The sequence below is a fragment of the Symphalangus syndactylus genome, chromosome 20 (assembly GCF_028878055.3).
Source record: "Symphalangus syndactylus isolate Jambi chromosome 20, NHGRI_mSymSyn1-v2.1_pri, whole genome shotgun sequence".
Taxonomy (NCBI): Eukaryota; Metazoa; Chordata; class Mammalia; order Primates; family Hylobatidae; genus Symphalangus; species Symphalangus syndactylus.
Window position 1 is genome coordinate 26,685,415 of NC_072442.2, and position 103,153 is coordinate 26,788,567.

Sequence of the window (103,153 nt, forward strand, 5' to 3'; positions counted from 1 at the left end):
TAGTATAAATTGTTGATTTTATAATGACATTAAATATTAAAGTTATTTATTTTTGTGCCACCCTTAAGAGTGAAGAAAAGTTCACTTTTATTATCGAGGAGTGTGTTAACCCTCGCTCTGTTACCTTGTTGGTTAAAGGACCAAATATGCATACTCTCACACAAGTCAAGGATGCCATAAGAGACGGACTTCGTGCTATCCAAAATGCCATTGAAGATGGTAAGCTCTTGTGATTGATATGAACCTCACATATATGTGTGTGTATGTGTATATATACACATACACACACACCTATGTATGCATATATATATATATATATGTGTGTGTGTGTGTGTGTGTTTAGACAGAGTCTTGCTCTGTTGCCCAGGCTTTAGTGCAGTGGTGCGATCTCAGCCCACTGCAACCTCCACCTCCCAGGTTCAAGCGATTCTTCTGCCTCAGCCTCCCAAGTAGCGGGGATTACAGGCATGCACCACCACACCCGGCTAATTTTTTATATTTTTAGTAGAGATGAGATTTCGCCATGTTGGCCAGGCTGGTCTCGAATTCTTGGGCTCAAGTGATCTGCCCTCCTTGGCCTCCCAAAGTGCTGAAATTACAGGTGTGAGCCACCACGCCTGGCCTTTAAATTTTTTTTAATTTTATTTTTAAATTTTAATCTATTTAATCTATTTATTTATTTTCAGACCAGGTTTTGAAACTGGCTAATTTTTGTACTTTTGGGAGAGATGAGGTTTCTCTGTGTTGCCAAGGTTGGTCCTGAACTCCTGGGCTCAAGGGATCCACTTGCCTTGGCCTCCCAAAGTGCTGGGATTACTGGCATGAGCCACTGCGCCTAGCTGCAAACCTCACATATATATCTTTTTCTCGAGACAGGGTCTTGCTCTGTCACCCAGGCTAGAGTGCAGTGGCGCAGTCATGGCTCACTGCAGCCTCAAACTCCTGTGCTCAAGTGATCCTCCCACCTCAGCTGGACGATAGGTGCATGCCACCACACCTGGCTAATTAAAAAATTTTTTTTTTGTAGAGATGAGGTCTCTCTGTGTTGCCCAGGCTGGTCTTGAACTCCTGGCCTCAAGCAGTTTTCCCCCCTCAGCCTCTCAGAGTGCTGGGATTTATAGGCATGAGCCACCACATTCAGCCCATGTTGAGCATCTTTTAATGTGCTTATTTGCCCTCCATGTATCTTTGGTGAATTTTCTGTTTAAATCTTTGCCCTTTTAAAAAATTGGATTGTTGGCCATGCACAGTGGCTCTCACCTGTAATTCCAGCACTTTGGGAGGCCAAGGTGAGAGGATTGCTTGAGCCCAGGAGTTGGAAACCAGCCTGGGCAACATAGCAAGACCATGACTCTATACACACACACAAATAGCCAGGCATGGCGGTCTGTACCTGTAGTTCCAGCTGCTTAGGAGGCTGAGGCAGGAATATCACTTGAGCCCCAAGAGTTTGAGGTTACGGTGAGCTATGATCACACCACTGCACTCCGGCCTGGGCGACAGAGCGAGACCCTGTTTCCAGAAAGACAAAAAGAAAAGAAAAGAAAAAATTGTGTTAAGTTTTCTATTGTTGAGTTTGAGAGTTCTTTGTATATATGTTGGGTACAAGTGCTTTTTCAGATAATGATTGGCAAATTTTTTCTCCTCGATGGCTTATTTTATTATTAACAGTGCTTTTCAAAGAGAAGTTCTTAATTTTGATGAAGTCTAATTTATTATTTTTATTCTCTCATGGATTATGCTTTTGGTGTGGTATCTAAAAAATCTTTACCTAACCTAGGGTCACAAAGATTTTCCTCTAAAAGTGTTACAGTCTTATGTTTTACATTTAGGTCTGTGATTCATTTTAACTTTTGTATATGGTGCAAGTATGGATACAAGTTCATTTTTTTCATATGAAGGTATCAGATTGTTTTAGTCTTATTTGCCGAAAAGACTTTACTTTCACCACGGAATTGCCTTTTTTCATGTATAAAAAATCCGTTTTTCATATTTGTGTGGTTCTATTTCTGTGCTCTTTTTTCTGTTCTACTGATGCATTTGTCTATTTTAATGTTAATATCATACTGTCCTGACGACTGTAGCTTTATAATAAATCTTGAAATCAGTATTGTTAACTCTCACGTTTTTTTTTTTTTTTTTAAGTTATTTTGGTTATTCTAAGTCTTTGGCGTTTCCACATGACTTCCATATGAATTTTAGAATCGGCTTGTCAATTTCTACCAAAAAGATTGCTGCTGGGATTTTGATCAGAACTTTTTTTTTTTAGAAAGGATCTTACTCTGTCACTCAGGCTGGAGTGCAGTGGCATGATCATGGCTCACTGCAGACTCGACCTGCTGAGCTCAAGTGACTCTCCCACCTTAGCTTCCCAAGTAGCTGGAACCACAAGCATCCACTACCATGCCTGGTTAATTTTTTTTTATTTTCTGTAGAGACAGCGTCTCATTATGTTGTTCCCCAGGCTGGTCTCAAACTCCTGGGCTCAAGCGATCCTCCCACCTTGGCCTCCCAAAGTGCTTCGATTACAGGTGTGAGCCACTACACCCTGCTTGATTGGAATTTTATTAAATCTGTAGATCAATTTGGAGATAGTTGATTATTTTAATAATGAGCCTTCTAACTCATGAATATCATCCTGTCTACTTGAGTCTTCTTGAATTTATCTCAGCAATATTTCATAGTTCTTAGTATATGAGCCTCACACACTTTTTCCCATATTTATCTCTATATATTTCATTCATTTTGTTGCTATTGTATATGTTATTTTTAAAATTTCCATTTCTGATTGTTAGTTGCTAATATATAGAAATATATTTTATTTTTGTACATGGATCTTGAATTCGGCAACCTTGCTAAATCACAATTAGCTTTCTTATAGGCTTCATTGAATTGTCTATATAAGTGATTACATTGTCTGCTAATACAGTTATACTTTTTTCTTTCCAATATGGGTATTTTAAAATTTTCTCCCTTATTTCATGGGCCGGAACCTCCAGTATAATGTTGACTAGAAATAATGAGAATGGACATCCTTTCCTCATCGCTGATCTTCGGGGGAAAGCATTCAACCTTTCTCTATTACGTATGATGTTAGCGTTAGCTATAGGTTTTTACCAGGCTGAGGAAGTTCTCCCTTCTGCGCCTAGTTTGCTGACAAATTTTAATCAAGAATAAATGCCAGGCTGGGCGCGGTGGCTCATGCCTGTAATTCCAGCACTTTGGGAGGCCGACACGGGTGGATCACCTGAGGTCCAGAACACAGAGTGAGACCCTGTCTCTACCAAAAAATAAAATTAAAAATTAAAAAAATTCACAAGGTGTAGTGGCATGTACCTGTAGCCCCAGCTACTGAAGAGGCTGAGGTGGGAGGATTGCTTGAGCCCTGGGGATCAAGGCTGCAGTGAGCTGTGATCACACCACTGCACTACAGCCTGGGCAACAGAGCCAAGACCCTGTAGAAAGAAAGGAAAAGTGACCAGGCACGGTGGCTCACGCCTATAATCCTAGCACTATGGGAGGCTGCAGGCAGGCGGATCACCTGAGGTCAGGAGTTCAAGACCAGCCTGACCAATATGGAGAAACCTCATCTCTACTAAAAATTCAAAATTAGCCAGGTGTGGTGCCGCACATCTGTAATCCCAGCTACTTGGGAGGCTGAGGCAGGAGAATCGCTTGAACTCAGGAGGCGGAGGTTGCAGTGAGCCAAGATGGTGTCATTGCACTCCAGCCTGGGCAACAAGAGCAAGACTCCATCTCAAAAAAAAGTAATAATAATAATAAAGAAAAATAAAGAAGGAAAGGAACGGAAAGGAGGAAAGGAGGAAGGAAGGAAAGAAGGCAGGAAGGCAGGAAGGCAGGGAGGGAGGGAGGGAGATTCTCAACCCAGTCTGAGAGAGTCAAGGCCTCCTGAGGCTACAGCAGCTAAGCTGAGACTCACCGGTGAGTAGGAGCCAGCCAGTAGAAGGGGGCTGTGAGGTGTGGAGGATCTTCCAGGAAGAGGAAAGGCACAAAGGTAGGACACAGTGTGGGGTCTGCAGAGAACCATAAGCAATTTGTTGGGAGGCCGAGAGTGCTACAAAGGAGGTAGGAGAGGGACAGGGCCAGGCCTTGTAGGATTTTACTTATGTATATTATATGCCTTTGTGTCATCCAAATACATAACAAAATTCATTCTACACAGCGGGCCTTCCATAAATACTTTCAAAAATGAATACAATGATTGGCTGGGCACGGTGGCTCACACCTGTGATGCTAACAGTTTGGGAGGCCGAGGCGGGTGAATCACCTGAGGTCAGGAGTTTGAGTCCAGCCTGGCCAACATGGTGAAACACCGTCTCTACTAAAAATACAAAAATTAGGCCGGGCGCGGTGGCTCACGCTTGTAATCCCAGCACTTTGGGAGGCCAAGGCGGGCGGATCACGAGGTCAGGGGATTGAGACCACGGTGAAACCCCGTCTCTACTAAAAATACAAAAAAATTAGCCGGGCGTGGTGGCAGGCACCTGTAGTCCCAGCTACTCGGAGAGGCTGAGGCAGGAGAATGGCGTGAACCCGGGAGGCAGAGCTTGCAGTGAGCCGAGATCGCGCCACTGCACTCCAGCCTGGGCGACAGAGTGAGACTCCGTCTCAAAAAAAAAAAAATAATAATAATGCAGGGGTCTATGTTTCCCAACTCTCCTGACCCAGTAAACAAGGATGTCTCGCCCTAACCGAACTGGCAGGTGGAGGCAAGACAGCCACTGAGCAGGCACGCTCACCAACTTCTCTTGAAGCTAGAAGAGCATGCAGGGCTGTGGAGGCAGCTGTTTAGAGATCTGAGGTATCTCCAGGGACCACCAGGGAAGGGAGACGCCAATGTGGCCAACCCTTGGCAGCCACACCCCAAAAGCAGAGGCTGCCCCCCCCAGGCCGCTGGGTACATGCTCCCTGGTGACGCCATCTTTGATGTGGTAGAGCAGACACTCAGACATCAGAGGGTCTTCGTTCAGGTTCACCAGGTGGGGAGTCTAAGCGGGGAGAGAAAGGTGGTCGGGGGAGCCAGCCAGGGGGCGCTATGGAAAGGAAGAAAGGGAGCGGTGGGAGGAGAAACCCCTCCAGGCCTGGCACTGCCAGCTGCACCCCCTCACTCTGGAGAGCTCTCCTGCCTTCTGTACTTCTCCCATCGTCATCCCTCCACCCTGATGACATTCTTTGGTTCCCACCTCTCACACCAACCGCTTTCGGGACAGCCTGATCCACCCTCTCCTCACATGGGGGGGCCTACAAAAATCACCCCACCCATCCTGCTGCATCCAGGTCAGCAACCCTTCCCAAGGCCTGTCTCTTCAGAAGCACCTCGACCCACCAGGCTCCCTGACCAGAAGCCCCGGACCCCCTGCATTCTCTTCTTCTTCCCTATATTCCTCTGTCTCAAGTCTCATCATTTCTTTCCTCAAAATGTACCTTGCAGCTTCTGGAGAGTTGGGGGAGACTGAGTGAGCAGACTGGTACTCCCCACCTTTCATCAACCTTGAATTTCCTACACACATCAATTACTTTCACAATTTAAAAATAAAAAGTGTCACTTCAACTCAAAAGCAAATGGAACAAACATGTTTCTTGAAGCAGACTCCCTGACTCTTCCACAGTGACCACCCCTCCCTCGGCTGCTTCACCTCAAGCCTGGGTCCCTGCAGCACCCGCCTGGGGCTGTCCCTGCCTAAGGCCCCAGGCCAAGTCCATCCTGAACACCTGAGTGATTGTTACGCTGCTCTGTGCTGAAAACCCGGCCCATTCCCTTCTCCCAAAGCTCTTTCTCCTGACTTGTTTCCATTACAACAGCCCTGCCCTTGCTGGGCAGTACTCTGGGTGGCGTACAGGCCATGCTGCCTCTGTACCCCCATTCATGCCACCGCTGCCACGCCTGGGGAAGTCTCCCTTCCCGCCAGCTGCTGCCCTGCCACACACCTGTCCATCCCTCAGCACCACCCTGCCCCAGGCCCACCTGCCTCCCTGCCACCCCTCAGGTCTCCCAGCTTCCTGCCCACACCTCGCTATGGCCATGTCTTTGCTTCGCTGCTGAGACCTCTCCAGCTGGAACCCCAGCCCCGCTGGACTTGAGCCTACTTTTTCCCCTGGCATCCCTGGGCCTCCTCCATGTCCTGGCTCTAGTCCACCTGTCCAAGCCCCCCTCCCAGGCCTCTCTCCCGGACTCTGTACTTCCACTCAGCGGACCCCTGAGCACTCCCTCCAAAGCAGGCCTCCTGTATCCCTGACTGCCAATGTCCCCAACAACAGCCTCCCAAAGTGCTGGGATTACAGGCGTGAGCCACCGTGCCCGGCCCATTTTGGGTTCTTACTATATTCTCCTTGGGCCAGGCATCGTGGCTCACACCTGTAATCCCGGCACTTTGGGAGGCCAAGGCGGGCGGATCACAAGGTCAGGAGATTGAGACCATTCTGGCTAACACGGTGAAACCCCGTCTCTACTACAAATACAAAATATAGCCGGGGGTGGTGGTGTGTGCCTGTAATCCCAGCTACTTGGGAGGCTGAGGCAGAAGAATCGTATGAACCCGGGAGGCAGAGGTTGCAGCGAGCCGAGATTGCACCGTTGCACTCCAGCCTGGGTGACAGTACGAGACTCCGTCTCAAAAAAAAAAAAAGAACTCATAATGAAGGCTGCCTCTGAGAGGGGAACTTAAGGGTGGGAAGGATGGAGGGTTACTTTTTTTTTTTCTATAACAAAATGCTGTAAACTGAGAGATGTAACTTCTCACTGTACACACCTTTTAGAACTATTAGAATGTCCTCTCTGATGTGTATTACCTTTGTAAGAACAATTAAAGCAAGAACCCCCTCCTTTGGTCTCCAGGCTTTGGCAGGTGGCATCTCTGCAAGCTCTCCAAGGAAGAAACCTCCACCCCACCAGTCTCCCCACTCCTTTCTGCTTTTTCTCCATCCTTGCAACCGTGGTGGAAGCGGCCCAGCTCCAGGTATACAAAGGTGGCTGGAAGCCATGCTGAGGGCATCTTGTAGCCCCTCTTTCCACCTAGGTGTGGCTGGGTCCCAGAAGAGTCTGGCTCCCTCAGAAGGACCCCAAAGCCCCAGACAAGACCCCAGACAAGCAGCCTGGCCTGCTGCCCACAGCTCTCTCACTCCCTCACTGTGACTTGGGCCAGGCAAGACAAAACCCCTCTCCCCTTTTCCGAACAGGGGTTCAGTGATCCCTGCTTGCTTAGTCCCCCAGATGGACCTGACTTTACAAAATAGAAGCCTTGTTCTGGTAACGCATCACCTCTTCCAGGCAGCCCCCAGTGACCCTGTCTGGCTCAGAGCACAGTGTATCTGACTTAGGGCCTGATCCTCTGCTGCTTCACACCATGGTCCAGACAGGCTGGGCTGGTTCCCTGGTGGAACTGGAAGTTCATGCTCTGCTCAAACTGGCCTCTGCACCATCCCTTCATTGGTATGCAGCGGTACAGTGGTGCTGGCTGTCTATAGCCAGTGCCCTTTCTGACTGGTCAGTCCCTGTGCCGGATGGTTATTAATATTTGGAGTATCATTTCTGCCTCCACCTGAGCCTGACCTCTCCTGCCCTGCTCCTTCCTTCCTTTCAGCAAAGATGTATTAGGCACCTAAAACCTGGCGGCAGGCACGTGTCAAGCACTGGCATGTCCCACTCACCCCAACACATACCCCAGGCTGTTCAACCTCATGGTGGCCCTACTCCTCCATACCCCCCAAGTCCTGTCCACCTTTCAGGTTCCACTGTCCAAACCACCTTCTCTAGGAAACCAGTTGCGGCATAGCTCCAAGCTACACGGGTGCCTCCATCTATAACCAACCTCTCGCTGCACTGGTAACCACTGTCTTACAATGTAGTGCTCACGCCTCCTCTATTCCCTTTAGTCTCGTCTTCCCAAGTTATCCTTTTGAAAAATAGATTTCTTTAGCTATCTTTCTGAGTATGCACAGAATACAAAACACAAATGATACAAAAGCATGCACAGTGCCTCAGTCTCTATCCCAACCAACCTCCGATTTCCCAGGTCCTCTCCCTCTCCTGAGGCTGACTGTCAAGTGGCTGGAGGGAGAAGGCAGGGATGACTAGACAACACAGAGAGGAGGTGGCAGCGGAGGGGACAGAAATGATGGACGGACAAGCCGGGGACCTCAAAGGGAGTGATCAGGGACAGCACTCACTACCCTGCACCTGCTGCCTCTCTTCTAAGCATCCAGTGAGCTCTCTAGGCCTCCTCGCCCGATTCCTCACTCACCTTCTTTGGAGAGAAGACGTCCACAGTTCCCCCATCCTCCCGGACGGCCACCCCCATCTCAGCCAGCAATGCTTCTCTGTGGGCAGAGGGGAGGCAAATGTCAGTCTTACCTTCACTGCCTGTGACCTCCTTCCCTGTGGGGCCTGACCTCCCCCACAGCCTCCAACTCCTCCCAGGACCCCAGCTGTCGGCCCTCACACCTCTCCATCCTCAGGGCTTCTGTCTTGCGTAGCTTCTCCTCCCACGTCTCTTTCAGCTCAGCTATAATCTTCTCCGTCTCCTGGGGGCCTAAGGGTGGGTAGGTTTCAGGATGGTCTGGGACAAGCAGACCCAGGGTAGGGACAACCTACCCTGGGGCCACGCTACTCCTAGAATTCCTTCTTTCTCAAGCTTGACTTTGGAGAAGTGAACTCCCAGGAACGCCCAGACCCCCAGCCCTTGCCAGCTCCAGCTTCCCACCTGCAGCCTCTCCATGGCTTCCTCAGGCCCAATCTGGGGCTCCGTGTTGGGGGAGAATGATGGCTCCAGCTCCCCATGATGTGTGGTGGGTGATGAGGGTGAAACTGGAGCCAGGGGAGATGACACAGCTGGCAGGGCGCCTCTGACGCTCCCTTCTTCTGTCTTCAGGCCTGGGAGGGAGATAGAGGAAAAAGAATGAGGCTAAGGAAAGGAGCTGATGAGAGACATCCAGGAGACCAAGAGCTTCACAGAGGACCAGTCTGTAAGGACTACAGAAGACCGCTGGTCAGCCTCCTACCAGGCAAGGAGCGAGCCCTCCTACTGCAGCCACGACAAATGGGCACCCAGTCTCTCTGCTTCAACTCCAGGGGTGGAGAGCTCATTACTGAAGGAGGCGGCCAGTCCTTCCCACTATTAGATGACTTGCACCATCAGAAAATTCTTAGGTGGGGCTAGGTGTGGGGGCTCACACCTGTAATCTCAGCACTTTGGGAGGCCGAGGTGGGTGGATCACCTGAGGTCAGGAGTTCGAGACCAGCCTGGCCAACATGGTGAAACCCCGTCTCTACTAAAATACAAAAATTAGCCTGGTGTGGTGATGGGCGCCTGTAATCCTAGCTACTTGGGAGGCCGAGGCAGGAGAATCGCTTGAACCTAGGAGGCGGAGGATGCAGTGAGCCGAGACCACGCCATTGCACTCCAGCCTGGGCGACAGAGCGGGACTGTCTCAAAAAAAGAAAATTATTAGCTGGGCCGGACACAGTGGCTCACACCTGTAATCCCAGCACCTTGGGAGGCCAAGGTGGGTGCATCACCATAGGTCAGGAGTTCAAGACCAGCCTGGCCCATCTAGAAACCTCTGTGTCGAACTTTTCTGAGATGGAGTCTCCGTCACCCAGGTTGGAGTGCAGTGGCAAGATCTTGGCTCACCGCAACCTCCGCCTTCTGAGTTCAAGCAATTCTCCTGCCTCAGCCTCTCGAGTAGCTGGGATTACGGGCGCGTGCCACCACACTTAGCTAATTTTTGTATTTTTAGTAGAGGTTTCACCACGTTGGTCAGGCTGGTCTCGAACTCCTCAACTCAGGTGACCTGCCTGCCTTGGCCTCCCCAAATGCTGGGATTACAGGCATGAGCCACTGTACCAGGCTAAAACCCCCGTCTCTACTAAACATACAAAAATTAGCCAGGTGTGGTGGTGGGCGCCTGTAATCCCAGCTATTTGGGAGGCTGAGGCAGAAGAATTGCTTGAACCCAGGAGGTGGAGGTTGCAGTGAGCCAAGATGGAGCCACTGCACTCCAGCCTGGTGACAGAGAAAGACTCCATCTCAAAAAAGAATCCTTAGCTGTGTTGAGCTGAAACTGGCCCCACGTCATGTGTGCTGGTATTTCTAGTTCTGCCCTCTGGTATAAAAAGCCTTACTGCTTTCTCTTCTGCAAGAAAATCCCTCAAATGTTGGAAGGCAAACAGCCTAGCTACCTTATCCTTCTCTTTCCAAGAACACTCATATTCCCCACACTGTGCCCCTCAGCACCCTGACTATTCTCAATGGGATGATCTCAAGACTGAATGCAGGGTCCATTCCTGACCCAGTCAACATGGATTACACATCCTCTGATTTGGACACTTCGACTCTGACGTTTTGCAAGAACTTCTGTCAAGAAAGTCACCCAGTAGCCTAGCCTCTTCTTAACAATTTACTGTTTGACCTGTAAGTATATATTGCCATTTTTTCCTGTAATGGTCATTTTATTAGTTCCAGGAGCCTGACAGGTCCCTCTGGATCCTGATTCTCCCCTAGAGAATTAGTCCCTCCTAGCTCTGTAACATCTGAAGACATACGTCCCCTTTGCACATCTGTGTCCACGTCACTGAGCACATGAAGGGTTTCATAGTGCGTCGTCCCTCCCTGGCTCCAGGACTGGGCAAAGGCAAGTGAGGAGGGATGGGGTGGGCCAAGGGGCATCCCTGAGCTGCCCCTCCCTGGAACCTCGACCTTCCAGAGCAGAGGCTGACCGTCCCTGAGCCATCAGCAGTTCCCACAGCCGGGCTACTTCCTCCTGCAGCTCTCTAATCAGCCGGGCATTAGGGTCCTCGTTGATGATGGCATTGCAGCGGATCTGCTTGGTGCAGTCAGCATACCTGGGTGACAGAGGAGCAGGGTCGGTGAGGCCTGGGGGCAGGGGACCCTTGGTCTGCTGTTTCTCCTTCCCCCTCTCTCAGGTCTCAAGATATTGTGGCAGGGCTCCGGGACCTCCCCCGTCTCACGAGCAGGATCCTGAGCAACTCGCCTCTAAACTCCTGGCACTTTTCCTACGCTGCCCCATCCCTGCTAGAGCCAGAAGCCCCACCTGAGGGTGCTGAGAGTCTCCTCGTAATCGATGTCAGCAGGGCTCAGGGCTGCCATCATTGCTGTGAGTTCCCACCTGTGAATGGAGTGCAGGGAAAAGCTTCAGCTGAGGGAGGGGCTAAGAAAAGTCAAACCGGGTCATGGGGCTGGGGCCCACTGCCCAGGCGGGGGTCTTATAGGGTCATGGTCTGAGGTAGGGGAATCTAGGCTGGTGAAACTAACCATGACATCTGGTTATGGGAGGGAATGAGGTCAGGGAGATATATCTGCAGGACAGTCACAGAAGCATGGAAGGGGGATGAAGTCAGCAGTGCAGCAGTGGGTGTGAGATCAGGGATCAGGCAGGGGTCATGAGTAGCCAGGTCAGTGAGGTCATGAGTAGCCAGGTCAGCGAGGCCCTTGGCTTGACGGCAGGGTATGGCCTTGTTCTCAGCATCAGGAAATCTTCAAAAGGATGTTCCCTTGTGAAGGGTCAGGGGGAGAAGGAAGACAACGGGATCTGGGATTCTCGGCATAGCAAGGGGATTTGTCAGACGTATCGAAAGAGTCTGTGGGATGTGTCAGGATCGGCAGAGAGAGAGGAAGAGGCCCTCACCCAAATTTTCCTTGAGCAGCCAGGTGAGCACAGAGTCCCTGTAGGGGATAAAATCCGACTTCCGCTTCTTTGATTGCTGGGGGATAAAAGGGGGAAGGAGGTTAGGGTGGGTCACCCCCCTTTCCCAAGCCCTTCTCTTTCCAACACCCAGGTCTCACCATATCTGCAAGGGCCGAGATCACCTTCCCTAGTGTAGTCAGGGACTTATTGATGTTGGCTCCCTCCTAGAAAAGGATGAGGAATGTGGGGATGAGACCCTCCTCTCCCAATCTGATCCACTTCCCCTTCCTACCTCCCCAGTGAGAGTCTCAGGTTCTGACTGGAGACCTCCACACACACCCCACAACACTGCCCCACAACAAACCACCCTCTGAAGCCCCCTCACCTTCAGGCACATGCCCCGGGCCCGAGGAGTCGGCTCGCTCACTCCCAGCAAGGTCCACCAAACTGATCTGACTGACCTGGGGTCAGAGGAAACAGGCAGGAGATAAGGTGCGGGTGGGGGATGGGGCAGGCAAATCAGGGAAGCACCCAGCAGGAATGTGGGCAGCTGGCAAGAGCTAGAGAGAGCCAGGAGGAGGCGAGGGAGGAGGCCGGGGGAAACAGAATACGTGACAACAGTGAGACGGTGGTTACTCGCTCAATTACAAATAGCTACAGGCCCACCACAGGCATGGACAAGGGACACACAAGGGATCCGAGCCCTGTCCTGGGTCTCGTAAGAACAGCCGGGTGCGGTGGCTCACATGTGTAATCCCAGCACTTTGGGAGGCTGAGGCAGGCGGATCACCTGAGGTCAGGAGTTCAAGACCAGCCTGGCCAACACGGCGAAACCTCTTCTCTACTAAAAATACAAAAACATTAGCCGGGCCTGGTGGCACATGCCTGTAATGGCAGGTACTCGGGAGGCTGAGGCAGGAGAATCACTTGAACCCAGGAGGTGGAGGTTGCAGTGAGCTGAGATCGCACCACTGCACCACTGTACTCCAGCCTGGGTGACAGAGCGAGACTCTGTCTTAAAAAAAAAAGACAAGCAAACAGTAGAGGGGGACAGACTGATCTGATGGAAAAACAGGGTGGGGGTGGGGCGTGGTCATGGAAGTCCTGAGGAGGCACTCAACCCAGCAAGGGCAGGGAGGGCCCAAGACCCTTCTACCATGTCACTGTCCCTGTTGCCAAGGGAGGTTGCGTCCGGCGCGGGAGCAGGGGCGATCCCACCTTCTCCGAGTCTAGCCCCATGGGCTGGTCATGGCAGTGCTGTGTGAAGACGGTGGTAAAGACGGCATGGGAACGGCTGCTGGCCTCATTCATGTTGGTGGCAGCCACAGTCCTTGAGGGCAAAGGAAGCAGTCACTGGATCCTGCCTCTCACCTTCCCGACCCTGGCCCCCTTGCCCTCTGCTCCATCAGCCTGCCTCACCGTGCTTTATTTCCACAGTCCATGAGGTCAGCAATGTCTGCGTAGGAGGTCACAGCCAATCTGGACACGTCCTGCACGTAGGGGCCCAGGATGGGGTGCTCCTGGACCCGCGGAGAACCCCGACTCTTGAGGTTCAAGAGGTCTCGTACCCGCTCACAACAGATCTGCATATAGCTCACCTGAGTGGGAAAAGCAAATGAGAAGTAACAAAACTAGCCACAACAATGACAACGAAACTTAATCTGACTCCACTGGACATGATCCAGGTGATTGCAGCTAATACACAGTGCAAAGCATTCTGCGGATGCTAGCTCAGCGACCTGCCCAACAAGCCAGGAGGTGCATCCGATCATCAGCATCTCCCAGATGAACATACGAAGCTGAAGGACAGAATCACTGCCCCAAAGTCACAGTCAGTTACCAGCAGAGCCAGGATTAGATCCCAGGCTGTCTGATTCCCACAACGGCCCTCAGCAGTCTGGACCCCTCTCAGCCCTGCCACCATCAAGACCCGGGCTTACCTCCACAGAGTAGGATAGCTGAGCACTCTGGTTCTCACTAACGCGAGGGAAGAGGTCCTCACAGAGCTGGAGGGGGACACAGGGAAATACAGAGAAGCTCCTGCTCAGGGCACACCTGAAGTGTCCAGCCACAGGCCAGGGCCAGTCCCAAGTGACCCCATTGAACCCTTACCACAGCCCTGAGGGAGGGGTTATTCCCATTTCACAGATGGGAAAACAACCTCAGAGAGGTTCCCACTTGCCCAAGATCACAGGCTAGCATTCAGCCAGCCAGGGTGCAAACCCCAGGAGTCCTGACTCCCAAGCCTGTGTGCCAGGTTGCTATGCTGGACAGCCAGGGACAATTACGGTTAACTCCGTGATCCCAACCGGCATTTCTACACTTAACACTCTACTGGTGGTACACAAGCCTGCAGGAGAACTATACTCACAAATCATTATGAAACCAAGTAAAATAGTAGTAAGTTGTAAAACTGGCGCTCGAACCCAAGGCTCACTGATGCCAAAGTCTTGCTCTTCTCACTGAGGCTCACTGCCTCTGATAGGGGCAAAGACCCTCCCACCCCAGAAGGTTGTCCAGCTTGCAGTCAACCTCTATCTCCCATCACCAATGGCCTCAGAGCCAGGTCTCTGTTCCATAATCCTCAGACCCCGGTCCTTCCTTCCTCAGACGGCAGCTAAAGACGCTCCTGCCCTGGCTGCCCCACCAGGTCCTAGGCGTACCTGGGGCACGATGCCCTGCTGCCCTGGCTCCTGCCGCCCCATCTTGGTATAGGATTTCCCAGCCCCGGTCTGCCCGTAGGTAAAGTCGCACACGTCGTAGCCTTCAGAGGCGTGGAGCAGCATCTCTTCTCCAATGTCCCGACACACTTGCTGCTCAGATGCAAACTGGGGGTCCTCTGCCTAGGAGAAAGTGGGGGCAGAGAAAAACAGAGGAACCCTGGATGTCTTTATCCTTCGTGTCTCTGTCCCAAGGGTTTTGCTTCCATCACTGATGATTCCCCAAAGGACCTGTGTGCCCTCTCACCCTCATCATTGTCCTTATCACCCCAAGGATCCTATCCAGCCCCTGCTAGTCCTAATTACCCCAAGGGATTCTGCCTTCCTGTCGAGGCCTCAATCATAGCCTAAGGGTCCTACCACCCCCACCCAGGATCATTCTCCCAATTCAGCTTGACTAATCCCCTGGGGGGTCCTATTTCTTAACATGTCCCCTCCCCAGGACCTACATCCACTGTCTCTCACTGCCTTGCTCTTCCCCCAGCCCAACAACCCACCGAAGTGTGTGACCAGTAGGAGTAGTCAAGGGTGAAGCTTTTGGGGGAATCCTTGCTCTGTTCAGGGTTGATGATGGCTGAGGGGCAGGAGAGGGTAAAGGAAGGAAAGTCAAGGTCAGGTACTCCCAGTCCCTGCCCATACCCCCACCAGCCCCTGGAATCCAAGCATCCCACTCCTCACCACTGTCCTGACTCATCTCTCCCCTTTAATATTCCCCACCCCCTCCAGCCACCAAAGCTAATTTTGGCTTCCTAGGACCCGCCCCCACTGAGCTGCCTCCCTGGATTGGGCAATGGAGGGCTCCAGGCCAACATTCCCCCTCCCAGGGACTGGGAACACGGGAAAGGCCAGCCTGCCCCAGCCCCCGCCCTTACGACTAGCACCTGCTCTGTGCCCAGCATAACCCTCCTCTTAGTTTGGCCTAGCGGGACGGGCCTGTGTGGTGGGCCCGGCTGGGCCCGGCCTTCCCTGCCTGTGCCCAGCCAGGCCCCGGGGACTCACTCACAGGTGGTGTTGCCCTGCATGCTGACCACACACTTGGCATCCTGGCTGGTCTCGCGGGCGTTCAAGGGCCGATCTCTCACTGCCACTTTCACCGAGGCACCAGCCATGGCTCCAGACACTCCTGCCCTCCTCAGCCGGAGGACAGAGAAAGCAGTGGTGGGGTCAGAACCACTGCGGGGACCCAAACATTGCCTCCCAGCTTCTTCCCGGAACCAGTCTCTTCACATCTCCCCCAGAGCCACCCAGCCTCTCAAGGACCCAGCTCTCATTCCCTTGGCTTTCCTCCCAAATGTCACTGTCTTGAGAGACTCCCAGAGGTATTTCTGCCTCTCTCCCCAGCCATATACCAGCCTGCAGGAACCTGGGCGGTCTCCCCCAGAGTTACCTGGCGTCCTGGCCCCAGACCAGGTGGGATGTATCAGTTCTGGCTGCCACCGGCCCTCGTAGGGGGAGCCCCATCCTACTCCTGGGGCCTGGCCACACCAGCTGAGGCTCTGGGAGACACCCTGGTTGTGGGGGAAGAGTTGTTAGGAGGCACCTGTGGTTCCAGAGACCTGTCTGGGGTTCCCAGGTTGGAGGGCCAACGTTATCGGGGGAATAGTAGGAAAAGTACGGACAGCTGACCCTCTGGAGTGGCTGAATGCAATGTGAATCCAAGGGCAGGGACGGTGATATTTTTATTCCTTGTCACTCGCAAATGTACTGAACGTTCAGATAGAGGACAGAGAGAGAAAGAGGCTGGACAGAGGGCAATTCAGAGAGGGGCACATGGGCAGAGACGTGAGGGTGGTGGGAAGAGAGAGAGGAGGGGCAGAGGGTCACAGACACCAAGAAAATTAGAGAAATAAAACAAAAGGCAAGCCTGAGGTCATGCTATGAAGGAAAGAATGGGAGAGGAAAGGAGGAAGACACACAGCACAGCAAACACAAGGTGTTAAAGAGGCAGGATGGGGAACTCCGGGGCCAAAGCATAAACTGGGAGCCCAGAAAAGAGACCAGAGAGGAAACTGCAAATGCAAAACCTGTCCTAAAATTCCCCCACAGGGTCGGCAAGGGAGAATCCAGTTCCCACGTGAGGCCCACAACCTACATGCACCAGGCCGGTAGTGCGGATGGGCAAAGTCCAAGGGCTGTACGTAGGGTCCAGGACTGGGATCCCCAGGGCCAGCTGTGTGGGCTCTAAGCCCCTTGCCCAGCCCCCAGCACTTCCTCCACAGGATCCAGGACAAAGGGCAGGGGAGGGTGGGGTCATCCTGTAGCCATCAGACCAACCCTCAGGGCTCCACCCTTGGGGCGCCCAGAAATACCTGTGTTTGAGGGTAGAGGGTCCCTGGGGCCTCCCTGAAAGGCAGAAAGAAAAGGAAGCCGGCTGGCTGGTGCCAGCCCCAGCCTGGGGCTAGTGCTATGGCGTCCACTGCCCTGGGGAAGGTGCCAGGCTGGAGCCCAGGAATGTGGGTGATCGGGTGCCCACACCCTGGGAGGAGAGGCTGAACAGCCCACGCCCACGGACAACAGGGAGGAGGACCACGAAGAGGGATAAAGGATGCTGAGCCCCCTCCTGTGGCCCCAGTGGGCCCCAAACTCCTGTCACACTGGGCCTCCCCTCACCAGTCTTCCTGGGCAGAGCATGGGAGGGTGAGGGGCTGGTCTGTCCCAGGACAGGAAGGGAGTAGCTGGAATCACAGAAGCTGGCTCAGGAAGAACAGCCCTGACCCCCTAGACCCTGACCAGGGGAGGGAAGGACACTGGTGGGGACAAGCGATGGAGACGCCGTTGCTGCAGCTAATGGGACAAGGAATGGGGTGGCACGGCTGGGGGCCAGCGGGGTAAAGGAATAGAGGTAGGGACAGCGGTCGGCCGGTGCGGCTGTGAAGCAGCCGTGGGGTACAAGGAGGATACTGGGCGGCTGGGGTGGGGCCGACCGGCCCGAAAGGGGGTCTTGGGCCACCTGCACCTTGCCCACCCGGCGGTTCTCACACAGGTCCCCGCCCGGCCTCTCAGGGCGGCCATGCGGACCCGTCCTCCTGTCCAGCCAGCCGGCGGCCGCCCGGGCCTGGCACCTCTCTGCGCCTCCGCGGAACAAACAGCACATGATCCCGGCTCTTGAGCCTAAATCGCGCCGCCGGACCCCGGCTCCCCGCTCCCCAACCCGGCACGTTCCTCCGCGGGCGTCCCTTCCCTCCCCCTTCCCCAGCCCTCACCTCGGCGCGGCGGGGCTCCCGGAGCAGCTCGGCGGAGAGGGACAAGCTTTCTGGGAAGCGTGAGGCGAGAGCGGGAAGGATCCGGGGCCGGTTCGGAGCTGCCCCCGCCCCTCGCCGGGTGCCCGAGCGGCGGACTCGCGCCCCGGGGGCGGCAGCAGTAGCGGCGCCAGCGGCCGGCGCCCGCCCGGGCAGCGCGAGCTGGGGCGGGAGCGAGGAGCGGGGGAAGCGCGGGCGCGCGCGGAGGGGCGGGTGCGCGCCGTCCCGGGAAGGATCCGGAGCGACCCGGGCTACTCTCGTCAAAGGGGCAACGCTCCCGGCCCGTGGGGCCCAGCGAGCGGGAACGTGGGGACCGAGCTGCGGACGCAGAAGGGCGAGCAGACGCCGCAACCCAGGCGGGTTGCAGACGCCTGAGGAACACGGAAACGTCGGGGACTGACCCTCGGGGGCACCCAGGCCCCAGCCCGGCGCACGTCGCCGCCGTTGGAGGCGCGTCCAGGGGGCGGAGCCTCCCGTCGAGGCCCGCCCAGAAGGCGGTTCCGCCCAGGCCCCGCCCTCAGGCGAGCACCGCCCGCCGGCTCCTTCCTCGGCTCCAGCCGCCGTCTCTCTCCTCTCCGCCCCGCCGAGTTCTAGCATTCACGGCGCAGCTGCTTCAGGTGCTGCTTCAGGTGCTGGGGCCAAGTGCGGCCGGCCGTGGCGCGGCTACTCGGGCGCTCTGTCCCCGCCTGGCCCTCAAGTTCGTCCGCTCCGGACGCCGCCTCAGGCCCAAACAACCCCTTCAGGCCCGGGTGCCGCCTAAGGCCGGAGCTGCCCTCTCAGACCCGGGACTCCCCTCAGGCCCCAGCCTGCCCCTCGGCCTGGGCCCACCACCTCAGGGCCCCTCTCGAGGGACGCAGCCCCCAGTCGTGCCCTCGGGATGGGCTGCCCGGAAGGTCCGGCCACGCCCGGTCCACCTGTCGAGGGTTCCCGTCGCCCTTTCAGGCGCAGGCCGCGCCCTCTGGCCTGGCGCTTCCCTCCAGCGGGGCTCCAGGCCGCCCCTCAGCCCCAGCCGGCAGGCCGTGGCTACCCCGAAGTCAACTGTGGAGGATCCTTCCTGGCTTCCTTCAGCTCCATCCTGCTCTTGGATCTAGGTCACCCGCTTGGACCCAACTATCTGAGGCCCGAATGCCCCGCAGCTCCCGCTGCCCCCCTGGCGTTCTGCTGACCCCCCTCCGAGTCAGGACATCCCCTTTAGACCCCACTTTAGGCCCTTTCAGCCCAACTCCGACTAGCCCCATCTGCCACTTCCGCCCGGTATACTTCTCTCTGCTTTCGACCTCACCTGCTTTCTCAGCCCATCCCTAGTTCACTTGGATAAATACTAGTTCACCTCTACCGTTCCAGCTGGCTGCTTCTGTCCTTCGGGAGCCTACGTGCACTCTCTCCGAACTTATCTAGTATTCTTTTTTTTTTTTCTTTTTTTTTTTTTTGCTCTCTTGCCCAGGCTGGAGTGCAGTGGCGCGACCTCAGCTCACGGCAACCTCCGCCTCCCGGGTTCAAGTGATTCTCCTGCCTCAGCCTCCCGAATAGCTGGGATTACAGATGCCTGCCACCACACCTGGCTAATTTTTGTGTTTCTAGTAGAGACTGGGTTTCGCTGTGTTGGCCAGGCTGGTCTCGAACTCCTGACCTCAAGTGATCCGCCCGCCTTGGCTTCCCAAAGTGCTGGGATTACAGTCTTGAGCCACAGCACCCGGCTTTTTTTTTTTTTTTTTTTTCTCTTCTTAGAGACAGGGTCTCACTCTGAAGCCCAGGCTGGTGTGCAGTGGTGCGATGTTACCTCACTGCAGCCTTGACCTCCCGGGCTCAGATGATACTCCCACCTCAGCCTCTCGCATACAAGCGCACACCACCACACCTGGCTAAATTTTTTTGTATTCTTGTAAAGAGGGGGTTTCGCCATGTTGCCCAGGCTGGTCTCAAACTCCTGGGCTCAAGCGATCCACCCACTTCCGCCTCCCAAATTGCTGGGATTACAGGTGTGAGCCACTGTGCCCAGCCTTAACTGCCCTTTCTCCTCACCCCAACTGGCCTTCAGGTCATCTTTGGCTGTTCCTGTATGCAACTCACCTCCCTGCTCACCTTCCTGTCCACAGGCATTTCCAACTGCCCCCTCCTTCCCTGTCACCAGTTGACCATTATGTCCACACTTCACTTTTTTTAATTTATTTTTTTGTTTTTTGAGAGAGAGTTTCGCTCTTGTTGCACAGGCTGGAGTGCAATGGCGCGATCTCAACTCACCACAACCTCTGCCTCCCCGGTTCACGCAATTCTCCTGCCTCAGCCTCCCGAGTAGATGGGATTACAGGCATGTACCACCGCACCCGGCTAATTTTTGTATTTTTTAGTAGAGACAGGGTTTCTCCATGTTGGTCAGACTGGTCTCGAACTCCCGACCTCAAGTGATCCACCTGCCTCGGCCTCCCAAAGCGCTGGGAGTACAGGCATAAGCCACCACACCAGCCCCAAGAGGTATGTCTTAAACCTCACTGTAAGACGCACACGATAGCGTCTTTTGTTATTTTTTAAAACGTGCTGGCCCAGTGCGGTGGCTCACGCCTGTAATCCCAACACTGTGGGAGGCCAAGGCGGGCGGATCACGAGGTCAGGAGTCCAAGACTAGCCTGACCAATATGGTGAAACCCTGTCTCTACTAAAAATACAAAAATTAGGGCTGGGTGTGGTGGCTCAAGCTTGTAATCCCAGCACTTTGGGAGGTCAAGGTGGGAGGACCCCTGAGGTTGGGAGTTGGAGAAACCCTGTTTCTACTAAAAATACAAAATTTGCTGGGTGTGGTGGCACACACCTGTAGTCCCAGATACTCGGGAGGCTGAGGCAGGAGAATTACTTGAACCCGGGAGGCAGAGTTTGCAGTGAGTTGAGATCGCGCCACTGCACTTCAGCCTGGGAGACAGAGCGAGACTCCATCTCAAAAAAAAAAAAAAAGTGCTAACCATACATGCCCCAGGTCCCTTGTCCCCTGGAAGGTGTTAGGCCAAGCACTCCTAGGTCTCTGAGGCACAACACACACACCAGGTCCAAGCTGACAGACAGCGCATGTGTACCACGTCCTTCCTCCCTGCCCAACTCATTTTCACAGAGACTTTGCTTGAGCTTATGTGAACCCAAATCATTCTATTTTTTTTTAAAGTGTCAGAACTAAAACAAACTGGTGACCTCAAAAATACACCTCAGCAGGTGCAGTGGCTCACGCCTATAATCCCAGCACTTTGGGAGGCCAAGGTGGGCGGATCACCTGAGATCAGGAGTTCAAGACCAGTCTGACCAACATGGTGAAACCCCATCGCTACTAAAAATACAAAAATTAGCCTGGCGTGGTGGCGCATGCCTGTAATCCCAGCTACTCAGGGGGTTGAGGCAGGAGAATCACTTGAACCTGGGAGGTGGGGGCTGCAGTGAGCCAAGATCAACAACAACAACGAAACTGAGCATGAAAGTTTGATGGCAGATATTTAAATAATCTCAAAGTATCTCCTCAGAAGATACTAATTACAAAGGCAAAAATGTCACCAGGGAAAAACATCGGCAGACACCACCTTATACATGTGACGGAAGTTAACATCACAAGTAATAGGACAAAGATATAAATACCATGTATCTCTTGATCTGATGCATTAAGGAGGACACAATGTCACTTCAAAGGTCCTGCCAAAATGGCATAACCTGAATCTAATACTAAGGAAACATCAGCTAAACCCAAAGCATTCTACAAACTAACTGGCCTGTACTAATCAAAAATGTCAACATCATGAAAGTCAAAGAAAGACTGAGGAAATGTTCCAGATTAAAGGAAACTAGGGAGAGTTATAATTGCATCAGTGTCAATTTCCTATTTCTGATCATTTTAGTATAGTTATGTAAGACACTGTCCTTGATTTTAGAAAATATACACTGAATAGGCTGGGCGCAGTGGCTCGCACCTGTAATCCCAGCACTTTGGGAGGCTGAGGCGGGCAGATCACCTAAGGTCAGGAGTTCGAGACCAGCCTGGTCAACGTGGTGAAACCCCATCTCTACTAAAAATACAAAAATTAGCCGGGCGTGGTGGCGGATGCGTGTAATCCCAGCTACTTGGCAGGCAGAGGTTGTAGTGAGCCCGAGATTCTGCCGCTACACTCCAGTCTGGGTGACAGAGTGATACTCCATCTCAAAAAAAAAAAAAGAAAAGAAAGAAAACATACACTGAAATTTTAGGGGTAAAGGGGAATCATGTCTGTAACACTCTCTTAAACAGTTCAAAAAAATTATGTATGCACGCGCGTGTATATATGTATACACATATATACATAGAAAGATAAAACAAAATAAATGTGGTGAAATGGTAACATTTGGGGAATCCAGGTGAGAGATATATAGGAATTCTTTTTTTTTTTTTTCGTGACTGAGTCTCGCGCTGTTGCCCAGGTTGGAGTGTAGTGGTGCGATCTTTGCTCGCCACAACCTCTGCCTCCCAGTTTCAAGCGATTCTCCTACCTCAGCCTCCCGAGTAGCTGGGATTACAGGAGCACACCACCATGCCCAGCTAACTTTTCTATTTTTAGTAGAGACAGAGTTTCACTATGTTGGCCAGACTGGTATCAAACTCCTGACCTCATGATCCACCCGCCTTGGCCTCCCAAAGTGCTAGGATTACAGGCATGAGCCACTGAGCCTGGCAGAGGAATTATTTATACTACTCTTAAAACTCTTTAAGTATGAAATTATGTCAAAATAAAGTTTATCTGGGCGGGCACGGTGGCTCACACCTGTAATCCCAGCACTTAGCTAGGCAGAGGCAGGAGGATCGCTTGAGCCCAAGAGTTGGAGATCTGCCTGGTAACAAGCGTGACCCCATTCTCCATAAAAATGGTAAAAAAAAAAAAAAAAGAAAAGAAAGAAAGAAATGTAGAAAGTAAAAAAAAAAAAAGGCATTCCAGTACAAAAGAGGCTTGATAGGACAGGATATGTCCGGGGAATCTACAAGTAGCTCACTGTGGTTAGACGTGGTTAGAGATAGGCTAGAGAAGTAGGTAGAGGCCAGGAAATGGAAGATCTGGACAGAGGAAGGTCTGGGTGAAATGAACAAATACTTGGCCTTACGAAAGACACGTCTAGTAGCAGTAGGGAGTATTAGGAGAGAAATGAGGCTAGTTAGGAGGCTAGTATAATAAACCAACTAAGAAGATCTATAAGAAAATGAAGGTAGAAAAAAATGAAAGGTTAAGAATACCTAATTTGCATTTGCTGACAAACTAGATATGAGAGGAAATGATGATACCTTTATTTCTGCATAAGTAATAGGATAGATAATGGTGCCATTCAATACTGGCAAATGAAAGTGAAAAAGTTTTGGGAAAACGATGCCCTGTTTTAGACATGCCAGGTATCAGTTCCAGGAAGTTACCCCGATGGTACATCTCCATAAGTAATATGGAAAGCAAATACACAGGTTATTGGTTGCAACATTATCTGCGAAACTGACACACTGGAAACAGCCTAAATGCTCAGACCTAGAATATTGGCCGAAAACCTATGGAATCTACACAACATGTAACAAAGCTATAAAAATAAGAAAAATCTCTATGAAAACAAGATACAAAAGAGTATTTAAAAGTACAACAGCATGGATACTACGCTATCTTTTGTACAAGAAAGGGGAAATGAGAATATATATATAATATGTATCTGCTTATACCTGCAAAAATGAAGACAACTAAGATAAACTAAAAGCTAATGATACTGGAAGGGAAGGATAAGAAATAAGACTTTTCAGTATACCTTCTGAGTAAAACCTCAATGGTTTTATCATCCATTTTTTTCTTTCCTGAATGAAATATTACTGCAATTATAAAATGTAAATGTAGATTTTTCCTTTTGAACCATATTAATGTTTAATATATTCCAAAAATATGAGGGGTGGGAAGTACAACGGAATACAATAGGAATACATAAATTTAATTGACTATTACACCAATAACTTTACCACAGAAAGAGAAAGAGAAAAAAGATATAAGAGAAAAAGATTTTTTTTTTTTTAGATGGAGTCTCACTCTGTCACCCAGGCTGCAGTGCAGTGGCATGGTCTCGGCTCACTGCAACCTCCGCCTCCCAGGTTCAAGTGATTCTCCTGCCTCAGCCTCCAAAGTAGCTGGGACTACAGGTGCCCGCCACCACGCCTGGCTAATTTTTGTATTTTTAGTAGAGATGGGGTTTCACCATGTTGGCCAGGCTGGTTTCGAACTCCTGACCTCATGATCTGCCCGCCTTGGCAGGCCAGGGCAGAGATGACACCCGCCTTCAGAAGCCGCTTCACCCGCATGTCTATAAAGTCCTTCTTGTCCTGGGATCGACATGCAGGAAGTTTGTTAGAGCTCTTGGGAAGAAAAAGAAGCAGGACTGGGGCAGAGGGAGGCATTTTGCAGTCACCACGAAGCCTCAGCCTCAGCCTCCAAGAAGTTCTGGGGCTGGAACACCCTTCACAGTTATTGCAAGTTGGAGTGAGTCTTTTTTTTTTTTTTTTTGAGACTGAGTCCTGCCCTGTTGCTGGAGTGCACTGGTGCCATCATAGCTCACTGTGACCTCAAACCCCTAAGCTCAAGCAATCCTCCCACCTCAGCCTCCTGAGCAGTTGGGACTACAGGTGCACACAATCATGCTCAGATAATTGTTTAAATTTTTGGTAGAGACGGGATCTTGCTGTGTTGCCCAAGCTGATCTCAAACTCCTGGCCTCAGGTGATCTTTCCGCCTGGCCTCCCAAAGCACTGGTATTATAGGTCTGAGTCACCTCAACTAGCCTGGTGTGAGTCTTTGCACACTGGCTTCCCTGGGAAGGGTGAAACAGCTCTCCCCAGCTGAGGCAAGTCCCAAAGAGAGATAACGGCTGACAGCCATCAGCTGACAGCCTTTCCAGCAGCTGCTGTGTCTGGGAGGACAGTACAGCATCGACAACAACACAAAAAGGCCTAGTGTGATGCCCGGCACACTGTTTCTCTCTGTGACATGGCCTGGGCCAGTCACTCCCGTCTGGTGATCTGGTCTCAGTCCCTTCCCCTGTCAGTGAGCATGTGGGCTAGATATCCAGGAATGTTCTGCCTTGCTTTCAGAATCTATTACCATCTACTCCAGGGGAGACTCTCTGCATGGGAATGTCAGAGGTGACATGCCTTCTGATGCTTCTCATCTGCCCAGGTTGGTGCATTGTGGGAAACAGGGCAGATGTGCACAGTGGAAATGCAGCTGTGTATAAATGCAAGAAGGCAGCGTGGACTGGGCAGGAGAACTCCACACCGAGAGTCCAAGACCTGGGCTCTGGTCCCATGTCTGCCTCTGATTGCTGGAGGATCTCAGGCAAGTTCCCCTGGGGAAGAGGACTCAGCTTTGGAAGCTCTGAGAGCCCCTCCAGCTTGAGCATCCCATGTCCTGTGCCTCATCTCTCCACTCAGTGCCCAGGGAACCAGCATCCTTCGTAATTAGTTGGGGTCTGAACTTTGAGTTGGCACGGGGTGCCCACACAGCCCCTGCCCCTGATGAAGCGGGGTGTATTCCACTCTTGCTAGGGGCAGGCTGGGGCACCATTTGATGAAGGCAGTGACCCCTCCTCTCAGCATTCCACAGGCTGACAGGAGGGGGCCTCAATCAACAAGCCCAAAGAAGAACTAGCTGGATGACAGGTAGCGGAAGTCAGTTGGGGACCTCATGAGGGACTCAAGAAGTCAGCAGGAAAAGTTGAAACTGAGGTAGAGAAAGAGAGAAGCCTTGAAAAGAGCTAAGTGAACCAAAGTCAGGGTGAGCAGAAGCCATGGGGTAGAGAAGGAGTTGGCAAATCCAGGGAGTTGAGAATAGCTTTCACGTTATTTTATTTTATTTGAGACAGGGTCTCACTCTGTTACCCAGGCTGGAGTGCAGTAGTGTAGCCGTGAGGCTCATTGCAGCCTTGACCTCCTGTGCTCAAGTGATCCTCCTGCCTCAGCTTCCCAAGTAGCTGAGACTACAGGGGTGCGCCACCACACTTGACTCATTTTTAATTTTTTTTTTATTTTTATTTTTTAGAGATGGGGGTCTCTCTACGTTGCCTGGGCTGGTCTCAAACTCCTGGCCTCGGGCAATTCTCCCACATCGGCCTCCCAAAATGCTAGGATTACAGGCATGAGCCACCACACCTGGCCAGCAGCTTTTTGGCTTTTTTTTCCTTTTTGAGATGGAGTCTTGCTCTGTCGCCCAGGCTGGAGTGCAGTGGTGTGATCTTGGCTCAGGATAACCTCCACCTCCTGGGTTCAAGCAATTCTTCTGCCTCAGCCTCCCTAGTAGCTGGGATTACAGGCATGTGCCACCATACTTGGCTAATTTTTGGTATTTTTAGTAGAGATGGGGTTTCACCATGTTGGTCAGGCAGGTCTTGAACCCCTGACCTCAGGTGATCCACGCCCCTCGGCCTCCCAAAGTGCTGGGATTACAGGCATGAGCCACTGTGCCCAGCCAGCTTTTTGTATTTTAAAGGATTTTAAAACATATGTTGACAGAGACTTATATGTCCCACAAATACTAAAATATTTACTCTCTGGCCCTTCATAGAAAAAGTTTGTTGACCCCTGGAATACAGAAAGGAAAAGCAGAGTAAAGACAACATCTTCACCCACCTAAGACTCACCTGGAGTGCTTTTAAGCATGCAGCTTCCTGAGCCACACCCCAAACTACCGAGTCAAGAGGCGATGTCTCAGAAATCTGAATAATTTACAAGTCTGGAAATCATTGCAATAAAGAATTAAAAGGTCATGCACTGGAGTCACACTGATGCTGGAACACCAGTGAGGAGACTCAGGAACTGCAGCTGCTGAGGGCCCTAACCCCTGTCTAGCTCTGCAAAGCCACATGAGTCTTAGTCTTGGAAGAACTGGGCCTCCCTCCTTGACAAGCTGACATTTGTTCCTTTCAACCACAGAAGCCAGTGGTAGGTGTAAAATATGTCCATGGCTGGGCAAGGTAGTTGATGCCTGTAATCCCACCACTTTGGGAGGCGGAGGCAGGAAGATTGCTTGAGCTCGGGAGTTCAAGACCAGCCTGGGAAACACAGCAAAACAAAAAAACATAAAAATTAGCCAGGCATGGTAGTGCACACTTACAGTTTCAGCTACTTGGGAGGCTGAGGCAGAGGCAGGAGGATCGCTTGAGCACAGCAGGCTGAGGCTGCAGTGAGTCATGATCATGCCACTGCACTCCAGCCTGGGTGACAGAAAAAAAAAAAATTAGCCCAGCATGGTGGCAAGTGCCTGTAGTCCCAGCTACTCTGGGAGGCTGAGGTAGGAGGATCACATGAGCCCAAAAGTTTGAGGCTGCAGTGAGCTATGATTATGTCACTGCACTCCAGCCTGGGGGACAGAGTGAGACCCTGTCTCAAAAATAAATAAATAAAATACAATATGTCCAAAAATATGTTGACACCCCTCCCTTCAAAAGTTGAAACCTAATTTCTTGGGTAATCTCCTCCCACACTGGCCCTGCTTATGTGGCCTGTGGCACAACCAGAGGCTTACATGGCACTTGCACATTGGGGCTTGTCCATTTAGAATCCAGCCACCATGTTCTATAGAAACCCAAGCTGGCCACTAGCAAGGCCACAAGATCAACAAGGTCACAAGGCCACAAGGTCAACATTTCCCGTTAACTGCCAGCCACACAAGCAGGGCCATCTTGGATCTTCCAAAAATTCTAGCTCAGAAAATGAAAGTGACTAGCTGACCATTATAATAATAGTAAGTCAGAGTCACATCAAGGATCCAGGACTTCAGGGCTGGGCGCAGTGGCCTGTAATCCCAATATTTTGGGAGGCCACAGCAGGAAGATCACTTGAAGCCAGGGGTTTGAGACCAGCCTGGGCAAGAAAGTGAGACCCTGTCTCTATGAAAAATTTAAAAATTAGCCAAGCATGGTGGCGTGAGCCTGTAGTCCTAGTGACTCCAGAAGCTGAGGTGGAAGGATTGAGCCCAGAAGTTTGAGGCTGCAGTGAGCTGTGATTGCATTACTACAGTCCAGCCTGAATGATAGACAAGACTCTGTCTCAAAACAAACAAACAAACAAAAAACTCTTATAAACAAATAAGAACAACATTAAGAAATAGGTAACAACATGAACAAACCATCCAAAGACAAAGGAATCCAAATGGCTAATAAAGATACAGAAAAATGATCAATCTGATGAATAATTTAGTTTGAATCTAACAAGATAATTTTTAATCTACTGGATAGGCAAATATCTTTAAGAAGGATAGCATTCAAATCTGATGAGAATGTGTTAAAATGGAGACTCTCATCATTGCTTGGTGAGAGTATAAATTGATGCAGCCTTTCAGAAAGGAATTAGAGAGCAAGATATACAAAGAACATTAGTTATTCTCATAGCCTTTGACCTAGTGCTCCTTTTCTAGGAATTTGACCCCAGGAAATAATTATAAATGTGGCCAGGCATGGTGGCTCACACCTGCAATCCCAGTACTTTGGGAGGCAGAGGCGGGCAGATCACCTGAGCTCAGGAGTTTGACACCAGCCTGGCCAACATGGCAAAACCCCGTCTCTACTAAAAATACAAAAATTAGCAGGAGGCTGAGGCAGGAGAATCGCTTAAACCCGGGAGGTGGAGGTTGCAATGAGCTGAGATCGTGCCACCGCACTCCAGCCTGGGCAACAGAGCAAGACTCCATCTCAAAAAATAAATAAATATAAGTATAAATAAATTATAAATGCAAGCATAGATGCAAAAATGGCTCCTGGAGAGTTTCGTATAAACATGCAAATTGGAAATAATTGAAATCTTCAATAATATAGAGTTGATTGATGAATTATCCATACAAGAGAAGATTAAGATATTCTCAAAAATAAAGTTTTCTGAGTGAACCTGCCTCTTTGACCCCCCCAGCCAGAGCAATATCTTCTAAATTGATGCCTAGGACCTGGATGTGCAGGGAGAAGCATGAGTCTGTATGTGCATATGCAGGAAACAAATGTAAAATTAATTATTAAAATCAAAAGAATCCTTTTTAAGAATATTAAATGGTATGCAATATTAATAAAATGCTCAGTGCAGAAAAAACATATAACTTTTCCTAGCAGAATTCCAATTTTGTTAGATATTGATGGTTTAAAAAAAAAGACAGGAAAGATACATGTGGTAATGGTAAAAGTGATTATCTGAATGGGTAATTATAGGCATTTATTCCCATTTTTACATAGTTCTATATTTTCCCAAATGTCTTCAATAAGCCTCTGTTACTTTTTTTAAGCTGTGGTAAAATTTACATAAAATTTACCATTTTAACCTTTTTTTTTTTTTTTTTTTGGACAGAGTCTCACTCTGTCGCCCGGGTTGGAGTGCAGTGGTGCAATCTCGGCTCACTGCAACCTTCGCCCCCCAGGCTCAAGCAATTCTTCTGCTTCAGCCTCCCAAGTAGGTGGGATTACAGGCATGCACCACCGTGCCCGGCTAGTTTTTGTATTTTTAATAGAGACAGGTTTTCACCATGTTGGTCAGGCTGGTCTCGAAGCCCTGACCTCATGATCCGTCCACCTCGGCCTCCCAAAGTGCTGGGATTACAGGTGTGAGTCGCTGCACCTGGCCCCATTTTAACCATTTTTAAGTGTTCAGTTCAGTGGCATTAAGTATATTCACATCATTGTGCAAACATCACCACAATCTATCCACAGAATGTTTTTCATCTTGCAAAACTGAAACTTTGTCCCCATTAGAAAATAACCCCCCAGGCCGGGCGCGGTGGCTCAAGCCTGTAATCCTAGCACTTTGGGAGGCCAAGGCGGGCGGATCACAAGGTCAGGAGATCGAGACCATCCTGCATAACACGGTGAAACCCCATCTCTACTAAAAATACAAAAAATTACCGGGCGTGTTGGCGGGTGCCTGTAGTCCCAGCTACTCGGGAGGCTGAGGCAAGAGAATGGCGTGAACCCGGGAGGCGGAGCTTGCAGTGAGGCGAGATTGCACCACTGCACTCCAGCCTGGGCAACAGAGCGAGACTCTGTCTCAAAAAAAAAAAAAAAAGAAAATAACCCCCCATTTCCCCTCTTCCATTCTCTGCCAAACACTATTCTACTTTCTATCTCCATGAATTTGACTACTCTAAGTATCTCATATGAGTGGATTCATGCAGTATTTGTCTTTTTGTGGCTGGCTTATTTCACTGGCATAATGTCCTCAATGTTCGTTGACGTTGTCGCATGTGTCAAACTTTCCTTTCTTTTCAAGGCTAATATTCCATTGTATGTATATACCATATTTTGCTCATCCAGTCACCCACCAATAGACACTCGAGTTGTATCCACCTTTTAGCAATTGTGAACACTGCAGCTATGCCTGTTACTTTTATAATCAGAAAATACATATAACAGGCCAGGTGCAGTGGCTCATGCCTGTAATCCCAGCACTTTGGGAGGCCAAGGCAGGCAGATCACCTGAGGTCTGGAGTTTGAGACCAGCCTGGCCAACATGAAGAAACCCTGTCTCTACTAAAAATACAAAAATTAGGCAGGCATGATGGTGTGTGCCTGTAGTCCCAGATACTTGGGAGGCTGAGGCAGGAGAACTGCTTGAACCCAGGAGGTTGCAGTGAGTCTAGATCGTGCCACCGCACTCCAGCCTGGGTGACAGAGTAAAACCTCATCTCAAAAAAAGAAAAGAAAAGAAAACACATAAAACCAAGCCACCCCCACATACAGGGAATGCCCAGTCTGAGGTGGCAACTGACCTTTTCTTTCCCCATCCCCTTGAATCAAAACCGAAGAACGTTTCCTACCTAGAACCAGGGCCTCCTCCTTCCCTCGATGCTCCCGCTTGTCCTCCCCAGACAGGGAGTCAATGACGGCTTGGAGCAGGTTGCAGACAGCCAGAGACATCTCCTCATTCTCCACGGCCATGAGGCTACAGATTCGGTCTATCCGCATTGCATGTAGAATTACTGTGGCCTAGAACCCCAGCAAGAACCATGGTCAGCTGCCTTGCCCCTCCCTTCCAGCTGCCATGCAGGTTAGAGTGTGATAATCCTCCCCACCCCACCCCATGCAGTAGAGAAATCAGCCCAGGCCGCCATTGCCTCATGGCCCCTCGGTCCTGGAAACTTCTTGACACAAGCCATGCCCGTCTCCAGAGGTCAGAGCTGTGCCACCCAATACAGTGGCCACTGGCCACATGGGGCCGTTGAGCTCTTGCACGGTGGCAGGACCATATGGAGATGTGCTGTAGTGTAAAATACACACTGGGTTTCAAAGACTTAGCATGAAAAAATGTAAAATATCATAGCCTTTGCACTCACCACTTCTGCCTTAAGCACTTTCAGTAACTTGTCTTTGCTTAGTCAAACCCATTTCCAACTCAAAGGGAAACAGAGACTGGAGCACACTTTGACTTTTTATCTGGTTCCATTGATGCCAGCCACAGCCCTGACCACACGTCACCCTCTAGATCCTTGGACCAGAAGCATCTGCTCCACATGCCCCACAGCCAGGCACTTACCCTGGCTCGGTGGCCACTGCACATGCCCGACAGGGTCCGCACTGCAGCCAGCACCAGCTCAGGCTTCTTAGTGTCCAGAAGCTGCAGTAGCAAGGCTACTCCATTGTTCTGGAAGATCTTCTCAGCCCCTGCTTCCTCACGGCCTAGGACAATGAGATTGTTGGCAGCCTGAAGGAGGAAGAGGCAATAAGGGTTACGAGGGAGGTATGGCCACCCAGGCCTGGACCATGGGCCAAGTACAAGAGCCAGTGCAAAGACTGGATCTTCAGAACATTGTTCTATTATCTCACCTTGTAATCCTCCTCCTGGAAACACAGCCCAAGAACATAATTCAAGAAAAAAAGCCAAGTAACTTGCATCAAGACCAACTGGATGAAATATATTGCAGCCATTAAAGTCATGAATAAAAGGACTAAGAGCAATGGAAAAGGCATTGGTATGCAGAATCAGAATCAAATGTTTACTCCAATTGCACTTATGTTAAAATAAAGATGTATATAATGCTTATAGAGAAGGACGAGAAAAAAGGTGGAGAAATGAAGTGTTTTTATATGGAGAATCATTTCCTTAAACATTTTGTTGATTTTCCTGTTCAGGGGAATCTGAAGTTCCCAGGAAGTGAGCAGCAAAAACACTAGATGGGACCTGAAAGCCCTGGGTTTGGGTTCTGATTCTGCTCCCTGCTAGCTGTATGAGCTTGGGTGAGTCACGGCACTTCTCTGGACCCCAGACTACTCATCTGTAAATTTAGGCAGTTGAGCAAGCAGGTTCCCAAGTCTCTTCCCACCTAAAGCCTTCCAACTTAATGATGCATGAACCTTAAAATAAAAGGCTCCAGGTCTCAAGCAGGACCTGAGAACCCAGGGCTGAGAAACACAGGAGGTGGAAGAAGGGGAGGAGGTGGGCAAAGAGATGTTGAGTTGGGTGCTGGGGAGAGGGCTGATGAGAGAATTCCAGGCAAGCGTGACCAGAACCATCACTATCAACTAGGGCTTTGTACTTTTCCAAAAAAAAAAAAAAAAAAAAAAAAAAAAAAAAACAAATAAACAAAAAAACAAACCAAAAAAACTTTATTTTATCTACAACAACTTATTATGTTCTCACCAGAGTTTGTTAGGAAAGATATTTGCCTAGTTTATGGATTTATTGAACATAAAACAAACAAAAATTCCCCATTGTTTCTCAAGTTCTTGCAAATGTAAAACACTCAAATGTTCCATTTTTTTCCTCTGCAGAAACACTAGAAGGGAACATTAAAAAAAGGAAACAAGTTTGGTTCAGATGATGATTATGTCGGTAAATATTTAAATTTTTCAGAATGACTTCTTTCAATATTTTTTAATAAAATAAAACATTATTTTAATGGGCCGTTATTTCTTAGGGCCGAAATTACAGTGAGGCAAGTGAGGTACTTGCCTCGGGTGCAAACTTTAAAGGGGCACCAAAGAACTCAATAATCAAATAATAATCAATGCTATATTTTTAAAAATCAAAATAAATGCCAAAAAAATCCATGATGAACAAAACATCAAAATTTCAAATAAAGACAGGATCCAACCTTGCTGCATGACTCTCCTCACTAGATTCACCCAAATCTCAGTCCTTCTTATGGTTTACACTGTGTTCCAATGTGCTTAACCTTTGGCCAATTTTCCTTCCTGGGCTGCAAACACAGGCCTGGGTCCCCCTTCCCCTCGGAATGATGTCACTGTCCAGACTGGCGGGTCCTTCTGCTGGCTGGATGGCATTGGCCAGCACTCACCTTTTCCCGCTTATCAGCCTCACTGTTTTCGTCCAAGAGGATCTCAAACGTCTTCTGTACCCTCGAGTCTGTGGAGAACTGCACTCGGAGCTGAGGAGAGAGGAGGGAGTGGGGAAGGAGGCAGGTGGGGTCCACGTCATTTCAGCTCCACATTCAGTTCATCTCAGTAAATATCAGGGTGTCTACTCCGGGCTCCCGCACATACATTCATTCATGTATCCATTCGACAAACATTTACTGGATAACTACGATGAATTAATACATACAATAGAATTGTGAACAAAATCAAGTCCCTGCCCCTGAAAGCTCACCATCTGGTTACATTTGTTATCCCATTTCGACATCACAATAGTCTGGGAAGGCCTAAAGGGTCTTCAGCCCAGTTTTAGAGTCTAGTAAACAATCTGGTATTAGACACTTAAATAGGGATAAAACAGAAATCCGTCTCCATACTCAGAATCCTGAAGCAGCTTTCTTTTTTTTCTTTTTAACACACCTGAAGTGTAGATAAAGCAGCTTTCAAGCTCTGTTTCAAGCAAATCGAACTCATTTTGTTTGGATATCTAGTCCCTCACAGTCCCCACTCCAACCCCACTGCGTTGGGTCTTCCATAAAGTGACCTAACTGATCATCATCCTTCACTCCGCCAGCTTGTTCTGAACCTCCTGTTACTTTGTTTGGGGGGGTCCACACTACTCCCACCTATTTCTGAGCACATTTTTTAATTTTTAATTTTTTTTTTTTTTTTTTTTGAGACAGAGTCTTGCTCTGTCACCCAGGCTGGAGTGCAGTGGTACGATCTCGGCTCACTGTAACCTCTGCCTCCCAGGTTCGAGTGATTCTCCTGTCTCAGCCTTCTGAGTAGTTGGGATTACAGGCATGTGCCACCATGCCCAGCTAATTTTTATTTTTTGAGATGGAGTCTTGCTCTGTCGCCCAGGCTGGAGTGCAGTGGCGCAATCTCGGCTCACTGCAAGCTCCGCCTCCCGGGTTCACGCCATTCTCCTGCCTCAGCCTCTCCGAGTAGCTGGGACTACAGGCGCCCGCCACCACGCCCGGCTAATTTTTTTGTATTTTTAGTAGAGACGGGGTTTCACCGTGGTCTCGATCTCCTGACCTCGTGATCCGCCCGCCTCGGCCTCCCAAAGTGCTGCGATTACTAGCGTGAGCCACCGCGCTCGGCCTAATTTTTATATTTTTAATAGAGACGGGGTTTCACCATGTTGGCCAGGCTGGTTTCGAACTCCCGATGTCAGGCGATTCACCCACCTTGGCCTCCCAAAGTGTTGGGATTACGGGCTTGAGCCACCGCACCCAGCCTATTTTTAATTTATTTTTAATTTTTGGTAGGAACAGCATCTTTCCCCATGTTGCCCAGGCTGGTCTCCAACTCCTGGTCTCAAGTGATCCTCCTGCCTTGGCCTCCCAAAGTGATGGGATTACAGGCGTGAGCCACTGCACCCAGCCCTGTGCTCATTTCCTTTGGGGGTGAGGAGAGGTCTTTCCTTCGCCTATCCCTCTCTGAATCTCTCCTCAGTTTATGTTTCCTCAGTCCTTGAGTCTGCACCCTGGACAGCACGCTGTGGTCCTACCACAGGGCTTCTCCAGATGTGTAGAAGTTACTGAGTCTTGCAGCAAGGGGCTGAGTGACCAATTACCTTACCGCTCTTACAGAGAGGAAACCAACACCCCAAGAGATGCCCCACAAAACTAGCAGCTGAGCCAGGACTAGGGTTCAAGATTTCTCACCTCTGGTCCAGGTTCTCCCCAACCTACTCCATTTCCTAGAAAATATTTTATGCTCCTGGCTCACATCAGTAATCCCAGCACTTTGGGAGGCTGAGGTGGGTGGATCACATGAGGCCAGGAGTTCGAGACCAGTCTGGCCAACATGGTGAAACCCCATCTCTATCAAAAATACAAAAATTAGCCAGGTGTGGTGGTGCACGTCTGTAATCCCAGGTACTTGGGAGGCTGAGGCACAAGAATTGCTTAAACCCAGGAGGCAGAGGTTGGAGTGAGCAGCTGAGATCATGCCACTGCACTCCAGCCTGGGCAGCAAAGCGAGAGTCTGTCTCAAAAAAAACAATCATGCTTCTAATGGGGCCTGGCTCTCCTCTATCCCTCATCGATGCCCTCAATTCCCGTGTATTTTATAATACCTAGAAAGAGAGAGAGATCATGTTGCAGATATACTAAGTTATCATAATATTTCTAAGCCTCCATCTGGATTTTTTTGGGGGGGTGGGAGAGACAGAGTCTTGCTCTGTTGCCCAGGCTGAAGCGCCATGGCACATGATCTCAGCTCACTGCAACCTCCACCTCCCAGGTTCAAACAATTCTCCTGCCTCAGCCTCTTGAGTAGCTGGGATTACAGGTGCCCCCACTACACCCGGCTATTTTTTGTATTTTTAGTAGAGATGGGGTTTCACCATGTTGTCCAGGCTGGTCTCAAACTACCTGACCTCAGGTGATCTGCCCACCTCAGCCTCCCAAAGTATTGGGATTATAGGCATGAGCCACTGTGCCTGACCCCATCTGGAATCTAAAAGACCAGTGTTCTAGCCTTGGCTGGCTTGTGCCCTCAAACAAGCATCACAGGTAGAAGCACCTGCTTAGCTGTTCTGTGCAGCCTGCCCATGCCACTTGCTGTCTGTATCTCAGAGTGTGGAGGTAGGGCTAGCCCTGCCCTGATGACCCACCTCCCTAACCCATTCCTACTAGGAATGAAGAGAGGGGCTGGGCAGCCAAGGGTTGTGGGAAGAGGCCCAGCTCGCCTTCTCCTGAATGCTGGTGTTGAGTCTCCTCAGCGTCTCCTGGAAGTTCTGGTTCCGTGGCTCGAGGGTGGCACAACGCTGCACGTCCTTGAAGGCCTGGTCCAGCTTCCCCAAGTGCTCCAGTGCCTGGCATCGCCGATACAGAGCCTTGATGTCCGAGGAGTTGATGTCGATGGCTATCGAGGGGAGACGGGGGATGAGGGCCTTAGGGAGCCAGACTACAGACCACCAGCCCCACTGCCCCAATTCCAGGAAGCATGCTCTTGCTGTGCTTCTGTGTCTTCCTTGGAGATTATCCACTTATGTGGACTCTCTGGCCCTTACCTCCCCTCTGTTAGGGAGACAGTAAGATCCACAGAGTTTCAAGGTGGGAAGAGAGCTTGAGGGTCATGTCATCCAATTCCTAAAGCTCCAGTCTCTGGTGCAGGATCCCTGCCAGGGGCTTAACCAATCGGTGCTTGCATACCGCCAGCAGTGGGGAGCTCCCTCCTTCTCAAGACAGCCAGGCGGGCCCGGCGCAGTGGCTGACACCTGTAATCCCAACACTTTGGGAGGCCAAGGTAGGCAGATCACGAGGTCAGGAGTTCGAGACCAGCCTGGCCAACATGGTGAAACCTTGTCTCTACTAAAAATACAAAAATTAGCCGGGCGTGGTGGCAGGCGCCTATAATCCCAGCTACTTGGGAGGCTGAGACAGGAGAATTGCTTGAACCCGGGAGGCAGAGGTTGCAGTGAGCTGAGATCGTGCCATTGCACTCCAGCCTGGGCAACAGAGCAAGACTCCATCTCAAAAAACAAAAACAAAAACAAAAAAACAAACAACAAGAACAACAACAAAAGACAGCCAGGCAGCTTAATCAGAAAACATTTCCCTCTCCCTACCTGAAATGTGTTCCCTGTAACATTGCCCAGCCCTGGAACCCCTGAGATGAAATCCAATCCTTCTTCCTTGTGACAGCCTTTTAGGAATTTGAAGGCAGCTCTCTGTCCCACCTGGGAGTTGCCTTTTCTGGGCTAAATATTGCAGCTTCCCTCAACTGCTCTTCACAGGATATGCAAACCCACAGCCAATATCATACTGAATGGGCAAAAACTGGAAGCATTCCCTTTGAAAACTGGCACAAGACAGGGATGCCCTCTCTCACCACTCCTATTTAACACAGTGCTGGAAGTTCTGGCCAGGGCAATCAGGCAGGAGAAGGAAATAAAGGGTATTCAATTAGGAAAAGAGGAAGTCAAATTGTCCCTGTTTGCAGATGACATGATTGTATGTCTAGAAAACCCCATTGTCTCAGCCCAAAACCTCCTTAAGCTGATAAGCAACTTCAGCAAAGTCTCAGGATACAAAATCAATGTACAAAAATCACAAGCATTCTTGTACACCAATCACAGACAAACAGAGAGCCAAATCATGAGTGAACTCCCATTCACAATTGCTTCAAAGAGAATAAAATACCCAGGAATCCAACTTACAAGGGATGTGAAGGACCTCTTCAAGGAGAACTACAAACCACTGCTCAATGAGATAAAAGAGGATACAAACAAATGGAAGAACATTCCATGCTCATGGGTTGGAAGAATCAATATCGTGAAAATGGCCATACTGCCCAAGGTAATTTATAGATTCGATGCCATCCCCATCAAGCTACCAATGACTTTCTTCACAGAATTGGAAAAAACTACTTTAAAGTTCATATGGAACCAAAAAAGAGCCCGCATTGCCAAGTCAACCCTAAGCCAAAAGAACAAAGCTGGAGGCATCACGCTACCTGACTTCAAGCTATACTACAAGGCTACAGTAACCAAAACAGCATGGTACTGGTACCACAACAGAGACATAGATCAATGGAATAGAACAGAGCCCTCAGAAACAATGCCACATATCTACAACTATCTGATCTTTGACAAACCTGACAAAAACAAGCAATGGGAAAAGGATTCCCTATTTAATAAATGGTGCTGGGAAAACTGGCTAGCCATATGTAGAAAGCTGAAACTGGATCCCTTCCTTACACCTTATACAAAAATTAATTCAAGATGGATTAAAGACTTACATGTTAGACCTAAAACCATAAAAACCCTGGAAGAAAACCTAGGCAATACCATTCAGGACATAGGCATGGGCAAGGACTTCATGTCTAAAACACCAAAAGCAATGGCAACAAAAGCCAAAATTGACAAATGGGATCTAATGAAACTAAAGAGCTTCTGCACAGTAAAAGAAACTACCATCAGAGTGAACAGGCAACCTACAGAATGGGAGAAAATTTTCGCAACCTACACATCTGACACAGGGCTAATATCCAAAATCTACAATGAACTCAAACAAATTTACAAGAAGAAAACAAACAACCCCATCAACAAGTGGGCAAAGGACATGAACAGACACTTCTCAAAAGAAGACATCTATGCAGCCAAAAAACACATGAAAAAATGCTCATCATCACTGGCCATCAGACAAATGCAAATCAAAACCACAATAAGATACCATCTCACACCAGTAAGAATGGCGATCATTAAAAAGTCAGGAAACAACAGGTGCTGGAGAGGATGTGGAGAAATAGGAACACTTTTACACTGTTGGTGGGACTGCAAACTAGTTCAACCATTGTGGAAGTCAGTGTGGCGATTCCTCAGGGATCTAGAACTAGAAATACCATTTGACCCAGCCAAACCATTACTGGTTATATACCCAAAGGACTATAAATCATGCTGCTATGAAGACACATGCACACATATGTTTATTGAGGCACTATTCACAATAGCAAAGACTTGGAAGCAACCCAAATGTCCAACAACGATAGACTGGATTAAGAAAATGTGGCACATATACACCATGGAATACTATGCAGCCATAAAAAATGATGAGTTCATGTCCTTTGTAGGGACATGGATGAAACTGGAAACCATCATTCTCAGTAAACTATCGCAAGGACAAAAAACCAAACACCGCACGTTCTTACTCATAGGTTGGAATTGAACAATGAGAACACATGGACACAGGAAGGGGAACACCACACTCTGGGGACGGTTGTGGGGTAGGGGGAGGGGGGAGGGACAGCATTAGGAGATATACCTAATGCTAAATGACGACGTCGTTAATGAGTGCAGCACACCAGCATGGCACATGGATACATATGTAACAAACCTGCACATTGTGCACATGCACCCTAAAACTTAAAGTATATATAAAAAAAAAAAACAACAAACAATCGTAAGGAGGATAACTGTCATACACCTACTGCTCAGCTTAAAAATAATTAGATCATCTTGTTTAAACATAACTGTCTTCCCATGATCATCATCACACCTAAGAAGTTGACAGTTTCCCCAGTTTTTTTTCTCTCTTTTTTTTTTTTTTTTTTTTTTTTTGAGATAGGGTCTTTCTGTGTTGCCCAGGCTGGAGTGCAGTGGCGTGATAGCGGCTCATGGCAGCCTCGACTTCCCAGGCTCAAGGGATCCTCCCATATAGCTGGGACCACAGGGGTGCATCACCATATCCAGCCAATTTTTTGAATTTTTCTAGAGATGAGGTCTCCTTGTGTTGCCCCACCTAATCTTTTTGTTGTTGTTGTGCCATTCTTTTTTTTTTTCTCCTGTTTGTAAGGATTTAATCAAGGTCTGTATATAGTTTGGTTACTATGTCTCTTAGGTCTCTTTTCATTTATAGATTCCCCTTGTGATTTATTGAAGAAACTGGGTCATTTGTCCTGTAGAATTCTCAAATTTTGATTTTGCTCCTATTATCCCCAGAGTATCGACCATGTTCATCTTGTTCCCCAAATTTCCAAAAACTGGTAGTTAAATTTAGGTGGTTGATCTGATTCAGATTAAACTCTCAGTATTGCATATGCTTTGATCAGGAGGCATAATGTGTACTGTGTGTGTGTGTGTGTGTGTGTGTGTGTGTTTTAGTGATGTTAGTGGTCACTGCCTGTGTCAGCATTTCACTACCAGGGTAATTTGGCAATGTCTGGAGACACATTGATTGTCACAGCTTGGGGGAGGGAATGCTATAGGTACCTTCAGGGGTAAGAGTCAGCACAGCACAGCCCCCTACAGCAAAGTATTAATAGGCCTAAAATGTCAGCAGCCCTGAGGTTGAGAAACTCTGGCCTACTTTTATAATTTCATCAGGTGTTTGTGTAATGGTCTTATTTCTTCTTTCTTTGTTAGCTGGAATTCTTTCATAAAGAGAAACTCTTTGATCAGTTAGTTACCCAAGGTATAGTTCATACAGGAAAGGCAGGATGTATGTTTGATTCTTTCCTAGTTTTCAAAATAATGAATCTTCCAAAATTGACCAATGAACTTTGTGTGTGTGTGTTTTTCTTTTTTAGTATATTATGAACTTACACGTTTTAACATATTTGTGTTTCATTTCATTGCAGTTATTTTTATTTTATTTTTATTTATTCATTTATTGTTTTGAGGCAGGGTCTTACTCTGTCACCCAAGCTGTAGTGCAGTGGTATAATTTCTGCCCACTGCAGCCTTGACGTCCCGGCCTCCAGCAATTCTCCCACCTCACCCTCTTGAGTAGCTGGGACCACAGGTACACCACCATGCTCAGCTAATTTTTGTGCTTCCGGTAGAGACGGGGTTTTGCCATATTCACCAGGCTGGTCTTCAAATCCTGAGCTCAAAAGCAATCCACCTGCCTCTGCCTCCCAAAGTGTTGGGATGATAGGCGTGAGCCACCGCACCTGGCAGTTATTTTTATTGATGCTCATTTTTTCCCTTCCTTGAATGCTGGGTGCATCTTCATGTTGGGTTCTGAGTCCTTTTGACATGAGCACATTGTCTGGTGTTGTGCGAGAGAGCAAAATAAGGAAACTGGTGTTCTGCGTTTATCTTGCACATTTTCCCCACACTTGACATCAGCCATTCCTCCAGGGAGTGCAAGTTCACAGTCTGGGCTCTAAGAGAATTATAAGGTCAATGTGGCCATCTTTTAGTATTAAGTCAGATATTCTAAATTATTATTTACTTCCTATATTTGGCCCAAGAGTCTAACCCGATATTTTGGGAAAGAGAGAAGGAATTAAATAAATAAATCTCATGGTTAGAACTGAAGTGATAATATACTTTCATAAGGAAATATAACATAGCCCATGCAGAATAGAAAATTATTTTTGCTCCTTTAGATTTCTAAAGGAATGAAATAAGCTGTGGGAAGAAACTTTAACTGGAGCATCTTACCAGTGTTACTCATGTTTTAACTCTGCTTCAGTAGTTTTTCAGGTTTATTACAAACCTGCAGTAGCCAACTGAACTAATTATCTCTAAACAGGGATTTAGCCAGTGGACTAGGCACACTGAAGCTTTGTGAGAGGGGAAATTGATATTCACATTTTTTTCCAGCTTGTTTTGAGCAGAATATATTCACTTTTTTTTTTTTTTTTTATTGAGACAGACTCTCGCACTGTCACCTGGGCTGGTGTGCAGTGGCACAATCTCTGCTTGCTGCAACTTCTGCCTCCCAGGTTCAAGCAATTCTCCTGCCTTAGCCTCCCAAGCAGCTAGGATTACAGGCGCCCGCCACCATGCCCGGCTAATATTTTGTATTTTTAGTAGAGACAGGGTTTCACTATATTGGCCAGGCTGGTCTCGAACTCCTGACCTCATGATCTGCCCGCCTCAGCCTCCCAAAGTGCTGGGATTACAGGCGTGAGCCACCATGCCCAGTCGATATATTCACATTTTTAATAGGAATAACAGTATACTAAAATCTATTTAGTGCATGTTTTAAGATTTGAAGATGTAATTTGACTCAGTACTTTCCACTTGCATTTTTTTCTTCATTCTGTGCCTGCTAAGACTATTCTAATACTTTATTATGGTTAACCCCTGAGAAAAGAGCTCCCAGAGCTTACGGTGCATTTGGTTGATGTCATATGGACTATTCATTATTTTCTAAATTATTTTGTTTGTATAAAGCAATCTGAAGAGGATGTAAGTTAGTTTGATTCCAAGTTTACACGTCAGACACCTGTCGACAGCCCAGATGACTGAACTCTCAGTGAAAGTGCCAATCAGGTCTTTCTGGTAAGTGAAAGAATTTCCACGTAGTCATGGGAAATTTTAAGTATGAGGATTGGCTCTTCGATAAGAAAATTCAGTTTGCGGCCGGGCGCGGTGGCTCACGCTTGTAATCCCAGCACTTTGGGAGGCCGAGGCGGGCAGATCACGAGGTCAGGAGATCGAGACCACAGTGAAACCCCGTCTCTACTAAAAATACAAAAAATTAGCCGGGCGTGGTGGCGGGTGCCTGTAGTCCCAGCTACTCGGAGAGGCTGAGGCAGGAGAATGGCGTGAACCCGGGAGGCGGAGCTTGCAGTGAGCCGAGATTGCGCCACTGCACTCCAGCCTGGGCGACAGAGCGAGACTCCGTCTCAAAAAAAAAAAAAAAAAAGAAAAGAAAAGAAAATTCAGTTTCCTTGCTTTGCAGCTCATCTAGGTAACCTGGCCCACTTTTTTTTTTTTTTAAATAAGCCATGCTCTTGTAACTTATTGATACCTACAAAATTGATTTTCATCATCCAACATTTTATTTTAGCAATTAGAGTGGGAATGTACAATTTTTTTTTTTTTTTTTTTTGAGTTTTGCTCTTGTTGCCCAGGCTGGAGTTCAATGGCACGATCTTGGCTCACTGCAACCTCCGCCTCCCAGGTTCAAGAGATTCTCCTGCCTCAGCCTCCCGAGTAGCCGGGATTACAGGCACCTGCCACCATACCCGGCTAATGTTTATATTTTTAGTAGAGAAAGGGTTTCACCGTGTTGGCCAGGTTGGTCTCAAACTCTTGAGTTCAAGAGGTCTACCTGCCTCGGCCTCCCAAAGTGCTGGAATTACAGGTGTGAGCCACCGCGCCCAGCCTCATTTCTACTTTTTCAAAGAAGTCAACTTTCTTTAAAAATTAACCTCTTTTGGCCACGCGGTGGCTCATTCCTGTAACCCTAGCACTTTGGGACGCAGAGGCAGACAGATCACTTGAACTCAGGAGTTCAAGACCAGCCTGGCCAACATGGTGAAACCCTGTCTCTACAAAAAATTAGCTGGATGCAGTGGCATGTACCTGTAGTCCCAGCTACTTGGGAGGCTGAGGCAAGAGAATCACCTGAGTCCAGGAGGCAGAAGTTGCAGTGAACTGAGATCACGCCATTGCACTCCAGCCTGGCTGATGGGAGTGAAACCTTGTCTCGAATAAATAAATAAATAAACTCTTATTAAAAAAAAAAAAAGCAAATCATGAAACAAAACAAAACCCAGGACTCTGAGTGAAAAAGATCTCTCCTTTAGGGGGCTAGGCGGTGGAAAAGAAAACACATCATGAATTTCATGTTCTCATTTGTCTTCGTTAATGACTTATATGTATATATATTTCGATTGAAGACGTAGATATGCATTTGATCACCGACATTTGTTTGTATTTTGAGTCATATATTAAGGCATTTCCTGTCCAGAAAGCACCTGACAATCTTATGATAAAAAACAGGGAATTTTAAAATCACAAATGCAAATAAGAAGCCAGGCACAGTGGCTCACGCCTGTAATCTTAGCTCTTTGGGAGACCAAGGTGGGTCGATTGTTTGAGCTCAAGAGTTTGAGACCAGCCTGGGTAACATGGAGAAACCCTGTCTTTACAAAAAATAAAAAATTAGTGGGGCACGGTGGCATGTGCCTGTAGTCCCAGATACTCAGGAGGCTAAGGTGGGAGGAGCGCTTGAGCCCAGGAGGTTGACGCTGCTGTGAGCTGTGGTTGCACCACTGCACTCCAGCCTGGGTGACAGAGTGAGACCCTATCTCAAAAAAAAAAAAAAAAAAAAAAAGGAGTGCAAATAACAGATGACCTTACAAACATCATAAGTTGTATCTTTATTTATAATAAGTTTTGTCTATATTTAATGAAATATATTGGACGAGTAAAAAAATGTAACAGTATGCATATGGCTTTATTTTAACTTGGCCCTGCCCGCTAGTCTGCCCTCATCTCTTTTCCTTCCCACTGAGTCCTTCCACATTAGCCACACCACAGCAAACCTGACAAGCTTCTGCCTGAAACAGCACCATTGCACTTATCGTCCCTCACTCTCTCGCCAGACTGGAGTGCAGTGGCACGATCTCAGCTCACTGCAACCTCCACCTCCCTGGTTCAAGCGATTCTCCTGCCTCAGCCTCCCGAGTAGCTGGGATTACAGGTATGCACCACCATGCCTGGCTAATTTTACATTTTTAGTAGAGACGGTGTTTCTCCACGTTGGTCAGGCTAGTCTCGAACTCCCGACCTCAGGTGATCTGCCCGCCTTGGCCTCCCAAAGTGCTGGGATTATAGGCATGAGCCCCCGTGCCTGGCCACCACGATCAATTTTAAAATATTTTCATTTCTCCCAAAAAGAAATCCCATACCTATGAGCAGTCACTCCCCATTTCCTCCATCCCTCAGTCCTAGGCAACCACTAATTTACTTTCTTTTAGGATAGAATTTGCCTATTTGGACATTTCATATAAATAGAACCATACAATTCGTGGTCTTTTGTGACTGGCTTCTTTCGAGTAACCTAATGTTTTCAAGGTTCATTCACGTTATAGCATGTGTCAGTACTTCTTTCCTTTTGTTTTTTTATGGCTCAATAATATTCCGTTGTAGGAATGTAACACATTTCACCTATCTGTTTATCACTTTTTTTTTTTTTTTGAGATGGAGTCTCAGTCTGTCACTCAGGCTGGAGTACGGTGATGTGATCCTGGGTCACTGCAGCCTCCGCCTACTGGATTCAGGCCATTCACCTGCCTCAGCCTCCTAAGTAGCTGGGATTACAGACACGTATACCATGTCCCACTAATTTTTGCATTTTTAGTAGAGATCGGATTTCACTATGTTGGCCAGGCTGGTCTCAAACTCTGGACCTCAAGCGATCCTCCCGCCTTGGCCTCCCAAAGTGTTGGGAGCCACCACGCCCAGCTGTCTCCACTTTTTGACGATTATGAATAATGCTGCTATGAACATTCACGTATAAGTTTTTGTGTGGACATATGTTTTCATTTCCCTTGGGAATATGATGAAGCCTGGCATTGCCAGGTCATATGGCAACTCTATGTTTAAACTTTGGAGCAACCGCCAGACTATTTCCAAAGCAGTTCCAACTTCATTGCAAAGCATTTTACTTTCCCTCCAGCAACATATGAGTGTTTCAATTTTTCCACATTCTCTCCAACACTTGTTATTATCTGTCTTTTTATTATAGCCATTCTTGTGAGTGTGAAGTGGTATCTTAACGTGGTTTAGATTTGCACTTCCCTGATGGCTAATGATGTTTCTATGGCTTGAATGTCTGTGTCCTCCAAAATTCATGTTATAACCTAAGACCTAATGTGATGATGTTAAGAAGAGAGGCCTTCAAGGTGGTGATTAGGTCATGAGTGCTCTGCCCTCGTAAATGAAATTAATGCCCTTATAAAAAGGCTTCACATAACATTTCTTCTTCTTCTTTTTTCCTTTCTTCTCCTGCCAAGTGAAGATGCCACTGTGAGAATGGGAACAATGGAACAGGCCCTCACCAAATGCCAAATGTGCTATCACCTTGATTTTGGATTTCCCAGCCTCTGGAACTGTGAGGAATAAATTTTTTGCTTATAAATTACTCAGTCTCAGGTATTTTGTTAAAGCAGCACAAACAGTCTAAGACAGAAACTGAGTGTATTTTCTTGTGCTTATTGGCCATTTATTTTCTTTCTTTTATTTTTATTTATTTATTTATTTTTAGGTGGGGTTGCTCTGTTGCCCAGGCTGGAGTGCAGTGGTGCAATCTTAGCTCATTGCAACCTCTGCCTCCCGGGTTCAAGTGATTCTTGTGCCTCATCTACCTGAGTACCTGGGACTACAGGCATGCACCACAACGCCTGGCTAATTTTTATGTTTTTAGTAGAGATGGATTTTCGCCATGTTGGCCAGGCTGGTCTTGAACTCCTGGCCTCAAGTGATCCACCTGCCTTGGCCCCCAAAAGTGTTGGGATTATAGGCATAAGCCACAGCACCTGGCCCTTATTGGCCACTTGTATATCTTCTTTGGAGAAATATCTCTTCAGATCTTTTGTCCATTTTAAAATTGGGTTATATCCTTTTTATTATCAAGTTGTAAGAGTTCTTTATGTATTCTAGATCCAAGTCCATTGTCAGATACAGTAGTCCCCCTTATGCTTTCTGCAGTTTCAGTTACCTGCAGGCAGCTGCAATCCCAAATATTACAGTATTTTGAGAGAGAGAAAACTATTCATGTAACTTATATTAAAGCATATTCTAGCCGGGCACGGTGGCTCACACCTGTAATCTCAGCACTTTGGGAGGCCGAGGTGGGTGGATCACAAGGTCAGGAGTTCGAGACCAGTCTGGCCAATATGGTGAAACCCTGTCTCTACTAAAAATACAAAAATTAGCTGGGCGTGGTGGCAGGCACCTGTAGTCCCAGCTACTTGGGAGGCTGAGGCAGGAGAATTGCTTGAACCTGGGAGGCGGAGGTTGCATTGAGCCGAGATGGTGCCATGCCACTCCAGCCTGGGCTACAGAGCAAGACTCCATCTCAAAAAAATAAAAGTATATTCTAATTGTCCTCTTTTATTATTAGTTATTGTTGTTATTCTATTACAGTGCCTAATTTATAAATTAAACTTTATCATAGGTATGTATTTATGTATGTATAGGAAAAAAACATAGTATATATAGAGTTTGGTACTACCTGCAGTTTCAGGTATACACTGGAGGTCTTGGAACATATTTTCTTACATATATATATCGATAGATTTATAAATATATATTTATATATAGCTATATATTTATGTATCTATATATCTATAAATATATGTTTATATATCTATATTTATCTATACCTATATATAGATATATATATATAGAAAAATATGTGTGTGTGTATATATATATATATATATATATTTTTTTTTTTTTTTTTTTTTTTGAGACAAGGTCTTAGTCTATCGCCCAGGCTGGGGTACATTAATGCGATCTTGGCTCACTGCAGCCTCAACCTCCTGGGCTCACGTGATTCTCCCACTCAACCTCCCAAGTAGCTGGGACCACAGGCACATGTCACCACATCTGGGTAATTTTATTTATTTATTGTAGAGATAGGGTATCCCTATGTTGCCCAGGTTAGTCTTGAGCTCCTGGGCTCAAGTGATCCTCCCACCTCAGCCTTCCAAAGTTCTGGGATTACAGGCATGAGTCACTATGTCTGGCTACATATCTTCCACAAATAAAGTGGGCCTACTTTGTATATAATTTGCAAGTATTTTCTCCCATTCTGTGGGTTGTCTTTCACTTTTTTTTTCTTGAGTCCTCCAAAATTCATGTTATAACCTAAGACCTAATGTGATGATGTTAAGAAGTGAGGCCTTCAAGGTGGTGATGAGGTCATGAGTGCTCTGCCCTCATGAATGAAATTAATGCCCTTATAAAAAGGCTTCACATAGTATTTCTTCTTCTTTTTTTTGCCTCAGCCTCCTGAGTAGCTGGAATTACAGACGTGTGCCACCATGCATGGCTAACTTTTGTATTTTTAGTAGAGACAGGGTTTCACCATGTTGGCCAGGCTGGTCTCGAACTCCTAACCTCAGGTGATCGGCCCGCCTCGGTCTCGCAAAGTGCTGGGATTGCAGGTGTGAGCCACCGCGCCCGGCACATGCATCAGTTTTTATGATTCCTTGCTTGAACTGATTAACCAGTCAACTACTGGTTCCAATAAGGTTGGATGAGGTGATTTATACTCTGCTTATTTACCGCCCCCCCTTCTTCCTTTTTTTTTTTTTTTTTTTTGAGACAGGGCCTTTGACGTGCTGGCTGGAGTGCCGTGGTATGATCTTGGCTCACTGCAGCCTCAACTTCCTGGGTTCAAGCAGTCTTCCCACCTCAGCCTCTAAGTAGTTGGAACTACAGATGTGTGCCCCTATGCCTGGCTAAGTTTTGTATTTTTGTAGAGACGGGGTCTCCCCATGTTGCCCAGGCTGGTCTCCAACTCCTGGGCTCAAGAGATCCACCCACCTTGGCCTCCCAAAGCGCTGGGATTACAGACGTGAGCCACTGTGCCTGGCAACTTGTAACGATTCTTTGTATGTTCTTGATAGAAGTCAATTGTCAGATACAGTTGTAGTATATAATTAAACATAATTATATAAAACTATATTTTATATAAGTGCAGCATTATATAAAATAGCAAAAATTTGGAAATAACCAAATGTCCAACAGTAGGTAGTTAGCTAAATAAATTGTGAAACATCCATGTAATGAAAGCTATACAACTATAAAAAATGATCTGGATCTATTTATACTGACATCGACAGATGTCTAACATAAATTACATGAAAATAGGAAGTGACAAAGAAGAGAGTACGGTATAAGCTCATTTGCATTAAAGTAATCAAAAAAACCAAGTTATATAATAGATACAGGCTGGGCAGGATGGCTAACACCTGTAATCCCAGCACTTTGAGAGGTCAGGGCAGGAGGATCACTTAAGTCTGGGAGTTCAAGATCAGGCTGGGCAACATACCCAGACCCCATATCTACAAAAAGTTTAAAAATTAGCCAAGTGAGCTATGATCACGCTGCTGCACTCCAGCCTGGGGGATAGAGCAAGACTGTCTCTAAATAAAATAAAACAAAATAAAATAAAATAGGCTGGGCATGGCAGCTCATGCTGTAAAAGTGCTGTAATCCCAGCACTTTGGGAGGCTGAGGCAGGTGGATCACCTGAGGTCAGGAGTTGAAGACCAGCCTGACCAACATGGTGAAACCTCATCTGAATCTAGGCTTGGTCATGTACTAGCTTGTGACTGTGAGAAAATTAACTGCTCTAAGTCTCAGTTTTCTCAACTATGAGAAAATATTTACTCCAGAAGATTAAAGAGACAATCCATATAAACATTTGACAAAATACCTAGCACAGAGTACTTAAGGATTCAACACATTTTGGCTGCTTCAAATAAAGATTAATTTGTAAGGGATGATAATACAAAGAAGTTTAAATTGCTGCTGTGCCCTAATAATTTAACAACCCATGGTCTTTTTTTTTTTTTTTTTGAGACAGGGTCTCACTCTGTTGCCCAGGCTAGAGTGCAATGAAACGATCATGACTCATTGCAGCCTCAACCTCCTGGGCTCAAGTAAACCTCCAACCTTAACTTCCTGGGTAGCTGGGATCACAAGCGTGCACTCCCAGGCCTAATTGTTTTTTCCTTTTTGTAGAGATGGGGTCCTACCATGTTGCCCAGACTGGTCTTGAACTCTTGAGCTCAAGCAATCCTCCCACCTCAGCCTCCCAAAATGCTGGAATTACAGGAATCCAACATTTTTAATACAGTAAAACAAACAATTTCTAAGTTTATAATTTATCACAATGCTTAATGATTAAAAGTTGAATAAACTTTTCTAATGGAGTACACCTGGTTTCATAGAAAACAAAGCAACTCTTAAACACCAGCTGGCAAAATGATAGGGCTTGTCCTTTAGTCACCGCAGGTGTGAAAGACAGAATGACTAATCCATCTGACTAAACAGAGACCTTTTAGAAATCAATAACCTTATTTACACAGATGACAACTGCTACTGTTTCAAGGCTCCTAATCATGGTTCAGTTCTCAGGGCCTCAAGTCTTTTTCCATTCCATCTCAGTAAGTAGTACCAACATTTACACACCAGAAACCTGGGGATTATCCTGGCTTGTTTTTCTTCCTCTCCCAGATACGCTCACAACAGAGAAGCCAATCAATAAATATTGTTTAACTAATGGTTAACAAATTCAAGCCCCTGAATCTCCATTACTCCGTCTCCTCCACTACTGCCACTACCCTACTGTAAGCTATGCTATCATTCTTGCTGGGAGAGTTAGCTTCCCAACATCTTCTCTTCCCCATTCCAAACTATTATCCACATTGCAGCCAGACTGAAATTTTTATAACACAAATCAGATCAAGGCACTGCCTTGTTTATAAACCATTCGAAGGCTTTCCATTTTTAGGAAATTTTTTTTTTTTTTTTTTTTGGAGACGGAGTCTTGCTCTGTCACCCAGGCTGGAGTGCAATGGCACGATCTCAGCTCACTGCAACCTCCACCTCCCGGGCTCAAGCAATTCTCCTGCCTCAGCCTCCCGAGTAGCTGGGATCAGAGGCGTGCACCACCGTGTCCAGCTAATTTGGGGTTTCACCATGTTGCCCAGGCTGGTCTTGAACTCCTGACCTCAGGTGATCCACCTGCCTCGGCCTCCCAAAGTGCTGAGATTACAGATGTGAGCTACCATGCCCGGCCATTTTTAGGAAATTCTTAATATGGCCTCTACAGCCCTGCATGATGTCTTTCTCTAAACAAAAACACAAGAGATGCTACAGTACATTATCCCAATACTATAATTAAAACCAGGTTATTGTTTTTACTTACTAGATTGAAAAGTGAAGAGTAAACAGTATTTTCCTTACCTTAACCTCTCCAGCCATTTTATCAACTGCAAATCCCTCAACTGATAGCTGCAAAACAATGGTTTTAAACAGTAAGTGAAACTAAAAGAGGCTGGGAACAAACTTCCATTTACCCTAAAAACAAATCATTCTGTTCTCTGCCAACTTCAGTCTGTTATAAAGGATTTGTGATGGGAGATGGAGAAGTCCTTAAACAAAGCCAGTAACTATTTAAGGAAACTTTTTGTTTTTTTTTTGAGACGGAGTTTCACACTTGTTGCCCAGGCTGGAGTGCAATGGCCTCATCTCGGCTCACCACAACCTCCGCCTCCCGGGTTCAAGCGATTCTCCTGCCTCAGCCTCCCAAGTAGCTGGGATTACAGGCACACACCACCACGCTCAGCTAATTTTTGTATTTTTAGTAGGGACAGGGTTTCACCATGTTGGCCAGGATAGTCTCAAACTCCCGACCTCAGGTGATCTGCCCACCTCGGCCTCCCAAAGTGCTGGGATTACAGGCGTGAGCCACTGCGCCTGGCCATAGGAAACATTTAAAGAGCAAAGACCACAATGTATGGGTGTAGTGAATCATGGATGTCACTCAATAATATCCATGATTAGCAAGCTACTCAAAATTTTTCACATACCTTTATTAGTCTGGATATTAAGAATCCTCCCTGGTATCGGTTATAAAGTTCTTCCCAGTTGTCCTTTATGAATTTCCAAGCAGCTTTCCTTCCATGCTTGCTGCCTCCAGCTACTCCACCAATTACCGATACGGTGTCCTGTGGACGTACCTCTTCCTAAAAAAACAAAGAGAGCTAAAAGTCTAGTGTATCAAAAACATATTCTGGTACCAGAAAGTGCAACATACTGTTGACACTGAAGTAATCACACTGAAGACACTTATTCCTTGTTTTAGGAATAACTGGAACCAGCAGTTCTCAGCAAAGAAGATAATGTTTAACCTAAAGATCAACCAAAATGAGAACGAGGTACTGAGACAGGTTCAGACAGACTGCTCAACAGATACTTGCTTAGGAGCCTATAGGTTTAAGAAAGGAAGAGACACAAAGTAAGCAAAGGCATAAGCCAGTTTCCCAGTTTTCAAGAGTCCCTGTCCTCATAGTTTCCATTCTGGAGAGACAATTTGTTTACTCTCCCAACTATTATGATTCTCGCCACTAGTGGGAGAAAAACAGAAGTAACAAAAACTCAAGCCAGTTTCTCTGGAAAAGGAAGCTTTAGTTAGGGTTAAGGCAGCTCAAGAGGATCAGAGCTGAATCAGAGACACTCGTCACAGATGGGTAACGATTCACTTCTAAATGCAGTTTTCACCGTAACTTGCTGAAAGTGCAAACGTGAGGACTTTTTGAATCAGGTCAGGCAAGAGAGTAGCGCCAAGGACTCTTTCGATTCGGTTTTTCTCTTCTTGCATATCTGCTTGTTTATGAAGCTACAGGAAAAAAGATAAAGATAGGAATAGTTAACTCTCCCTTGGATGTTCTGCATATGATTATATGCTTTCTTCCCCAGTAAGGTAAAACTTAAGTTCTATATTCTCACTAGGTAAGAATGGCAGGGCATTATATTAACGAAAGAGAATACTTTTCAAGATGCTTTGGGCCAGGTGCGGTGGTTTACACCTGTAATCCCAGCACTTTGGGAGGCCGAGGCGGATGGATCACCTGAGGTCAAGAGTTCGAGATCAGCCTGGCCAACAGGGTGAAACCCCGTTTCTACTAAAAATACAAAAAAAAAAAAAAATTAGCCAGGTGTGGTGGTGCCCACCTGTAATCCCAGCTACTTGGGAGGCCGAGGCAGGAGAATCGCTTGAACCTGGGAGGTTGCAGTGAGCTGAGATCGTGCCACTGCACTCCAGCCTGGGCAAGAGAGCGAGACTCCGTCTCAAAAAAAAAAAGAAAAAAATATGCTTTGGCACTAAATTTGTCATCTGCTGTTACAGTAAGTAAATCACTAGATGTAAATGCTACCAGATGAACAGCCTGTCATTAGTTCAGAACAGTTTAACATCAAGATCTAAGAGGTAAAATCTATCATAGCCAAATTCTTTACATTATTGATATCTGGCTAATGTTCTGTGTTAGAAGAACAAACTAATCATTAGTAATCTTATACCAAATCATCAAATTAATTTATAATAGTGAAAAATTGAAAATGAATACTGTAATTACTTATAAAAATGCATTATTGAAAGTTATATTTTAAAAATATCTCATAAACATGTTCTTGTATTTAAGTGAAGAAAGTAGATGAAGCAGAATGATCCTAAATTAAAAAAAAAATATATATATATATATATATATATATGGCTGGGCGCAGTGGTTCATGCCTGCAATCCTAGCACTTTGGAAGGCTGAGGTGGAGGTTGCAGTGAGCCCATATCGTACCACTGCACTCCAGTCTGGACAACAGAGCAAGACTGTGTTTCCAAAAAAAAGGGGTGGGGGAGAACCCCTGGAAATACATCAAAATGGTAGTATTAATTAATGATGGTTTCTGATCAGTGGGATTATGCATCTTCACACTTTTTAACTGCAAAAGCAGCACATACTGAATGCAGAATATCTGAAAGACAGAGAAGCATAAAGAAAAAAATAAAATTACTACTATATGTACATTATCAAATCTGGAAAGAGAGTATGTTATACATGCTGTTTTTGCTACCTGCTTTTTAAACTATAGGTAAGTTTTATTTTCCTCTTTATACTTTTCTAGTCTCTAAATCTTCCATAGTATATGTATATATAAAATCTTTTTTTCATAATCAGAAACAAAATGTTGTAATTCTTAAAAATTAGAACTATAAATGTATAAGAGCTATGTCTCCAAGACTCTTTTGATCTTTTCTACCCCTTAAGATTTAACACTGACCAGAGTGTCTGGAGACCTCATCAAAGCTCTCAGTTTCCTCTTCCTTTCGACACTTTTTTTTTTTTCAGTAAACAATTTTAATTTATAAGAAGCAGAGATAGGGTCTCGCTATGTTGACCAGGCTGGTCTCCCTATTTTTTTTTTTTTTTTTTTTTTTGAGATACAGTCTCGCTCTGTTGCCCATGCTGGAGTGCAATGGTGTTAGCTCACTACAACCATGCCTAGCTAATTTTTCTATTTTTAGTAGAGCCGGAGTTTCTCCATGTTGCCCAGGCTGGTCTCGAACTCCTGGCCTCAAGTGATCCTCCCATCACTTGTAATCCCAAAGGGCTGGGATTACAGGCATGAACCACCATGCCTGACCCCTTTGGACTCTGAGCAGCAGTGCAGTAAAATAGATAGGACCTTGGGAGATCTGGGTTCTAGTCCCAGTTTTGCCTCTAACTAGCTGTATGATCTTGACTAAGTCCTTCATCCCTCTGGGTCTCAGTTTCCCCATGTGTAAAATGAGATGGGTGGACAGATAATTTCTAAGGCCCTTTTCAGCTCCAATATTCAAGGTCTGAACCTCTGGCTTTCAGGAAGCATTTTCCTCCAAAGAGAACCTGTTATTTTAGTCCACTAGATGGCACTCTAACACCACATTTCAAATATACTATGAATTAATGTTTTTTAACCCTGCCACATTATTCCCAAATTAGCATCATAAGACAACCTTCTTCATCTCTTACCAAATGGCTTCTTGAAGAACCATGATTCCACCTTCATTAGAGCTATTTCCATAGTGAAGCTGATTATCGTGAACTCCCTTGGGTTAAATAAGTGCAAACTCTTAATAAACACACATACTTGTGGAAAATCTTAAAAGTGCCATGACATGAAAATGTCAATGTATCTGCCATGAAATTTTCAGAATCCCTATTTTTTTCCATATCATCATGGACTAGATGAAAAAAAATCAAATATCCCATTTCATACATATCATTTATAGTATATAGGTTCACAGAATATTAAGACTGAGAAGGGACCTTAATGTTCAGGTGGAAGGTAAACCCAAATTTAACTTTTTTTAGGGTCTTTTTTAAGATAGGGTCTTGCTCTGTCACCCAGGCTGGAGTGCAGTGGCACAATCATAGCTCACTGCAGCCTTGAACTCCTGGGCTCAAGCGCTCCTCCTGCCTCAGCCTCCTGAGAAGCTGGAACTACAGGTGCATGCCACCATGCCCAGCTCTCCCAAATATAACTTTTATATTCTTAGAAAGCAGGCCAGGCATGGTGGCGCATGCCTATAATCCCAGCACTTTGGGAGGCCGAGGCGGGCGGATCACAAGGTCAGGAGTTCGAGGCCTGCCTGGCCAATATGGTGAAACCCCGTCTCTACTAAAAATGCAAAAATTAGCTGGGTGTGGTGGCAGGTGCCTGTAGTCCCAGCTACTTGGGAGGCTGAGGCAGGAGAATCACGTGAACCCGGGAGGCAGAGGTTGCAGTGAGCCAAGATCGTGCCACTACACTCCAGCCTGGGTGACAGAGTAAGACTCTGTCTCAAAAAAAAAAAAAAAAAAAAAAAAGAAAGTAAACCTATTACAACAGGAGTAAAGCAGTACATTTTGAGAAACTTTCTTAAAGTTTCTATTTTCAGACATCCTAATCATTTTTCAGAGGATTTGTTTAAAACCAAAATATCAGAATTTAGATCTGCAATTATGATCATTAGAGCTATTTCTACAGTGAAGCTGATTATCATGAACCCCCTTGAAGTCAGAAGAGCGTTGTTAATCCATGAAAGGTAGAGACAGTAGAGCACATTCCACTCCTGTCCTAAGCGTGGATCTTTTAACGAATGGGTTTTTAGGCACATTTTGCACATTTTATTTAATGATTAAAAAGTAGATTTGGCTTCCTCCACCTCTAATGTAGCCAGTGCACTCAAGCCATTTCCTTATAGACCGGAACTGTATGAATAGGGACTGGAGATAGCAGTTGCTTCACAGTACTACTATTGATTGAAAGTTTCAAACATTGCTGCCATTATGAGGACATGGAAAGTTTTATCTATATTTTATCTAAGTCAGAGCTTAATTATATGCCAATTACCCTGGGAAAACTAGAGAGACTATGAAGGCAGGTGAATTAATTTCGTCTATTAATAAAGGACCCTGCCATAGCTCAAATGCTTGAGACACTTGATCATCATCTGTCTATCCCTTTTCTAAGCACAAAAACAAACCTTCTAAGCACAGAACCTAAGCACAGAAACAAACGTTTTGCTTAAAATGGGCAGAACCCCAAGTAAGTTTACACTGAAGATAAAATTTAAAGAAAGTGACTTGTTAATCAAAACAAACATTTATTTCAGTGTTAAAATTTCAGCTGGGCACAGTAGCTCATGCCTGTAATCCCAGCACTTTGGGAGGCTGAGGTGGGTGTATCACTTGACCCCAGGAGTTTGAGACCAACCTGGGCATGGTGAAACCTTGTCTCTACAAAAAACACAAAAATTAGCTGGGTGCGGTTATCACACTCCTATAATTCCAGCTACTTGGAAGGCTGACGCAGGAGGATCACTTGAGCCTGGGAGGTTGATGCTGCAGTGATCCATGATTATGTCACTTTAGCCTAGGTGACAGAGTGAGACCTTGTCTCAAAAAAAAAAAAAAAAAGATTTCAGATGCATAAAGTGAGTAAAAAAAGGTGGGGAAAAGTAAGATGTCTTTGGCATCATACTGATAATACTGATATAATAACATATATGGATAGACATATAATTCTCTCACAGTTTTAAAATACTTGCATGTCTACAATATGCATCTTTCTTTTCTAGGACTTTTTTTTTTTTAACCATTTAGAGGTGTACTGTGTGTCTATCCAAGTTCAAAAGCAGGAAATGGGAGCCTTCTCAAATATACTTACTTTTAACATAATGTCTAAAGTAGTGCCATCACCATGCTTCAAAACAGTCAGATAGACCTACAAGAGAATACAGAGACAAAAAATAAGTCATTTGATTAAATGTACCTTGTTTCAAGTATTCTAATACTAAGAAAAGACAGAAAGCAAGTAAACAATATTGTAAATGTTGGCCGGCTGCGGTGACTCACGCCTGTAATCCCTGCACTTTGGGAGGCCGAGGCAGGCGGATCACTGGAGGTCAGCAGTTCCAGGCCAGCCTGGTCAACATGGCGAAACCCTGTCTCTACTAAAAATACAAAAATTAGCTGGGCGTGGTAGCAGGTGCCTGTAATCCCAGCTACTCAGGAGGCTGAGGCACGGAGAACTGCTTGAACCCAGGAGGGGGGGACTACAGTGAGCCGAGATCACACCACTGCACTCCAGCCTAGGTAACAGAGTGAGACTCCATCTCAAAAAAAAAAAAAAAAGTAAATATTATAAATGTGGATATTACAAATTGTAGTTAAGGAGCTAGCAGTGCCTGTGAGCAACCACAAAGGTAAATGGCATGTTGTACCAGCAGAGCACAGCAGCTTTCAGGGGAATGTGCACAGCTAATCACCTTTCAGCACTGCAACACTGACTGAGAAACTTTAAACAAATAAGAAGAGGACTATAAACCACTTAAATAGTATATATTAAAATAGAGGTAGATGTGGTTTCTGGGTCAGTTCTTAGGTCAGTTTTGGCTATTAAAAAAAGTACCAGGCTGGGCATGGTAGCTCACGCCTGTAATCCCAGCACTTTGGGAGGCCAAGGCAGGTGGGTCACCTGAGGTCAGGAGTTCCAGACCAGCCTGGCCAACATGGCGAAACCTCATCTCTAATGAAAATACAAAAATTAGCTGGGTGTGGTGGCAGCGCCTGTAATCCCAGCTAGCCAGGAGGCTGAGGCAGGAGAATCACTGGAACTCAGGGGACAGAGGCTGCAATGAGCCGAGATCACGCCACTGTACTCCAGCCTGGGCGACAGAGCAAGACTCCGTCTCAAAAAAAAAAAAAACAAAAGTTCCGTGCTTCACAAAATGATGTAGTTACCTATAAGTCAAGGGAATTTATCATGAAAACCTACAGGACTCCTCAGATCAGCGGAGAGAATCTGTTTTCCTTCCACGTGGTCCTTAAACCGACGACGGGCTTCTTCTAACGTTGCCTTATGTCCTGCTTTTCCTAGTTTTCCTAGAACCAAGCCCCTCAGGAGTGCATCGAGATGACCTGATTTGAGAAGTAAAAGAGACATAAGACTACTTAAAAAGCCTATTTTTGTAAGTTTGCCATCTGGATATCTTATAATTGTGCTATACCAATTCTATGGTCTTGAACAAACACACTCAATTAACTTAATACCTGAGAGAATACTTGTTTTACATTTATCAAATCATAAGAGTGATATGCTAAACAGATTAGACAAGCAAATAAACTTGCTGACTTTATCTACAGTCACGAATGCCAACTATCTGAATTTACTAAATGTTTACTCAGTCCAGTTAACTACTCTGCTAAGGATTATGTGTGAAAAGAACAGGCTTACATCATGCAGTTTTGACCCAAGGTTCAAAGAAAGATCACATATGGAACTAGTATGCTCTATGTATAATAAATTGAAATCTTAGATTTTAAAAATCAAAATCTGATGGGTCCATTCCTCCAAGACACACAAATAGCCAATAAGCACATAAAAAGATGTTTAACATAATTAATCATTAGGAAAATGCAAATCAAAACCACAATGAGATACCAATTCATACCCACTATGATGGCTATAATAAAAAAGATAATAGCAAGTGTTGGCAAGGATGTGGAGAAATTGAAACCCTCGGCCGGGCGGGGTGGCTCACGAGGTCAGGAGATCGAGACCATCCTGGCTAATATGGTGAAACCCCGTCTCTACTAAAAAACACAAAAAATTAGCCAGGCATGGTGGCACGCGCCTGTAATCCCAGCTACTCGGGAGGCTGAGGCAGGAGAATGGCGTGAACCCGGGAGGCGGAGCTTGCAGTGAGCCGAGACGGTGCCACTGCACTCCAGCCTGGGCGACAGAGCGAGAATCCGTCTCAAAAAAAAAAAAAAAAGAAATTGAAACCCTCAAACACTGCTGGTGGGAACACAGTATGGTGAAGCCACTTAGAAAATCAGTCTGGCAGTCCCTCAAAAGGTTAAACGTACAGTTATGGCCAGGCACAGCAGCTCATGCCTATAATCCCAGCACTTTGGGATGCCAAGGCAAGAGGATTGCTTGAGCCCAGGAGTTCAAGACCAGCCTGAGCAACACAGCAAGATCCTGTTTCTACAAAAAACTTAATAATTAACCAAGCATGGTAGCATATGTCTGTAGGCCCAGTTACACAGGAGGCTGGGGAGGGAGGATCACTTGAGCCCAGGAGGTTGAAGCTGCGGTGAGCTATGATCACACCACTGTACTCCAGCCTGGGCACAGAGCAAGACCTTGTCTTTTTTTTTTTTTTTTGAGATGTGGTCTCACTCTGTTGCCCAAGCTGGAGTGCAGTGGCATGACCTCAGCTCACTGCAGCCTCCGCCTCCCAGGTTCAAGCAATTCTCCACCTCAGTCTTCTGAGTAGCTGGGAATACAGGGTTGCGCCACCACGCCCGGCTAATTTTTGCATTTTTAGTAGAGACAGGGTTTCGCCATGTTGGCCAGGCTGGTCTCGAACTCCTGACCTCAGGTGATCCACCTGCCTTGGCCTCCCAAAGTGTTGGGATTACAAGCCTGGGCCACTGCCACCCAGCCGACCCTGTCTCTTAAAAAAACAAAAGGACGGGCGCGGTGGCTCACGCCTGTAATCTCAGCACTTTAGGAGGCTGAGGCAGGCGGATCATGGGGTCAGGAGATCGAGACCATCCTGGCCAACATGGCGAAACCCTGTCTCTACTAAATACAAAAAATTAGCCAGGTGTAGTGGCATGGACCTGTAATCCCAGCTACTCAGAAGGCTGAGGCAGGGGAATCACTTGAACCCGGGAGGCGGAGGTTGCAGTGAGCTGAGATCATGCCCACCGCACTCCAGCCTGGAGACAGAGTGAGACTCCATCTCAAAAACAAAACAAAACAAAACAAAAAACAGAGTCGTCATATGACTCAGCAATTTCACTCTTAGGTATCTCGAAAATAAATGAAAGCACGTCTGCACAAAAACTTGTATACAAATGTGCATAACAGAATTCATAATAGCCGAAAACTGGAGCCCTCTTATAAAAGAGACCCGGGGGTCCGGGTGTGGTGGTTCACGCCTGTAATCCCAGCACTTTGGGAGGCTGAGGCAGGAGGATCACGAGGTCAAGAGCTCGAGACCAACCTGGCCAACATGGTGAAACCCCATCTCTACTAATAATACAAAAATTAGCTGGGCCTGGTGGCCTGCACCTGTAGCTCCAGCTATTGGGGAGGCTGAGGCAGGAGAATTGCCTGAACCCAGGAGGCGGAGGTTGCAGTGAGCCGAGATCACACCACTGCATTCCAACCTGGCAACAGAGTGAGACTCCGTTACCAAAAAAAAAAAATAAAAGGAAGGACTGATACATGCTACAACATAGATGAACCTTGAAAATATTATGCTAAGTGAAAGAAGCAGATATAAAAGGCCAAGTATTTTATGATTCTATGTATATGAAATGTTCAGAATAGGTAAATCCATGAAATAGAAAGTAAATTTGTGGTTGCCAGGAAATGGAGAGTGACTGCCAGTGGATACAAGGCTTTTTTTTTGCGGGGGGTGGGGGACTGAGAGTGGGGACGGTGAAGAAATTGTTCTGGAAATATGGAGGTGATAGTTGCACAATCTTGTGAACATACTAACAAATACTGAATTGTATACTTTAAAAAGGTGAATTTTATGGTATGTGAATTATATCTCAAAAAAAGTTAACATCCAGGAAACAAATGATTGAGAAAAAAACAGTTAACAGCACACAAATCTGATGAACTGCAGCAGTACAATGGACAAATAAAATGTAGTATATTCATATGATGAAATACTACTCAGCAATAAAAAGCAATGAACAACCCAGATTATCTCAGAAACATTATGCTTAGTGAGAGAGGCCAGGTATAAGAACAGAACACACATTATATGATCCTATGTATATAAAATAGAAGAGATAAATATTAATCTAGGTGAAAGAAATCAGAATGGCATGTGCCTGTGTGGGGTAGGCAGGGGAGGCTCAAGTAGCAGCGATCAATTAGGAAGCAGCCCAAGCAGCTTTCTGGGTGATGGAAATGTGGTATGTGTTTGCCAAAAGTCATGAACTGTAACATCTAGATTATTCATTTTGCTATATTTAAATCATAATTTAACCAAAAATAATTTTAAGAAAACCATCACAGATCAATAGATAACTACACATTATTGTGATGATTCTTACAAGAAGTAATTTATAATTCTGGCTCTAGTACTAACACTCTGTGTGATGCAAGGTAACATTTTATTATTTTGCCATGTTTCATTCTCCCATCTGTATAGCTAGGAAATTGAAGGCACTTTCCCTATATTGTAAAGATGGTTTTGAAGTCAAAAAGTGTCACATTATCATCATGAAAGAAAAGTGCAACATCCATTAATTTACATGCATCTGTGTCCATGTACTCCTATCCTGTCACTATTCATCTGTGCTCCTATCTAAAACCAACTCCTAAACTTCGCACTGGATCTCAACTCCTCTTGATTATTCAGCTGTCCTCTTGATTATTCAGCAATAATCCCTCTCTCTCACAAAACATGAATTTTTCCATTATTACTGCATATGTTGAAATAGTTGCAGAAAATGTAATATAAAATCTCCCAACTTAAAAATTCCTTCCTTTACCCCACCTCTCTCTTGTCTACCCCTTTTCTCTGATCTTCTCAGCAAAACTCCTTTAAAAAGTTGTCTAAGTGTGTTGTCTCCATTTCCTCTCCTCCTATTCTAAAGAACCTGCTCCAAAAGTGGAGAATTCATTATTGTTCCCCACTACTCCACAAAACTTGTTAAATGTAATATTGAATTAGCCTTCATCATTCTGTTTGACTTAGTGTGGTAGCATCTGACGCAGCTGATCACATTCCCTCTGCCTTCATCTACTGTTTCTTTTCATCTGCTGTTTATTTAAATTCTGGGATACCCCCTCTCTCTCCTGGCTCTCCTTCTACCTCACTGGCCAGTCTGTCTCTTTTGCTGATTCTTCCTCTTCCACACAATCTCTAAATCCTGAACCCAGACCTCTTTTTTCCACTTACACTCAGTCACTGGTTGATCTCATCCAGTTTTGTTTTGTTTTTTAAAGACATGAGGTCTCACTATGTTGCCCATGCTGGGCTTGAACTCCAGGACTCAACCAATTCACCTGTCTCAGCCTCCTGAGTAGCTGGATTACAGGTGTGAGCCACGTGCGTGACATGATTCCCACCCCCTCACTTTTTTTTTTTTTTTTTGAGACGGAGTCTCGCTCTGTTGCCCAGGCTGGAGTGCAATGGCGTGATCTCGGCTCACTGCAACCTCTGCCTCCCAGTTCAAGTGAGTTTCCTGCCTCAGCCTCCTGAGTAGCTGGAACTACAGGCGTGTGCCACCACGCCCAGCTAATTTTATATTTTTAGTAGAGCTGGGGTTTCACCATGTTGGCCAGGCTTGTCTCAGACTCCTGACCTCAGGTGTTCCACCCACCTCAACCTCCCAAAGTGCTGGGATTACAGGTGTGAGCTACCACGCCTGGCCCAATTCCCTTTTACACCCAAATATGCTTCTATGCCAGGCACAGTGGCTCATGGCTGCAATCCCAGCACTTTGGGATGCTGAGGCGGGAGAATTTCTGGAGTCTAGGAGTTCAAGACCAGCCTAGGCAACATAGTGAAATCCTGTCTCTATAAAACAAAACAAAACAAAACAAAAACATAGCTGGGTATGGTGCATGCCTGTAGTCCCAAATACTCAGGAGGCTGAGGTGGGAGGATAGCTTGAACCCAGAATTCGAGGCTGCAGTGAGCTATGACTGCACCACTGCACTCCAGCCTCGGCAACAGAGCAAGACTCTGTATCTTTCAAAGAAAAAAATATTTCTACAGCAGTCTTGCCTATCCCTGTACATGGCAACTTCATTCTTCCAGTTCTGCAGGCCAAAATTTGATGACACTTCTCTTTCTTTCCACCACACAGTCCATCCTTCACCAAATAGTTTCAGTTCCACCTTTGAAATATACACAGACTTTACCACCTGTAAGTTCTAGTTGCAACCAGCATCTCAATTGGATTGCTAAAATAGCCTTCTGAATGGTCTCCCCGCCTCCTCCCGTCTTCTTTTAGTCTGTTCTTCAGAAAGCCAAGTAAATCAAATCAAGTTCCCCTGCCCCAAACTCTCTAATTAGCGTGTCATATCACTAAATGTGAAAGTCAAAAAACTCCTCACTGTAGCAAACAGGTTCTATAGGATCAGAAAGGTCTCCCATTGCCCTCTCCCACTCATTCCTGTCCTGAACTCAGCAGCTTTCTTGTTATTCCTCGAATACCCTAAGCATGCTCCCATCTCAGGTCTTTTGTACTTGCTGTTTCCTCTGAACCACTTTTCTTCTAGGTATCCTCATAACTCTCTCCATGTCTCAGTTTATGCTCAGTATCACCTTATTAGAGACAGTTTCCCCAAACACTCTCTAGAAAATAGTGGCCCAGCACTCCTTATTATCCGACGACTTTATTTTTCTTTTTTCTTTTTTGACACAGAGTCTTGCCCTGTCACCCAGGCTGGAGTGCAGTGGTCCCATCTCAGCTCACTGCAACCTCTGCCTCCTGGGTTCAAGCAATTCTCTGCCTCAGCCTCCCGAGTAGCTGAGATTAGAGGCACCCGCCACCACGCCTGGCTAATTTTTGCATTTTTAATAGAGACAGGGTTTCACCATCTTGGCCAGGCTGGTCTTGAACTCTTGACCTTGTGATCCACCCGCCTCAGCCTCCCAAAGTGCTGGGATTACAGGCGTGAGCCACCACCCCTGGCAACTTTATTTTTCTTAATGATACTTCCTGCCACCTAGACCATTATACATTTAATTATTTGCTATGTCTCCCATTAGAATGTAAGCCATATAAGGCAATATTTGGGTTGCTGCTGTATCACCAGCTCTTAGAATAGTATATGGCATTTACTAGCAACATAAATATTTGTTGAATCAATGAAGAAAAGACATAGAAGCTGGGACCAGCTGTAGTGGCTCATGCCTGTAATACAGCACTTTGGGCAGCCGAGACGGGCAGATCGCTTGAGGCCCAGAGTTCAAGACCAGCCGGGCCAACATGGCGAAACCTTGTCTCTACTAAAAATACAAAAATTAGCCAGTCGTGGTGGTATGCTATTTGGGAGGCTGAGGCAGGAGAATCGCTTGAACCCGAGAGGCAGAGGTTGCAGTGAGCCGAGATGGCGCCATTGCGTTCCAGCCTGGGTGACAAGAGCGAAATTCCATCTCAAAAAAAAACAAAAAAGACAAGACCTAGAGCTCTAGGTATTGCTACTATTTTTATTACAAAAGACTTCTGGATCAAGACTGGTCAGGAGGAAACACCACCTTTAGTTATTAGCAGATGATAAAAAATAATGATATGTAAAACCTTTAATCATTCCCAATTTTTAAATGAGAGCAAAAAGAGTAAATATATGTTTATAGAAATAATCACAGAGCAGAGAACACATGTAGAAAGCAAATAATTTCCTTAATTAAAAAAGCTGACCCCTGTGTCTCTCAGCACCTTTACAAGTTATACATAAAGGTGCCTGGTATTTATGGTAATAATAAATAAAACTTGGGAGGCTGAGGCTAGCGGATCACCTGAGGTCAGGGTTCGAGACCAGCCTGACCAGCATGGTGAAACCACATCTCTACTATAAATATAAAAGTAGCCAGGCGTGGTGGCACATGCCTGTAATCCCAGCTACTCGGGAGGCTAAGGCAGGAGAATCACTTGAACCCGGCAGGCGGAGGTTGCGGTGAGCCGAGATCGCACCATTGCACTCCAGCCTAGGCAACAAGAGTGAAACTCCGTCTCAAAAAAATAAAATAAAATAAATAAATAAATAAATAAATAAAACAAAACAACCTGAAATTCCTTTAGCTTTTCTTGACTAAAAATAGGCCTCTGGAATTCTGCAAAAGACTTTTATTTCCACCATGTGCACAAATTATATTTAGCATCGAACACACATAACCACTACTGTTTCTGTGTTGTCGACTCATGTAACTTCACCAGTAGACTTAAAAGACTCAAGTCTTAATTTCTGGCTTGCTGAATATACAGTAATATCCAGTAGATACAAAGATGATATTAATTATATTGTTAACCACATAAAAAAGTACCAACTTCTGCCTAATTCTTTCTCCATTTAGTATATCCATTACCTTCTCCAGGTTTGGGATCCCAGCCCAGTCTCTCCCCTATAGGTGAAAAGACATCTTTCACAAACTCCTGGATTTCCTCATAGAAGTCTGTGTGGGACAAGAGAGTTGAGAGAATCCCCAGGTTACAGCTCAGGTCGCTCCATACAGTATACTCGGGCTCATTCACAAAAGCCTCCATGACTTTTAGAACCTCTACAGTGCTAATGATTCCAGCTCGAGCCTGGGATAGGAAAAAACATAAATTAACCTAGTCTTCAAACAAAACCAAAAAACATAAGCATGCATTTTTGGCATTATCTACTGCTAGCAATTTCTTTGGTTTAAGGAAATGGGACTGTATAAGCTCAGAACACTGTTAGAATAAAAATCCTATTCAGATAACATTCCTTTTTTACTCCTTTGTTATTTTTTTCTCTCTTTTTACAGAAAAATTAGAATGAATTATTTGCTATTTATACAAGAACTACTTTTAAAAATTACACTAAAAGTCCCAACAATTTGAGAACAACAACAAACCAGTTAACTTCTATTTCTACTCAGCTTCTGGGGACTTGGCTTTGTTACTGTTTAGAAATTTTTCATACTTTCAGAAAAATTGCAAAAATAGTTTGAGCTTTGGTTTTTGACAGACACTTTCAAAGCCAGACCTGCAAACTGTGTCAACTTAAGCCTCTCCTTTACTCATTTCTAAAAGAACATAAACTAGAAGGCACTACAAATTCAAAGTCCTTTCAGAACTAACAGAGTTAGGAAAAAGAACTTCTGTTATAGCAAACAACTGCACAAACAGCTCACTCTCCTGGGACAGGTCTCTCTCAGCAATTAGATCAGCAGATGTGAGGTTTTGTGCATCAGTGCTAATCTGTGTTTATACAAAGGCGGAATCCAAAACCAGTGACTGCAGGGGGAGGGAAAATTTCCAGTCCAATTTAAAGGAATACTAGGAGGAATACGACAATTTTATCATAAAGACATCTGGAAATTACCTAACCTATGCGGAAGTCATAAAGAAAATAATACTAATTGCTGCTTTAAATCCTTTCTGGAAGAAAGCCAAATATAAATATAATTCTAAAGCTAATGGGATATAATTTGAAATAAGAACACGATGCTTAAAAATTCTGGCTTTCCCAGCAAAGTACAACCACTATTTAGAAAAACATAAAATCGGCCGGGCACGGTGGCTCACGCCTGTAATCCCAGCACTTTGGGAGGCCGAGCTGGGCGGATCATGAAGTCAGGAGATGGAGACCATCCTGGCTACCATGGTGAAACTCCGTCTCTACCAAAAAATACGAAAAATTAGCCGGGCATGGTGGCAGGCGCCTGTAGTCCCAGCTACTCAGGAGGCTGAGGCAGGAGAATGGCGTGAACCTGGGAGGCAGAGCTTGCAGTGAGCCAAGATTGCGTCACTGCACTCCAGCCTGGGTGACAGAGCAAGACTCCGTCTCAAAAAAAAAAAAAAAAAAAAAAAAAAAATCACTCTGACTTAATTATTTTAAAAACCTATCAAGGCTCATATTTATTTCTACTGAAAAGAAAGGAATTTTTTGCCTTACAAAGGATAGTTTAATTAAGAGTTTCAGAAAGCTGGCTTAGGAGTAGTGAAATGGGATTTAAATTATATAGCCTCAATCCTGTCATATTAAAAATAGTCATTTGCTCTAGTCCCAAAGGTGTTTTTAACCATCAAGAAGACCCCTATTCTTCTAATTATGTTTCAGACACTCCAGGAAAAATAAAGTCTTTTAATCAGCAAAATCCATCATATTACTTAAGTCACAGATGCTCACCAAGGAGAAGAGGTCATTCTGTAATCCAAGTCGATCCACAGAGGGCAGAGAAAGGTCACGAATGCCTGGTAATAAACTTTCCAGCATGGCAGAGCTGTACTGGGTCCGATAAAACCCAACTGTTCCTAAGTTTAACTGCAAAGATATCCAGTAAGTACTATTAAACAGCTCCATTAATTTTTTAAATCAACCTTTTGTATGTTTAAAAGGAGTTCTGGTTTTAGATATATCTGGATGAAAAACAATTAAGACCATCTATGCCAACTAATGGATTAAAACAAGATAGAATGAATGCACAGACAAAAGAAAAGGGAAACTTGAAATTGTGGGGGCCAAAGTGAGGGACAGTAGAAAGAACACGGAAGGGACAAAATAATGTGGGTAAGTTTCTATTTCTAACCTCAATTTTAGGTTTACAGAAAATACTTAATATATATGAAAACACCTGGACAGTAGAATCTCTAAGAAAGCTTAGGCCTTTACAAACATTGATCTTATAAGCACAGAGACTGAACGGACTAACAATTTTCAGATCCCAATTTTAAAGAATTACATGGACCTAAAAGGCAATTTCATAAGATTTTTGGCGTGAGATAATTACTGACTGCATTATTCTTTTTTTTTTTTTTTTTTGAGATGGAGTCTCGCTCTGTCACCCAGGCTGGAGGGGAGTGGCATGATCTCAGCTCACTGCAACTTCCACCTCCCAGGTTCAAGTGATTCTGCTGCCTCACCCTCCCAAGCAGCTGGGATTACAGGCACCCGCCACCACACCCAGCTAATTTTGTATTTTTAGGAGAGACAGGGTTTCACCATGTTGGCCAGGCTGGTCTCGAACTCCTGACCTCAGGTGATCCGCCACGCCTCAGACTCCCTGGGATTACAGGCATGAGCCACTGCACCTGGCAACTGCATTATTCTCTATGGGCTATTTACCAATAGCCAAAAAATATTTTTGAGAACATTTATATTCAAAATAGTTAAATGGCAAAACAGTAAGATATAAATATTTTACTATTTATATGTAAATATTTTTAAGACCACCCCTACAATTTTAACTCAACTATCACTTTATTGATTCCCTTTATTTATCCTAATCAAAATTGTAGTGTACGTAACTTTTTTCTCATTTATAAGAAATTTTTCATATTGCTACAACATAATCTTCCAGATAATTTTAAATGGTAATATTCCAGTGAGTATATTTTAAATATATATTTAAAAAAGTAAAACAATGCCAGGCATGGTGGCTCATGGCTATAATCCTAGCTACTCTGGAGCCTGAGGTGGGAGGATCGCATGAGCCTAGGAGTTTGAATCCAGCCTAAGCAACATAGTGAGAACCCCAACTCGAAAAAAAAAAAAAGTTGATAAACAGGAACACGGCTTTTTTTTTTTTTTTTTTTTTTTTCCAGATGGAGTCTCACCCTGTCACCCAGGCTGGAGTGCAATGGCGCGATCTCGGCTCACTGCAACCTCTGCCTCCTGGGTTCAAGCGATTCTCCTGCCTCAGCCTCCTGAGTAGCTAGGATTACAGGTGCACGCCATCACGACTAATTTTTTTTTCATATCTTTAGTAGAGACAGGGTTTCACCATGTTGGTGGGACTGTTCTTGAACTCCTGACCTTGTGATCTGCCTGCCTCAGCCTCCCAAAGTGCTGGGATTACTCCCAAAGTGCTACCGTGGCGCCCGGCGGGCTTTCTTTTTTAAAAAGCACAAATGTCTGATAAAATGTGTAATTCCTATTAGGAACATACAATTAAGAGTTTGTAGTAAATACTTTCATTATGAAAGGCACAGAGTACAGAATAATGAAAAATAATTCTTACCTACTGGTATTTTTGTGAAATGGTTTTGAAATACCAGCTAAGGAATTTTACATTTCAGTGACACGAACTGATTATTATCTATGTCTGCTCTCACTAGATTACAGCAGTACACATATGGTGACAACACATCATTGAAGTTAACCTTTCATTACAATAACAGGGGAGTTTGAAGGTGTGAGACTACAAATATTTTGGTTCATATAAGCTTACACTCAATCTACTTTTTTTTTTCTTCTCCTCCTTAGTCCTATGCCTTTGGATCTGCTTCTCTACCACTACCTTCCCTAACATAAGGACAAATGTCTGGACAATACTATATGAAAATTCGTCCTAAATCTCACAAAGAAAAGTTTAGGTTTTTTTTTTCTTTGAAACTACTAAACTGAAGCAGAATTTAAAGCCGGCCATAAAATGTATAAGTGAGAGAAATCTGTTTAGGTAAGATTCCGAACTCACCTTCACCCATTGGTCTGGTTTGACATTTTTCAAAAGCACATTCATCTCTGGCCTGTCCATTAGAATTTTTAGTTTGGCCTGGTTGGGGTCTTCACTAGTAGAGATTGTGATAGGGACCATCCACTGGGGACAATCTTCACCTAAGCAAGAGAAGAACAAACAAATTTTGCACTGGGACAAACAGAAGGTAACGTGGAGAGAGGAGTGGTGGTGTTCTAACCAGGAGCCTAAGCCTAACTGTTAAGTCAATAGTTCATTCTTAGTGGTACATGAACTCTTCCAGATAACCTGAATAGTATCAGTGCAAAGGAAGGGATAATTTATGAACAAAATCACATGTTGTCTAAAAAAAGAAAGCAGTTAACTCACTTGTAGAATCACAAATGCAATGACTTAAACTTAATTATCATTTTCCCCTTACAGAGCAAAGACAGCAATTTTACTGTTAAATTAAAATATACATATACATATATATATATATATATATATATGTATTTTTTTTGGAGACAGAGTTTTGCTCTGTCGCCCAGGCTGGAGTGTGGTGGCGGGATCTCAGCTCACTGCAACCTCCACCTCCCGGGTTCAAGAGGTTCTTGTGCCTCAGCTTCCTGAGTAGCTGGGACTACAGGTGTGTGCCACCATACCCAAAAATACACAATTTTTTTTTTGTACTTTATTAGTAGAGATGGGGTTTTGCCATATTGGCCAGGCTGGTCTCGAACTCCTGGCCTCAAGGGATCCACCCGCCTTGGCCTCCCAAAGTGCTGGGATTACAGGTATGAGCCACTGCACCTAGCCTTCATATATCATTTAAAAACAAATTCTAAGGTGCAGTCCTTAACAGGTATACACACTGCTGAAATATCGAAGGGTTAATTTTTATTGTTGTGATAGACAGGATACAACCTGGAAGCTGTTATGTTCCGTCACAGAGGAGTCATATCTATAAGCCAAAGGTTTTGTAAGGCAGAAACACTGTCTTATATATCAGACAGCAAAACAGATTTGGCATTAAGATGCCAAACAAAAAAAGAGTCCTTGCCCAGTACATTCATGGAAATGGAGCTACTTTAATAAATTACATAGCTTTAGGCCGGGCGCGGTGGCTCACGCTTGTAATCCCAGCACTTTGGGAGGCCGAGGCGGGCAGATCACGAGGTCAGGTGATCGAGACCACGGTGAAACCCCGTCTCTACTAAAAATACAAAAAAAAATTAGCCGGGCGTAGTGGCGGGCGCCTGCAGTCCCAGCTACTCGGAGAGGCTGAGGCAGGAGAATGGCGTGAACCCAGGAGGCGGAGCTTGCAGTGAGCTGAGATTGCGCCACTGCACTCCAGCCTGGGCGGCAGAGCGAGGCTCCGTCTCCAAAAAAAATACATAAATAAAATAAATAAATAAATTACATAGCTTTATGCTACCAGGTTAAACCACAAAGTAAAATTTCTCCGATACTGGGATACTGCAAGTTTTAATGTTGCCTCTATTGCTCACAGAGTATTAGAAAAGCCTGTCAGTACTACAATGTAGATTACAGGTAAGAGGCAGAAAACGGCAACTGTGACACGTACAGATTTATTTGGGTAATAAAACTGTCATCTGACTTGTTAGATATTTTTTTCCCCCAGACAGGGTCTCGCCGTGACACCCAGGCTAGAATGCAATGGCACGATCATGGCTCACTGCAGCCTCGATCTCATGGGCTCAAGAGATTCTCCAACTCAGGCTCCCAAGTAGCAGGGACTGCAGATGCATGCCACCATGCCAAGCTAATTTTATTCATTTTTTCGAGATGAGGTTTTGCCATGTTGCCCAGGCTGGTCTCGAACCCCTGGACTCAAGCAATCTGCCCACCTTGGCCTCCCAATGTACTGGGACTACAGGTGTGAACCACTTTGCCCAGCTTTGTTAGATATATTCATTAAAAGAGTAATTCTATGGCTGGGCACAGTGACTCACACCTGTAATACCAACACTTTGGGAGGCTGAGGCGGGCAGATCTCGAGGTCAGGAGTTCAAGACCAGCCTGGGCAACATGGTGAAAGCCTGTCTCTACTAAAGATACAAAAAATTAGCCGAGCATGGTGGCATGTTCCTGTTAATCCCAGCCACTTGGGAGGCTGAGGCAGGAGAACTGCTTGAACCCAGGAGGCGGAGGTTGCAGTGAGTCGAGATCACGTCATTGCACTCTAGCCTAGGTGACAGGGCAAGACTCAGTCTCAAAAAAAAAAAAAAAGTAATTCTAGGCTGGGCGTGGTGGCTCACGCCTATAATCCCAGCACTTTGGGAGAAGGCCAAGGCAGGCGGATCACCAGAGGTCAGGAGTTCGAGACCAGCCTGGCCAACGTGGCAAAACCCTGTCTCTATTAAAAATACAAAAATGAGCTGGGCGGTGTGGCATGAGCCTGTAATCCCAGCTACTCAGGAGGCTGAGGCAGGAGAATCGCTTGAACCTGGGAGGCGGAGGTTGTAGTGAGCCGAAGTTGTACCACTGCGCTCCAGACTCCAGCCAGGGCGACAAAGCGAGACATGAGTAGCTGTCTCACAAAAAAAAAAAAAAAAAAAATCAGGCCAGGCACGGTGGCTCACGCCTGTAATCTCAGCACTTTGGGAGGCCGAGGCGGATGGATCATGAGGTCAGGAGTTCAAGATCAGCCTGGCCAAGATGGTGAAACCCCATCTCTACTAAAAATACAAAAATTAGCTGGGCGTGGTGGTGGGCACCTGTACTCCCAGCTACTCAGGAGGCTGAGACAGAGAATCGCTTGAACCTGGGAGGCAGAGGTTGCAGTGAGCTGAGATCGTGCCACTGAACCCCAGCCTGAATGACAGAGCGAGACTGTGTCTCAAAACAAAACAAAACAAAACAAAAAAAGACTAATTCTAACTGCTAAGGAAGGTTAAGGGCAGAAGGACATACGTCTTAACTGAGTTGAATGTATCAGATTTTTAGTGGGTGGAACATGACAAGGCATTGATGATTCTCATATATACCTCCCTTTTGTTGAGAACTGTTGTTTTAAAGGAAGCAAGAAAGGTATAGATAAACACTTTACTTCTTGATTTTTTCAACAAATCTCAATTTCCTGGGTAAAATTTTATGGGTAAAAATAATCTAATGACATATGGAAATATATGAAAATGGCAATTAAGAGCATAAATTCATGGAGTCCAACTATTTTGAATTCCCACTCTTTACCTTCTTAGATAGGTGACCTTGAGCAATTTAACTAACTTAGCTATGCTGCAGCATCCTCATCTGTAAAGTAGAAATAATGTGACCTACCTTATAAGGAAGCTGAGAGTATAAAATAAGAGCCAGTTATAGTACTTAGCACAATGACTGGTACATAATAAATCTAAATAATCACTGGACTTTACTCACTTATTTACTTACTATGCCCAAGCATTAAAAAAAAGAATTACCTACTCCCCCCACCTACCCCTCACCCCTGACACACACAGTAAGTCCTCTTTCAGGAGATTAAGGCTAGAGACATCACTTCCTGGGTATTACTAGCTTTCTTCATTCATCATAGCCTCCAATAACACACAGAAACATGGAATTTCAAAAAGTAAGAAAGTGACTAAATACTACAAATACCTTGTGAATCTTTTTTATTTCCTGAATTTTTTTCTTATTTTTATTTTGAGACAAGGTCTCACTCTATCACCCAGGCTGGAGTGTAGTGCCACAATCACGGCTCACTGCAGCCTTGAACTCCTGGGCTCCAGTAATCTGCTTCCCTCAGCCTCCCAAATACCTAGGACTACAGGTGTGCACCACTATGCCCAGCTAAGTTTCCTATTTTTTTTTTTTTTTTTTTGAGACAGAGTTTCACTCTTGTTTCCCAGGCTGGAGTGCAATGGCTCAATCCTGACTCACTGCAACCTCTGCCTCCTGGGTTCAAGCGATTCTCCCTCAGCCTCCCGAGTAGCTGGGATTACAGGCATGCGCCACCACACCTGGCTAATTTTGTATTTTTAATAGAGACAGGGTTTCACCATGTTGGCCAGGCTGGTCTTGAACTCCTGACCTCGGATGATCCGCCCACCTCGGCCTCCCAAAGTGTGGGATGACAGGTGTGAGCCACTGCGCCTGCGCCTGGCCTTTTTTTTTTTTTTTTTAAGAGACGGGGTTTTGCCATTTTGCCCCGCCTGCTCTCAGCCCCTAAATTTATTTTTATTTTTATCTTTTTACTTATTTATTTTGAGACAGAGTCTTGCTCCGTTGCCCAGGCTGGAGTGCAGTGGTGTAACCTCAGCTCACTGCAACCTCTGCCTCCCAGGTTCAAGAGATTCTCCTGCCTCAGCCTCCTGAGTAGCTGGGACTACAGGTGCCGGCCACCATGCCTGGCTGTTTTGTATTTTTAGTAGAGACACGGTTTCACCATGTTGGCCAGGCTGGTCACCCTGACCTCCAGTGATCCGCCCGCCTCGCCTCCCAAAGTGCTGGAATTACAGGCATAAGCCACTGTGCCTGGCCCTGAATTTCATTTTTTGTTCTATTTTTATCTTCTTGCTTTTATTAAATTATATTAAAACTTAAAAATTTTCAACCGGGCACGGTGGCTCACGCCTGTAGTCCCAGCACTTTGGGAAGCTGAGGTGGGTGGATCACTTCAGGTCAGGAGTTCAAGACCAGCCTGACCAACATGGTGAAACCCTGTCTCTACTAAAATACAAAAATTACCCAGGCGTGGTGGCAGACGCCTGTAATCCCAGCCACTAGGGAGGCTGAGGCAGGAGAATTGCTTGAACCCAGGAGGTGGAGGTTGCAGTGAGCCAAGATCACGCTATGGCACTCCAGCCTGGCGACAGAGTGAGACTCCTCAAAAAAAAAAGAAAAATTTCCTATTAGTTGGAATACTACTCGTATTAGTTAATATCCAAATTCATCCATCATATCCCACTTACAGCCATTTACTTAACAACATATGATCCGCCGGCACAGAACTTCTTTTGGGACAACCTCAATAATCTGTCATCTTCTACCTAAAGAAGCAAAACAAAGGCTATAATAGTACAGACACCATTTGGGGTTTTTGTTTTTGTTTTTGAAAAGGAGGGAGACAACATTTCTGTGACAAATGCTGGAACGAGCACAACCAAATGTCTCATGAGTATACAAAATGCAATTGTGATGAAGACGGTAATAATAAAGAGAAAAGTCCAAATAACTAAAAAGCCAGAGGCAACAATGGTAAGCACATATGTTTACAAAATACTTCAACAATATGCAGTCATTTGTGTCATTTAGTAGTCACCACATCCTGGATTTCAAGTAACACAAGATAAAACAGACTTAAGATCACCTAAATCAAATGTAAAATTGGGCTAATGAGCTTCACGGATAAACTTACTGCAAGAAATAGAATTGAAAAACTAAGAAAAAATTTAAGTGAGAAAGCAATGGCCACTTTGATGCCATAGGGAAACTATTAATGAACGTTAACAGTAGATATTAATTATATATATAATCAGTTATATATCACACAGATTTCCCTGAGAAAGTTGAAAGCTTTTACATTGATTCAGAATTAGAGCAAAAATATTTAAATTTGGGGAATGTAAAGTGAGAAACAGATCATAATCAAGATATGTTACACAGCTCTCCTATTCCTAAAAGAATTAAGAGCAACAGACAGGCCTTTAATTTCATTAATATATTTTTAATTTAGTTTTAGTTTTTTCAGAGACAGGGTCTCACTATAATATTGCCCAGGATGATCTCGAACTCCTAGGTTCAAGCAATCCTCCTGCCTCAGCCTCCTAAAGTGCTAGGATTATAAGTTTGAGCCACTGCACCAGGCCATTGGCCTTTTATTACAATGCAAAATGGAGGATGAGTTTGGCTGTGCCTGTAGACAAGAAAGAAAACAAAGAAAGCAAGACCTTGAAAGCCCTTGGATGGAAAGAGTTTCAGTAACGCTGAGAAGTGTGGCATTACTGTTCTCTGTTCTAACTGAAACTGTTATTTCTTAAAAGTGTGTTCTGCTTTAAGAAAAAAATTACGCGGCCGGGCGCGGTGGCTCACGCCTGTAATCCCAGCACTTTGGGAGGCCGAGGCGGGCGGATCACGAGGTCAGGAGATCGAGACCATCCTGGCTAACACGGTGAAACCCCGTCTCTACTAAAAATACAAAAAATTAGCCGGGCGAGGTGGCAGGCACCTGTAGTCCCAGCTACGCGGGAGGCTGAGGCAGGAGAATGGCATGAACCCCGGGGGGCGGAGCCTGCAGTGAGCCGAGATCACACCACTGCACTCCAGCCTGGGTGAAAGAGCGAGACTCCGTCTCAAAAAAAAAAAAAAGAAAAAAAAAGAAAAAAATTACGGCTTAATAATCTGCTTTATGTGTAATCATTAACATTTCAATAGTTTTGGGTTTGTTTTTTTGTTTTGGTAGAGGCAGCGTCTTGCCATGTTACCCAGGCTGGTCTCAAACTCCAGAACACAAGTGGGCCTCCCAAAGTGCTGGGATTACAAATGTGAGCCACTGTGCCTGGACAATTATTTGTTTGTTTTTTAATACATGGTCTTGCTCTGTTGCCCAGAATCAACTGCAGTGCTGCCATCACAGCTCACTGCAGCCTTAACACCTCCTGTGCTCAAGCGATCCTTCCAACTAAGCCTCCCAAGTAGCTGGGACTATAGGCACGTGCCACTATGCCCAGCTAGTTTTTCTTACTTTTAGTAGAGACGAGGTCTCACTATGTTGCCCAGGCTTGTCTTGAACTCCTGAGCTCAAGCAATCCTCCCACCTTGGCCTCCCAGTATTGTAAGTACAGGCGTGAGCCACTGTGCCTGGCCCAGCCAATAGTTCAGTAGTTTTGAGGGAATGAAATGCCCAGGTGAAAAGTAACAATAATTTTTGTATGTTAATATTCTTAAAAGAGTCAGTCTATATGCAGTGTCAACATCAAATTCAATTAGTGATCTCCTATAACAAGACTAGTCCCAAGTGCAGAAAAAAGACTGCAAAGAAATAGAATGGTCACAGTGGTAGGTCACTAAACTTACAGGTCTTCTTTTCCACCAAACATGATCAATTGCATTCCCTAAATTGCCCTTCCAAGTTATTGCAGCCAATCTAACTGAGAGGTCCTCCAGTGTGCACATTTTAGTGTAAAATCCAATCATGTTTAAAGTTAAGATTTGGCTCTGAAAGGGTATTCTGCAAGCTTACACATGAAAATGTTCCATGTAAATTTGGGAGCATTTTGAGAGTGCAAGAATTGGTTTAAATGTCACCTAGAATACAAAAGTGCAGAAAAGCAAATTTATAACTTAGATTGCCACATTGAAAAATTATTTGTAAAACATACTTAGCTTTGGCCGGCCGGGTGTGCAGTGGCTCACACCTGCATTCCCAGCACTTTTGGGAGGCAGGGGTGGAAGGATCACTTGAGCCCCGGGGTTCCAGACCAGGCTGGGCAATACAGTGGGACCTCGTCTCAATTTTTAAAAATATAAAAATAATAATAAAAAAATACTTAGCTTTGTGGACAATGTAGGACCACAAGAGAAAACACATATTAAAAAAGAACTATGAATCCACTTCCCTAAAAATGAACAGGAATTAATTCCCATGCAGCTCACAAAACTATGGCAAATAAATTGAAGAGAACAATTTCATTTAATGAAACTGAGTTAAGATCACTTTTTGGTAGGCATTAAAGGATGATGTGTAATTCTCAGTCTTTTTGAAGTATAACTCATACAGAAGCACTCCTCTCTGAATTCAGATAACAGTTCAATTAATGAATTGCAATCCTAATCAAAATCACACTGCCATCCAACCAACATTACAAACCTACTTTACACAATTGATATTATAAGTGGGTATGAAATTTTACCAAATGTTTTTTCTACATCTAATCAGTGACTATGCGCTATTTGCATTTGATTCTGTTAATGTAGTGATTATAAATCAATACATTGATTTTTTTTTTTTTGAGACGGAGTCTTGCTCTGTTGCCCAGGCTGGAGTGCAGTGGCACAATCTCAGCTCGCTGCAACTTCCGCCTCTCGGGTTCAAGCAATTCTCCTGCTTAAGTCTCCTGAGTAGCTGGGATTACAAGTGTGTGCCACCACACCCAGCTAATTTCTGTATTTTTAGTAGAGACAGGGTTTTACTACATTGGCCAGGCTGGTCTCAAACTCCCGACCTCAAGTGATCCACCCACCGTGGCCTCCCAAAGTGCTGGGATTACAGGTGTGAGCCACCACGCCCAGCCTAATTTTTAAAAAAATGTTAAACCAACCTTGCATTTCTAGAATAAACCATATTTGGTGGTTTTAGAATTATATCAAAATTTACAGTATTTTCCCTGGAGACAAGACAAGCAGGTAACATTTTGTTTTCTCTCTTAAGTATGTATAATTTTAATGATGCAAGCTGTAAAATTACTGATAAAAGAGTAACAGAGCTGGTTTAAATGTCACTAGAAAACTTAAAGTACAGAGAAGCAAACTTGATACACTGTACTGAATTTCATTTAATACAGTATCAGACAAATGGAAAGACTTTATATGTTTACCTGTTCAGCTTCCACATAAATGAGGGGAAATCCCATTTGTTTGCTCCAGGTATTCATCACAGCTGCTATAGGTTTACCACTAGCATTTTCTAAACTTTCCCAGAGATCCTCTAGAAGATAAACAATGATAATCTAAAACGTTTATATTTTTATTTTCCTAAACAAAAAAGAAATTTTATTTAAATTTTGACACTACACTGCTAATTCTTTGGTTCTTTCAGGTTCAGGAAACAGTGAGCCAAATTAACATTCCCCTCGCCACCCCTCTTCTGCAACTAAGTAAATTCTATCATAAAAATTGGTATTTTTTGAGATAGGGTCTTACTTCGTCACCCAGGCTAGAGTGCAGTGGCATAATCACAGCTCACTGCAGCCTCGACCTCCCAGACTCAGGTGATCTTCCCTCCTCAGCCTCCTGAGTAGCCGGCACTACAGGTGCACACCACAACACCTGGCTTTTTTTTTTTTTTCTTTTTTTTGAGATGGAGTCTTGCTCTGTTGCCCAGGCTGGAGTGCAGTGGCATGATCTAAGCTCACTGCAACCTCTGCCTCCCAGGTTCAAGCAATTCTCTTGCTGCAGGCACCTGAGTAGCTGGGATTACAGGCATGTGCCACCACGCCCAGCTAATTTTTGTATTTTTAGTAGAGATGGAGTTTCACCATGTTGACCAGGTTGGTCTTGAACTCCTGACCTCAGGTGATCCACTGCCTCGGCCTCCCAAAGTGCTGGGATTATAGGCGCGAGCGACCGCACCCGGCCCATAATTTCTTGCAATTTTTGTAGAGATGGGGTTTCACCATGTTGCCCAGGCTGGTCTCAAAATCCCGGGGATGGGCTAGAGAGTGCCTGGGAGCCCCTCGGCCTTGACTCAGGCTCTGTCACCCAAAGCCCCAGTCCTGTGCCCAAGGACAGCACAAGACCCACTATCTCTGTCGGTTTGTCGCAGGCAGGGACTGCCTCCCTGCCTCCAGTCCTCTCCACTGGGCCCGGTAAGGGTGGCGAGTGTACAATTAGGGGCACATGCTGTGTCTTGGGGCGCCTGCTACCACCTCATGGTGGAGTGGGCGAGTGTGCTCAGACATATTCCTAGGAGACACTGGGATATGCTGCCCGCCCCCGCCCACCAGCTATCCTTTTGGGGAGACAAGGACGGGCCCCCGATATCGTCATCTTTGCCATTACCTCTGTGGATCCAGGAAGACCAGGCAGGAAGCAGCTGGGCCAAACACAGGAGGGCCTGAGGAACTCTCAGAGGATTCAGAAGCAAAAGATCGTCTTCCTGATCTTCAAACTGCATTTCAGATGCAGGCAGGGAGAAGGCCATGCCCACCCTGCTGACTGAGGGGCAAACGGCCCATGCACACTGAGGGTGGGCATTTGTCTCTCCATCCCCATGACCCAGGCAGGCCTATACTGCCCTTCCGGTCCCAAGGTGGGAGTACAGGGCCAAGTTTACCCCTCTCTTCCTCCGCAGCCTGTCCCCCCAGCCTCCCACAGGGACGAGGACCTGCAGCTGCAGCTGTCTCTGCGCCTGGGCCAGCAGGAGCACGAGAAGGTGCTCCCTGTCCCGCCGATGGTGGACCACAGCCCCTGTACCATTGGCCATGGGGGAGCCATCACCCCGCCAGGACCTCACCTCCTGCAGAAGGCACAGAAAGAGTTAGGAACATGAGCAGCCCAGGCTGGAATCTGGGGACCTGTGCACCCGAGGCTGGAGTCGAGAGAGTGCAGGGTGGGAGGCAGCTGAGAGGTTAGGAGCAGCAGGGCCACCGGGTACAGTGGGACGAGCCTGTTAGTGTCCTGAAGCACCTCCACCAGCAGCAGCAGCAGCACCGGCAGCCCAGCCGGCTCCGCCCACTACCTTCTCGTGCTCCTGCCGGCCCAGGCGGAGAGCCAGCTGCAGCTGCAGGTCCTCGTCCCTGTGGGAGGCTGGGGGGACAGGCTGCGGAGGAAGAGAGGGGTAAACTTGGCCCTGTACTCCCACCTTGGGACCGGAAGGGCAGTATAGGCCTGCCTGGGTCATGGGGATGGAGAGACAAATGCCCACCCTCAGTGTGCATGGGCCGTTTGCCCCTCAGTCAGCAGGGTGGGCATGGCCTTCTCCCTGCCTGCATCTGAAATGCAGTTTGAAGATCAGGAAGACGATCTTTTGCTTCTGAATCCTCTGAGAGTTCCTCAGGCCCTCCTGTGTTTGGCCCAGCTGCTTCCTGCCTGGTCTTCCTGGATCCACAGAGGTAATGGCAAAGATGACGATATCGGGGGCCCGTCCTTGTCTCCCCAAAAGGATAGCTGGTGGGCGGGGGCGGGCAGCATACCCCAGTGTCTCCTAGGAATATGTCTGAGCACACTCACCCACTCCACCATGAGGTGGTAGCAGGCGCCCCAAGGACACAGCATGTGCCCCTAATTGTACGCCCGCCACCCTTACCGGGCCCAGTGGAGAGGACTGGAGGCAGGGAGGCAGTCCCTGCCCGCGACAAACCGACAGAGATAGTGGGTCTTGTGCTGTCCTTGGGCACAGGACTGGGGCTTTGGGTGACAGAGCCTGAGTCAAGGCCGAGGGGCTCCCAGGCACTCTCTAGCCCATCCCCTCCCCACCACAGCGGGGCTGCGTGGCCTCACCTTCTCTGCCTCCTCACGGCTCATGGCTAGGGCCAGCTGCAGCTGCAATTCCTCTGAGAGAGAAGAGAGAAAGGAGGAGGAGAAGCTAAAAACCAGCCAGGTAAGGAGTGGGCTGGGGTGCGTGGGAGGGACAGGGCCTAAGAGACGGACTGAGTATTTGTAAAGAGAGAGCAGAGCAGTGCTTGGCATATAGTAAGCACTGGCGTGTTTATTAAATGAAATACGGGTGGGGGTGTAGCAGCCCTAGTCCCACATTGCATGGGCTGGTGACTGAGTTAAAAGCAAAGTGGGATGCAAAAGGCTCCTGATCAGAGACCCCCGGGTTTGGGTTCTGGATTTGCTGCCACTTACTCACTCTATGACTCGGGGCATGTCACTGTCATGGCCTCAGTTTCCGCTTCTGCACAGGTGCGCTTATTGGATAGTTCCAGCTCTGACATGCTAGGATTATATGATACTGTCGATCAAGACTAGGGTGGGCCCAAGCACATGGTGCTGAAAACACCTCGGGCTCACGGACATATTTTCTCCGCATGGGGAGTGGGCAGCTGCTGAGTGCAAGGCTGCCCTCCAAAGCTGTCCATGCCACGCCCGGGTGCTGTGGTCTCCTTTCCGTCCACGTTCACTGTGGCCAGTTTCTCTTGGACACTGACCTAGGGAGGTAGGCTGGTTGAAAAACATCTGCCTTTGGCCTTCCTGCCCCTTTCTGCTGGCCTGGATTCTATCCCAGCTCTGCCTCTCCCTGGCTGTGTGACTTCAGGCAAACCCATTCCACCCTCTGTGCACTGGCTGGCTCATCCATAAAATGGGTACATCGCCTGCCCTACCTACCTCACAGGGTTGTTATGAAAATCAGGTACTCCGTGGATGAAGAAACATGATAAACTGTAAAGCACTGTGCAGAGGTGAGGAATCATGAATAGGTATCTGTGGAATGAATAAAGAGAATGAGCTGGCATTAGCCTGACAGGTCAGGGCCTGCCCTCCCTCCAGGCCCCACCCACTTCTGAGCCCCGGCTGCCTCTCCCCTCCACAGTCCTCCATCCTGGACTTGGCTGACATCTTCGGACCTGCCCTGGCCCCGCCCTCCACACACTGCTCTGCTGACCCATGGGACATCCCAGGTGGGCATGCAGGGCTGCAAGAGACTTCCAGGCTGGCCCGAGAGCCCCCTCCTTCCCAGCCACTTGCTGGGCCAAGCATCTCCCCCCAACATCTGAGTGTCACTGGGCAAGTCACTCACCACCTTGAGCCTCCACCGCCTGTGGGACAGGCTTTCGTAATGAGGGCTACGGAGAATGTCTGAAGGGCCCAGCTCCTAGGAAACACAGCAAATGTTCTCTCGCTGCACTCACTTGCTCAGCACGCCTGGGAAGGTGGCCTGAGTTGCCCACACCTGCAGGTCCCAGCTCCTGGGGTCACTTGCCAAATAGGGGCTCCAGCCTGCTGGGTGGTCCTGAGGCTGCAGCCCATCTGTGACATGGATCTTCTGCCTCCCAACTTGGGCTGGGTAACTGGGAAGGGCCCTGGGCGAGGGATAAGGGTGGGCCTGGGATCACGTCTATGCTGTTCCCATTTCAGGTTTTAGGCCGAACACAGAGGCCAGTGGCTCCTCCTGGGGGCCTTCTGCAGACCCCTGGTCTCCGATCCCCTCAGGAACCGTCCTGTCCCGGAGCCAGCCCTGGGATCTGACTCCCATGCTCTCCTCCTCTGAGCCCTGGGGCAGGACCCCAGTGCTGCCTGCTGGGCCCCCCACCACAGACCCCGGGGGCACCGAACTCCCCCCACCACAAACTCCCCAGCACTGGGGCTGACCCTTGGGGAGCCTCCCTGGAGACCTCCGACACACCTGGTAAGAAGAGGGCCAGAGAGTGTGAGTGAGGGGCTGGGGGACTTCCAGGCAGGGCCAAGCGGCAGCAAATACTGTCTGTGTTAGGAAGGCAGCTTCTCTGGAAAGGGGTCAGACCAACACCTGCCCTTTTTGTCAACCCATCTCCTCTTCCTCTCTCTCTTCCCAGGTGGTGCCTCCGCCTTTGACCCATTTGCCAAACCTCCAGAATCCACAGAGACCAAGGAGGGGCTGGAGCAGGCCCTGCCCTCTGGGAAGCCCAGCAGCCCTGCGGGTGAGCAGGGCAAGGGGATGGTGAGGCTCTGGGGAACGAGGGGCCCACCCCGGGCAGCCTCTGTCCTCTTCCTCCCACGTCGGGCGCCAATCCCTTTCCCCACCAATGAGCTCTAGCATTTCTATTCCAGAGCCGGACCTGTTTGGAGACCCCAGTCCCAGTTCCAAGCAAAATGGCACGAAGGAGCCATGCCCTGGACCTGGGTATACTAGGGGAAGCACTAACTCAGCCAAGCAAAGAGGCCCGAGCTTGCCGGACTCCCGAGTCCTTCCTGGGCCCCTCGGCTTCTTCCTTGGTCAACCTTGACTCGTCGGTCAAGGCACCCCAGACTGCAAAAACCCGGAACCCCTTCCTGACAGGTAAGACATCCCCTTGTCCCTCAACCCTGGGGCTCCTGCTTTCAGAGCCTAGCCTCGGCCGGAGGAGCCCACTCTCCTTCCCAACTTCCAAGACCTCCCGGCGTAGGGCTCTGAACCCCGGGTCACTCAAAGCCACTCTCGTTCTGCAGGTCTCAGCGCTCCGTCCCCCACCAACCCGTTTGGCGCGGGCGAGCCGGGCAGGCCGACGCTAAACCAGATGCGCACCGGGTCGCCGGCGCTGGGCCTGGCAGGCGGGCCTGTGGGGGCGCCCCTGGGCTCCATGACCTACAGCGCCTCTCTGCCCCTCCCGCTCAGCAGCGTGCCAGCCGGCTTGACCCTCCCCGCCTCGGTTAGCGTCTTACCGCAGGCCGGAGCCTTCGCACCGCCCCCCGCTGGCCTGCCGCAGCCGCTGCTGCCCACGCCGAGCTCAGCCGGGCCGCGGCCCCCGCCGCCGCAGACCGGCACCAACCCCTTCCTCTGAGCCCCGCCCCGTCCCAGGCCGGCCTGCGCCTGCGCGAGGCGCCCCGCGGCCCCGGTCTGCGCCTGCGCCGGGCGCCCCTGGGCCCCGCCTCCGGACCCGGGGCTGGACGGGGCGCCGGTGCTAGTGGATCGCTGAGCCAGTGGCGGCTGGGATCCCGCGGCGGCTCCGGAAGCTGGACGCGGACCACAGCCCGGGAGCTAGAAACTGAACGCCCGGATAATAAAGACTGGAACCCTCGTTCTCAGCTCTCACCAAGTGGACTTTTTGCGGGGTGTGGCGGCCGGCTCTCGACCACAGCGTGGATCACCGGCTGTCTAGGAAACTGCAGCTGCACAACGTGGGGTGCAAAACTGCCCCGCTTCCTTTACAGCTCCTCTCAACCCTCACCTCCATCCCCCGTCACCCAGGCACCTTCGCTTCCAGACGCTCCCAGGCTGTCACTCAGTTCGGTCATTTCATTCATTTATCGCACAGTCGCACTGGGGTTGAGCTAACAGCAAGAAACAATAGGCCTTTGTTCCTATTTATTAGGTACTGCTTATGTGCTAAGCAGATCAGTTTATTTAATGCTTGCAACGACTGTCTGAGGTAGACAATATTGTTAATTCCGTTCAGGACCCCGGCTACATAATCTGTGGGGCTTAATACAAAATAAAAATGTAGGGGCTCCTTGTACAAAATCGTGTGAAGAATTTCAAAACAGGGACAACAGAGCATGAAACCAAGCGCAAAGCCCACTGCAGTGCGATTGCACAGGTCTCTCACCTTGCAGCCGGCACTACTCCCATTTTTCAGGCAAGGAAACCGTGGCTCAGAGAGGTTAAATGGCATGCTCAAAGTCACAAAGCTGGCATGGGGCGGGGCTGGAACTCAGAGTCAGACAGTCTGGCTCCAAGGCCTGGAGCTCCCAGGCTGGGCCCCAGATTTAATTCAGCAAATACTGACTGACTGCTGTGGACAAAGTGCTGGGCTCACCTTGGAGGGATCCAACCTCCAGGAGCTCCAGCGCAGCAGGGTAGACAAGCCAGGGGCACGTGATGCGGCTGTGGCAGGAGCCAAGTGCAGGAGCTCCCAGGCTCCTTTGTTTTACTGAGTCACCTTAAATGTAACTCTGCCCTCTCCCTTGCTTCGCCAAGGCTGGCGAGAAACTCAGTCTTAGCCACACAGGAGGAATTGGACCCCTTCTGGGGGTTTATGTGGAGTCTGGGAAACCAAGGGTGGGGTGAGGCCTGGTACTCAATCCAGGAGGGGCCCCTATGACCACCCTCGCCTCTTTTTCTTCTCAATGCTCCCTGATCACTGGACCACTGGACGCTGATGTGTCCTCGGTGCTTGGGGTCTGGCTCTGCAGGAAGCCTGCAGCCAGCCCCCATCCCCCTTTCAGGGACAAATGGCCTTCCACCAAAGTCGGTGAGTGGAGGGGCACAATGCCACTCCCCTTCCTGAGGTGGGGGTAGGGGAAGGGAGTCCCACAATGGCAGTTACAAACAGGATGGACAAGAACACCTGCTCAGGAGTCAGACTGACAGGGTTCAAAGGTTCTGCTCCAAGGTTTGACCCTAACAAGAATCACTTAGTAATAAGTGGTTATGCTCTGTGACCTTGAGTAAATTACTTACCCTCTCCATGTCTCTGTGCCCGCGTTTCCTCACTTGTCAAATGGGATCAGAAGTTTCTTCCTCATGAGGTTACTATGTGGATGTCCCCAGGCCAGCGTCCATTCAGCTCAGAGTCCACCCTCTTCAGAGACTGACCATGAGGCACGAACCCGTCATGCCTTTCACTCCTGGTTTTGCCAGGCAATACCCAGAGTCCAGCACCCATCTATTAATATCTTCTGCTACACCCAAACCCGGGATGTTCCATCCTTCTTGGCCCCTGACCCACCCTTTGTGGCCCTGCCACCCAGGCTCTCTTCTTCTAAACTGGATCCCCCTGAGGACTCCCAAGGGGAGCTGTTTTGTCTCCCACAAAGAAGTTGGCAGCCTTGCTTCCTGCCTCCCTCCTTACAAGACCCCTCCTGCTAGGAGGTTGGTGCCATAGGTCATTCTATCTCCTCCCTGCCTGGGGCTGCCACTCCACCTCATTTTTGGGATGCTTCGGTCTTGGCTCATGGTCTTCTCATCCAGCTCTTACCTCAATTTCAAGTCGCTCCATTATCCAAGGACCTTACAGCCCCTTGACCTCTCAGTGACCCTCACCATGGTCACACTTGGAGGTTTGTCATCACCCCAAATTCCTCTACATTCAAGGCAGGGCTCCAGCTCTCTGAGCTTAACCTCGTTCCTTCTAGCCAGAACATGTTCTTTGGAGCACCCGCTGGACCCTCCGGCTAGCCAACCCTCCCAACAACCCGCCACACCCCACATTCTCAGAGTCACCCAGGACCACCATCTCTTCTATCCTTGATGGCGTCCACCACTTTCTCTCAAACGAATCCTTCCCATCGAAATGTGTCTTAATTAGCTCCATCCATCCTGACAGTGTCTTCCCATCTTTGCCCTCATGTCAAGCACCCATCATCTCTCTCTGTTTCCCCTCCCTTTCCTCTTCCTCCTCAGCCGACTCGGCGACTTCTGCTCTCAGCCTGACTTCACTAGAACGACGCCCACTAAGCACACCAATGGCCTCCATGTTGCTGAAGCCAGTGGACATTTTTCTGTCCCAGCCAGGCTGGCCCCTAAGGAGTCTGACATGTAGGCACTCTGTCCTTCATCTCTGGGGTGCTGTCCTTTGCACCCTGGCTGCTCCCCTTCTGTGTCTTTCTTTTTCTTTCTTTCTTTTTTTTTTTTTTTGAGACGGAGTTTCGCTCTTGTTGCCCAGGCTGGAGTGCAATCGTGAAATCTCGGCTCACCGCAACCTCCGCCTCCTGGGTTCAAGCGATTCTCCTGCTTCAGCCTCCCGAGTAGCAAGGATTACAGGCATGTGCCACCGTGCCCAGCTAATTTTGTATTTTTAGTAGAGATGGGGGTTTCTCCATGTTGGTCAGGTTGGCCTCAAACCCCTGACCTCAGGTGATCCACCCTCCTCGGCCTCCCAAAGTGCTGGGATTACAGGCGTAAGCCACCACACCCGGCCTCCGTGTCTTTCACAGGCTCACTCAAGCCTGGACCTGAGCCCTCTTCTCTGCTCCGCTGCATAGTCTCCCTGGATCAGCTCCACACCCACATGGTCTCAACAGTCAAGATCCCCAATCCTCTCTCCCGAAGCCTCTCCTCTGTCCTCCAAGCAGTGTCATCTCTGTCTCCCTGTGCACATCTCAAACCCGCAGGTCCAACAATGAACCCCATGAGTTGTCCCCCCACCCCCACCCCATGCCCTCTCTTGAGGGAACGGCCCCACCTTGCAAGTCACCCTGGACACCGCCTTCTTTGTTGCTGCCAATCCTGACGACGTTTCCTCCTTGACCGACCTCCAGCCCATCCCCTTTTCTGCATCTCCGCTCCCCCATCTCCCCCCTGGGTGCTGCTATAGCCTCCTATCTGCCCCTGCTTTCACTCTTGCCGCTTTCCAGTTCATTCTCCACTGGGAAGCTGGTGGGATCTTTCCAAAACGCAGATCCAACCAGGTCACCCTCCTGACTAAAGCCTTTCAATAGCTTGCTTCTTCTCTCATCAAAAATCCCCTTCTCTGGCCAGGCACGGTGGCTCACAATTGTAATCCCAGCACTTGGGAGGCTGAGGCAGATGGATCACTTGAGGTCAGGAGTTTGAGACCAGCCTAGGCAACATGGCGAAACCCCGTCTCTACTAAAAATGCAAAACTTAGCTGGGCGTGGTGGCATGCGCCTGTAGTCCCAGCTACTTGGAAGACTGAGGCACAAGAATCGCTTGCACCTAGGAGGTGGAGGTTGCAGAGAGCCAAGATCCACTGCACTCCAGCCTGGGCGACAGAGCGAGACTCCGTCTAAAAAAAAATTGGGTCGGGCATGGCGGCTCATGCCTGTAATCCCAGCACTTTGGGAGGCCGAGGCAGATGGATCACCTGAGGTCAGGAGTTCGAGACCAGCCTTGAACCCAGGATGCGGAGGTTGCAGTGAGCCGAGATCACACCACTGCACTCCAGCCTGGGTGACAGAGCGAGACTCTGTCTCAAAAAATAAAAATCCCCTTCTCACAGTTCACGAGTCTCTCCAAGATCTTGCCTCTGCCCTCATCTACTCCCTGTCTTCCCTCTTTCTGCAGTTGCTCAGCCCTGACTCACTGACAAGCCACGGGGCCTTTGCACAAACTGTGCCTCTGCCTCCTTCCCCAGCAGTCCCCCTGAGCACCCTCCAGGTTCCTTCCTCTCGTCCTCCATGGCTTCACAAATGTGATTTCCTCAGGGAAGCCTTCATCCTCTGCCCCCTCCACCAGATCAGGTCACTTGTTACGTTATGCCCTCACGGACTTGTCACGTGGGTGTTTATCGGTATGGCTGTCGAATCTGCCGCTCTCAACAGACTGTGAGCCATGTGAGGGCAGGAGCCTTGTTTCTCTCTGCCCACCATTGTATACTCAGTGCCTTGCAGAGTGACAGGCAGCAGGCACTTAATAAATATTGGCTGAATGTAGCCAGTGAGGCCATGTGTAACCTATGAGACATAAAATGGGCTCATCAATATTATTTAAGGAAGGCTTCCTGGAGTGGGTAGGATTTGAGTAGGACCTTGAGACCAGGAGGCTGCAAAAAGCAAAGCTTGTTAGCTGGTGGACCTGGCCAAGGTACGCCTTCGCCTTGGATCTCATTTCTCATTTGTAAAATGGGCAGGGGTTGGACAAAATGAGCCGAAGCTCTGGCATCCCATGGCCCTAGCATCCCCCAGCCCTAGATCCCACAACTCTCCCTATTCCCTTCAGAAGGGCTGTCCTCCGCAGGCAGGGGCAGAGCCCAATTTTATGCACAGAATGGGTCCTCCCAAGGCCGGGGTGCCGATCTGCAATTCCGCGCTCCGCCGCAGGGCGACGCTCGGATACCAGCCACACTGTCCCAAGTCTGGGCGAAGACCCGCCCGCGGCTCCGTAGGTGCCCGGCCCGCCCCTCGCAGCCTCCTGCCCTCCCTTCCTGTCGTTAGCGGCCGGGCCCACGGCCCCGAGCAGCCATGCTGGGCGCGCGGGCCTGGTTGGGCCGCGTCCTTCTGCTGCCCCGCGCCAGTGCAGGCCTCGCCGCAAGCCGCAGGTACAGGCGGGCAAGCGGGCCCCTAGGGCACTCCCTGCGCTTGCCTGCGGGCCCAGTGGAGGGTCTTCCGGACACCGGTCCCCAGTGCCAGTCTGGACCACCCCTGCATGCCTGGCCCTTCCCCAACCCCACCTCTGGTCTGCTCCTGAGACCTGGCCCTGGCAGTAAGGCCCTCCTCCCCTCCCCTCCCCTCCCCTCCCCTCCCCTCCTCATCCCTTCCCTCCTCTCCCCTTCCTTCCAGTGCAGTGCCAGCTCCTCAGGGACTGTTCTGACACCGCTTCCAGGAAGCCTTCCTTGCACCCCAGTGCTGGATGCTGGGTCAAGGGCCTTTCTCCAATAGTAGCCTGTGCCCTGTCACAGTCCTTTATTGCTGCATGGACCTTTCGTTATTTAGGTCTGCCTGCAGTCCCACTTCCAGGCTGAACTCCCTGAGGTCTCTGATTCCCTAGGTGTCCTGGGGTCTGGCCCGGGACCTGGCCACACAGGAGTCCCAGCAGGTGGGCGTTGAGCGAGGGAGTCCCCATGTCTGGTTTCCTCCGTTTGTCCCTCACCTGGTCCAGTACCAGACCCTACTGATCTTGGCCTGTCCAGCCACCAACAGCGGGCTGCCTTCCAGTGGGGCCACACCCAGGCCTGCCAGAGAGATGCCTCCAAGCAGCTGCTCCAGGAAGGGCCCGGGGAGGGGCCTGGGGAGGGGTAAGAATGGAGCCCCAAGAACCATTCTGCCCATTGTGACCCGCCCTGACCTCATAGCCATCCTTCCCACCGCCAGGCCCAGGAGGTTGGGGGAGACTAACCTGGCAAGGAGCCCCCATTGAGCCACCTCTCCTCACCCCCCAAAAAACATAAGGGGGAACACAAAGGCCACAGTCTCCCCCATGGTTCAGAAAGGTGGGTTGGACTGGGAGCAGGGGTCCTACTGGGGTGCTGAGTGGAATGGGGCAGGTGCTGGGGGGCCTGGGAGAAGGTGGGTGGAGGCCCCTGGCTTGCCTGACGCACCTGTCCTCACCAGGGGTAGCTCCTCCCGGGACAAGGACCGAAGTGCGACGGTCAGTAGTTCAGTGCCCATGCCTGCTGGAGGGAAGGGAAGCCATCCTTCATCTACACCCCAGAGGGTCCCCAACCGCCTGATCCACGAGAAGTCACCATACCTCCTACAACATGCCTACAATCCTGTGGACTGGTGAGCACCTCTCCTGGGGCCCTGCCTGGAATTGCTGGGGTCCTGGGCCCCTCCCAGACCCTCTGGGCTACTGAGTGATGCCCCACCCTGCTGGGTCTAGGTACCCCTGGGGACAGGAAGCCTTCGACAAGGCCAGGAAAGAAAACAAGCCAATTTTCCTCTCAGGTAATGCTCCCACCTTCCCTGATATGGGAGTGTGGGCAGGGAGTGGCAGTAGATGGGAGAGGGTCCTCTTGGCTTGGCGGGTCTTCCAGGAGACTAGAGGCCAGGACGTCTTCCATGCAGCCAGGGCTACTTGGCCAGCCTCCCTCTGACCCATTGCTGGCCCCCTGACCTCTCCCCATGGCCCTGTTCAGTCGGGTACTCTACCTGCCACTGGTGCCACATGATGGAAAAGGAGTCCTTCCAGAATGAGGAGATTGGCCGCCTGCTCAATGAGGACTTTGTGAGCGTGAAGGTGGACCGTGAGGAGCGGCCTGACGTGGACAAGGTGTACATGACGTTTGTGCAGGTGAGCAGCCCTCCTCGGGAGTGTATGCGCCACGTGGGCTCAGGGCATCTCCCTTCACCCTTGCCCTCTCTCCACCAGGCCACCAGCAGTGGCGGGGGCTGGCCCATGAATGTGTGGCTGACTCCCAACCTGCAGCCCTTTCTCGGAGGCACCTATTTCCCTCCTGAGGATGGCTTGACCTGAGTTGGCTTCCGCACAGTGTTGCTGAGAATACGAGAACAGGTGGGTGTGCCTTGGGGAGCTGGGGGACCAGGGTGGGGGACTAGGAAACAAGAGCCCCTCCCCCTAGCTGACCTCCAGGTGTGCCCCCACCTCCCACAGTGGAAACAGAACAAGAACACCCTGCTAGAAAGCAGCCAGCGTGTCACCACCGCCCTGCTGGCCCGATCAGAGATCAGTGTGGGTGACCGCCAGCTGCCGCCCTCTGCCGCCACCATGAACAATCGCTGCTTCCGGCAGCTGGACGAGGGCTATGATGAGGAATACGGTGGCTTCGCTGAGGCCCCCAAGCTTCCCACGCCGGGTCAGTGCCCCATGCCTGCCTTAGCCCAGGTTTTGGCCTGCTGATTCCTATGCTGGTCAGGGACCTACTGGCTCCTGGCCTCACCCGTAGCTTCCTGTCCTCCTGACTGGCAGTGACCTCCTTGCCCCTAGCCTGTCGGTAGCTATCGGTGAAGACCCGACTGCTGGTGTCAGCAGTGACCCTCTCATCTTAACCTAGATGATGACCTTCTGTCCCCTGACTTGGTCAGTGACCCAGTGACCCTGACTTGGCTAATGACATTCTGGGCTCTGGGGGGACAAGTAACTTACTGGTCCTCTGTGAGCCAATGATAATCTGACCTCTGGCTTAGGCTATTACCTTCTGTCCTGTGGGTTGACTGTTGACCTCACAGCCTGTCCAGAGACTGCCTGTTGAGTGAACTCCCAGCCTCTGCCTGGCCCAAGGCCTCCTGACCACCCCGATCTCTGTCCCCACTTTCCCATTCTCTCACCCGCATGTTTCTGGTGCCCCCACAGTGATCCTGAGCTTTCTGTTCTCCTACTGGCTCAGCCATCGACTGACTCAGGATGGCTCTCGGGCCCAGCAGATGGCCTTGCATACCCTGAAAATGATGGCTAACGGGGGCATCCGGGACCACGTGGGGCAGGTGACGGGCACTGGGTATTCCCTGGAGGGGCAGCAGGGAGCTGTGGGGTGGGGCAGAGGCTGGGACTGGCCTCCAGCTTTGTATCCGCACAGGGCTTTCACCACTACTCCACAGACTGCCAGTGGCACGTCCCTCACTTTGAGAAGATGCTCTATGATCAGGCACAGCTCGCTGTGGCCTATTCGCAGGCCTTCCAGGTGACCCCTGACCCCAGCCCAGAGAACAGGCATCTCACTCTGGCTGCCCCTCCCAAGGCCTTCCTGGTGACTGTGGCTCCTCTTAATCTGAATCCCCTGTTCCCTCCCATGTACCCACTACCCAGGCTTCCCTCCCCCACCTGCCTCAGAGAATGTTGCCGCCTTCCACCTGGGCCTCCCCAGTGACCTCTGTTCACAGTCTCCTTTCTTCCCTTTCTTAGATCTCTGGTGATGAGTTCTACTCTGACGTGGCCAAAGGCATCCTGCAGTACGTGGCTCGGAGCCTGAGCCACCGGGTGTGTGTCCATGGTGGCAGGTGGGCCTGGCTGTGGGAGGGGTTGGGGCTCCACTGCCCTGTGGGCCGGGGCCAGCCAACTCTCCCCTCCCCACAGTCCGGAGGCTTCTATAGCGCAGAAGATGCAGACTCGCCCCCAGAGCGGGGCATGCAGCCCAAAGAGGGCGCCTACTATGTGTGGACGGTCAAAGAGGTTCAGCAGCTCCTCCCGGAGCCTGTGCTAGGTGCCACCGAGCCGCTGACCTCAGGCCAGCTCCTCATGAAGCACTACGGCCTCACAGAGGCTGGTAACATCAGCCCCAGTCAGGTGAGGACTTCTGGGGTCACCTGACAGGCCCTGGTGCCTGCCAGGCGTGAGCTCGCAATCAAAGGCCATTCTCCTCAGGACCCCAAGGGGGAGCTGCAGGGTCAGAATGTGCTGACCATCCGGTACTCGCTGGAGCTGACTGCTGCCCGCTTTGGCTTGGATGTGGAGGCCGTGAGGACCTTGCTCAATACAGGGCTGGAGAAGCTCTTCCAGGCCCGGAAGCATCGGCCCAAGCCGTACCTGGACAACAAGATGCTGGCTGCCTGGAATGGTGGGGCAGCACATCTGAGACCGAGCCTGTCTGTAGGATCCCCCTTTACAAAGCCCCTGTCTGTCCAGCACCTGCTAAATGCTCACTCTCCCTTTATTAGCGTTATTATTCTCAGTTGACAAAAGAGGCTTAAGGAGCTTAGTAACCCGCCCAAGGTCACACACAAGGGCTGGGAACCCCGCCATGTCTGGTCCTGGAGCCCAAGATCTTAGGGATCACCCACGGCTCCAGGGAGGAGTTGGGGCCTGAGGTGATGGGGTGGACATGCCTGGAGGGTCCTGGCCAGCGTCTAACCACTACTTGTCTCTCCTGGCTCCAGGCTTGATGGTGTCAGGCTATGCTGTGACTGGGGCTGTCCTGGGCCAAGACAGGCTGATCAACTATGCCACCAATGGTGCCAAGTTCCTGAAGCGGCACATGTTTGATGTGGCCAGTGGCCGCCTGATACGGACCTGCTACACCGGCTCTGGGGGGACTGTGGAGCACAGGTTGGGGGCTGGGTAGACCAGGAGGGCTCATCTCCCCACGCGTCCCCAGCCTACCTCTGCCCTACTTCTCCCCTCCACGTGGACTCCAGTCCTGGCTCTTTCAGGTGCTTGCTGTGAGTTTGTAGCCTCCGTGGGCCCATTTACTCATCTGGGAAGTGGGCTGATGGCACCTGCCCAAGAGGGTTCATCTGGAGGGTTAAGTGAACAAATGCATGAAAGGGCCTCCTCTGGGAAAGCCCTCTCTCCTGGGGCTCTCCCCAGCCCCTCCCCTAATGCCTGTCCCCCAGCAACCCACCCTGCTGGGGCTTCCTGGAGGACTACGCCTTCGTGATGCGGGGCCTGCTGGACCTGTATGAGGCCTCACAGGAGAGTGCATGGCTCGAGTGGGCTCTGCGGCTGCAGGATGCACAGGACAAGCTCTTTTGGGACTCCCAGGGTGGCGGCTACTTCTGCAGTGAGGCTGAGCTGGGGGCTGGCCTGCCCCTGCCTCTGAAGGACGGTCAGTGGGGGTGCAGGGCTAGTCTGGGGTCCTGGGAGGTGTAAGTGCAGCGTGGGTGAAGAGCTGGTGTGGGCAGGAGCCCTCCTGGCTTTGTGTCTCTGCTACTTATTAATGGTGTGATTTTTGGCTGCTGTAATATTTCTGAATCTCAATTTCCTTTTTTTTAAATAGAGACAGAGTCTTGCTATGTTGCCCAGGCTGACCTTGAACTCCTGGGCTCAAGTGATCCTCTCACCTCGGCTTCCTGAAGTGCTGAGATTATAGGCGTGAACCATTATGCTCAGCGTGTTTTGTTTCCTTCCTTTCTTTTCTTTTTCTTTTTCTTTTCTCTTTCTTTCTTTCTTTCTTTTTTTCTTTCTTTCTTTCTTTCTTTCTTTCTTTCTTTCTTTCTTTCTTCCTTCTTTCTTTCTTTCTTTCTTTCTTTCTTTCTTTCTCTCTTTCTCTCTTTCTTTCTCTCTTTCTCTTTCCTTCCTTTCTTTTCTCTCTTTCTTTCTCTTTTTTTTTTTTTTGAGAAAGGGTCTCACTGTCACCCAGGCTGGAATGCAGTGGCATGATCTTGGCTCACAGCAACCTCCGCCTCCAGGGCTGTATCAGTTCTCCCACCTCAGCCTCCTGAGTAGCTAGGACTATAGGCATGCACCACCATGCCTGGCTAATTTTTTGTAGAGATGGGATTTCTCCATGTTGCCCAGGCTGGTCTCAAACTACTGGGCTCAAGTGATCTGCCCAACTCGGCCTCCCAAAGTGCTGGGATTACAGGTGAGAGCCACCATGCCTGGCCTGTTTCTTAATAAGTAAAATGGAGCTAACATTGGTACTACCTTACAGGGTTGATGTAAAGATGAATTTAGCTGTTCTGTAAACATGCTTAGCACAGTAACTGACACCCATGGATTCAGATATTGACCAAGGCTCACTTGGTCCCTGCCCTCATGAAGCTTACAGTATGGTAGGGGAGACAGCGAATATGCGGTAATAATGTAAAAACACATGCACAAATGTGTAGTTAAAATTGTGGTGAATGCCATGAAGAAGTAAGACGCTCTATGTGTACCTGCTCCCTATCACCCATGTGCCTTGTCTGTGGTTAAAGGTTTCTTTCCCGAAACTCAGATTTTAGCTCCTCAAAGATCAGGACTTTCTGCCAGTGTTGTATCCCCAGGGTCTAGTGGGGTTCTGGCACATTGTAAGTGCTTAATAAATGTTAACTGAGTGAATGAAAGGGCCTTGGGAGAGAACCACAGAGGAGGCCCAACTCAGCCTAGGGAGAGATTAGAGGACACATGTGACAGGTGTCATTTAACCAAGGCCTGGAGGGAAAGGGGCCATGTGGCCATGGAGAAGCTGTGGAGAGAGTTCAGGCATAGGGAGCAGCGCATGACAGGCCTGGAGCGGGCAGCCTATATCCTGGAGGACAGGCAGGGCCTGCGTGTTCCAGGAGGGCACCAAGGAGAATGCTGAGGCCGGCCGGGGCGGGATGGGCGGGGCCTTTTCTCTGTCCCATCCCCCAAGTGGCCCTGGATGCAGTCCTAGGCAGGGTCCTGGGACTCAGTAACCCGCCCTTACCCCTACCCCCTGCCTCCCTGTGTGCTGCAGACCAGGATGGCGCAGAGCCCAGCGCCAATTCTGTGTCAGCCCACAACCTGCTCCGGCTCCATGGCTTCACGGGCTACAAGGACTGGATGGACAAGTGTGTGTGCCTATTGACCGCCTTCTCCGAGCGCATGCGCCGTGTCCCGGTGGCATTGCCCGAGATGGTCCGTGCCCTCTCAGCCCAGCAGCAGACCCTCAAGCAGGTGGGGGGTGAGGGCATCTGGGCTGGGACCTCGGGTGGGAGGGAAGCTGGGGCTGCGATGGCAGATGGGAACAGGGGGTGGGGTTCCTGGGCTGTCCCCAGAGCTCAGGTCTGTGTGTGTGCAGGCGCGTGGAGGCATCTGTCAGACAGGGAGGCAGAAGTTAACATGAGTCCGTGGTGGCTGATGAAGTGTTTCTCTGTACGTCGTGGTGTCAGTGTAATTGCTTCTGTCCGTACTGTGTTATTGGTGTGTGTGTACTTCTGGGTGTGTGTGACCCTGGAGGTGTGTGTCTATGCACCTACCTTTGAGGGGGATGCTGGTGAGTGTTCGTCGTGTGTGTTTGTCTGTCTGCATGTGGATGCCCCATCTGCAGGTTTGCCTCTGTGTCTGCCTGCATGCGTGTGTGTCTGGTGTTTGCGTGTGTGGTATCTGCCTCTGTGTGGGCATCTACTGTGTGTGTGTGTGTGACTACTCTGTGTCTGTCTGGATGGGTCTCTGTGTGCTCTGGGTCTTCTGGGTGTGTGTCTCCCCGTGTTTGTATCTGTAACATTGTGTATACGTATGACATTTCCACTTCGGTATTCTCGTGTGTGAGTGTGTGTGTGCTCCCACTTGCCAAGCATTAACTCATCCTGGCAGCTGAGATGAGTCCCTGTTCCTTCTTAGGGATATAGGGTGGGGCAGAGGGAGGATGGGGAAGCCCTGGTGGTCTAGGGCTCAGCCCTCCCTCCCCTGACACACCGGAGTGACCTTTCTATTCCGGTCAGATCGTGATCTGTGGAGACCGCCAGGCCAAGGACACCAAGGCTCTGGTGCGGTGCGTCCACTCTGTCTACATTCCTAACAAGGTACCCGTCCCTGTGAGCCCAACCTGCCACCTCCCCAGAGCTGCCCCCTCCCATCCTCAGCTCCTCAACATCTCCTTCCCCTCGGAATGTTGGGAAGAGGGAATTTCCCAGTGGGCCTTGCCAATGGGCAGGTGACCCCACCCCAGCAGGTGACTCTCCCTGCTCTGCTGCTGCCCTAGGTGCTGATTCTGGCTGATGGGGACCCCTTGAGCTTCCTGTCCCGCCAGCTGCCTTTCCTGAGTACCCTCCGACGGTTGGAAGACCAGGCCACTGCATATGTGTGTGAGAATCAAGCCTGCTCAATGCCCATCACTGATCCCTGTGACTTACGAAAACTGCTACATCCATGACTGCCCCAACCCCCTTGAGCTGGGGCAGAAGGTGAAGCATCCCAACCTACTAGAGACTCAGGCCCTGCAGGGCCCTATCGAACCTGTGGCCATCCCTGAGCACCCTGCCACCAGGTGACCTCGGCCATACTCACTGCCCCCCTTGGGCACCCACTCACCCTAGAATAAACTTAACAGTGTCCCGTGGGAACCTGAGGGCCTCAGCTTTGCTTATGAGGGAGGGGCTTCAGGCTTCAGCCCGGGAACCAGCAGCTCAGGGCCGCTTCCTCTGGCAGCCCCCACCTGACCCCTCTGCCTTCTCCCATTTCTCCTTCATCTTCCAGGGGTCAGCAGACTGCCCCTTTCCCTTCCATGGTCATTGTAGCCTGAATGAATTTAGTCCCCTGAACTGAGGTCAGGGGACTAAAACCAAGTAAAGATGCCCAGGGGTGGGCATGGGGGTGTGGACTGGCCCAGGAGGGAGAAAGCCCAATCCTTGCCCTCAGAAAGAGGTTAAGAAGGGAACCTGCCCTCCCCTCCCCATTGTCTCCTTGTGTTGAGCTGGAAAGGGGGCAGAGATGCTTTATATGAGCTTTTATATTTCACAGAATGGTGACTTTGCATATGCCCTGGTGCATTGTGGGAGCTGCTATTGTCACGACTAAGACATTTCTTTTGGGGTATCCATCTAGCCCCAGCCTCGAAAGGATGGAAGCAAGGCCTCCTTGCAGGAGGTCATGTTGTCCATTCGTCTGCTTTCATACAAGCTGGTCCAAAGAAAGAGTTCTCTTTCGTTTGGAACATCTGTTGGGTTGGAAGTCCTTCCCCAAATCTGAGTCCTTCTTGCTGCAGAGAAAGCCTTCCTGTGACCTCATCCTTTCCCCTAAATGTTGGGAAATGCTCCTGAGTCCTGTCCTTGACACATACATCTTCCCAGGCTCCAGAAACCCCATCTAGCTTCATTGGGTTGAGAGATGGGGACTGGGACACATGCTTTGGGAAGGGCAGGTGCAGAGTGATGGGGCTGACAGGGGGTGGGGGAAGCAGGGGGAGGAGCTGTCCCTCTGAGGCCTTTGGGAATTGGCTGAGCCAGGCATCCTCAGCCCCCCAGCTAAGCAACACAGAGAGCCAAAAGAGGCTACTGGAGACAAGAAGGCCTTCATGGGGCCACTGCTTGTGGGGGATGTCAGCAGTGGGGAGGAGTGAAGCAGGAAGGAACCGGGAGACTGGATGGAGTTGCTCCCTTCACACGGTCACACATAGCCACACATGGTCACTGGGGCCAGAGTCAGCTCTGTCTGGGCAGCCAGGCCCTCAGTGCAAGCCACCGGCCCATCTGGAGGGGATTAGTGCTCCGGCCAACAAGGTCAGCTGGCCCCTTCCTAGCTGGAGCCCACTCAACCTTGCCAGGAAGTCAGAGAGCTGGACAAGTGGAGCCCGGCCTGGGGAGGTGGAAGGGAGGGAGGATGGAGCATGGTGAAGCACAGGTGGCCTTTTTGGCAGCCCCAGCCCTGGCTTTGGAACAGGCTGGGCAGTGTGCCAAGCCCTCTTGCCACTGTTGTCCCATTGACCCTCATGAATGAGTTGTGAGGCAGGTACCTTCAGCCTCGTATGGATAAATATTCGAGGCCCATAGAGGGTAAGAGACCTGCCTGCGACCCCTCAGCACTTCTGGTTCTCTCTGGGGTCTTGAGGGTACAGTAAAGACCCCTAAGGCTTCCTCTTCTCGCAGGAGGTCCAGGCGCAGCTGTGGGGGAGGGTGCCCTTGGTGTCTTCTGTCCCTGCAGCCAGTCTGCTTTCTGCTCGGCAGCTCCTCTCTCCCTCCTGGGATGAGATGATGGGAGTCTGTAAATGGGTTGGGAAGAAGGAGTTACCTCCTTAAAGGGTTAGTTCTCCCAGGAGTGCTTGAATTTCTAAAGGGGGCAGGGTCCCACATAAATCTCACTCAGAAGCAGGATTGTAAGAGTTCCTGCAGCATCCTTTCCCCTTTTCTGGTCCCTCTTGAGTGTGCACCCGGTTCTACCAGCGGAACACCTGTGGGCCAGGGTCACTGGAGACAGGGCCATACTGTTTGGGCAGCCACTTAAGTAACTTCATCATTCTGAGCACCCCCCCTCCTTATCTGAAAGGTGGGGGGCCACCCACCCAGCTCTCAGGGCTGTTAAGGTGACTAAATGGGATAATCATCCCTGAGCAAAGGGTATCACAGATGGGAAGATTATCTTAGCTCCGCAGGGAGCCAGATGGGCTGCGAGGGAGGGGTAAAGGCAGGGCTGGAGGGGGCTGGAGGGGCTGGCTGAGCAGGGTATATATGGGGGGGGGTTCTTCCTCAAACCCACAAAAGCTCTTAGGCTTACTGTCTTTGTTAGGAAACTGAGGCCCAAAGAAAGGAATTTCTTGTCCCTTTGTTTCCCTTTCCCTGCCTGAGGTCATTCATTCACCTAACGACTTTGTGCGAGACACTAGACAAGGCCCTAGTGAGCAAAATGAACATAGCCCCTCTGGGAACACAGAGCCTAGATGGGGAGACGATCATTTCATTACTGCAAACACAAACATATAATCCCAGCCTGGGCTAAGTGCTGTGAAGTTCCAGACTTGTGTCTGGCTCGGTGCTGTATCCTAAGCACCTTGGCACTTAAGTGACATTGACATACTTGCTGGAAAGAAGGCCACTCTGAGGAGGTGATGTCAGAGCTGAGGCTTGGAGGGCTGGAGTTAAATAAAGATGGTTTCAGGTCTTCTTTGCCTTCCCTGTGGGTCCTGCCTCTGCCTCCTCTCTGGCACTCAGGCTAAGGGTAAGCATCTCCGACTGGCCATCAGCCCCAACATGCCGAGTACAGGGATCAGATCCTGTCTTGCATGGCCAGTCTCCCCTAGGTCCTGAACCCAGGGAAGTGCATGTGGATCTCAGTTTATCCAGATGGTGCGTTTGTGCCTGCCCTCCTTTAGGGAATGCTCTAGAACAGAGTTCAGTCCAGAGCCCAGGGGTGGCCGAGATGATGGATGAGGGTGTGGGGCCTGCTGACCACCAGGGGACCTGATCGTTGGGCTGGGCCAGCCTCTCTGCCCTCATTTTCCCCTCTGCAAAGAAGGGGTGACGAGTGTCCCTACTTCTAGCGCCAGCCCCAGGGCCTCTATCCTGGCGGGAAGGGCAGGCCGACCCGGCAGACTGCGGCCTCTGGGGAGGGAAGAAGGTGTCAGACGCGCGGAGCAACCATAAATAGCCCCCCTCTCCCAGAAGACGGCACGGGGTTCAAGACTCAGGCGCCGCATACTCAGAATGAGAGCAGAGACTCCCGCCAGGAAAAAAAGGCACTTAGGGGATCTGCTCATGAGCATGAAATGCAAATAAGCCCGCCCGGCCTCATTTGCACAACTCGGTGCATGGATTCGGCGAAAGGGCAACCAGGAAGACGACGGCGCAGCAGCCACTCTGCCACTTCCCCCATCCCCTCCCCCCATCGGCCGGGGCGGGAACTGAGACGACCCCAACCCTCTGCGGTGGCGGGAGGTGAGCAGGGGCTGCGTGGGTGGCGCAGCCTTAGGAGAGTGAACAACGCCCAGGGGTGATGGCCTCAGCAACGTGAGGGGTGGTGATGGAGGTCATCCCGCCCATCCCTCCGCCTCTCCGCAGTGGCGCAAGCGCCCCAAAATCTCCGGATAGGGAACTGACTGACCCACTAGGTTCTGCCGTGTCTACCTCTCGCAGATGTTGGGGAAGTGCTTCCCGGCGTCTAATCCTCGCTGTTCCCCCCTCCACCGGCGCCCAGCACACCCGCGGCGCTCCGCTCCCGGGTACCCACAGCTTTCTGGAGTGGCGCCGGCGGCAGGAGAGAGCTAGAGCCGACCGAGCCCCAGAACTCGGGGAGGTGGGCGGGGCAAGGGCCGGGGTCTGCGCGTGCGTGTGCGCGCGTGGAAAGCACAAACCCACGAGGGCCCGCTGCTGGTAGGGTGAAGGTGAGTGAAGTTGGAGTGAGGGATCCAGCTGTGGTGTGCGCCGCGCTCCTCGCAGCCGCTTTCGCTGGCTCGCTCCGCGTCTCGGCCAGAGGAGGAAGCAGTGGCGCCGGCGACAGCTACGGCAGCGGCAGCCACCGCGGCGGCTGCGGCGGCGGCATCTCCGCCTCCATTCCCGCCCGGGACTGCCCCCCACTGTCTCCCCGCCCCTCCCGGACAGTGAGCCCGCCGCGGGGCGGGGGAAGGAGCCGCCCCCACCCCCTCCAAGCCCACCCCTAAACAGATCCCTCCTCCCCTCCCCCTCCGCCTGGCGCGGATTCGGGACGATGCTGACCCCTTAGATCCGGTTCCAGCTGTGCCGCGGGAAGAGGGGGCGCCCCTCCCCGGACCCCCGCCCTCCGCCGCTGCCCCCGTTTTCGCTCGCCCTCTCGGGGCAGCTTCGCCGAAGGTAGCGCCGAATCCGGCAACCGGAGCCTGGGCGCGAAGCGAAGAAGCCGGAACAAAGTGAGGGGGAGCCGGCCGGCTGGCCCGGGGAGCCCTGGGGGCGCAGGGAAAGCGGGACTCGCGCCGGGCGGGGTTTCCCTGCTCCCCGGCGCCCCGCGGGCAGCATGCCCCTGCGGGCAGGGGGAGCTGGGCTGAACTGGCCCTCCTGGGGGCTCAGCTTGCGCCCTAGAGCCCCCCAGATGTCCCCCCGCCGGGGCCCCCGGGTTGCGTGAGGACACCTCCTCGGAGGGGCGCCGCTTGCCCCTCTCCGGACCGCCCGGGGCCCCGGCTGGCCAGAGGATGGACGAGGAGGAGGATGGAGCGGGCGCCGAGGAGTCGGGACAGCCCCGGAGCTTCATGCAGCTCAACGACCTGTCGGGGGCCGGGGGCCGGCCAGAGCCGGGGTCATTAGAAAAGGACCCGGGCAGCGCGGACTCCGAGGCGGAGGGGCTGCCGTACCCGGCGCTGGCCCCGGTGGTTTTCTTCTACTTGAGCCAGGACAGCCGCCCGCGGAGCTGGTGTCTCCGCACGGTCTGTAACCCATATCCTTCGGGGCACGATGGCCAGGCGCGGGGTCGGAAGGGGGACGGGCCGCATTGCCGAGGGTCGGGGGGGAAGAGGACCCACCGCCAGGTGAGTCGGAGAAGTGAGCCCGGAGGGTGGGCGGATGAGAGGGGGGCTGCCAGGGAGGGGAGGGGGCACCAGAGTGAGAGCAGAGACGCGAGCAGGTCTCGTCGGTAACCCGGGCTTACCCCACCTGCGTACACACACCTCAGTCCTCCTGGGTGGGGGGTGGGATCCAGGCCAGGAGAAGAGAGCTGTGCCCCGCTGGCTCGCAGCTGGACGCCCTCCAGATGTGGGCAGGGGAGGGTCGTCATCCTTCAGATGTGGGAAGCTTCGGGAGCCTGGGAGCTGCTGTACTCTGCCCGCGCCGGTTAGCTAGCTGGGTTTGGTTTCCGAGTTTGGTGGTGGTGGTGGGGGGGGGGGGGGGGGGGCGGTGGGGAGGAAGCTGCGGGGACGGAGGAGGGGGGACCGCAATTTCCTGGGCTTCCCTCCTTCCCCCGCCCCAAAGTTTGGGGCGGATTCTAGGGTCTGATTCCCCCCACCTGGTCCTTGAGGCTGAGATTTTTACTGACCCAGAGGGAGATGTTGAGGGGCGGGGACCAGGTCCTGGCCCACCTCGCCCCCCACCTAGCGGGTTGGAGGCACAACAAGGAGATTCCGGCGGCGGCTGATGTCAGGGGCGCAGAATGAGAACAAAATGTGGTGGAGGGGAGCTGTCTGCCCCGGGAGCTGGGAGTGGATCACTTTTCCGCTAGAGCCCAGTGCCGCGGGTGCCTCCTACCCGATCTCCATTCGATGCTGAGACAGGAGAATCACTTGAACCTGGGAGGGGGAGGTTGCAGTGAGCTGAGACCACACCAGTTGCACACCAGCCTGGGCGACAAGAGTGAAACTCTATCTCAAAAAAAAAGACATTTTGAACTGGTTAGCAACAACCTAAATGGGAAATTTTCCCGTGAGAACTTTGATTTCTGACGTATTTGGAAAAATCTGAAAATCTGTCTGTGTTGGACCAATGTTTTTACATGGCAACAATTCACCTGTTGGTGATCAGTGGTTGCCTCTTTTAGACAGCCTGTGCTCTCCAATTCAAGTTCTACAGTGTCTCTTCCGTACTTTTGTTTGCCTAGCCATCTCAGTCAGCTTTTGGATTTTCAAGACAAATCTATTAAGGCAAATCCACATTGACCTATAATGAATTTTTTTTAATTTCTACAATTTATTTGAATTCATTATCTGAGTCTCCAGTTTTTGCATAGTTTTTAGTTTTTAGAGCCTGCCTCCATTCAAAACATTTTCTCAGGGACCTACGTTGCAATTCACTCTTCGTTGGACAGGAGAGACCAATGATAAATCTACAGCTCCCACTGCCAAACCTCTTGCCGTTAGAAATTCAGAGAGTCTCCATCAGGAAAACAAGCCTGGTTCAGTTAAACCTACTCAAACTATTGGTAAGAAAACATTGCAATCAAAATAATGCTTTGCAGAATTAGGTCTTGTGCTTTAGATTAATTCATTTGTGTTTTGCTTTATGTGATTTTTTTTTTTTTTTTGAGATGGTGTCTTGCTCTGTTGCCCAGGCAGGAGTGCAGTAGCACGATTTCAGCTCAGTGCAACCTCTACCTCGTGGGTTCACACGATTCTCCTGCCTCAGCCTCCCGAGTAGCTGTGACTGCAGGCTAATTTTTTGTAGTTTTAGTAGAGACAGGGTTGGCCGGGTACCGTGGCTCACACCTGTAATCCCAGCATTTGGGAGACCGAGGCGGGCGGATCACAAGGTCAGGGGATGGAGGCCATCCTGGCTAACATGGTGAAACCCCATTCCTACTAAAAATACAAAAAAAATTTAGCCGGGCATGGTGGCGGGCACCTGTAGTCCCAGCTACTTGGGAGGCTGAGGCACGAGAATGGCATGAACCCGGGAGGCGGAGGTTGCAGCCGAGATTGCGCCACTGCACTCCAGCCTGGGCAACAGAGCAATACTCTGTCTCAAAAAAAATAAAAGTCAGTCAGTAAATTTAAACAGTAGAGACGAGGTTTCACTATGTTAGCCAGGATGATCTCCATCTTCTGACCTCATGATCTGCCCGCCTCAGCCTCTCAGAGTGCTGGGATTACAGGTGAGAGCCACCTCTCCTGGCCCCTATGTGATTAGTCTTTTGGAAATATTATTTGGCTTATTAGGTAGGTTATGAATCATGGTAAATTAGGGTTCTCCTATATTAAATGTAAAGTTTTGTGTTGAAGTAATAGTAAAAATTCTTTATCCAGAATCTTTGTGCCAAGTGTGCCTAGAAATTTGAATTGAAAAAAAAATTTTATAGAAGCATGATATGGTACCTAGTATAGATATCATATATAAGATCTTGAAGTGGGGTCCTCATGGTAACTTAGGGCAAGTTTTTCCACTAAACAAATCTGCCAGAAACTTACAAGAAAACTATTGGTTTTCACATTAGCTTTTAAGATTTTGGAATCACAACTATAAAGAGCTTTGGAACTAAGTTTTGTTTTGTTTTGTTTTTTGAGACGGAGTCTCACTCTGTTGCCCAGACTGG

General features: G+C 48.8%; 3 protein-coding genes and 1 long non-coding RNA gene across 4 annotated transcripts; 3 read left to right on the forward strand and 1 right to left on the reverse strand.

Annotated features, from left to right (window-relative positions):
• Nucleotides 1-3,988: 3,988 nt before the first annotated feature.
• LOC129469891 (uncharacterized) lies at nucleotides 3,989-82,550 on the reverse strand. The gene is given in 35 exon segments (XM_063628664.1): nucleotides 3,989-4,034; nucleotides 4,761-5,009; nucleotides 8,262-8,337; nucleotides 8,462-8,541; nucleotides 8,721-8,890; nucleotides 10,716-10,861; nucleotides 11,071-11,146; nucleotides 11,662-11,740; nucleotides 11,823-11,888; nucleotides 12,050-12,068; nucleotides 12,070-12,125; nucleotides 12,883-12,994; nucleotides 13,084-13,262; nucleotides 13,605-13,670; nucleotides 14,328-14,507; nucleotides 14,882-14,958; nucleotides 15,388-15,512; nucleotides 15,772-15,892; nucleotides 30,424-30,592; nucleotides 31,140-31,307; nucleotides 32,902-32,991; nucleotides 50,163-50,210; nucleotides 50,789-50,940; nucleotides 51,486-51,597; nucleotides 55,947-56,003; nucleotides 57,057-57,199; nucleotides 64,357-64,576; nucleotides 66,150-66,284; nucleotides 68,437-68,576; nucleotides 73,350-73,427; nucleotides 76,974-77,083; nucleotides 79,597-79,649; nucleotides 80,428-80,523; nucleotides 80,840-80,914; nucleotides 82,441-82,550. Coding segments are annotated over 28 exon segments (3,276 nt in total). The 5' UTR covers nucleotides 68,557-68,576; nucleotides 73,350-73,427; nucleotides 76,974-77,083; nucleotides 79,597-79,649; nucleotides 80,428-80,523; nucleotides 80,840-80,914; nucleotides 82,441-82,550; the 3' UTR covers nucleotides 3,989-4,034; nucleotides 4,761-4,775.
• LOC134735221 (uncharacterized) lies at nucleotides 41,511-45,321 on the forward strand. The gene is made up of 2 exons (XR_010118072.1): nucleotides 41,511-41,726; nucleotides 45,199-45,321. It is a non-coding gene; the product is annotated as an uncharacterized lncRNA (long non-coding RNA).
• Nucleotides 78,331-83,192, forward strand: LOC129469624 (epsin-3-like). Its single transcript, XM_063628395.1, is given in 12 exon segments — nucleotides 78,331-78,343; nucleotides 78,462-78,633; nucleotides 78,796-78,902; nucleotides 79,053-79,208; nucleotides 79,578-79,696; nucleotides 80,633-80,720; nucleotides 81,178-81,359; nucleotides 81,361-81,448; nucleotides 81,615-81,719; nucleotides 81,850-81,907; nucleotides 81,909-82,078; nucleotides 82,228-83,192. Coding segments are annotated over 12 exon segments (1,590 nt in total). The 3' UTR covers nucleotides 82,560-83,192.
• Nucleotides 83,193-87,565: 4,373 nt separating this feature from the next.
• LOC129469625 (spermatogenesis-associated protein 20-like) lies at nucleotides 87,566-95,802 on the forward strand. The gene is given in 18 exon segments (XM_063628681.1): nucleotides 87,566-87,716; nucleotides 88,166-88,213; nucleotides 88,308-88,412; nucleotides 88,729-88,899; nucleotides 89,000-89,064; nucleotides 89,256-89,410; nucleotides 89,489-89,632; nucleotides 89,732-89,933; nucleotides 90,431-90,561; nucleotides 90,654-90,758; nucleotides 90,980-91,054; nucleotides 91,151-91,360; nucleotides 91,439-91,631; nucleotides 91,951-92,119; nucleotides 92,407-92,618; nucleotides 94,215-94,414; nucleotides 95,182-95,262; nucleotides 95,442-95,802. Coding segments are annotated over 18 exon segments (2,514 nt in total). The 5' UTR covers nucleotides 87,566-87,639; the 3' UTR covers nucleotides 95,613-95,802.
• Nucleotides 95,803-103,153: the final 7,351 nt, after the last annotated feature.